Below are 144,179 nucleotides of genomic sequence, written 5' to 3' on the forward strand. Positions count from 1 at the left end.
CAGCGGCATCGGCATCGGCAACAGCGGTGACTGTGGCAGCGTGGCAGAGTGGCTGTGGAAAATCGGCAGCAGGAAAATCGCCTTTCTGCCGCCGTTGCAGTGGCAGTGGCTTCGAAAGCAGCGCCTCTGAATTTTGGCCAATGCGTGTGCTGCTGGCTTTCAGTAAGAAAAGCGTCGCCCAGCGGTCTAGTACGAACGTATACCGAACGCTTTGTATATCCTGTAAAATATCCTGTGTGTGCGATTGATCTCGTCTCTTTGATTCGTGCGTTATTTGAGACACAAAGGACACAAAGAATTGCTTCCTTTCCATAATGGCAAATTATTCTGGGACTGGGAAATAAATTCAAATCAGATTATAGACATCGTATATAAATTTTCTTCGTTGTTTTTTTTTCTCAAAGATCTGTCTCGATCATCGTTTAAGCTTGTTTGTATTTCACCCTTGGTCGGCTGCAAACTTTGGCGACTTTCATTAAACTTTGGCAAATGTTTGCAGATGATTTTCGCGTCAGACGCTGCAGTCACTGACTTCTAAAGTTGCCAGCGAATTCGCGCGCGACAAAAACAAAGTCAAAGCCCATCAGTGGAAGCTGCCGGCAAAATAATTGCCAACAAACAGCAGCTGCCTGAAACTTTATCAGCAAAGGCAACGACACTGGGCCGGCTGAGCAGGGCTTCACTTTTGTTTGGAGTTTTCCGCTATTATTTTTCATACATATTTCCCTTTTTTTTCCCAACCTTATAATTTACTTTTTTCCCTCGCCTGACATTTTACATACCAGACATTGATATTAAAACAGACGACGTTTGAGGGCACAAACTCCTCCTGGTACTCGTATGACAGGAATATTTATAATTTCCGCTGCCAACAGACACAACACAAAACGAACGGAGGAAAGAAAGAATAATTTGCGATTACTGGCAGGCGAAGGAAATCCAGAAGCGATATCCTCACAGCCGAATGTAGCAGCGAAGAAATTACAAGCCAAGTGCGCTTGAGTTCGTGTATTTCCGGTTGAACAAACACATAAGCGAAACATAAAAGAAAAGGCAAAAGCAAAAGCAAAAAAAAAACAACAACAACAAAAATAATATAACCCACACATACTAAAAAAAAGTACATATTCGTATAAAAATTTTCGTAATAACTCAGAGCAGCAGCCAGAACGAGGACGAAAAGTGAAAATACATAGAGCCGAGCGAGCATATTTCATAAGTTTGCACTCGCACATAAGGGTAGGGAGATATATAGCAAACATTGCCGAGAGCCGGAGAAAGCTGGCGACAAAGGCTAACGCACGACCTTTGGCACCGAGTTCACCATCTGTGGAGGGGTCAGCGAATCAATAGAAATAGCAGTAGCCAAGACAAAGCCGTGCCCGTTATCCGTGCCAGTGCCCGACAGAAAGACAGAAGGCCCGACAGAAACAGCGACCCCGACAGCGACCAAAATTCACTCGCAAATAATGCTGACCATGTCGACCCTTATGATGCCAGCCCCGACCATAGCCATGGGTGCCCCGCAGATCACGATGGGTCCGCACAAGCCGCCGGAAACGAAGCTGCTGGCCATCCACCCGGCCGCCGCCGCCGCTGCAGCCGCCCAGCAGCAGCACTCGCAGCAACAGCAGCAGCAGCAATCGGTATTGCACAATGGCCAGCAGCAGCACTCGCAGCAGCAGCAACAACAGCAGCAGCAGATGTCGCAGCAGCAACAGCAGCAGCTAGTCGGCAGCAACTCCAAGCCAGGTGAGTGCCAAATCGAATATTCACAACCACTCACTAGCTCTGCGGGTGAATGTCCTCGGGTTTACGGCGATATTTCCACCGGCAAGAGGTGTTGCATAAATTGAGAAATGTCGCTGCCATTTCACCCTTGAGACGTGTTTCGACTGCAACAGCCAGACAGCTCCATTTTATTGCGTTTTCAAAGAGCAATAAAGCATTTGCTTTGGCATGGGGCATATATAATGCCCATATATAATATATATTAATCGAATCAATAACTCTAAGTTAAATTACTTATAGAGGGTTCCTTAAAAATAATTGTAATATTAAATTATAATATAAGAGTCTTTAGATATTTACTTTTCTCATAATTAAAATTCAGCTTAATGAAAAAGAATCCATCGAGGAAATTTAAAATGAAGTTATTATTGAAGTAAAGAGTACAATAAAATTGATGTAAAATAAAAACTTTGCAAATTAAATCTCAAAATCAAAAATACGTCATAATATACGAATATTTATGCTGCTATTTATAAAATCTCGAATCAAGAATAAATAAAAAAAAATTTGATTTATTTTCAACGGCAATTAATTTTTGTGATTGGATACGTGGGAGCTCAAAAGTTTTCAAATCGTTTTATTGCCTTGCCATGCCATTATTAATTTTATTTGCTGTTTCTAGTATGGGATATTTTGTTAGTGTTGAAAATAACATTGTTAAATAGACAAGCATCATTTAAATTAGCATATCGTAAATGATAAAAATAATTAAAACGATTCCCATAATTGTTAGTACTCAGAAACTTAAATAGTCTTACAACAAAAGCCTATTTTTGGCAAAAAATTTCTTAATTAAGGAAAAGAGGAAATATCTTGTATTTAGGAGAATTCGTATTCGGCTCAGACCCAAAAACTTCTGGCCGAGGCATTCAATTAAAAGTATCTCAGACAGGACGAGGCATAACAGGGAGATTTCGAAAATTCCAATAAAGCACAATTTTCGCACACAAGTATCACTTTTGGCTATTTTTGAATGAGTAGAATTGTGAGGGCCTGAGGAAGGGCGAATAACCAAATTCGCACACGTAATCCAAAAATAACAAAACTCGAACACGCATTTCTGAGATGAATTATTGTGGACGTGTGTCCACCCTCAGAAAGCTGGGATGACTGGCTGGCTGGATGGCTGGCAGGCCGAAATGTCAAGCGATGGCATTACAAGCATAAATATCAGTTACAATTTTCATATTTTTAACCACAAATGAAAAATTTGATACAGCTCGAAGGCAGTGGTGTTGGCCAGGCCCGGACAGGACAAGGCAGGGCAGAGCAGGGCAGGGATAGGAAATTGCATAGCCGAAGAGATTTACAACTTAAAAACAACTTAAGCCGAAACTTGGCAACAAAGGCGGTAGGACAGAGACAGATCCAGATCCAGACCCAGAACCAGAGGCCGGGACGCCTTCTTTCCAATTTGTAGGCCTCCTTTGTGGCCCCTTCCCCGGCATTCCCGTCATCGCAACGTTGGCTGGTTGCTAATGGCAAAAACTATACACAAATAGACACAGGCAGGCATAAAACCGGAAACAACGGCACAGGAAGCTGCATGAAAATGAAACGAGCTTGGGAGAGCGTTGGCTCAGCGGGAGCGGGGGCCGACTTTGGAAAGTAATGAAAAATGGAAAATGTCTACGGAAAATAGTGAAAAGTTGAGAGTGGCTATGTGTGTGCGGGAGTTTGCGTATATTTGTGCGGTTGTATCTCGTTGAGTCGAAAGCCATGGCAAGAGCAACTTGAAAATGAATTTAATTATGGCAAAAAAGTGAAAATTTCCACACTTGAGTCTGCGAAGTTTCCCCATGCTTTCCCGAGCGAGCGGCCAGCGGAGCGTTGATGAGCATTGCAAAGTGTGAGAAAATTACTAGACAAGACAACAGGCCGACAGATAGACAGACAGGCAGGAAGGCTGGCTGGCAAGAGGCATAAATAAGAGCCCAGGGTGAAAGTGAAGAGTGACGAGTTCGAGTCTGGAGCATTGTGTAAGTTGGCGCAAGTCCGGGAGCGGGCCGTGAAGAAGGCCCCAAAGAAATTAGTGCGAAACTGGAGCAAATCCGACTCGGGGAAAAATCCACATCCGGCAAGACGAAATGACTCCGGCTTGAGGACAATTGACTTTGCGATGAGCCACACTTAGTTACTAATTAGCAGGGAACTAGAAGGACTATTAGAAGGACGAGCAGAAAAAGTCGACAACCGCACACCGACAGAGCAAACATTGATTACCAGGGCAAATGATTGCAAATTGAAAATTAAGCACGCCGCTGAATTTCCAATTCAAATGCAAGAGAGCGAGGGTCGGCCAAACTGGCGGCAAACCGAAAGGAGCAGAGCGTAACAGACACATGCATATAAATTTATATATGCAGGAGTACACACCCACACACCACTACAGTGTCACACGGTGCATGAACTTTCGAGCAGCACTTACGCCCACAGACACACAAACACAGAGATACACCTACATACCTACATGCCGCTGCTGCAAAAACAAACAGCGACTGCGAGTTTCTCAAGTGTCGCAACTGCAGCAGCCAAGCCAACAAGTGCCACAGTAGTTGGCTGTGGAAGGAGACCCATCCACAGCAACACAACAACAACAAGTGCTGCAACAACAACCATTACGGCCAACTACAGTGGCAGTTAGTAGTCGGAATATATTTCAGTATTTACAGGTGGGCTTGTTTTAACGGCAACTATTCTCTTGCAAAAATATTTAATTTCTTCTATTCTCCGGCCAAGATTTTAAGCCAAAAAAGTCAAGCTTAAAAACTCTATAGTTCTCAGCCGAATTGGTGATCCGAGTGGGCTCAGATAGTGGCATCCACTGTATTTGGTAGCCTTATCTCTTACCGCCTGTGATCCGGCTGCACTTGGCTGTTTTTCTTTGCCACCAAATGATGCAACAGCAACACACAGCGCGCTTTACTTTCGCTCAGGCGACGGCGACAGCCAAACTTTTAAATTGGTTGGCAGCACTTGCTGCTCTCACAGACACCCACATCCCCAGCTATCCGCCCACATCAACTCATGGACATACCCATACAGATATGCACTAAATGTTTGTTTTGGAAATGAATTTGGCAATTTTTGTACTGCAGCGGGGTGGGGGCGGCGAGGCAAAGTGGCAAAGTGAGGCGAGAGACAGCCGGCAACACCTCAAAGTAATTTGCCAGCAAATCATTGGAAAGAGTCAGTTTCGGAAGCGGAAGACCCGAAGAAGGTGTGTGGGCAAGAGCGGGATGGCTGCACCCGAAAAGTATGCAATGCCAAATGAAACCCTCACCCACGTGCATGTGAAGCGCACAATACATTGTATGGGTGTGTGTGTGTGTGTCGGTGTGGGTGTTTTTGTGTGGGTAAAAAACCACCAAAGTGAAATGCATTTATCGACCGCAAAGCGTTCGAAATGAAATCTGTTTAAAGGATTTTAATACCCCAGCAGAAACGTGAAGTCTGCATCCGTATCCTTGTGTATCCTTGTGTGTAAGGAGCTGGTTGTGTGGGCGGTTGGAAGGGAGGTTGGGGTTGCTGGGTGATTCAGTGGTTGAGGGGGATGCGGGCGAACACAAAAAGTCAATGAATTCGTTTGGCGAATTGAAAAATTAATTCAGTTGCCGTCGCTGGCATTGATAAGGAAAAGCGGAGCGGAGCAGAGCAGAGCAGGAAAAACTTTTACACGCCGCTTTCCTTTTATGTGTCTTTATCGTGCGGGTGTGTGTGTGTCGGTGTGTTTGTACTTACACACACATTGACAAGCTTTTTACTTACTAATGATTTCTCATTTCGCTTACGGTACTTCTCTGTTATTTGTGCTTTTTGTCTTACTTTGCTTTTTACAGCTTGCGCATACCTATACAATTCCATATATATGTATATGTAGTATCTGGAACTGGGGCCAAATTACTCACTGACGTTGTTGTGGATTTTCTTCATTTTCCCCTCGGTCCTGGCTCTCACTCACTCCAGCTCCAGTTCCCGCTATGGCGAAACGAAAAGCGAAGGAAATTAAGCAAAAAGCGCAAAGATTTATTTCGCTTTGATCAAAATTAAATGAATTGATTTTAATACGCCCCGTGGGCAAGATATTTCCTACGCTTTGCCAAATGAAAACGCATAAAAAAGGTGTTGGTTGGCCTTGTGGGCGTGGTCGTTGATGGGCGTGGAGCTCGTTGTAAGCTTTATTTTATGCCAGCGGCCATTACAATTGAGTAGCTTTAGCCATTGCTCTGTACGTGTATCTGTGTGAGCTATTTGAATTCCCACCAGCACTGGTATTGGTGTCTGTACTCGCGTCTGTATTGGTGTATTGGCGCCGATTGCTCGTCCTTAAAGACTCTCAATAAATTCTCGTTGAATTGGGTACAAAGTGGAGGATGCGATAAAATGTTTAAGGAAATCGTGTCAGGGAATTAATGCGACTCTGCCTGAAATAAACCTCCTTAAGCTTAAAGCGAGGGAGTTTTATTTAAGGAATATAATATAAATATATGTCCAATATTAAAGCTTGAATTTTAAGACTTTATCGAGTTCTTTGCCTTAAATAATACACATTTTTCAAGTGGGGAATCATTATATATTTTCTGCAAATAGGACACTTTTTAATAAAAATAGACCTCGTGTCCCAGTAAAGCACAACAGTTCTTATGTCTCCTTGCTGCCCCGTTCATTCCGTTTGATTACATTTTATTTGATTGGTAACATTTTTGACTGTCCTCTGGCCATCTTGCTTTATTTTTAACACTGCATTTTCTTTTGTGCTTCGTTTTGTTTCCTGTTGGCGTCGGCAAATGAAAAGTTTACATTTCATTGCTCAATTCGACATTTGACATTTGGCAGCGGCAGTGGCATAGAAAATGAGGTTCACAGTGCCCGCTGCCAGTTTTTGCCCAGACTCAGATACGTTTTTTTGTTGCCGATTCGAAATTCGAACAATTGACAACGACGTCATTGTTTTTGTTCTTATTGTTTGTCATCGCACATTTGTCGCTTTTTGTCTGTTTCTTTATTTGCTGCAACCTTTGGTGGCGCCGCGTAATAAAAGTGTCTGCAGATCGTACGCTTGTTGCACGGCATAACAAATGGCCCACACCCGTCTTGCATCCGAGTAAAGCGGATTTTTTCCCGCTTCTTTTTTGGCCAGCTGGGACAGGTGTAGGTGAGAGCACTGCTTCGGGTCCAGCCACTGGTCAACACTTTGGAGCAATTTAAATTTCATGCATTTTTCATTAACGCCAAAATGGAGGCGACCACTCGACTGGGGCAGCCATTACACAGCAACAAGGACGAAAAGGACGTGAACGGCTTTGCAGAGAACGCCAAAGAATAAGTATTACACAGACGCGGTCCTCATAAAAATAGTTTTTAAAAGGTTCTAAAGATGTTCTCAAAAGAATGGCTTATATTTGTAATTTTGATTTATTCATAAATGTAAGTCTATTATTTGAAAAATATTTATTCTGTTTAGTTTTTAGTTTTTTTTAGTTTTAAGAACTTCTGAAATGACCACAGCTGTGGATTAAAAGGCAAGGAGGAAAGAAAGCCCGAAAGCGAGTTGGCTCATCTTAAATGCCCATCTATTTTACGGCTGCAGCCCCATATACCAAGTACACTTGGTCTCGAGAACCGAGGCCCATTTACATTCTCGTACTTTTGCAACGCCCAGCGTCCAACGCCCATCTGTACCAGGCCCCAATACCTCCAGCCCTATTGAGTCGTCCTGTAGTTCGTTTCGTATCGACTTTGAGTGTCGCCTGCCATTCAAATGGTTTTTATTTCGCATTTATGTGCCCGTTTCAGACTGGGGCCCCGCCACTTCTCATCCTTAGATATTCCTCGGCCGCTGGCTGGCTTTGGCACGTTTTAATGCATTGGACACAGCAACGCAGGTGAAAGGGTTTCAAAAATATTCACAAAAATGGAGAAATAAATACAACTTTACAAGTATAATATTCCAAGCATTAGTAAAAAATTTGTAATAAAGCAAAGATTTATAAAACAATAAATATAATATTTAGAGTATTTCTTTCTCTGTAACCTTTTCGCATCCGAATTGTTTTACTCGTTTGGCATTTGGCTCCTCAGCACTCCTTCTCGTTCTTCTGGTTCTTGTGACCGGGTCCAACTTTTGCATAAAGTCATTTGGGTCGTTGATGGAATTTGTGAGCGGTCTTCCCTCGGTGGTCGATCCTCGTGGAAAAGCATTTAGTTCCGAGCTACTTTTTATGAGCTCTACGTGTGAACTTTTGTTTGCATTTGGTCTCATTTGCGCTGACAAACATAGCAGTTGATGCAAATAATAATTTATTAAATTTCGCATAGTTTTTCAGATGTGGTTTAGCCAAAAAATAAAAAAACAGCTCGGGCCGAAAAAAAAGACTGAAAAATAAAAGGTAAATAAAACATGGACTATGAGCTGCAGATTGGGCAGGCTTGGGCATGGCTGGGCCATAAAAAGTGCTAAGTAAACACATGTGCCTCTGAACCTCGCTCTTGGCACATCCGCACCCGCAAAGCAAATGCCTGCACACAGTGTAAACACATAAATTTATGCATTTTCAATGGAGAGCTGTTAGCATAAATTTACGGCCGAAAAAAAAAAAACAGAAAATTGGGGAAAAATCAGCGAGGGGTGGGGATGGGCTGGGAGGGAAATGGTGTTGGAGGGTCAGCCGGCAACAAACTGTACAAAAGTGCTTAACAAAACAAAACAAAACAGAGCAGAACGAAAATAGCGTTAAAGCAACGCAAAGCAAACAGTCGACAGTTGAGTTGCTGCAGAGCTCGAAACAAACAAAAAATGCAAACAGAAAACAAACACAGCAAAAAGGCAACTCGCCGGCGGAAAGGGTCGAGTGGGCTGTGGGGTGGGGGTGGTTTTTGGGCACAGGAAAGGGTGGCCAAGGGCCCCAGCTGGGGTGTCCTGCAAAAACTTGAAGCAAACAGAGGGACTGCTTTAAAAACCTTAACACATTTCCAATGATTGAATCAATAAACGGCGACAAGTGCGTCTGTATTGTTTTGTGAAAGTCGGATCACTGAGCGAATATCTGCGATAAAAATTCATAAGCTTGAATATATAATGTATTAATTAAGACTTTGGCAGATAAAAAATAATCCTGTTTACTTTGAAAGACTACTTTATCTCCTCTTATGAATTTATATTTTTTGAAAGTGCATCTGTGGGACTGGCGCTATCTGCTGCCAATTGGCGATACGGAAAAGCGCAACTGTAGCGTTTTTCGGCTGGATGCGTGGTTGCTCTGTGATTTTTGCATACTGGCTTTTGTTAGCAGTTCACACTGCAAGGCACCATACTGGATTCAGGATTTTTTCTTGACTATATCCTGTAGTTTTTAAACTGCACCGCTGGCCCGAACTGTTTGTATTTGCATTTGCCCGATGGATGCGGCCAATTCCGCTCCGAATCCCATACGGCAAACGTTAAAAGCTTTTCCTTTCCGCCACCCTGCTGGCCAATTCGGGTTCCTGGTGCAGTGGAAAGCAAAGTCCTAGAGTCTGCTCAGACCGGTGAGTAACTCCAACAAAGATCTGATGTATTTGGTGCATAAGCCACGTTATGAGGACCTTGGAGAAACTTTCTCTAATTATAAATATCAGTAGCCATGACCGCTTCACATTCGTTCCTTGGCAACGAGTGGAAATGAAAGCCGCAGAAAACAATTTGCAAACTTTGCTGGATCTGCGGTAACTTTTTCCAGATCTCCCCCTGGCCGCAAACACAAACTTTAAACATTTCCATCGCACTTTTCAGCGTACTGGTAGTGGCGAACTGGAGTTAGATATGTCAATAAGCACGCACACCGAACATCCCCGGCAACTTATCAATTTTTCCGAGCTCAAACCCACTTAAAGGAGATCCCTGCGGGGAGGGGGGATGGCGATTCGAAGCTTTTGAGAGGACTCTGAGTAGACTGTACAAACATTTGACTCAGGCGGTGGGGCGGTGGCAAAGTCAAAACGAAGCGGAGATGCAGTCGGAAATGCTATTGAAAATAGTTTAAAGTTGCACCAAAAAGGATATTGAGCTAAGCCAGTTGGAGCTTACTAGAAGGTGGTGTGTCTGTGTGGGTTTAGCAGGATGCACTTCAATAAAAAGGAAGGAAGTAACTTAATAGGTGAATTAATAATCTTAAATTCTTAATCTTGAAGGTAGACTCTTGACAAAATAACAAATTTTCCCAAATGAGAGAGGCTCTCCTTTATGGAATTTGATTTTGAGTCCAATGAATTATCTCCAAACTAGCCCCTCCTTTTTATCAGTGCCTTGTGTGTGTTTGCTTATGTGCTGGTGGTGTCCTCTGTTGGTTTTCTATTTGCCTTCGACTCGCTGCTCGCTGGCTGCTTATGGAAATCCGCATGATGATTGCATATCCTCCGCCAGAGTCGCAGCCATATCCCTAATGCCGCCGAAAGTTTGCGTTCATTTGGCTGCTGCATGCCAGCCGGATTCCAGCTTTCTTTCTTTCTTCCTGCCATATATTTTGCCGTTGCCTCCATCCTGCCTTTTTTTCTCCTCAGCTGTGATGCTTTCAGCTGAGAAAACTTTTACTTGGTTTTTCCTATTTTCCTTGTCGGCTGCGGTGGCGGTGGCCAAAGTGTTTCTCTTGCATTTGAAGAGCTTTTTCTTAATGTCACTTATGCATAAGTTCCTATGAGTTTGGCCACACACACCCACCCACTCCCTTATATACATATATCTCTATATATGCATATCCATGGCCGGGGTGGAAGCTCACTCATGTTTGCCTGTGGATAAAAGTGCATATGTGCCCCACTACGTGTCTGTGTCTATGTGTGTGTTTGTGTTTGAGACTAACTTGATGGCACATCCTCCATGGGGATTTACAAGTGCTTAGTTCTATGTCGCAAAAAAACGCTTTAATATTATTATACTTTCTTCTGTGTGCACTAGCAATTTTTGCTATTTTTTCATTTGCTTTCAAATTAAATAAAATAGCTCTGGGCTGCCGGTACGCCCGACCCAAGCCCAAACAAATTGAAGGCCCTGATTCTTAAAGCCTTCAACCCAAATAGAGCCCAGCCACCCTACCACCCAAGACGAGGAAAAAACAACCACAAACATCATAAATAAACACCGATACACGCACAACACATGCCCGCCTTGATGTATTACATGTGTTGGCATTATTTACTTAACTCGGCTCTGCTCTATTTTAGCCGCTCCAAAAAGTCAAGTCTACTTTTGTGGCGCAGCTATTAGTGCAGCAGCGGCGTCGACGGCGGCAGAGCGACGAAATGGCAACAACAATGCCAGCCAGGATGAAGACATTACGGCCCAGCATGCGTTACCAACACACAGCCACACACAGGACACACACTCGGGCAGACATGGGCGTAAAGAGAAAGAAATATAATGCCAACATAACATTTAATCCAAGGAATTCCATATCGCAGCCAGTGGGGAAGCCAAGCGAAGAACATTTGGCACCGTGAAGCAAAATCGGATTCCGTTGGCTGGGCGATGGCAGGAGCAGTTGGACAAACAATGGTTAGGTAACCCAGAAAGTTATTTGGGAACTACCGACTTGGGGCCGACTGAAACCCAAGAAAATATCTACAAATTAGCCGAGACTATTTCAGAATCCTTATAGAATAATCTCATACATTGGCAACATGGCGTATGCGTGATATAAGCCAATGAAATATAAGAATTTCATTAAATGATTTGTTGAAAAATATCTCTTAATTATTATAAATAGAGGTGTACTTGTATTCCGAGCAATCCTTAAGTTGTGGCATAATACCATTCTGATCATTGTATAATCCTTGAAGCTAAGCGCACTTCCCAGGGACTCGGACCAACTGGAAACACATAATGTTTATTTCCACTGTGCTTATCTGGAATAAGCCAGAGTCGCAGATTCAGAGGCTATGCGGTCTTAAATGGCGCACGAGAAAAATAGAGGAGCGCCGTAGAAATACTTTTAGCATCTGAGCTGGGAATGAGCCAGTGCCAGTGCCAGCAACGGAAGGAAGAAATAATCATAAAAATTATTTCAGCAGTGCACATGTGTGAGAGTGGTGATCATAATGTTGCAAGAAGACGTCTGAGGCAGCCACTGGGGGAATCGCTTCATTTTCGATGCCTTGGCGAGATTTACACTTTAATGGAAGCTCCCAAGGAAAGCGGTGTGGGCGTGGCTGCCTTTTTTAATTTTCGTGCTTCATATTTTCTATTTAGCAAGAGATCTGTGTGTGGGTGGACGTGGGCTGGTGTGCCTGTGTGGGTGTCGGTGTTAATGGGTCTCGTGTCTGGCCAAAGTGAACACAAAAATTGATATCCCGCCGTCAGTTTTAATGCCTTATGAATGCGGCTAATGAAACTGTGCGTGCCCCAGCTAAGCGTACTTTTTATTATTATGCCTTAAACAACCTTTAATGCTCAGCCATGGTCTCCATTATTTTGCTTGCAGGTAAGCCAACCGTCTCGACCCGGGTTTATTTGCCTCCTCCAAGCGAGAAACCAAGAAATGATTGGAAGTCGGTAATTGTGAGGCAAGCCAAGCCAAGGCAAGGCACGGCCCAGCAACGCAACGCAACGGTGAGTTGCAAAAGCTGCCAGTCGTGGCAAATTTGATTTATTTGGGCACGTGGATGCACCCGGGGGCGCCAAAAAAACCAAAAACACAAGAACAGAAAATCCAAAAAGGGAAGCAGAAACCGAAAAGGCCAACCGACAGCATCGTTAACATTTAATTATGCCATTTTCATTTCCGTAATGAAATGAACTTGTTAGCCAAAGATGAGGAGCGTCAATGGAGTGTGGGGTTCGGGGTCATCGCCTTTGTTCTTTTATTCATTGCCCTGGCAAATTATCATTGATTTTGTTGCTCAATCCGACGGTGAGTCGAATCGGGTCGAGCATTAAATCGAATTAATTTCAGGTGTTCCCCATCCTGTGGGTCTGTCACTCCGTCCGCCTTGCCGCCACTCAGCCAGTCCGCCTGTCCAGTTGTCCTGCCGAGTGGCCGTTTGACATTTGTCGACAAAACGTTTACATTAAATGCTTTGCTTTCGTGTGACCATTGCCCGTTTCTTCTTCACCGATTCCTCCGTTTTTGTTTCTCCCTCACATTTGTATTATTTCACTTCGTCCTTCGGCCAATGTCTTGCCTCTGTCTACAGGACGACATTCCTGGAATTTTGCGCATTGTCAGGACGAATCCGAGGATGTCAGGGAGCGAGAGCTGGACGCTTAGCGCCCAAGTTGAGACATTTGCGTTGACAATGGCCCGGCTCAGAATTGGAAATAAGATATTTGGGAGTTCAAGTTTTATTGGAGGGATTTTGGAATTCCTATTTGTCGCCGGCAACTCGAAATGTATTTATTGCCAATTCTGGGAATGTCATGACCATACATTAGTCACCGAACCCAATGCCAAATGCAATTAAACACATCACTTTACCAATCTCCAATCCAGCCCTTCAAAAATCACTCAATTCGGAATTTTATGCTCGGATTTCGGGTCGCATACGCTCCATTAAACGGCAAACAAATGCCGAGACGCCGAGGAGAAACCGCTCAAGGTTTCTACGCAAATTTTTTAATTTATTGCATAAAATGTTTTCGGGTTTTCCTATGCCGGCAAGCCACAAAAGCCAAAGAAATTGTTTCAATTTGTCATGACAATTTCTTTGAAATGCCGCAGCTAAAAAATGTCCGCCCCTGTTCCTCTGAAAATACAAAATGAACGCAAAGGACCCGGGCTACCGGGAGGTGGCAATGTCGTCTGCCATCAAAGCACTGAATTCAATTTGGTTTAGGGAGAAGCCCGGCTCATTCCTTTGGTAATTTCCAGAAGTTCCTCGTAGGTCTATGCCGGCTGCTTTATTTGCTCGGCTGTAATTTGCAATTTTCACCTTGGCGCTGAGGAGGGAAAAATCGCGGGAAGGAAATCGTTGAGAGCTAGACCATTATCAGAATTTGAGGAGGCATGGGGCTTGCGGCTGGGGGCATGGATGGAATGGTCGGTGGGTCTGGAAGTTGACAAATCAGCGGCGCCTTCCAAATGACATTAAAGGCAACTCGGTCGGGCCGGGGCCGTTATGCTTGGCTGATGTCCCTGCTGATGATAATGGATGCTGCTGCCTCTGCTTTTGGCTCAGCCATTTGGCAAGCCTCGGAAGTAAATCCGATACTCCCCCTGGCATAAATAAATAAGCACATGGAGGCGGCCTAAAACCGATTGCAATCTGAAATTGCAAGCTGCAAAATCCAACCGCCGCACACTGTGAAGCCAAATGGCCCAAATTAATGTTGCACAAAGTGCTCGATTGCGGGCAGCCTCGGTATTAAATCAGGATTCTAGGGAGACATAGTTGTCGGTCAACCTTGTGGCCAGGACTCCTATCAAAATGAAATTTCATTCATTTGTAATATCTACTTAATATAATAGGTAGTTGGGAACTGAATTGAAAGCCAAAGCTAAAGACATTTCATTAAAAAAGTTTAAATGTCCCTGGCCACAAAATGTCGAAGCAAACAGCTCACGTGGCCCAAACAAACTGAACCGAACCGGACTATAAATCTTCAGCTGGAAGCGTTGGCATCGATGATGCGCCTTTAAGCTGCTTAGTCCCTGTCCGCATCCGCATCCGCCGCCTCATACCCATTCCCATCTACATCCACATACCTCCACCCACGTCCACCCAGTTTCGCTTGCAATTTCCGCTGCGCCGGCGGGACGCATATTAGCCGGCTGCCACTGGATTCCGGGCGGACAGGCGACGGAAGCATCACGGCGGAAGCGCAGGAACAAAGTAGCTTGATCCGGACAGCTCTGGGCAGCTGGGGCAGCAGATGCAGCTGGAATTTCTGCAGCAGCACTAGCTGCCCCAGTAGCATCCATAGACCCTGCTGATGACTGGAAGGTGGCAGTTTGCGGATGTAACAATATGATTGGATTATTATTATATTATTTATTGAAACGCCCCGGCTCAAGTGTCGGAGGTCGAGCGGAAGATAATGAATGGTGGCAACGGCATCTTGGCCTTTTTTTTCACCATCGCTCTAGTTATTCTCTTCGACTTTTCGCAGAATTTTTTTCCTTTTGCCTGAAATGGCAGGCAGACATGCAATCAGCCGGCATCTTCGCCCGGCTAGCGTTTGTAATTGGGCCCTTTTATCTCGTCCACCGTTCGGGCCAATTAAAGTTAGTTTGCAAAGTAATTAAGACGATTATGTGGCGCTCAAGTATCAATAAGCGCCAATTATCCAAGTATTTCGCATCGATTGTTACTCGCTGCTCCTTTCGGTTTTCGCTTGAAATAATTTTGTTAGATAATTTTTTAGCGCCACTTAAGTGATTGCTTTTCCCCCTGAGTTTTTGGGGTGCTGTTGCGGCAGGGTTATGTAAATGCTAAATGGAAAACGTAATTGCGGACACGAAAATAATTATTGGAAGAGGGTTCTCTCGACAAGGATTTAATTGGGTGCATTGCAGATGATGAAAGGGGTTGTCTGGCATGACGTCAGGGGGTGGGGGGGAGCTTTTCCATTTGTATAAGCTGTGCTGGCTAAAAGGATTTTCCAAAGCCAAAAGTAACTGTCAAGAGGCAGCAGAAATCATGCAACTTCAGCAAGTCAATGCCGGGCGTCAATCAAGGAACTTTTGGCTTTTGCTAATGAACTTCGGAGCGCATCCACTCATTTGAAAGTCACTCAGCTTAATTCACAACACTGCCACGCCCATAGAAACAACCACACAGCCCGTCTAGGCCACCCAACACCCATGACCCACACACCCGAATAAGAACTAATTCCGCAGTCTGTCTTTTTGGCAGTGTCAGAAAGCCAAATTTTAATCTGTGATGTTGCCGAAAACTTGATAAAGAAAGTTCAGTCTAGCATGCCACATGTTTAGATGGATGCAACGCCCGATGCATCACCTCCTACTGAGGGCGTGTCGGCGGGGTGGGGTGGGGATTTGTGCACTTTGCAGGCCATAGCTCACTCTGACAACCCAATCCCCCATCTATGGCGATTCATACATCTGCTCGCTGCCCTGGCTGAAAATTCCTTTGCGTCATTGGCAAAAGTTACGCGCATTTCAAAGCCCCTCGCTCAGCCCCCGGGGAAAAAAATAAATCTTCGACTTTACTGGGTTTGCTGAGTGGTGCAGCGGGTTAAAGCTACAGGGGAGCAGGGGCGGTGGCAGCAAGGGGTGCTAAAAAGCATTTGTTATCGCCGCAGCAACATAAATTCACTTTTGTAATTATTTCTGGTATTAGTAGCTGAGGTAACAAGCGGAGAAAAGTCAGCCAACGACTGCTGCTGCTGACCGAACTCCATCATGGCAGTGCCCGTTTTGGTCTTCTTGGAATCCCAACCGCTTCCCATTCCCAGGCACTGAGAGAAAAGGGTTATTGTTTTGAAGTATGTGCTCTAAAGAACTGAAGCTTCATGCCAATCTCGTTGAAGTTCCTTTCTGAAAATGGATACTTTTGTTTTGGAAACTATTTCTGACCGTGTGGCAAATGCTCGAAACGAATGGACGCCAGCGAGATTATTTGTTAAAGCCGGCAACTGAGCTGCAGACTGTGCTTAAGACCCATACACACACACATACATACCTATTAGGGTTCACCCCACCAATACACTCACCCACCCAAACACACACACATATAAGCAACAACTTTAAAATTGAATCAATCATTCTCACTTTGATGCACATCAGGAACAGAAGCTGCCGTCGTTGCCTCGACTGCAGTTTTAGCCAAAGAAAATGGTTCATAGGCGAAATGGCTTGGTCACTGGAGAAGGGGGAAGGCGGGGGAGCTGGTGAAGAAAGAAATGAGTGGATCGGGATCGGGGTTGCCAGTAGCACTGAGTGAGTGGGTTGCGTGGCAGCATAAGCTGTAACTATAAACAAGCAGCTTATGTGTGTTTCAGACGTCGTTTTCTGCTTTTTGCACTGGGTGTTAATTTTTGTTGGTTCATGAAGTCGTCTTCTGGCGGAGCTCCTTTTTTTGTGAGCTCCCCAATTCCTAGTCCCGCTTAAACACTTCTCAACGGCTGCCCGGCAGCTGTGCGCAATTCTAACGAGCAAAAACTAATAAATCCCCACGAAAATGGCTGCGGAAACGGAAGCCGTGTGTTGTGTTCAGCTCTCTGTTCACAGACCCAATCCAAATCCCAAAAAAAGGACTACAGTTCTTGAGTTTAGGGAAACGAATAAGAGATACCCGGTACTGCCGAAATTACCTACATCTTATTTAACCAATTATTCCTCAGATTAATCTGTGTTTTTAAGCAGCACCTCAGCGTATCCTTAAGAAGGTCTAAAATCCTTGAGATTCATCATAAACCGTAAACTAAAACAAGCCCATTAAATCCGGAATGCTCTTATAAATTACAAATGCCCAGAAAGTGGAGGGTCCCCGAATCGGAGCGAATCCCAGCCCGGCAATGGCCCGGTAGTCTGTCTGATGTGTTTTCTTGCTTAATTCTTATTATTATCCCTGCCATTATTATTGCCGTTGTTGCTGCTGTTGGTCGGGCGTCTTTCACAGATTTCTTTGGCCGGTTTTGGTGCCGGAGCTTCTTTTATTCATTCATTCTTTAGCACTTTCTGGCTCTTCTTGTTTCGTTTCGTGTTGCTTATCGTTTGCTTGTATTATTATTGCCACTGCCATTGTTCGTTGTTGCCTGTCGGCTGTCGGTTGTTGGTTGTTGATGGTGTTGTTCTTGTTGTTGGCGTGCAATAGTTCATTTTAATCTAGCAGCCGGATAATGCAAGAAGGATTCCGTAATTTAGCCTCAGTGTTCCCAGCTCCTTTGCTTCCAACGGCTTCGTTTCTTTGTCTTCCATTATCGGCCACCTATATCTAGCTGTTACCCTTGTTGGTGTTCTTGTCGTTGTTGATTGTGCAAAGTTTGCAGTGGCAAGCTCGCTTTATAATAAATTTCATCACTCTTGATTGCTTCACATTTCTAAAGCTGGCCAAAAAGTTTTGATCCCCGACCCCCAAGCCGGCCGACTCGGTAGCGTAGGTTTGAGTCATTGCACGATGATTATTTCATCGCCGTTTTCATTCAACTTTGGATGCCACTCCAGCATCCACTCCAAGTTAAGTGGCCCTGGTTCCAGTTGAAATCAGATGCAGGAGATTTAGTTGAATTCGTTTCCGGCTGCTTGGGCCAGCGGCTTTAACTTTTTAAACAGTTTGTCACATAAATTAATTGCCGGCACTGGCACTGCAAACTATTGCGACTAAAAATGATAGCAGCAACTTTTCAGTCACGTCTGGCACATGCAACATGGAACATGGCAAGCGTCAGTCTCCCCCCTGCCACTGGCTCCCGTTTTGTGGTGTGCGGATATCTTTTTAAGCGTCCTGAATGAATTAAAGCAGGCGATTTAAGGATATTGAAGTTTTATGGGGCTTCCTAGGAAACTCTTTCTGTTAGTGGGGATTGGTTTTAATTAATTAGTAAGTCATTCAACTAGAGACATAAATTTAGCGATCAGGATATCAATCTTTTAGTGTGCTACAACCCATAAAAGCATCGCACAATTCCCGGCTCTCAATTACACATCAACGCTTTCGGGCAATGACCAAACGTCCTGTGAACCCCTCTGATCCCCATCACAATCCATTCCCGACAAACTGCCAGACAAACTTTAAAACTGCCCCGATGGATCCAGCTGGCAAAAATATTACTCCGAATGGGAGCGGGAAAAGCGGGAAAGCAAAGGATGTTCGGGGCAGCAAGGATAACAAACCGCAAACTTTCGTTTCGCAGTTAAACTAATGAAACAAAATAGTGCATGAAGCCAATGCAAATTCTAAAAATATATTAGAAATTTTTTCAAAAAAAGAATATAGAATTGTATAATTCGGATTCTTTTAATTAGCAGAAGTATTTCAAAGGCACTTATGGGCTCAGAGTATGACTAATTGGGTTTGATTTTCTTTTCATCCCCTGTGGTTTCAAATGCCTCGGTTTTTGGCAATTCAATTTTTTTAGTTGCCGCTTTGATTTGTCCGAATCTATCTAGTGTATGAGTTTGAAAAGTTTCGAGTGCGAAATATATTCAAAGCCATTCGGGGCGCAGTCAATCGCCGTTGCCATGGTCAGTGGAGGAGCGTTGGCACAACGGCCAAAAGTTGGACATGGCGCTGGGAAAAAGAGCAATATAAAAAAATATAGGGTACTATTGGAAAGTTTAGTCTCGCGTGTGTGTGTCCCGACAACAACAATCTAATTGCGCACAAAATGAATTGATGTCGTTGCCAAGCGGCGTTTGGCGCAAATGAAATGGATGTGGCATCGGAGCATCCCAAAGGGGGCCGAGGGGGCCACCGGGATACAGTACTGGTCAGACGACGCCGCTCAGCCTCTCGAGTGCTTTATTAAGCGCTTGTATCCAATTTCCCAGCAGGACTCAAGTGGCCGAGAAGAAGGACAGCGCCACTAATTTATGGCGTTCCATTAAAACTTGAGTTCAATTGCCAAAAATTTCATAAAAATTTTTATTTAAAAAACAGCAACTACACCAACAAGCGGGGCGGGGTGGCGGCGAAAAAAAGGACAGCATAGGAGATGCGCAATCAAGTTTATTACAGCACGCAGAGAACAGAGGGGCTGGCCACTACACATAGAGAAATATCAGACGTAGATAATCATCAGAAAAAGTTTGTCAAAGGTCATTGTCATTTCATTTAAGATAAAATATCCGAAAAATATATGTGTAATTATACCACTTTCAAAGGACTAAAGTTAAATAATTGTATAATTAAATTTATTTATTATGCCTAAATTTTTAGCTGTGTATTGTACTCAGTAAGGGTTTGAGGAGGATTCGACGTCCTTGTCGCCTGGCTGGCGTCATGGCAGCTCCACGACGGACGACCCCCACCACCCGGCGGGTCCCCACCCCATTACCCAAAGCAAGGCTGCACTTTGGCCATGTCCTGCGCAGTTCATTTGAGGGAAAATGAAATAAATTTAAATATATTTTTAGTGCATTTCGCATAAAACAAAAAGATGCCTTGCTGTGCTGCTGCTGCCACCAAAGGCGGGAAGTGGAAGCGGAACGGTTGGGGGGCAGGCAGTAGGGGGCTCCTTTGGCGCGGCTTTGGTCGTCCGCTTTTATTTTCCGGCCGTTTGCCGTCTCAGCTTTTTGTGCCTGCCGCCTTTTATTGTTGTAGTTTTGCGTCTCCGCTCTGTTTACTTATTTACTTTTGCGCTTTATTATTCTCCATTAACTTGACAAAATGAACGGAGGGAGACCGTAGGGGGGCAGAGCAAAAAGACAGAGGCGTGTCCTTCAGCATGAAATTAAAAAAGCCCAGGCTGGGAGAAAAAATACGAAGGGACAGTGGCAGTGTCTCATTTAATGCGGCAACTCAAAGATTTTTGTGGGACGAAAAGGATTTTCGGGCGGGCCGCCCATAAACCGCCAGGTTCTGCCAGCTGGAATAAATTTTCATATTTTGATAGCAATCAGTGGGAGTTCTGCCTCCAAAATTAGATCTCTCAGCTAATCCTTTCATTAGAGGCGTTCCAGCAATTCCCATTCGGCAGGGATTCTTTTTGTTCTGAGCCTGCAATGTTTTTCGTTCTGCCTTCGCCCGAGAGGAAATTGTAATTTATGTTGTCAAAGTCTGGTTGTTTGCGAAATTGTTGCGAATGCTTAGCGCCTTAAATGAGTTTCTGCTCTGATTGTGTTTAATTTTGACGCTCTTGTGGTTGCTGGCTTTATTACCAACATGTGTACAGAACCAACGACACAAAATGCTTATGCAAATAAAGCTCTGACTGTCTGTGTGTGTGTTTGCGGAAAATGAGAGCACAAGCGACATTTCCATTTCCATCCCGTTCCCATTGAGCATCTGTTAATGCGAGCAAGGCGAGCAAGGGGAAGGGCGAGGCGGCTAGAGGACTTGTCTCTGAGCCAATTCGACTTTAGCAACTTTCACAAAGCCGACTCTTGTCTTAGTCCAATTCCCAATGCAAATTCCATTCACTCACACACGCGCAGCCACAAACACAGAGAAAGGAGAGAAGTACACCCAAGTTGGATATTCAAGTGTGGCCAACTTTTCAGGTTTTAATTAGCCGTCGGCTAGTTAACTTAGCCTCCACTTGGATTCCGCCCCGACCTACCCTGGGCTTGCCCCTTGCCAACAATTTGCGCACGCCTCGCATGTTATTTTGCCTGCATGCATCCAATTAAGAGGTTCGTCCTGCGCCCCACCCCCACTGCGCCCTCTTGGCCACTATTTGGCCGGACCAGGGTTTCTGGCCCCTTTGCTTTTTTGCCTTGCTGCATTTTAAGTGAAAAATACTCAGCGCTATTTTACTTATTTAGTACGTAACTACAATTTACGCCATGCATCTGCATATAAAATGCATTTTTTGCAGCATTTCTCTCCGTTTCTTGTTTTCTTTTTTATGTTTTTTATATTTTTGGGTTTTGTACGTTTTGCCCTGCTTCGAAGGGGCGGCACGCCCATTTTTTGCACACACGTACACCCACTCTCCCACAGACTTATTATTTATATCTATCTCTCTCCCATCCCCATTAGTGTGTGCGCGCTGGCCGCTCTCGACTTGTTTTTTATGTACTCGCTGCTATTTGCCTTGCCAAAAAAAAAAAATATATATAAAAAAACAGAGACGAGAAGAAAAAACAAAAAAAGGACATGGAAGAAGGATGGAACGGATGGAAAATGCAAATAGCATGAAACACAATGCCGAGGCGCCTTCTCAAGCTCCGCACTATATCCTTCTCGGTCGCTCCGCCAGCTTTTTCACTTAGCTTCTCGCTGCGGATTTTTGTGTATTTTAAATGCATTTTCAGCTTGCACAAACACAAACCCTCGCAAACACACTTCCAACACCCTCCCGCAATCCCCTTTAAATCCTTGCATTTTTGGGGCAAGAAAAAATCCTGCCAAAGTTGGCTCCTTTTTTATATTTTGGATATAGAAGAAGGACCCCTCTTCCTTAACATTTGATTAATGAGTGCAACTCGAGCTGGCAGTTCATTTTTGGCGGCTTCAGGCAGTTGCCCCGAATATTGCGCATACGCAGCATTGTCCGCCATCCATTCAGCTTTTCTGTCACTACGAGTATTATGGCATCATCGATTTTAAGCCTGGAGTGCGGAGTAAAAAGGATAGTTTTTGTTTTTAAATAAGGAGATCTTCTTGGATTATTTAAAAGTCTTTAAGGTATCAGTTTATCAGGCCAACATATGCATAATATTCAAAATAGTTATAAGTAATAAAGTCTTTTCATTCGCAAACTAAAAAGAAATGTTTTGTGTCTGACAACTTTCTCTCAAGACAACGTGGCGTATACTTACTGGCTAAGTACAGCAATATCAAGTATACGCACCATTAAAGACCAAAATGGACGAACCTTGGAAGTCCAATGCATCTGCAATAATAAAGCGACTTTAAGAGCGGTCAAAGTGCTTCTATTGCAATGCTGCGGACACAAAAGCCAGCCAACGATGTGGCCTGAGTCAAAGCCGGTTCAGAAATTGAATTGTAAGTAAGGCTGGGCTGGGCGGCAGCAAGGACAGACGGCAAAAGAAATGCCTTCGCATAAATACGGGACAAAATAGAGGGTCTGAAGCTGGAGACCGCAATCGCGGCAGGGGCTGCGGACGAGGGGAGTCTGTGTCGCAATCGAGGAAGCCCCACATCAATTCAGGGATTAAGGACACTGATTTGATTTACTTTTTATTACCATTAAGCGTAAGTTGGCCGAGTGCCGTGGAACTGCGAATGCGGCAATTTAATACGGCCGCGACCCATCCCGTATTGGGTATTGGAATTTAAAGCTCTCTCCTCGAGCAGAAGCACCATCACCCCAGCAGGATATATGTAGTACATCATCCAGCCAGCCAGGACGAACGGACATCTCCGGCTCTCTTCAGTCATTAGCTGCGCACCATTAGCGCTGGCGACACTCCCCTCCCAGCCTGTTGGGCTCCGTCCAACAGCCAGTATCCAGCATTTGCCGGGCTGGGGCATAGCCCGAAATCGTGGCTCGTTATTATGGCTGATAACATTTTTACGATGCCGACAATGACATGACATGATTTTTTGCGTCCCCCGTGCTACCACCTCGTCCACTGATGCTTCACTGTCGAGGCACAAAAACGATTTTTTATGCCGCCCAAAATGACGCAGTTTTATTGCGCTCCGGCCGATGGACCCGGATTTCTTTCCTTTCTTTCTCCGCCACCCTGATCCCTCCGGTCCTTCGTTTCTTTTTTTCCGCCCCGCCGAGATTTTCATTTTCATTTTTAAAGCATTAAAAATCGCTCATAAATTTATTGTTAAAGTTGCTGAGGGCGCCAGAATACGGTTGGCTGCCATGGAGATCCCTCCTGGATCTGATGGGTCAGCAAAAGCTGGTGGCATTAGTTCTGCCGAACGGAAAAACATATTTTTCTCAATGTTTATTCTTTTGTAATTTTATGCCGGAGGCGTTTTTACGTTGGAGATTTTAATTGTAAATGATGGGCACGGACCTTTCGGCACGGAGATTATTTCGGTGTTTACAAATAAAAGTGCGCCATCCATATCCCTGCCTTCACAAGGAGCCTAACTAATAAGCATCTCATGTATAAATTAGCAGCAAATTATTGCAACGAAAACAGGAACCAGAGCGGCTAGACAGTGCCGGGGAAAACATGTGTATTAAATATTGTGTAATTAATTGGCATTAAAAGCCAAACACAAATATCAATGTGGCAGTGGGCAAAACAAAAAAATATTCCTCGCAGGACCTCAATATTGAATATGCCATGCGCCGTGGTTACCTCACCGCTTCACTCTCCTCCTCGCCGCACCACAGGGCCCATGTTTTATTAATGAATGGGCGTGACACTGAGTGTGTGTGTTTTTGTGTGTTCCTGCATAATTAATAATAAAACTAGGCTTTGCTGCTATTATTTTAATTATAAACACATGAGGTAAGTGGCAGGAGTGGCCACTTACGGTGAAATCAAACCAAAAATAAACCGAATCGAAAGAAAGGACTCTTCTTATTCGGGCGAAATGTTAAGTGGTTGTAATCCACAAATAAACATTAAGTAAGTGTTCAATTGAACCTCAACCAGACTGTCGGGTGGGGCAATGGATTTGGAATACATATTAGGCATTTTTAGTTAATGAAATGATTCAAATTACAAGCTTATAGATATTGTAATCCCAACTACAAAATGGTTACAGTAGGACCACTTTTCAGTAGGTTCAGAGACCCCATAAAGCATTCATTATCTAAATCCGAGCTGAAACTTTCTATACCCAATTGTTCCATTTAATCTCATACCCCATTAGTCCGCCCCCAAATATACACACAATCATGTGCATGGTGTGTGTTGCATTTGCGTTCTAGTATGCACTAATACGTTAATGAAATTTCAATTCAATATTGCGGTTGTGCACTCCTAATGTCCCAGCATCCGCAGCACCCCCTCGATTTGTCCGTCTGCCCATTCAGCAATTAGTGCATCGAACGCAAATCTCTGACTGGGCCACCTAGCCATAATTCGAAATTACCCAAATGATAATTTAATATAAGCGGAGAGAGCATTATCGGGCAATAAGTGAGATTTGTTTTGGTCCAAATGTCACGTACCCATCAACAATGTCTACCCTGGTAATTGTCCGAGGGAACCGCAAAAACTAGAGCACACTTGGTATCGATGTGCCTGACTTTCGGCCACTTAATGCCATTCGGACCGGGCAGGTCAAGTCACAGAACGTTGCACAAGTCGGCCACCAACACGATAGAGCCCCCACTTTCTCCTCGGCCTCTTTCTATTTGCAACTCGGGTCCTTGCAAAGTCCTGACAGCAGTCCGTCATTATTATAATTTCTGTATTTGCACAAATGTCGCCCGGACGTCGCCTGGTCGCCTGGCCGCCTGGCCGCAAATTGCAATTGCCAATGATTATTGAATTAAGTTAAACAGCGTTTGTAGCTTTGTCATCCCACTGGTCCTTCATCTAATCGCCAGCTCTGGTTGTTTTAGTTGTTGGCCTGTCGACAGGACATTGCCGCCGCCCGTTGCCTGGCATCCTTCATGGCCGGCTCATTGCAATTGAACTTCCGCTGCGCTTGCGTATCCAAGTCTGTCGGCTCCGTCTGATTGACTTCCGTTGTCCACGTTTGTCAGTTTGGCCATTTTGGTTTAGCCCTCACCCACAGATATCCTGCCGACAAGGCTCCATATACATCTCGTTAGAGATGGAAGGAAGCGGCTGCTTTCCTCACTTATTTGCACTCTGAGTGAATTGTTTGCTTGCGTTTTAACGCAAATGCAATTATGCGCTGCTCGGACTTGCCAAAGTCTCTGTTCTTGTGTTCTTGCGGCCAAGGAAAATGCAAAGTTGCTAGTGCCTTGCGAATTTCTGCTAATGTTCGACAATTACTTCTTGTTCTAATTGTTTTAATGCCTAAAGCAGGACTCAACTTTGGTGGCAATTAAGGAGTATTTGGTCAGCTGAGTCGAGTAAGTTAGTTTCACCTCTAAACTGATTTTGCGACACATTAAAATCATTTAAAATGCCTATTAGGCTTTGTTAGTTGGAAAACACTTTACTCAATCCGTTAACCGATTTAAACTTGCTGGCAAATATTTTCTTGCCCTGAAATCGCACAAACTTTTCGAGCTCTGATGTCAGCCCTAATTAGGGACGGCAGTTACTCCTGCAATTTCCAAAGGGGCGTGGCCCGCGCAGATGGCAAAGCGAAGCCAACAATTAAACAACAACATTGTCGTCTGCTCTCCATGTGAAAGTTCCTTTCTCCCACAAACACTCACGCAGACACAGAACCTCGCTGCGAGCAGACGTATGAATTGTAAATTTAATTTAATCAGACATGAGTGCAACGGCAACGGCAACTGCGGCATATTTGTGTGTATGTAAGCATAACGTATACGCCACGTTGCCCCGGCAAATATTGAAATTGTATTAGGCGGCGCATGGGCCAGGGAGGCGACGGGAAAACTAAGCTAGTAAGAGGATGAGATCGAGCTGGCTAGACACAGGCGGACTTTCGCTTTGTTGGTGCACGGCAATAATTGTTAACAATTTATGAAAATGTCTATTGGCGGTGTGGGTGTGTACGTATGTGAGTGAGTGGATAATTGTTGTTCCAACAACGGGCACCGACACACGCACAAACCCTTACATATACATTTATATATATGTATGTATGTACAATGGGTCGCTCTAATTATATAGAGCTACTGGAGCAAAACGAGAAGGGAGAACACAAGGCAGTCTCGAATGGAAAACAAAGGCAACGAGCGCGTCCGACGAGGCGTGTAAATTGAAGATGTCGTTGCAACAATGCCAATGAACGGCACAAGGTGCAGGAATAAAGGCAAAACTCAAATTTATATACATATACATACATGTTATGTACACGCGCTAGTACACACAATTAACACCGATTAATATCCCTGAGTCCTTGCCATGCAGGCTACAGTAAGCCTCAAAAGGTTAAATGAGATGCCTAATAATGTTACCCAAATTTTAAGGTGTAGAAAAATTTTACCAACAGATTACCCAACAAAATCTGAAGACGTTTCGAATAAAAGTGTCTTACATGCACTCAATTAGTACAAATTGAAGTGTTCCGTGCTAAATTTACATACAAAAGAAATGTCCCCCATTTGGGCAGGCCAGCACTTTCGATCATACTTCAAAGCCTTCACTTATTGCTTATCAATCAACACAAATTGTGGATATGAAATCAGCAAAATTGGAATAGATAATAAAAAAAGGAACGATACTGGCAGGACAAAGAAAGAAGGAAGCAGCTGCTGCTCGAATGGGGAAATATGAATGTTTATGAATAAAAAATGAGGACCCTTTTCCCTTTCCCGGGCACTTTCCGAATCCGAAGAGTCTGTCGCTCCTCCCTTTGCCAATTTGGGCTAATGCCCGAAAGTTGAGCCCGCCAGACTTTAGCTTTGTTAAGCAATCGCATCGATGACCCCGAGGTTGACTTCTTTGCATCAATTTTGCGAGTGTGTATGGGTCACATGACCTTTTTCTTTGAAGAGGAGGGCGGTCAGAGTAGTGTTGAATGTGGAATTTACTATAACGACCCATATATAGTATGTATATGTATATTTCAACACCATTCTAGTTATATTTTTAGGTTGTAATTATACGACCCAGTATTACTGTTGCTAGGCACTAACTTTCCATTAAATGTCCTTTGCTTAACGGAGCTATACATTTTATGTTTTAGTAAACATTTAAGTTTTCGTTCTTACTCTTGAAAGTATTTAGAAATAAGAACGATATCGCCAAAGGTATAAAGATGTAAAGCCCATACATACATCCCAAACTTTCCAATTGCTATTTTATCCCGGCACGTGTCAAAGTCCTCGCCAACCGCTTATGAAATTTTTATTGTGTTCGGCTCTCGTCTTTTAATATGCAAATCGAAAAGTTTTGCAATAAAATTACATTAAAGTACAATTTGTCTAAGCGCCAGTCGTCGGATGTAGAGTCGAGAACAGGCAGGCAGCTTAAGTGCTCCTGCCGGATGGATGCCCGCCCGTATCCTGTATCCCGTGTCCCGTGTCCGCAGCCTTGTAGTCCTGCCGATCCGAGTGAATCAATCAACGGCGGAAATTATGTTAACAGCGGAAAAAGTTTCTTTCGGAAAGAATAAGACAAGTGTGTGGCAGTCGAGGGGACTTCAATTGTAATCGCCCGAGCTGTGTATCTCTGTGTGCAATATATCATCGACTGACCGCAAATGGGACTCAGATGGAGAGCTGAAAAAATGTCAGAAATGCCAAGAACAAGGGTGTGTATGCGCGGGGGCCTCAAGTATACATCACTGTCACTGGCTAAGGACACTAGCAGTCACAAGGATAGCACTGGAAAAGGGCTCCGGTTCATGCTAATTATTTTACATTAAATTAAATAATGATTCACTTGGCAGCGGTATTGGGAGCGGTAGCGGTGACACCAAAGGAGTGCCAAAAGGTAGCGGTAACAGATCCTTCGCCTCCTTTTCGACGAGAAAAGCCAAAGAAATCATCGGGGCACGTGACGCAATTTGCATAAATTTTTGAGGCCATCGTCACGGAAGCGGGCGCGTAATTTCAATTGCGGTTAAACAGCACCCAAGTAGAAAAGTGGCAAAGTGGCTGCGGGACAGGAGCAATCAAGCAGCCGGCTAGTTAGGGTTGCCGCAGAAACGTAATGCCAACTTTATTGAAAACGAAGCCCCTTAGATCGATATAAAGGACTCCTCGTTATGGCCTAGAAATTTATTTAAAAAATTATTAAAACTGCCCTTTCCAGGTGCTTGTGCGTTGGGCTCCCTTCGGGTATCCTTTTTGGGAGCAAGTCGAAAAGCTATTTCGCCCGGGTCTACCGACTCCGTCCTAAATAAACATTTGTGCCGACCAAAACATATCTATATTTTTTCTGTACTTTTTCCTATTTGCTGTTGGATTTCTAATGAATTTCGGGGCTGCCAGTGTTTGGCCAAAGATAACGAAAAGCGCTTGAAGTGTTTACTTGCGACAAATTGATGTGTTTGCATAAGCACGAAATAATAAATTAAGTTTTCGCTCTCACTACCACTGACTCGACCCGGCGTGGGTCTGTGCCAGGCTGTTGTTCTAGCCTGGCTGAGTGTGTGAGATAAGTCGGGTCACAAATAATAAGAATACATACAGCTGGCTAGACCAGACAGAAAACAGAAAGGCTACAGCCGAACAACAGCCGAAAATGAACCAGGAGTTGCACTCTAATTAATTTCCATTTCTCTTCTCTTTCAGGTAAGCACAAAAACTCCGAATCCAACGCCAGGTGAGAGGGCTGGATGGCTTTTGCATAAGCAAACATTTCCACTTTAGCCTCATTTGGCCCGGAGAACAAAGCCGTAGCCTCCGACTCTGACTACGACTACGAGTATAGTGGCGTACGAAGTAAATGGTAAATATAAACTGAATCTGGGGGGGAAAATTCTCGTAGTGCCAATATTTTCTAAAAATAAAAGCAGACGCTTTTCGGCCACCAGAGCACCTGGCAATATGCGGCGGCTAAACGTTTCCGTGCACGCGAAAACTCCGGCTTAACCGTGGAGACCCACTCTAAGCCATCTAGACCCAGAAGCCCAGAACTTTGCATTCACGACAGGGCCAGCAGCGGGCCATTTCTTTACACTTTTCGTGTGCATTCATATTTTTCCCTTTTTTCTAACGTTAATGTGGCCACAAATTGAAAAAGAAGCAAGCGGCGGCAAAAGAGGCAAAATCAAAAGTTGCCCTAAAGAAATCCAGTCAGGTTGTGCACTTAAAAAAAATTTGAACTATTAACAAAAGGATTATATGCTATCAATGGGTCAATACATACTTATGATTAATAAATTATTGCTGGGCTATAATATGATATTAACACCTGAGAATTCAATCAAGATTTAGAGCACTTTAGAGAAATAACTGAAGAAGAGTACCATCTTTTTCTTCTGTGCACTGTGTATAGTACATAGATGCGACTATAAAGAAAGCCAAGCAGAGTGGGAAACACAGCGCACCTGAACTCAATAAAAGCTTCATTTTAGTTTGCTCAAGCAGCAGAAAAGTAGCAAGAACGAAGGAGGAACCAAACCAAAAATAAATTATTTAAGAAAAATATGTTTTACATAAAAATGGAGCTACGGGGAAACAAAAGCAAAAAGCTTGGCTAAATAAACAGCACCGAGGAAAAGACAGGGACTGAAAAAACCAAGTGGAGGAAAAGCTAAAATAAATGGCATGCAGTTGGAGCGTTGAAAATTGCAAAAGTAAACAACCCGAGTTGGGTTCTAGGGCGGTGGTGTTGGGGAAACCGCAAAAAATAAAGCATGAAATCCGCGTTAAGGCAGCCCCCAACGAAACAGTTGCATAAAGTTGTAAAAGTATTATGAAATTTCAAATAATAACTACATCTACATAGAGCCATCAGAGTGGGTGGGAAGCGGAGTGAGTTGCCGGGAAGTGAATAAGTTGCAAATAAAGTAGCACGTTAGGTTTTTAACTTGTTGTATTTTTCCCTTTTCCGCTGCTGGTTGTTTTCCTGTTCAACGGGCCCTTTTAATATTGTAAAAAAATCCATAAAATGCTATGGCCACTATAAAAATGTGGCGGCTGTAAAAGCGCAACAGCAGCATCTGCAATAACAGAAAAAAAAACCAATTGCGAATACCAATAAACCGAAGGTGAGGGTCAATTGTGCCCTAAAATAAAAGCAACAATGTATTCTGTATTCAGTTCTGCCAGCAATAGATCAATTCCTAAAGAGTCCTTCTAATAAGATGATCGAATGAACTACTTTGCCCAACAAATTGCCATAAAGTGCTGCGAAAATTGCAATCCATTTATGCGTGTGGTCTTAGAGGGCGGGTCGAAAGGGCAAGGGGCGTGACTTTGCCCGTGGGTATCAGCAGAGAGCCATAAATGTTGCAAATGTCAGAAATGTCAAGCCACGAACGGCAGCGGTTGGCTCCTCGCTTTTGGGCCTTGTCGGAACAATGGCGCCGGCAACTGGAAACTGACCCATTGTCAGTGGCCAGCAGCATGCAAAAATAAATGTCACACATGCAAAATAAATAGAACAGAAATGGGGCACAGGAAGACACTGGGGGGAATAGGAAGCGGCAAGGGGCACGAGCCACCAGGGAGGGGAGGTCCAACAGGGAGCACCAGCAAGTTGTGCGTTGAATGACAAATGAAATGAATCTATCGTTTGTAGAGATCACCAGATACCCTTGCCAAGAATTTAAAATGATTTTTTATAACAAGCATGTTTTAAGTAGAAATTAAAACCGGATAAGCCGAATAGATCTTTAAGATCTTGCCCATTTTTGTATCCTATAATTTGTTCTTCAAGAGTAAACCCCTATTCGAGTGTTAAGTAATCTAAAAAATTATATTTCTAGCTGGTTCTGAAATGAGAACACACCAAATAATGGCTGACATCCTGTGCTCATTGCTCCTGCACTATTATCTCACCCATTTCCTAAGCCTTGACGTTCTTGGGGGCTCATTTTGTTGGTGCCGCTGCATAAATTGAATATTTTGACATATGTAAGCATGGAATCGAGAACGGCGAGGGTCGGACGGGCTGGGGGCGACAGAAATGAGCACAAATAAATTTCCATGCATGCAGTTTTGGTTAAACTGTCAGACCACAAATCAGAAATACACTAACACCGACCAAGTCTGTGCCATTGTGCCCTCTGTGTGAATGCGACTCTGAATGGGAATGAGTTTGGGAGTGTGCAGTGTGGCATGGTGTGGTGTGTATTTATATGAATAAGTACTAACAAAAGCGGTGGAACTGCCATGGTGGCGATGCTACCAATCCGCAAAAAGGAGGCTGGGCGAGATTTATGGCTGCATCGCGATGCGCTGCGATGTGAGGCGTTTTTAGTTGACGCTGACTGTGGGTCCTCTATCCGTGGCCTATCTTTGTGGGCGGGCGTATATATGTGCAAGTGGGTGGCAGCATGGATGTCATGCACTCTATATTTAATGAATGCCATAATGACTGCAGTGCAACGCATGAAATATTTATAGATACGCCCGTATATCCCGGCATCCACTCGGCGCTTTAAGTGCTTCCTCGAACTGGCTTTAAGCTTGCTGGCAAACAGCTGCCGGGGATCCGAACGGAATTTACATTATCCCACTTTCATCGGTCAGCCTTTGATCGGGGGTTTAATGTTGTTTCTTTTGTTTTTTTCCCAGCGGTTACTGTTTTTGTAGCTATTGTTGTTATTGTGAGTGGTGGTTGTGCGGTGGTAGCCGCATTAAAATACGTAATTTCCTTTAATAAAGCCGCACAAATTTAATTAACCAGCATGCAAATGCATTTACACCTTAATTATTAATTGAATTTAAATACATAAATACGCATCCATCCAGCTGTGTGTACACTTCACAGATATATGTACGCTATGTATGAGGGTATGGTTGCCATATACAAACAATAATTTCATCTTTTTCATCGCTTTTCAGCACTCCGCCGAGGGTAGGAAATATTGTAAATAGTTGCCGGTGTTATTGTCTTTGCTTTTGTTTGCCCGCTTTTTGTAATTTAATATTTTTTTCGCAGCCATTACAAGATAAAAACAATTCAATTGACCACCACAAAGTTTTGTTAGCGGCACGCGGTGTTTTTCTTTCTGTTTGTTTAATTTTTTTGCCATTGATTCCCGCGAGGATTTCATTTTGTATTTAAGTTAAATTCTCGTTAGTTTTATGGTTTCTGCGGTCGTGTTCGCTCAACAGCCAATATGGGATGGCCCAAGAAAGACTGGGGCTATATATAGCTATATGCTATTTGAAAAATGCACGATGAATAAGTCGATTATAAAAGCAAGAGCTTGAACTTTGGAATTTAAATACATTAATGCTCAGGATGCCACTCAGTGTTATGGCATCCCTGCAATCTGACATTCGCATTTCATCTCCAGCGATTGTCTTTCGAGTCGACCAACATTCCGATGAACATAAGGTTACGTTGATATTTATGAACTCGCATCCCTGTAGCTGCAGAGGTCCTGGAGGCAGGATGGGAGGATGAAGGGAGGCCCTGGCCAACTGTCAACAGCAACTGTGGCACGGGTAATGAAACCGCGTGGAATGCAAACCAGGGATCGCAGTTGCTGCGCCAGAACAAACATCGCAAGACACTTGAACTGAAATGGAAGCCAGAAAGCTCGGTTAACGGCCGGATGGGCGGCACCAGTGGGCGTGGCCTGAGCAAACGTCATTATGTAACGGCGTATAATTAACCAAAAATCGTTTAAACGCGCGCGCAATGCACATATTAAAAACGCAGCAGTGGCAGGTGGGGGAAAAAGGGAAAACTGGCGGAAAACCGGAAAAATTAAGCGAAATGCGCAGGTGACAGTGTTGGCCTGAAAACACTTAAAAAAATAATTACCTTTTAAATTAATGTATTTAAAAAAAGTTTAAATTTAAGATAACTCTGCTTTAAAGAAATGTTAGTTTTTATTTTAAAATCTACATGATCTTGGTTAGCTGCTTCTAAGACTTTTTTTCAAGTGCAGCAGCTGCGAGTCCTGCGGCTTCGAAAGCGTGTTTACTTTGACATTAAATAAAGTTGTTTGACTGGACTGATTGTGCGGCCCAAGGAAGGAGCCGTCACTTGTCCAACATGGCACGCATAAATAACAAATAAATCATTTATGGTCAGGGCAAAAACATTTATTGAGGCTGCCAGGAGCGGAGACAGCACACAGAAACGACAGCAGTAGCAGCAGGACAAAGCGAATGTTGGGCAAAATAAATTAATTAAAAGTTTCAGTTGCCTCCCACCAAGTGGCAGCCAAGTCAAACTTTTCTTGGTTTGCAGCCTGTGGATGCTGGCTTACAGACACTCGTACACACACGCTTGACTTATCGTACATCGCACATATGTACATATAAGGACATTCCTACATACGTACTGGCAGAAGCACTTACACTATTGCCAAGAAAGGAATCGCAGTTGCTTCGATTAAGAATCGCTTGCCTGCCTTCGCATAAATGTCAAATTGAGGACACGAGTCGGGAACTGCAATCAGCATCCAAGTGCAAATCCTTTCAGTCCCTCTTTCATCGGCAAGTGTTACTTGTATGCACAGGGAGAAAAATGTTCAACTAATTGAATTGGTATTATGGCAACATTCTCACCAACAAGCTTCGCTTCGATTCCTTTTTTAGAGTGTGAACTTGCCGTTTTTAATTTGTCTTAAAATTTTAATTGCAACGCCGCCGATGTTCAGAACGCTGGCAGGCAACCGGGCAGCGAACGAACACACATTTTCATTTCTTATTGACATGTCAATGCACTGCCACAGTGCCTGCCACTGTTCTCGGATTAAATATGGCTAAAAGCCTGCGCGGTAAATTCTATGTCATACCTTGAGGGGCGGGCCGTGAGGCGTGGCTGGCAAGAAAATTAATTAAAAATGCGCAACAAACTTGCAAAAAGTTCGCCCTCGTTTGTGCTCGTCTTGTTCTCCGGCAGCGCCTTGTTCGCCGGCTCGTGTGCAATTTAAATTTTCATCCTTCTTGCTCTAGATTTTTCTCGCAGTAATTTTATTGCATTTAAAAATTCAGAAGCTAGAACAGCCACCAACAACCTGCACCGGCACAACAACAAACTTCATTTGTTTGCCGTTCTGTGCTTATTTTAGCATACAACTTTTGACGTTTCCTCTATGCCAGATGCTTATCAATAATTTATTTATAAGCTTCACCTCAAAACACATGTTGTCAGTATGCCATGTTGGCCTCAACAGGCTCCCTCCCTGCCGACTCTGCTGTTTTCTGTTTTGTGTTTTATGGCCAGCCGAGTCGGGTCTCATAGTTGGCTAACAAGTTGCTGTTGTTGCTTCTAACTGCCAACTGGTAACTGCCACCTGCCACATCGCCACCCCCATGCCCATGCCCATCCACCAAGACACATGTGAGGAAGCTTCGGCTCCCCCTAGAACCACTGTAGATGTTGCTGTTGCATAATTTATGATTTCGAAATGTGTTCATTTAGTTTTGCAAATTGTTGACATGAGCAATCATTAGACCGTTGCACAGATTTCAGCATCATTTCATCCGCACGAAGCTTTGAGCAAAATGCTTCTGAGGACTTAGCCAGCCAGTTGTCATGGCGCCAAATTATATTTTCATCATTCGTAGTCCACCCTGGCATTTCTTCTATTAGAACGACTAATTTTTGAGATGCAAAATTCTGGAGTGACAAGATGAATCAGTCCCCCTCTCCTACTCCTCCAGCCAAGTCGAATTTTGCGTATTTGGTTGCTAAACAACTTAAGAAGTTGACACTTGCCAGGCAAAATATTTTCATCAACAACTCAACAAAAATTAGCAAGTGTCAAAGATAAATAAAAGACAACCGACCTCTCCCACCGCCGGCAACGAGGACGCCGTGCCATCCTGCCATACGAACTATTTATTTGCCTGTTGAAATAGTGTCAAAGTGAGTGGACTCTTCACATGCGGGACGCAGTTGCCAGTGTCTTGCCTACCGACCCCATTTCGCCAGCCCCATGCCCCATTGGGGCAAAGAAAACTTGACTAACTATGCAAATAAGAGTGACGTGTGTGTACGGGTATGTATGTGATTCCTGCACAAAAAAAAATTCAACGACAAATCCTTTCAATAATCTTTAACTGCATATGTATCCCACATTTGTTTAATCTACTTCCCCCGGGTAATATTTCCGAGAATTTATTAGAATCCATGAATTATTTCTCTCAGTATGGTAACAAAAAAGTAGTAGTGAAGGACTACCCCCTCCGGCGACAGTTGGCGCAGAGTAAGTGCAGTTGGTAGAAATTAAGTAAGTTTTTAGCTGCAATTTTTGTGCCGAAACTATGTCAAGTTTGGTTTTAGTTGCCAACAAAGTTTTTGCTTAAGAAAATGCCAAGTATAAGTATATCAAAGGAAGCTGCAAGCGCGCGACTCGACCCAGGGCGGGTAAGACACTAAGCAGACGTCGGCAGAACCTAATGAATTTCATGCATGACATGCAACTCACGAGTCGGAGTTGCAGTCGCTTAATTAAAACCATTAGGCGTGAGTCAAACTTACTCGGGGGCATCCCCTGTATTTCAATGGTATGGATGTTCGGGAAGGTACTCTAGTTCCAGCTAGAGCTTCAGTTCCAGCTCCTCCAGAAGACACGCCCCCAGCAGAAGCAGAAGCAGCAGCAGCAGCAGCAGCCAATTTACATAGTTTCTTTAATGTTTGCTGCATAATTTTCACATTTTTCAGTGTCAAGCCATGGCTGCATTGTCTCTTTGGCCAGCCCTTGGCAAACTGCAAGCGAGAAATCTTTTGCATGTTTCGGTCATATTCTAAAAATAATAGCATGCCATCGCACTGGGACTCGAACCCCTGAACGCCGCCCGGTCAAGTGTCCCACTTAGCCGACCCTTCCTGATATTTTTATGACTCGCCCAGTCAGGGCCCAGATGCACTCTTTGTGTGTGTGTGTCCTGGGGATGTAGAGGGGCAAGTCTAAAAAATATATAATATTTGCCTGCAACTGAAAGGGAAAGCTTAACAAATTTCTGACCAGAGATTAGACAAGCCAAAGAAACACATGCGAATTTATGAGTCACTTGGGAGCAACGATATTTTCGAGTGCATTTCTTTAAAACACAGGAGAAGGTTATTGAGAAAAACTGATACAGATTATGATTAAATATTTAAATATTCCAGCTGAATGAAGCTATTTCCCTATTAAAAATGTATTTGTGTTTATTACTTTCCGCTCCTCTACGAGTAATGTATCTGCCAAGTTCGGCAAAGTAATGGGGCTCTCGGAAATTAACTTGCTTCAGTTTGGGGCAAACTTTGCGCTCAAACGGTCGGACAAGGCTGCCGGATTGCGATGGCGGACAAAGCTAAAAGCCTGCAGCTCGGGACTCGGTAGTGGCAGTTCCAGTTGCTTTGCCAGCTCAGCTGAGCGATGGCCAAAGCGAAAAAAGTTTAATTCAAAAACTTGTACCAAAATGCACATTTAATGGAAATTTACAACCTGAAGTCGCGTCAACGACAGCAACAGGAGTTTCTCTGAGAACGAACAGCATCAGGAGCAGCCACGGAAGCCCAAAACAAGTGCCACAAAGTTGCATAAGGACGAAGGAGTGGTTGTGGCGGGGCCATGGGTGGTAAAGAGCAGCGCAGAAAAGTGTTAACGGATTGTTTGTGCGCCAAATGGCTGCCAAGGATGGGTCGAGGGCCGGGATGTTATCCTGCAGTTGTCTGCCTTTGGCCCTGGTCCTGTGCAACCGGAAACGGAAATTGCGTAGCGCACCCAAGTGCGTGGCAGTGGTGCAAAAAGCAGCGAGCCATAACCTGGACACCACCGCCGCATCCTTCTTGCACCAGTCCTTCGGTCTCTTCCTCTCCCCATTCCCCGTTCGCAGGGAAATGTAACACAGGTGCTGCAAGGCTGCCATTAACGCGTTTTGCATTTTTAAAGTGGTGTGGAGGGAAAATGTCAAGGATGTGGTTGGTGGGAAATGGAGAGGAAATTATATCTGCGGACGAAATGGATCAGGCCGGGTAGCTTAGATTGGGGGATCCTTGAATGCAAGAGATTTGGAAGGCTTAAACAAGTCAAGGAGGAGTAATTATCCGAAAAGGCTTTCTGAATTTAAATACACAGTATGGTACACAGTTTCTTCTCCTGAAGAAAGCCATAATCGCATTTCCTTGCCAACCATCCTCATTAACAGTATTCTCCTTACGACTGTACGCCCATCAAAGATCATCCAATCAGCTTTTAACTCTCGACTCCTCAACAATGCCAAGCCATTTGCAAAACCGAATCAAAGCCAATGGAAATACAAAAACTTTTTCATGTGCAATGGCTCGCTGGCCCGGTGGCCAGATGAGCGAGAAGCGAAAAGTGGAAACTGGAATGTGGGAGCCACGGGCAAATGAAAATGGAGCACTCCATTTGCCGGCCAGTCCTTGCCACATGGCAATGTGCTGTGGCAATTCCAATCCCAATCCCAGATTCTCTTCGCTGCACCGCAAGAGCCAAACAAATAAGAAATTAGTTGGGACCAAAGTTGTTGCAGCTGCAGCGGAATGAGAGAAAAATCGCAAACAACGCTGGGGCAGAAAAAAAAACTTTTCCGCTAATGTCTTAATGTAAAAGTTTGTTAGCTGTAAGTGGTTGGGGAGTGCTCAGGGAGCGGACAGCGGCTGGGGATGGGCGTGGCACTACCTGAGCGGTGGGTGGTGCAACTGATGGCAACTTTTTAGCGAGCACGTTTGATTGAAATTTGTGGCAAATTGCCTCAAGCTGCAGCGAGCTGTAATGGAATGATCAAACTGCTATCAGTGGAAAAGCCGCAGCAACATAGTGGGGGAAAACTATTGGAAATGAGGCATAAAAGGCGCCGCACTCTTATCAATTCCACCTCAAATGAGTGTTGCAACAACCCATTCAAGGACACCGCCAGCCCAACACCCCCACACACTCACGTATCTGCAGTTTTGCAGTGCAATGGCAAAATGGCAATAGCAGCGGCAAAATGGCAACAGCCAACAGCAAGAGCCAAACAAATTGCCAGCCATTACCAGGCAGAAGGGTAATTTTTACTTTGCAGCTTTTCCAGGCGCTTTATTTGCCAGCCAAATTTGTACGAATTGCAGAAGCAGCAGCAGCACCACCACCATCGCCATCTCGAATGGCAGTTGTAAAAACCAACAAAGCTGTCTGTCGATTTGTAATAGGTGATTTGGCAAAGGAAATTGAGACATCAATAAATGTGGCTTGGCTTGGAATGCTTTAAGTTGGCTCAAAGGGAAGCTGCCGGGTCTGATTGAGAACGGGAGATCTGGCAATATGCACACAAAATATTTGCAACCCGATGCGTGTGCCTTTGGCGTTGCGCATACGCCACGTAGACCGACAAGGTACGAGGGAAACAAATTGCATTTTTCAATGTCTCGGGCTGTGCCTTTCCTGTCATCCTAATTGCCCCAACAATGCCTCTGTTGCAAACTTTGTCCCATGTGCCCCCTTGGCTTGTTGTGGCTGTTGCAAATTGAACGTTATTGGCTGGATTGTGCAATAAACGTGACCAGGACATATTCATGGGACGAATCAATGCCGCTTGTTGGCCGGCTAAGTTTGTTATTCCCATTCGATGAAGCTGCCGCGGAAAAACGGAATCGGTCTGATGTTTAAACCGTCAATGAAAGCACTGCATTTAAGGGAAAGGACAAGCTTAAATAGAACAAAAAAGTTTTTCATAAAAGGTTAGAGGTTAAATATATGGGGAAACCTTTTTCCATAAATATAAAACTAAAATGCCAACACCCACAGAGAAAGCTGATCCAAAAATAATGACAGCAAATTCAGATTAGGTAAATGTTTGTGCAAAACATTAAAATAATATTCAAAATAATGATAATTGAAATCACACACTAGAACAAAACGGGCCAAACGAAACACTAAAATTCAAAATAAATATCAGTATCTGTCAGAGGGCTCTCGCCATAGAAATATTCGCTGCGGGCCAGTCGGAAAATCGGAAAGTCTGGCATGTGGATAATTTCCAGCAGACTTGTCGCTGCATTAGCGCACATCAACCAGCACAAAACACCCACACACACATACATACATATATAGTAGACACAGACAAGCAGGCACGACAATATAATCTGCCGACAATTTGCGCCTAAAAGTTGGCTGCATTTGTTGAAATGCAAACATGTTAGCCTGCATGCGGCTGGTTATTCCGCTAGAGCTCCGACACATAGGCGAATCCAAATATTGTTGTAGCTGCTGCACTCAGATTCTCACATATCATTTAAAATGCATAAATTTCACCGCCTGCCGGGCATTACACAATTTTCGTTAACAGTTTTCTGGGCCAACACGACGTCGAAAGTGTCGACTGTTTGAGTTTAAACCGAGTTTCCACCGAGTTTTCCCACCCATCTACCGCCCATCTCCGCACCGACCCATCAGCAGCCAAAAGCTAACAATGCCAGGCAAGACAAATACCAAAATATCCACACATTCAGCCTTATATATTATTTGCAGTCAAATTAAATCTAACAGCTGTGAATTTTACATGTGTGCTACCAAGCCCGTTCCCTCTGGTAACAAATTTTAGGCAAATATGAATTTTTAATACAATTTGCCATGCGTTGTGCGGCTCAACTTTTGCGGCATTGCGAAAACTTTTGTGCAATGTTTCTGCTTAATTAAGTATGCTTAAAGTGGGCGTGGCTAGTCACAAAGACACTCTTCAACTCGGAAACGTCACCGAACGACAGAAATAATAAAATGAATTTCTATTACATCATATTAATCTGGCAAGTGGACAAGAAAGTTTGACGGCTCAATGGACAGTAGGAAATAAAAAATAGAAAAAAAGGAGGAAAAAGTTGAGGCAATAATTTACACAAATTGCCAATTCTGCTGGCCGAATAATGTCCGTCAAGTGGAGCTACGCAAAAGTCAAAATTCGGTCAAAACTTTTCTTCGGCCCCCTCGGAACTTGTTCTCACTTTATCGCATCTTTATCGTCTTCAGCTCGACAAACACGTCGCCGGAAAATTCAAATGATAAGGCTGTGGCACACCGAGCTCAATCTGTGGGTGGTAGTGGTGGTGCTAGTGGTGCTGGGCCCTATAGTGGGTGACTTTTGGGTGGTTTCTGCTGCAGGGCATGGCGCGTTATGACAACATAAACGATATTTACTTTTTTGTGCCTGACTATTGCCATTTCGCCTGCCATTTCTTTATTTCTCTCGATGCCTTTTATGCGGAGTTTTGCTTTCGCTGGCCTTAACTATGCCTTTCTCTATCCCTCAGCCCTAGTGCCGTCTCTTTCGTTTTCGGCAAAACTTTTCGACTGTTTCTGTGTGCCGTTTTTTTCTCCTTTGTCCGTTTCGTTTGGGTTCTTTTTCTACTTTTTGCTATTTGAAGTACTTCAAAGATTTTAGCATATTTTATTTGAATACTTTATTTCATGAAATGCGTTTGTGTGCGTGTGAGCGAGAGGGAAGTAGATGGAGAACAGAACGACATGACTTTTTCAGCTTTGTTGGCCCGCCCGTCCCCCTAACACTCCCCCTGGCTTTTCTCCCCCCTCATATCCGCACTTCTAACTAGTTTCTATGTCTTTGGTGCAAAGTTTTTCCTTCAGTCGTTGTGAAATGAAATTTTTGAAAATTTTTCCGCGGGGAAATGAAAAAGTTTTTCCTGGTGGACACAATGCGGCTGCCCTCGATCTTTTCACCCCAGCATCCGAACAGTCCCTACACCTCCTCTGCAGCTCCGAACTGGTCCTAGTTAATATTACGCATACGCCGCGTATGCCCTTTTGACTTTTTCGCCTAGACCCGAACCCTCCGACTCCTACGCTTCCTTCGACCGTTTTTGCGTGCCAATGTGTAGAGCGCAGCTGCTGACGAGGTCCCGGCACAGGACACGGGCACAGGACACAGCACAGAGCGCAAAGCGTGGGATAAGCAATAAAGGATAATGTCATTCAATGTTTTGTGTGTCCCGCGCTAAGAAACGAAAATAGCAACAACAAAAGCAACGCTGACTGAAGCTGCGACAACAGTGGCAACAACAAAGGCGGAAACGCTTGCCATCATCAGCGTCGTGCTCATCGTCCTTTCGTTGTCAACGTTGTCGTTGTCATTGGCAATAGTTTCCCACACTGGAAGAATATAATCCCAAGAAAGAAAATATTAAGATGGATTAAGGTTTAAGTTTTTAGCTAGTTTTTAATTAGCATTTGAATATAATCATTTTTGGTTCGATCATTCATTTTCTTTCATTAAGAAAACTCACTTTTTTCTCTTGGTGCACGAACTTTGTTGCTGTTTTCGGCTGCCTCAGTTTCCACTTTCAGCTTGCCTCGCCGCCAGACAATAGTCAAAAATGTCTTCATGTCGAGGGCGAGGAGCATAACGGAAATTCGCATTTGAAAAATACTTTCTTCATTTAACAACAATGTAAGGCAGCGACAAGGAGACCAGCCAGCAGGCGATGGCACGGGGGGAAATGAGGCAGGGAAGGTGAGAGGAAGTGAAACTGAAAGACAGTGGCAGTGGCAGGGTGGCAAAGTGTTGGCATTACTGTAAATCGTTTTCGTTTTACGTTTCATAATGACAAGGACAGTGGCAGCGCATCCAAAGGAAGGCGATCCGAGTCGATTGACAGACAATGGGCGGAAATGAAAATAGAACTTCAAAAACAAAACCAAAAAAAACTAACAAATGCAACAAAGAAACCCAGGCAGCCCCTACTGGCACTACTGGCAAAGTAGTGTTTTTTAATGAGCCAGATGCTTAAGCCCCTACAAATCGGATCAATAGTTTTACGCTCATTAGAAAAGGATTTCTCTCATTTTTTAGTGGCGGCACTTATCAAAGGACAACAATCACGTCGAGGAGAATAATTGTTTATTGGAAATTTAATTCGATCCCATTGTTCTATTGTCAAGAGCAGAGCAACTTAAGTTTCATGGGAAAACTTTTCACATAAGCTTATGTATGAATGTATATGTATGTATAGTCGGAACGGGAATTGATTTTTATATGAAACGGAGGAAACTTTTCCCCCGCTTTGGATGTATAAAATAAAAATAAAAAACAATCAGCCTTAGCTGGCGTCCCATATGCGCGACTGAAAAACGCTTCACCCTGCCGACAGCTCATTTTCATCGGGATGAGAGTTGTCAGGATCAGGAGCGGAGGAGCGGAGGCGGGGGCTGAAGGCCAGGACATGCGGTGACATTTTACTAGAGGCGTTTTGCGGGTGGGGCATATTTAAATCTAATTTTGTCACTCGACAAACAGTGACGCGCATTACACATTCCAAACAACTGATGCGACAAATACACGGAAAACAAAAAGCACCAAGCTTTTCCAAAATTGCATATCTCTTATGTTAAAAAATATTATATATTATTTTTATTTTAAAAAATATATTCCAAACCTAACTTCCCCGTTCAGGAGGTTGCTTTTGAGGCACTGTAACCGTGATTTCCTGTGGAAAATCCTGGGGAAAGAGAAGACCAGAGGCTGGGCTGAAAGAAATAGAGATAGAGCTGCGTCGGTTTGGAGATTGTCACTGTTGTTGCTGCCGCTGCAGCTGTCTTTGTTGGGCGTGTTAAAAATGTCACAGCGCATTGCATACTTATTGGCGCATGTGTTAATGCCCCACCACAGCCGCACCACCACCAACCTTGCAGGCTAAATGTTACGCGCTGTATGCATTTGCGGCTGGAAAAATCCTTTCTCTTTTTTCCCTTCCCTTTTTTTTTTTTTTTTGTTGCATTCGACGTTTGCATATTACACCCACACACACACAACGAGTTTTTCCTACCTTTTGTGCCAGGTGTTTGAATTAGCTTTCTGTGGGTTGGCTGGGCAAAGCTGCAGCACAATGGCTTGCAATTGCACAAAAGCTTATTAGGTTTTCCCTGCTGCACCCCGTCTCCCTCTGGCCCTGTCTGTGTGTGTGATTGCCATTTGGCATCCCTGCTGGAGTGAGAGGGTGTATGCGAGTGTGTAATACTTTTTTACAACAAATAATGCGCTTTGAGGTCGCGTGCTTCACGTGTTTTAATCCATTCGCTTTCAGACTGCTCCGGTAGCGCCTCATGCACCTGCAACGCTTTTAACTTTGTGGCACTTTTACGCTTCGCTTTTAGCGCCGGTTCCGAATCCATTTGACAATGTAAACAACAAAGGAAACTATGAACCGAAAATGCCGAGTTTACTTTGATAAACAGCGCTAGTAGTTCCGCCGCAAGACTATTGCACTTCAGGTTGGCTTTCGCTTGTACAAACTCTAGAAATATTACATAAAGCCATTCCTTTCGACCCTATCGGAATCGTAGTTTAGTAAAACTTTTTAATACTATAAACTATTCAGCCTTTCAATGAAAAACGATATTCATTAGGATGTAATTATTTTAGATTCTTATTTTTCACCTTTTATATTTTTGCCGATGAAATATCGAACCAATTAAAATTTCGGCCAGCATTTCTGATTTAATTGAGCCAGATATACAAGATTTTTGAATCCAATTTTCTCAAAAAAAGTAACAATATATATGCAAGGCTTTGTTTAATTATATTCAAAATAAACGTCACTATAGATGACTCGAAATTCAGAGCTTTTGATGTATAAAATTAAACCCAGAAATTTATTTACAGATAATCAACTTTTATTTGGTTTTGGCTTCATTTGGCTTCAGCCCTCTGCAGCTGTGGTAATATCCGAGAGCTCAGCTCAACGAGACCTGTCTGGCTGAGCCATGAATTATATTTGGACAACAATGGGCGGCAAGGGCTCTTCGGGCCAAGCAGATGCGTTGCCCATGGCTATAATGTGGGCTGAAGTACTCGAAATCGTGCGATTGCCGTGATATGCTCTCAGCCTGTAGAGGGCATTTTCAGCTTGAGCTTCTGTTGATTTAATTCAAGAGGGCATGCATTTCCACGCTCGAGTGTTCGCATGAAAAATGTACAGCAATCCTAGGGTTGTTATCCTTTATGCCTGGTAATTGCTTGGCTTTTTGGGCCCGGCAGTACAAATTCGAGTGGCGTTGTAACATAATTTTGGTGCAAAATACATCAAAATGGACCATAGTGGAAATCTCCATTTTCATATGTTTGCCCAGCAGTCCCAGCTATGAGTGCGCCGTACACGTATGCAGATATGTTGATGTGGTTAGTTAGCATCTGTGTTTATATTTGTGTTTGCATTTTGCATTTTCTGCCGGAGCGATCGTGGGCGGGAGCTAGAGGTGTTTTGGGTGGGGGTATGGCACACATATGTCCATGTCCGTCACATTTGTTGGTTCACGTGTATTAGTGTTTACCTCCACTTTGCACCCTTTCCCTCGCATTTTTATTTTGTCGATTCGTCCTGGCACATTTGTGTTTGTTCAGCTACTTTTGCGGTTTGTCGCTTTCCGCGCACATTTCAACCACATTTGTAGTCACTCTGGTTTGGACAAACGCCAGAAAAAAAGCCCGGCCCTAGAGAGATAACAAATTGGTGAAACAAAACCATGACTTTGGAGTCTGAAGATCCGAAAAGTAAAATCAAAATCGGTGAATATTCCATCTGCACAAAGCATTGAGTAGATTCATTGATTATTTGCATTCCAATTAGGGTCCCTAATGAAGGCTGCACAGTTCGGATGAACACTCCTCATATAATACCTCATCACTTGAATTTGAATGTCAACTCGCATTTGTGCGATAATCGAGAGCACGGGAAATGCATTAGAAATACCGGCAAATTGAAACACATTACCATACAAATCTATAATTTCAACGAAATTAGTGCACATTTTTATCGCAATTCAGTGGTGCCGGCGCTAGGAGAAAGTTTTGCGCTAGGTGGGTTCGTCCTGGTGACTGTTCGTACATCGGGGCGTATGCGCAATTTGATGTGCTCGCAATTCAATTAAATTCGGCAAATTAAAGCGAACTGGCAGCGCTGAAGTGAAATTTAATTGCGTGAGGGACCCATCTCTGATGCCATTCTCGCTCCTTGCCACCCCCTCACCTCGTGGGCTCCTCCTTCTCAGGGGAGGTCCTGGCAAAATGCAGCACGTATTTATTAGCTGACGTGCATTGATGAAGGTCGAACAAACGAATGCGTGATCCACTGACAAAGTGGGTGGCAGGGGACTGACTGCCGGAAAAATGGTATTGCAGAAGATGGCAAGGATTCCCTTTGGCCGCTGATTGACTCACGAATATGCAATAAAACAGCAGACGCCGGGCAGGACAACACTCGAATCCCCACAGAGACAAAGGCCCATGGGCCCAGCTTTTGTCGGGCTGTCTGTCTTTATCCCTCAATATGGTTGCATCTCTTTCTGGGCGGGTGTTTGTGTGGGTTTCATTGGCTTCATTTCAGCAGCAGCTTTTCACAAGCTAAAACTTTTTTATGTCCAACTCATTAAAAATTTGCGCCAATGGACTTTATGCAGGCCGAGGTCCCTTGATTCCTTGCCGACTTTTGCTCCAGCTCACAAATACCCACACAGTCTGTGGCTCAAAAACATACCCATACACTTGAATAAAATTCTTTAATTAGGTGGCAGTGATAGAAGCATATATTTTTTACTTTTTTTACTTCTGTTAATTCAAATTCTCAATAAAATTTGATTACTTAATATAGACTTTCTTAAGATTAAACTTATCTTGGAATTCATAAATTTCTCTAAATGTAAATATTTGTTCGGTTGAATTTCTGGGCTTTTTTCTGAAAGCAAGCAGGCCGACCAGGCTGAAGCCAGAAAGCCAAATGCAATTTCCAAGTTTTTAATGTGCGAAATTTCTAATTTAAGATTTACGATATTTTTATGTCGAATTACGTAACGCCCGGCATCCTCCGATCCCCTAATCCCGGATGTTCCCCCATTTTCGGGCCCTGGTGTTGGGCTGCGAATTCTTTTGGCCATTTGCAGCCTGCTGCTTTATGCCCGCTCTGTGAAGTTGAAACGGCTTTTAATGGAGACCGACTCTTTAATTGTGGCACACTGTGCCTCTGCCCGGTGCATGGGTTTATTTTTGGGCCTCTTAATTATGGACGCGCCTAAAGGTCAACGGTCGCCTTTTGATGCAAATTTTATGGACTGGAACTTAATTGGCCGGGGCCATTGAATTAACCCACCCCTCCTTCTCCTCCCTGCCAGAAAGGGAAACGCTGAAAAATCTGCCGCTGGCAAATAAAATTCTCTGTCCAAATTGTTTTGCGACTGACCAATTGACTAAAAACCAACAAAAATTTGTAACTGGTGCAGATTTAATGGGCATTTGTTGTTGGCGCGGGTCGAACTGGAGTTTTTATTTCGAACGAGGGGTTTGTTTTTGTTTCGCTGGTCTGGGGAGGCCGGGGCTGTTGTAAACGCAGCGATTGCAGCTGCAGTTTTGTTAGTTAGGGCAATAAATTGTTGTCTCTATTCGATGCGGCTGGGCCATCGGGGCACTGGGGGAGGCAGGGATGTGCCGGATGCAGAGATTGCATAAAATAAATTGGTCAGCGATTGATTTGGGGGATTTGCCGTTCAATTTATTACCACTGAGATAAAGGCATTTGAGTGTCAACATCAAAATGGCAACATTCCATTCCATTCCAGCCGAATGCCCAGCCCAGTCAAATATTTTCGATGTAATCCTTTTTGTGTGACCTACACTCGAATCAGTATTTTTACAATTCAAGGTCGTTCAGGATTTAGGCTAATCACTTATGAAAATATATAGTTTTATTTAAAAGGAAAAAGCTTAAAATCTGCGAGAAGAGTCTTATATCAGCCATTTTATTTAAACCAAATATTTTTGTGTGGATTTTTTAGGTCACATTTTACAGAACATTAACCAGACACCCGAAATTTCTGCACAATTTAAACCGCTTAAGTGAAAAGGGAAGCGTCAACACGAACTCCTCCATGGCCAGACCAGAGAGAACTCGATCCCCGGCGGTGGCCGAAAAAAGAAACCACAAAAACCGTATCTCAATTGCAATCACTCAAAACAACGGAAATGACGCTTAGCACAACTTCCTGTCTCTCCGGCAGACGGACGGACGGACAGACAAATGAAAGTATCCACAGCTACGGGACGACGCGCAGTACCACCGAAAATGGGAGGAATATCCTTTCCACTCGCCACCCACCAGAATTGTAATTCATGTCGCTGGGGGAGTTTTCTTTTTTGGCATATTTGTCAACTCTGTTTTCACTGCACACATGATGAGGTGGCCAAGGGGCATAGCAGTGGGAATTTAGGGCCGGCCACGCCCACCAGTCATACACCACTGACTGGCACATTCAAGTGCAATTTCCTTGTAATGCGAAACTACGTCATTTTGTTACGGATGCGAGGGCTGGCCCCAAGCTACCAGGATCTAAAGGTTGTTTCATTGATACAGTCAGGCCTTGATAAGCTTAAAAAGCTCATCAAATTGAAATAAATAATTAAAGGAATAGAAAAAAAATAAGAAAAGGTGAAAAAGTGACTTAAAGCCATCTTTATATTCTATACAAAACTCTTGCTTTCGAGTAACAGAAGCTCTACTGTTGGTGGCCGCAACGCGTGGATGCAAACATGACACGTCGGCGCACTTGTGATGACACTTGTGTCCACCTGGCACCCGGCGATTGCAACTGCAACCGGATGCGGAACCAGGACCTTCAAGCTGGACCCGGACCCGGACCCAAAGCCGGAGCCGAAGCTGGAGTGCCAAAAATAGCCGGCAACAACCGGCGAGCAAAGTGGCAACGAGAGTGACAGGCTCAGCCTTAGAATCAGAGTGTGGGAGAGCTGGCGGGGTAGGGAATCCAAGGCAGCTGGGTTGACAGGCGGCATTTGATAATGTCAAGCCCCAAATCAGCAACAGACACCGACCAACTCAAGGACCTAAGCACTGAGGGTGTGGGAGTGGGAGATTGCACAATTGCACGTTGCTATTTCAGCCAGTTGCCTCTTGGCCAAGCACACACGTCCACCTGCTCAAGTGTCCCTGTCTGGGCAATCGTCGAGTGCGGTTTGATGGCAGAACTGAGCAAATCAGATTTAACTTTTCACTTATTTTAATTGTCGCTAAAACTTGTCTCTTTGTTTTTATCTTTACAGAACAGTTTCACATTTTCGTGGGCGATCTAAGTGCCGAAATCGAGACGCAACAATTGAAAGATGCATTCACACCATTTGGAGAAATATCGTAAGTTCTTCAACTATTATTTACCTTTAAATTTTAATTAGGAAAGTAATTTATTGCCCTAGCTTTCCACCCAATTATTTCTTAGGTTAACTATTTTTAGAGATTCCCATCCTCCAGCAACATCGATCTTTTCCTCGGCTAGCACATTAACTCCAATCAAAGAACATTTTTCCGCACTTGTGCCAGGCAAACACAAATTGTTAAATAAACAAACAAATGGCAAATTAAGTCCCCTTCCAGCAGCCTATCTGCTCTTAATTTATGAATAATTAGCGAGCCGAGGGTGCATGTCGAAGGAAACCGCGAAATGTTCTGCCACAGCAACAGCAATTTTCTCGTTTTTCCCAGTTCTGCTTTTGTTTTTCCAGCAGTTTTTGCTGGTTTTTGAAAAGCGCGAGTGAATGGCCCATAGAAACGGTGGCTGCTGGGGCTCGGGAGATGGGGGAGACGTCTACCGGGGAGTCCCAAGCAACGGGCAATAAATTAATAATTTAATTTTCGACTTTTTTGTTTGAAGAGCGGCAACAGCAGAGGATGAAGGGGGTGGAAATCGAGGGGGTGGACGGTGGCAACAACAAACTGCATTGGGGACCAGTTGAAAGCCACAAGCAGCTGTCGACGCCGGGGCAAACAAATGCCAGGCGAGTGGCCCAAAAAAATATTAGAGCAGAACAAGTGAAAGCAAATAAAACTGATTTATATACACACACCCCTTGGTGAGGCAGGTGAGGCTGGTTTCTTCTATGTGTATATGGTATATAGAAACATAGCTCTATGTATATTTATGTGGCGCCCGCTCGTCGGGTCAGCAACCAAAAAAGACGACCTGGAAGCAGCGTATTTCGCAGGCTTTTCATTTGCCACTTCCTTAATTAATGAGCATCAGCCTCCAGTCTTCGGCGTCTATTTGCCCTGCCAGTTCTTTTGAGACCGGCTTCCCTGGCCAGGAACTATTTATTCGAGTGCAGGACCAAATGTACATTTAACGTTTCTCTCTTTTTTTAGAGCTTGCCCTTTTGAAGTGCTCGACGGATTTTTGGGCTCGACTTGTCCCGCGGCATCCAGCAAATATCCTTCGTTACGTAACGCTTCGCTCCCTTCCGCATGTTTATTTTATGGCGAGCGCAAATCTAGGAAATAATTACATTTTTCATCTACACCTGAAGTGGCTTGGCTTGTAGCTCAGTTGCTTCTTTCTCCGCCTTGCCCTGGGGGGCCGAGAAACCGAGAGCTGGCAGCTTCAAAGACATCCTCGCTACCGGCTTCCAGGACATCCTTCGCCTCTTAATTTATTGCTCTTTATGCCTTGAGTGCCCGCGTGGGAAATAATCGCAAATATGTTGTCGTCTCTGGCTTTACCTACTTTTCATCATCAGGTTAACAGCACTCATGGGTGGATTTTTCATTTAGGAAGCTAAATATATACAACAATCCCCCCAGCTTCTGCCCGCTCGTTTTTAATTAACTTACTTAACTTTCCGACTGCGGCGAAAAATAAAAACTTTGAAATTTAATATGTGTGTGGGTTTGTCTCGGTTTGGAAAATTCCGGATAACATCAAGTTTTTGCGGTTTTACTCCGAGACCAAGGCGGGGACTCAGTGCAGAAGTCGTTGGGAAATTATTGAAAAGGCGGCGGGAAACAAAAGAAAATTAATCCTTCAATTAATTGCTCGCCTTTGGCATTCCACTGCCCATGAAAATCGGTTTCGCCATCACAATCGCCGCCATAATCGCACTCATAATCCCTTCAAAATAATTAAGTCTCTTTGAGTTTCCAAATCAATCAACACCTTGTGCTTAATCAAAACCACCCGATGGCACACTTGTCCACATTCCCAGCAGACCAACCGATCCCGGGAGCATTATTATATCGAACAGTTCTCTTATCGCAGCCATTTAATGGACTGGCATGCAAAAAATCCGATTATTAGACAATATTCCGAGACGAATGGCCATAAAACACAATGCCTCGTGGCGAGAGGGCTTGCTTTAATGTGCCTAATTAATTATTCGGCTGGGCGAAAGGATCAACATAAAACCCACACCCGAAGGACCTCTTCTTTGGTGGCCAATTAGTGAAATTCGCAAAAGGCAATCGACTGCAGCAACGGAATCGGAACGGGAATCGGTATCGATGGTGTTAAGACGACGATGGCCGGATGGCCGGTTGTGCTGGTGGCCAGTTCAAGTGGATGTGCTCTCGTATGTCGAATATATAGTATAATACTCGACGCTGGCCACACAAAACTGAAATTCAATTATCCGCCTGCGGTGGGCGGCGCAAATTGCGTGTGCTTGTCGATGCAGTCGCCGCAAACCATAACCAGATAGCAATGCTCCTGATTAATTACATGCAATATGTTCTGGCCCCGCTTCTCCGACTCGTTTCGTGAGCCTCCTATTCTCGCATTCTCGCATCGGTATTCATAAATAAAAGCAGAGCAAAGGGCCGGGGCTGGGGCTGGGGCTGGGGCCAGAGACAAACAAAGGCAACCGGGCCCAGTACAATGGGCAAATTGATTAGCGAAGGACATGGACACGTCCTGGCTATTGCCGGGCTGATTAGTTTGCTCCATATTGTTGCTGGCTCTCATAATTCAATTACATTTTTGTGCTGCATGGCTAACGAGAAGTTGGCCCGTAATTGGCAGCCCTTGCTCGCCCTTAGCCGTTGCCTTTCATTGTTGGCCACAAAAGGCTTAACTTGGCCTTTGTACCAGAGGTTCTTGACCAGTTCAAATTTCAAATAGCCAAGGAAGAGAATCATTACACAGGCAAAAAAACGAGACCTTGCACTTGCAATTTATAGCACTATTTCTGGTATAATTCTAACATTTTTTTCAAATAAAAATTATTTTTAAAAACCAGTAAAAATTGTATTTTCCTTTTAAAAATATTACAATGTAATTTTCCATTGTGTACTCACCAAAAACTTTCAAAGGACTTACGTGTAAAAGTCCTGAAAAGGTAGTGGAATATAAAAAAGGAAAGCAAATCAACAAGATAATAGTTGATAGTTGAGCCTGGGAATGGAAATGGGAACGGCAGTGGAAATAAACTCGCTCGCTATCTCGTTCACTTTTTTCGGTTACTTTTAATGACACTTGGCAAAGTTTTGATTTTGGTTTGCTGTCTACCATCTTCAGACTGCGGAGTTTTCCTCCGACTTCCCCCTGCCGACATCATTACGTTGATTTTTCCCATTTTTATAAGGTTTCTGGGGGAGGTCGGGATATAATTTTGTCGCCCGGTCTTAGCGACAGCCCTCGATTGGGACGATGCTGAAAATGAGCAAAACTTTCAACTTAATCTATTCAGAAAAGTTGCCTCGGCTTCGGATTCAGCATTCAGCCTCAGTCTCAGCCTCAGCCTCAGCCTCAGCCCTTTTCATAAACTTCAAAATGCGCTTGTGCACGTCGTCGAGTTGCTTTCTCCGCTTTCACTCCTTTCTCCTGGCTTGGCAGTTCGACTTGCGACTTGCAGCGGCAAGTGAAGAAACGGAAACCAATGATCGGCAGCGGAAATGGCGGAAAAAGTTGAAAGGGCCGAGCGCTTTCGCCGCTCTAAACTCTAAGTTTAAGTAGGCGGCGGCTTTTGTTGCGAGGCGGCGAGTGACAAATCAAAATCGCATTCAAATGCGACGCGGCGTGCAGCGGAAGTTAATGCGAAAAACTTTTGCCCCAAAACGCGCACAATCAGTCAAGCATCTCCTTGGTTCTTCCTCCACTCCTCCATCACTCTGGCGCGTTTTCCATTTTCCCAATCCTTTCCACTGTTTGTGCGTAGTGTGAAAAATGAGTCTTGGCAGTTTGTGTTGCAACCGCAAAAGCCTGACACTTTTTCATGCCGCCTGCTACGATTTATATTTGTGGCAAGTGTCAAAAGTTGTCCCACCCAAAGTTGCCCATCGAAATCGGTAGAAGTTTCGGCCTTAAAGCGCCTCCACTCAATGCAAATTAAAGCAAATTGAAATCTCCACAAAATCGGGTCAAATACATTCAGCAAAGCTGCGTAAACTTTTTAATATAATTTTAATGGATGCCAAAGTTTGCACAATCATTAAATGGCAAAACAATTTCGTTTTCAATTTGTACAGATTTTGTATCAATAGCCAGGTTTAATGTTTAGATAATAGACAGAGCAGATCGGAGTGGAGCGGAAGTGGGCCACAAGCCAGAAGCCAGAGGCGGGCAGCTCTTGGACATAAATTTATTTAATTTACTTTTATGCCACGGCAACTTTCCAGCCACTGCTGTGGCAACTTTTCACATAAAATACGCATTAATTCATTAAAATTGACAAAGGCGAAACACGAGTGCCAGGCACGGTTGGCTGCCTCTTGGACAGTGTCAGTGCCAAATGCTCAACTGAGTGAGCTCAATGAGTGACTGAATGGAATGACTCTCCTCTGGCAGACTGACTGAATGAATGAATGACTGAATGACTGACGGAGTGACTAACTGAGTACCCTACTGACTGGCTGACAATGTCCTGCGTTTTGGGGCCAACTAAACGGAGCCAAAACAGTTTGCAAAACGGCGCCCCGCAGTGGCTAAATGTATATAAATAAAAGTGCTTCAGCCGGGCGAAATGAAGAGCAGAAAGAGCGGCGCCTTTTAAAATTAAATCAACGGAAATAAAAGGGACAACAAGGGATAAGGGATATATACATAGCCGGCCTGATGCTTCTCCTGACCCTGCTGCTGCTGCGGCGGCAGGACCCCACCAAAACTTTTTTATCGCGCCAACAAAGCCGCGCCAGAAATTATCCTGCTGCAATGAAGACGACAACGAGTCCTGCTCTTGGTTGGCTTTTGAGTCCTTGGACGAGGGGCGACAATTTTTGGCTGCCGCTTAAAATGGCACTTTGGCTGCCTGTCATTCGCAGGCAGCGCGGCACAAATTGAATTTAACTGCAGTTTCTGGGCCTCTCTCTAGCCAAAAATTTTGATCCTCTGCCAAAAAAATAACAAAAAGTATAAAATAAAAAAAGAACAGCAGCTCGGAAACAAGTCGGCGTCGACCCTCTGGGGCCCGCACATATGTTGAAAGTTTATCACTTGGCCAAATAAAAATTTGCTACTCGGCCCGACGCGGCCCGGCCCGGCCTTGCTCTAAACTTTTTGGCTACAAATTTATTGGCAATAAATTGACTGCCATTAAAGTAAGCGAATAAAAAATGGCTGCCAACGCATAAATCCCCCAAATAATTTGACAAAATGAGTCACACAGATTGAGTGGCCCATTTTATGGCCTGCTCCCGTGCCTGGTCCGACTCCAGCTCCTACTCCACAGAGTCAGAGTCGCAGGTGCAATTTCGACACGGAAATGTAATTTTAAAGCACTCAACGACCTCTGGGCCAGCCCTCGAAGTTGGAGTCAACAAAAAAAAAATTAGCAAGTAACCGAAGGAGAGGCGGACAAAATAATATAATCATGGACCAATAAACTTTGTCTATACACTGAAAAATTTGAGACATAGAAACTTTCCATGGGACATATTAAACACCGTTTAACAAGAAAATATTGTGAGCTCTTTTATTATGACACCTAGATTTTTCCCCAGTGCGGAGCTCCTTCTGCCGGTACAGGTGGCTCTCCTGAGTGACACTCTGTGGCAGGATACCAAAGGAGCTGCAAACAAGAGAAATCTAATCAAAGCTAATCCAACAAAAGCGAATGGCGGGCAATGTCAAGCGCCTTTTGTTTGCCCAAAGTGGTGTAAGCGCGGAAATTTGCTTGGCCAGAGTCGCGCAATGGCCGCGTTGGTAGACATTTACTTAAAATACAAGCTATAAAATGAGCTGCCGGATGTCGATGCGGATGCAGATGAGGATACGGATACGGATACGGTTGGCCATGTAGATCTGCCACAGACAAGTTGGCCAAGTGTCGAGTGCCCTGTAATTGTGGGACAAAGGTAAAAAGCCCGGGGGGCGTCTCTCAAGCTCAAAGCATAAAAGATAAAGCCAAGCGCAGAGTCCGAGGTGGGCGGCGAATTAAATGAATTTGATTTACGTTTTTAAAGCCAAATAAACGCCTTTCAATTAAGTCGAAAGCGGGGGCACCATCTGCCCAGCCTTCACGTCGCTGCGCAGTTGTCTCTCTTATTGACTTTGGCAGTGGCGCTGACAGACCGCCGTTCGTCCGTTCGTTCGTTGGCATTGGTCTCTGGCAAAATACTCGAAAAACCACCGCAAACACCTGACGAGCATTCAGTCGTTGTCGCACCTGCCCATCCCCCTGCCCCTCTATCAACTCGCATTCTTTCGTCCACGGGCGACGTTTGCATAGAGCGCTCATACGCCCTGTTGCCTCACTTCACTTTTATCGGTACACTGTGCATTGCGAAGTGATAGTTTTTCAAGTACTACTTTATTCAAAACTGATGCACATTGTGTTATTTTCTTATTTTGATTAAAGCTATACCTATCGAAAAGTAAATATCTTAAACCTATCTAAGGACTTTCTTTTATATTTTTTAGTTTTTGCTTAAATATACAATCCTGTATTACTTTTCCGCTCAGTGTATGGCCTCAGATTGTTGTCATTTCGGTAGCGCCGCACCGTGTTCACTGATTTCGCTTGCAAATTAATGAGAAATTAGAGACAATGCCAGAGCCAGAGCCACAGACCCGTTGGATAGAGCAGCCAGGATCCAAGGGCCGGAATGCGGAAAGCAGGAGATAGGATGCCAGGATAGCAGGGCAGGGCCAAAGCCAAAGCCATTTCCATGGCCGCTGTCCGCTATGGTCGTCGTAAAAAGAACATTTGTGCTAATTTAGAAAAAGGCAAATTTGGACAGGACTTCATTACGGGCACGTAACGGCATTGGCATTGCTTGGCCTGGTCCTTGTTTGATTGATTGAATTTGTCTGGGCCCGGTCGGGTGGTGGCTACTGCGATTGGGTTCGGATTTTGATTCGGATTCGGTGTACGGCTTAATGGCCACGGAAGAGAGCCCTGATCCAGCAGCCATACATATTTAATATTTAGATTATTTCCTTGTAGATTGATATCAATTTAATGTGTTTTTGGGCCGCCCAAACAATTTGCATAATGTCTTTTTGATTCGAATTTAGTTTCGGGATGTATCGGGGGATATTCACACAATTGAAAATTGAATGCATTCGAAATTTATCTTTTTCACTCAAAGGACCTCTTTGCGCAGGGCGGCGTCAATTAAAATTAATTAAAACACATGACTGGCCGGGCAGCTGCCACGCCCCTCCAGACAAGGGCAGGGCCAGCCCTCTACTTTGAAAACTCACCGCCCCTTTGGCCGTGCGCTGTAATTTTAGATTAATTTGCATATTAGAACGCTGACATTTCAAACTGAATGGCGGCGCGGTGTGCACTGGGTACAGTGTGTGACATGTGAGTATGTCTGTAGTGACGAGTCGATTAATTGCGTTAGATTATCCGCTCGGCACGCACACAAACTCCACCACCACCCTCACCACGGATAAACATACATGGAGAGCCGCTTAATTTGTGCCTTGGGCTAATTTCGTTTCTTTGTTGTTATTGCAAAACGCACGAAGGACATTACCGGGATGCCAGGACTCTGCCATCAAACGAAATTATAATTGAGACCCGACCGCAGTGAAATCCTCGAGCGCACGCGCTCTAATGAAATCACCAGCTACAAATGACTCTTGCAGGATATGTACGAGGATGTGTGTTTGTTCAGCTAAATAGCTATGCATGCCTAATGTCTGTATTTAACTGGGCATGAACCATGGCCAAAGCCTGCACCCCAGCACGCTTGTAATTATAGAAACAACAACATGCCGCCCCCACCATTTCTCCTTTCACTTCGGCCCACTCACGCCAGTTAATAATCAACTTACGCATCGCAGCTACACGTATGTATGCGGGATTATGTGGAACTCCCATTTCCATTCCTCTAGCCATTCCCCAACCCATTCCAGGACCATGATAATGTCAATTTGTCTGTGCCACATGGCCACGCGCTTTTTATGATTAAAATAGGTAATAAAACTGTGCCTGAGCGGCACTGTCATCGTGTGTGTGAGGGCTGAGGGCTGGTGCTTAAATTAATTAAACCAAATAGAATAACTGAAGCGAAAAGCCACAACAAATTAAATAAAAACGTCGACAATTTTTATGAAGTATTCCCGGCAATTCCCAAAATGCTAACAAAGTGTCGCATGGAAGCTAACAAGGTGCAAAGCCTATTAAAATTATTTAATTGTCATTTCCAGGAACGGCATGTTTTCAAAAGGGCTAAGCCATAATTTTCCATAGCCAGGAGTTTTCATTAAAAATTAGCTCACAATTCATAATTTCAAAGGGAAATGTATTCCTAATATCCTTAATATTATTTAAATTCTGAGACTCTTACCTAATTCATCTTCAGTTGGAGAGTTTTGAGAAATGTGTCGAGCAAGTGTGGCAAAGATACTTGCTACAATTTAAATGTCTTGCTCTGGCTCGGCTACCAATGTGTCGCCAGATGCTGCCAGTCCTGGGTCTGATGAATTTGTTGATTTATCACAGACATCCAGAGCTCACCTACGCACACTTTAAAATCCAAGACACGGCATATGAATACTTACATATATATGTAGTTACAAACACACTATGTCCACACTGAGGTGGCTGAGCAACTTGCAAAGATTTTGCCAAATGGCGTGAATTTATTTCCAAGATGTAAGCAGATGTAGCTGGAGGAGTTCATTGGCATCGGGCTGAAAGTAACATCTGCTGCAGTTGGTAACAGGATAACGTTGGAGGTCCTCGGACTTTGGCTTGTTACTCCCAGACCAAAGCGGATGAGCCGGAGACTGGGCAAGATGTTAAGCTTTGAGACGAACTGATTGCTTCGTCCTTTCAAGTTAGAGCTGAGCCAGCTGTGAAAGCCAAGGCAGCAGAAAAGAAGATGAAGTCATCAGATTAGTTAGTTTTAGTTTTCCCATTGCTCAAACCCACACACCTATCTCATTCAAAGGACTCTCTCCAAATCAAGTCTGGGATAAGGATATTAATTCAACGCCGCACCTTACCTGAATGCAGCTTGAGTAATTATGTGCAGCAATGCTCGAGCTCAGGTGGGGAAATCATGTTGTGTATTTCCGTTGCAATTGCGAAATTTTAAACTTGTTAACAGCAAATTGAAGTCATTTCCTGTTGCAACAACAATATGTTGCGGCTGTTTTGCTGCACACTGCAGCACCAAATAAATGAGAAAACCACAATGCAACAGCAACCGACAAACACACAACAATACACAAAACAAAAAACACAAAAAAGAAACAAATAAACGGCAAGGCACAAGGATTCAGGACCAAAGAAAACAAAAATGCCAAAAAGGTACAAAGGCGGAAATAAACGTTGCACAGGCAGTCAGGCAGCTAGGCAGCCAGCCAAGGACTCAGGACCAAGGACCAGTCCCCGGACAGGATAACCTGTTGACCACGTGCATACTGCAATTCAAGCCAACCCCGCACACACACACACCCACACAGACAGTCCAACTCTCAAGTTTTGCCGAAAAATGCCAAGAAAATTGCATTTTCGTTGGAGCAGGAGGAACATGAAAAAGGTAGCAACCACGGCTGGCGACAGTGCAAAATAAGTAAAAGGCAGCTGGGAAATAAACTCCAACGTTTTGTGTATGTCGAGAATAGGCAGTGCACTTCCGACACTGCAAAAAATTCGACTAAAAAACCTAAAAGTTAAGCAGTCTTTATAGGAAGTCTGTCATACAATCCTGAAATGCTTCATACAATTAATTGGAAATTTAATAATTTAGGATGAAAACTTTTCATAAATTTATTTTATTTGGGCTTTAAAATTTATTAGAATCCAGTTTCTGATAATTTTCGTAGAGTGCCAAGCTGAAGGGTGATCAAAGGAGGGGGTGGCCAAGTGAAATGCGCGCATCGCGTGCTGCGAATGCAATTTTGGAGCTACTGCTGCTGCTGCACGACCACGCCCCCTCGTCTGCGTTAACAATTTCCACAGAAGACGGTGGCGTGGGCGCGGGCGAGGGCGAAGGGAGGCGGGGGCGGGGGCGACAAATGCAATCTACAAACAATGAAATGAATTGTCAAGTGCAAACATGCCACTGACGTGCAATTGCAACGCGTATGCAACAAGCTTTCATTGGCTGCAATAGCCAGCCACCGAACCACCCAGCCACCTCAACAAAGACCACCCACACATCAGCAGCTCGCATTGCGAATTTATTTTGCATGCGGCTGGCAGTTAAAAAACATGCCAGAAATGCGAGCTGCTTAGGCGCTTCCGCCGGGCGACTTAACAAGAGCCCATCAGCCGTCAAAGCGAGCGATAAAATGTTTTGGCCGAAAGTGGAAGTCGGCCAAAATAGAAAAGTACCGAAGAAAAAAAATCGGGTAAAGTAGAAAACGCTGCCACTTTTATGACACTGCAATTTGGTGAAAGCTGTTTGGCCCGTCTGTTGTGTGTTGTGACACGATTAAAGGACTCGCAACGCAGGACTCTAGCAGTCGGGCAGTCGGACGTTCGAGGACGCTGGACATTGTCGCCATTGCCAAGCTTTTCATGGTGCTGTTGTGCTGTTCTTTTGCCGCTGCTCCTTAAAGATTTATGGTCCTCGCCGTGCACTTGCAACTCCGCCGGATATCCGGCATGACACGACAAGCAGCCGAAATGCATTGGCCGTAAACGGATACTTGGCAGTCGACGATTATTTCAGCCCACACTGGAGGAATTGCGTCCACTTCGAGGCCATCTATGACAACAGACATACACTCGGAAAAATTTTGTGCTTATGGAAAAATGTATTTACTAAACATATAGACGGATGGCTGAACAAAGGACAGATGTACATTTTATTTTGTGATTTATTATATTTTTTTTTAGTGCAATTGCATTGAAGTATTTTGCTGGCTGCTTAATCTTGACTTCATTCAAGATGTTTTCGGCAGCTTTTCGACAGGGTTAGGATTTTTTTTGGGATATTTTTTCGGAGGCCACTAGAAAACAACAACCAATCCCAGAAAAAAAAATACACCAAAATTGCTGAATACCTCTACCCACAATTGTTGCTCTAAGCCGAGACTTGGCTTTTGTTGATTTGAACTTTTGTTCATTTTTTTCTTTGACAAGGGGCAGTCGAAGTGGGCATGGTCATGTTATCTTGTTGACATGCCGGACGTTGACATATCCATTTTTTACAAGCCTAGACAAGCTCACTGGCCCCTCCGGCAGCTTTTTCTATTTGTCCGGACTTATGCTGGCTCTATGCGGGTCCTTCTGTGTGTGTATTTCTGTATTATTGGAATAACAATGGCATTGGCCCCAAAGGCAACTCAAATAACAACAACGACAATGTGGGCTCCATGAAGGTAATTTATTATTTTTTTTTCCTATGCCTTTGACTTGATTTTCCCAGTTTGTGGGTCAGTTTCTGTCTTCCAACCAAAATAGAAATAAATCAATTTTAAATCAAGTCATTATTAAATAGCTATAAATGGGCCTAGCTCGGCAGTGTCTGTGTTGGGATGTGTATGTGTATGCCGCACTCACACAACAATTAACACTTGGCCATTACTTCCATTTGCGGCATGTTAATTTGTTGCCACATCAATTGCTGTTGCCAATATGCGAGGCGAATGCACAAACAAACGACGCGCACACATTCCTTTGAATGCATCCCAGTGCACAACAAGAAAAACTTGTAGATCCTATTGATACAATAATAATTAAGATAGTCCTTATACTAAATGGTACAAAACCCCTTATTGCTAAACAGAATAATTTTTATTATTTGGAAAAGTATCATTACTAAATTTTCCAACCGTGTACCCTCACACACATATTTATGGGCACCCGTTCAGGACTCCAGGACTCGGGATGCTTGTGTAACAATCTCACCGACAGCTGGCGCTGTTGCGGTTTGCAGCTACAACTATTGCAACAACACGAACAGCAGCAACAATAGCTGGTGCAGGGGACGAGGTGCCTCCAAGAGGGGGGATAGTTGACAATTGCCTGACACTGGGCAGCTGCTTTATTTGCCTTGCACACGTGGACAGAACCCACACTCCAGCCCTCGACCCGCTGACTTGCCCCCGCCAAGTCAGACAAACAGAAGTCAGGGCGGACGTGGCAGGTGGTGCGAGAGGGCGTGGCAAGCTGAAAGCTAGCGAGAGGCTGACTACGGCCCAGTGGTCGAACAATAACGCTTGAGTGATTATGCAATTGACAGCTAAATCAATCAATGATGTCAACTACATGCCGGCGACGCACCCACACACCCAAACATGTTTGTTTCCGACACACACACCCTCACATGTCTGGGCAGGATATGTGTGTGTGTGTGTGTGGTAACAAACTGGCGAAACGTCCACGTTGTTTTTGACATTTTCAATTTTTTATGACAAAACTCCAAATTGGTACAAGTTGTTTTTTTCACAACTTTTTTCCCCCGTATTGATTGCCATAAAAAACTTGATGGCATTTCAACAAAATTTGTTGTTGAGCATTAAACTTTTCAATTTTTTAAATATGCTCTGCTTGTTTTGATGCCAAAGTCGAATTCTGCATTATTTATAAAATTGGCTAAGTGGTTAATATTAAAAGAACAAGTTCATAAAAATATAATGACCATCGAAGGCTGGTCCTAAACTCTGTTTCTTTCCAAGAACCTAGCCACAAATGATGACAAATTTGAAAGAAAGCGTTGTTTTAGGGCGGATAGTATCTCTGTATCTGTATCTCACACACTCGCAGTTGTCAGTTCTGGTTCTTGGGCGTTGATTGCCGGCAATCGGCAGATGCCAACGCACGTCCACATTCGAACATTGTTATTCGAATATCAACGGAGACACGAGGAGACAGCCTTAGATGATAAATATTTCATTTTTATGTTTCGGTCTGGCTCCACGTACAATGGCTCGTGTATCGATGACGTTTAATTTATAAATTTGATGAAGCTGGTGTTTGTCTTGGGAAAAAAAGATACAGCTTTAGACCATAATAGGTCTTCAATCAACTGTGGAATCGGAGGAGAAGTGTATCCTCATCTCGTAAGCGGAAGTGTACACTTTTGTGTGTTATTAGTCGAGGAATATTTATGTGTACGAAGTGGCTGCTTCCTGTTAGCTGTGGGGTCAATATTAAATTTCCACACAGCCAGCGCCCAGCTGTCCCCACCCCAAAGGACCTCCTTAGACTGTTTTTATCTGTGGCAGAGCATCATCAATTATGATCACCGGAAACTACATTTTTGTCTGCTCCGCTCGCCGTATGCCGTATCTTTATTTTGCTTTCATTATGAAAGCGAAACGAGAGACCACCTTATGATTTGTTTCGACTAGCAGTGAATAATTAATGACAAGGACAATGGAAACTTCCGGCAGGGCGGAAAATGCAAAAACACTCACATAACATGGCAGAGATACGGATCGATTCTAGTCGCAGTAACGCGTGAAATACTCGTCTCCTGCCATGAGTATTATGCAAATCACGGCCAGAGACAATTTCTAAAAATCTGTTTACGAACGAGAACATCTGTTGGAAATCTAAAATATTTCCCGACAAAGCGAAAGCTTCTCGGAGCTACTAAAACCACCACTCACCCACCCACCCACTCTAACTCCTTTGCAATGGAATTTGATTTCACGTTTTGTTTTCTCTGCCAGGATACGTTGCCCGGGGGGTTACTCTTTGGTTAGTTTGGGGACGTCGGATGGTATGGCTGCAGTCGGCGTCTGCGATTCATATATCGTTCTTCAATAACAAAAAAATTTTCAATATTTCTAACTCACAAACACACAGAGTGAATGCCTTCAGTAAGCCTGGCCAGGACGAAATGGGGAGCGAGTATATGGGCATTCGCATTGTTGTTGCTGGATTAACAGGCTCTTTACGTCGCATGGCATCGCGTGGGTTGTGTTGTGTATTTTCCATGAGGATACCAGAGCTGCCAGGCAGCCAGCAGCCAGACAGCCAGGATGCGTGTATTTCACAGCATATGTTACTGATGCTATGTGCACTGAAATTCCTTTCAATACAAAATTTCAGGAATTGATGCCCGAGCCGAGCTTACACAGCATTGTGAATTGCAAAGCCCGTTCCTTCGCACGCCGGTCATTAAATAAATATTTTTCCAATACAATAATGTGTTCAATAACATTATGGCCCCATCGCAGGGAACTGGAATTCCAACTCCAATCAACTGTGTGCAAATCTCTGCATCCAATGGTGTGGATTTTAAGTTATTAACAACAATGCCCTGTGCCCCCAAATACATTTGAAACATCCCCGTGCTCTCTCCGATATTTATTTCTAATTTTTCAGAATTTTTAATTACCAAATTCCAACTGGAAACCGATTAGATATTCTCTTTAGATCAACCCAAGAATGTATATTTTATTTCATGTGTATAGCAAAATAGCAGTATAGCCAAAATATTAGCCACGTTTAGGTAATCAGCACCCAGAGGTGCACTCCGCCACCAAGCCCTCCGCCATCGAAACGAGGCGAAAAACAAAGAGCTGCAAAAACCAACGAGCGGCAAGAAAAGCTGCTGCAAGGCACACAGCTTAACCGCCGATGAACAGACAGGCAGACTTCACGGGGCAAGAGGGTAGATTGGGGTTGGGGAAATACAACTCCCAGGTCATTTGGAGTCGAGAGTTGAGAGGGCGAACGGTTGCAGAGGAAAAAGTGGCAATGCTGCACTCGACTCCTTTCGACTTGCAAAAGTCAGAAGCATAAAATCCGATAGCTTCCGCTAAGCTGGCTTATTCAAGCGTACGGAGGGCTAATAAAACATTTCTAAGGATTTCGCTAGGATTTCACGGCCCAGGGTCGGTCAGCTGGGAGATCTCGTGTTTTATTTACGGACTTTTGGCCACCCACATGCAGGTGGTTATGGTACTGTCCCACTGAAAGGTCACACTTGTTAACTTGTTGGCTCCCTAAATTATTTCTTAATTGGCCTGCTCCTGGGAAGGTTCACCAATAGGTATTTCTAATGAACCCAGCCACGTTTGGTGTTGAATTCAAGATTAAAGTTCTTACGGGGAGACCGAGGAGGCAAGAACTTATCTCCGGGAAGTAAAACGCACAAAGCGCAGAATGGCAACAAACAAATTCAAAGACAACCCGATGCTTATCCTTAATGATGCTGTAAAATGTCCCCTCTGCTGCCTTGGCTTTAGCCCACCCACTGGTCACAGTTTTCTGGCGAAACTTTTCTTCTTTCTGGCGGCCCCTTCTCTCAAAGGACAAGCCGCCTCTTAGCCTTGTCAGCCAGCCGCCTCTGTCCTCTTCAGGCCCCGAAGCAATCAAACTTTCGCAGCTAAAAGTAAATGTCTGGGGCATTTGTCTTGGCTTCGAACTCGCTTTTAATTGCTGGCACCGCTCGGCTATCAATAAAACTATGGCCAACGATGCGACATGCAAACGAACACCGAATGGAAAGTGGAATTATGTTACGGCAGCCAGGCTTTTCTTCCCAAAAAAAAATACAAAAATGGATAACGAGCCAAGTTGTTACAAGTTTTTAATGGACCGTCGGCGAAACAAAAGAACTTCAAGAGTAGGCAGCAAACTGGCGCATAAACTGCTGAAAAGATGATGAATTTTCAACGACTACATAAAGTTGGCCGCAGTGAAAGCCACTCGAATTTTTTGTGCCGGAGTGTGTCCGTTGTCGGTGTAATAAACAAACTTTTGAGCAAACTTTAGTTCACTTTAGTTTTTCTGTTTCACTTTTTTTTTTTGTGGCCCGGCTTTGATGCTGTGTGGAGCATGTACGACAAGCTGAACACCAAAGGAGATGGAGATGCCAAACACGGCACGCTTAGTTAGCCATGTATGTAGATGATATCCGAGGGTTCACCATCCGCCGGTCTCCGGTCGCATCCAGTCCATTGACACTCCGGGGTCGCTCATCTTTGGCATCATTAAGCGCCGTTTTGCGGGCACCTGCAGTCGGGGACTTTGGCCAAGTGTATTCGGGCAGAAAGTGAGTCTCAACTTGTCACAGCTACATGAACAGTTGGCAGGATGGGATTCTTTTTTATTTTATTCCATGCTTCCTTGTCTTGGGTTAGGAGAAATTTTTTTAAAATTTTAAATAAATGAAATATATATATATTTAAATTATATACAAATAAATCGGTTGATATTTGAATTTTATAAATAATAACAAATAAATGAAGTATTATCTGGTGATATAAAAGTAGAAAGAGTTCAATAAAACATTTATTGCATTCAGTAATTGGATCAAGTAAGCTTCTTTTGGCTTAAGTTTAAGGCGCTAAATATTTGTAACTATATTCTCTTTCAAAGCAAACTATTACTTGAGAATTGATTTTTTCTATTTTCTATAAATTAAAATTATAATTTCAAGACTTTGAATTAAGGATTGCCGCAGGAGCTTTACGTTGCCTTCATTCGCTTAAAAACTAATTAATCTAAATGGATTTTTGTTGTTGCATTTTGCACTCGTACATATAAAGCCAATACACACACACACGTGATAAAGTCGAGTTAACTGTAAGCGGAGCACTCAATGAAAGCGAAAAATGTCGAAGAGTGAGGGAATAGGGAAGGGTTGTGCGATGGGGGCTGGGGGCAGAGCGCTGGCGGGGAAAACCGAAGCGAACCGCAAGCAATTTGCATGTTTGAAACCACCATTCGACCCGCCTGGCTCCACCCAACCAGCAACCAGCAACGTGCACCATGCACCATGCACCACGCCGCCATGCCACCCCATCCCATTTGCCGGCCATCAACCACTATTGGGGGCAAACACGAAAGGGGCCGACCGTGTGTGTGGCATCATGCAGAAATCGGGGACAGCGTTAAAGTAGCCTTATCGCCCCGGCATCAGCTTCAGTTGCAACGAATATAACCAACAGCAGCAAGGCAGCAACACCAACAGCTCCAATGTGGACAGTTTGAAGCAGTTTTATTGACGTGTGTCCGGGCGTGGTCACGAGGAATGGCGGCCGAGGTAGATGAAGGGATGGGGGCGGAGGGTCCTGGATTCAAGGAGATATATAAAGGAGATTCCGAATACAGCAAGAGGGGGACGAAGCCATTGTGGAACCATGGCTGTTGCGTTATAAATAACGCCCGCTTCATTGGACGCTCGGTGGGGAATGAAAATGAAAATGCACTTCAACGTTTAGCCTGCGGCTGGCATCGGTTAATGGAATTTATCCATTTCAAAGCCTTAAAGTTTACGGGGAGAGATTTTTCAGGAAGTTCTTTTGTCCACTGCCGGCAATAATTCATGTCAAATCAATGCCGAAAGGAAGAGGGTAATGCTATATCTTATATAATTTATTGAACAACGTTTGTGACCATTCGAGCACACACACACTTATAGGTTTATACCCAAATGTGTGTGTCAGAAGAAAAAGTTGTGTGGATTTGCGTGTGTGGCGGCGGCGCCATTTTAATTTGATTTTACCAGTTCGTTTTTGTTCGTTTGTCTGCCGATGGCGTCGTTTTGCCCATATGTGACAGGACTGACCATTTAAGGATTTTAGCTGATGAGAATCCAGCTAAGCGAACGAAAATTGAATAAAAAGAATGGCCGAATGTCAGACGCGAGAGACAAGCCCCCAAATGTAGGCAATGCTTTTTGCAAATGGGCAATCATTTGCTTCTCAAGCAATTTTCATAAATCATACGCTGTTATCCTTAGAGCTGTTCAATTTTGTAATCTTTCAATTCAAACTTTAAGCTGAAACAATCTGAGATCTTTTGAGCCTGGCCAGTCAACCATATTGTTAGCTCTTGTCCCTTAAAAGGATCCTCGCATTGTTCCATTCGGAGCACATTGTTCATGTGTGCATTTTGGCTGTCTTTGTGCGGTGCAGCTGTTGGTATTTTTGCGTGGTTTTTGGCGGTTCTCTTTCGGTTTCAGTGGGGTTTATATTTTTTTTAGGGGCATTTTTTTCTTTTTGTCGGCACATCGTTTATTATGCCAAGCGAGAAATGCAATATTTTCTCCTGCGCCGCTACGTGGCCGACAAAAATATTTACAATTTGGCAGCGTCCCTTCAACCCACCCAGAGTGCCACATCGGCCACACCACATCGGCACCACAGCAGCAGCTGCTATAGAAACGGAAGCCATAAAAGGAAGCGCACTCCATAAAAAAGGAGGCCACACACCATTCGGCTAAGCTCAAAAGCGGCAACTTCAATCTTTGAATGTTTTATTTACTGCAAAATCGATATGGCTTTTTCGTTGTGTTTTTTTTTTCTCCCTTCATCTACGTGTGGGGTGGCCCAGAGACAAAAAAACCGTGAAAGTGGAAGGGTGTGGGGTTGAAGGGTGAACGGGCTTAACACACAAGTGCCAAGCGTAACGAGTTGCATGCAAATTTCTCCGTTTTGTTTCTCGCTTTCTCCTCTGCTAAAATATCACCTCCGCCGCTGTCCTCTTTCTCTCAAAGGGAAATTTCAATAGCATAGCCAGGGACGAGGGGGACGGCACCGGGGAAACTGGCATCGGGAAACGTTCAGTGTCCATGGCAAATCACACACCACATAATTTTCCCGCTGCACTGCATCCGGATATACACATACACACACACATACAATTCACACGCACGTACTCGGGCAGACAAACGCGTAATGGCTGCCCTGGAATTAGTGAGACTGTCGCCGTTGCGTCGCTTCCAGGATCCCCAGGCGCATTACGTATGCATGGCAATGGCAGGAGAAATTGGAGGGTGCACGGCGTAACTGCCTGGACACGGGCTAGAGCCTTCGAGTACTCAAAGGCGAAAATAGCAAGGCAACACAAGTCAAACAGCCGTGGAGGAGCCACCACAAAAGACGAAATAGTTTCTCTATATTGCACTAAGAAAATTGTACTAATTCCTACGAGAAATTACATAAATAAATTGTATATACTAGAGAGTCATTTAAACAAAGCCAAACAGGAACTGGACATTAGCATACATTATTACAATTACTTAACTTATCTATATTAATATCTTTACTGAAAAAATCAGTGACTTCTAAGAACTAATTTTGTCTTCATACCACATTAAAAAAAATGTCATAAATATTATTATTTTATTAATTATAGATTAAAAAGAAACCTTACCATACTTACCCTACTTAAAATTTTTTCCACTGCAGGATAGAAAAAGTAACAGAGGTTTCAATGCTGATTGCGATCGCTGCCGGCTTGGCCATTTTGCCACGTCTCCCCGGCTGGGTCCCCTGTTGATAATTCGAAATTTGTATTCCAATCTTCAAATTGTCTCCAAAATGGAATTGATTTTATGCAGATGAGCATGAAATTGTCTCAATGCGAGTTTTGCATGTTGGTGTAAATAAATGTAACGATGTCTGGGCAAGGGGACAAGGACAAGGACGTGATGGGCCCTGGATTTTCTCAATTTTTTCTGTGTTTTTTGGTTTCGGTTTTTGCCATTACCCATTTCTCCATTTCCGTAGAGTGAATGAGGCGTCGAAGATGCGACGTTTACGGATTTGTAATTCACAGCCATTCCATTTGAGCCATTTCGTTTCGGCAACCGCATTCATACATATTTCCTTGAACCAAATTTATTACTTAATTCTCTTGGCCAGCAGATGCCACTGGCCGGAAAATCAAATCAAATAAATCAACGCAGCCGCAATGAAAAACTCATAAAATGCTCCAAGAAATCCACTTTAAATATTTGGCTAACCAAAAAGCCAGGATTCAGAGCCCCCGTCTCCCGAAACCTTGATTTTTTATTCGTATTTTTTTTTTGCCTCATTCCAAAACTCAAACAATGCGCTCGCTTGCATTTCATTTGAATTTACAACTGTATTCGGTATTTGAACGGGCAATGGCGGGGCGTCTGTGATCGGAGAAGTATCTGAGTATCTGAGGGCCACGCCCCCAAACCAATCGCTCGGCGGAGAACAAGGAAATGGAAATCATCATCGTTGGCAGCCATCAACCATCAGGGTTATCAGCGCCGAGCAAGCCAATAAAGTGCAAGTACGAGACAAACACAAATCGAATAAAAATTCTCGGCGCTCGGCGCTTGACGTTTGGCGAAAAATTTGCTAGGGAAATTCAAACCGACAGAAATTGGAATGGTAAAAAATGCTAGCACTCGAACTCTAGTTCGTAACTGTGTGCAGTCAATAGCCCAAATGTGTAAACATGGCCAACAAAAATATTTCAATATTTCAAACACGCAAGTCAATGGCTGGCAACGAAGATGACGACGATGATGGGAATGCTGGATGAGCCAAGCTCGAATTCAAACTCAATTCCTTTCTCGCTTACTGACTGGGCCAAAAGGAAATTGAAGGACAACCGCAATTCATTGATTTAGTGCCATGGATTTTGACTTGGCTCCGGTCCTCCTCGCCTCGCCTCAGCTCAACATTCTCGATTCTGCCTTGTGCTGTACGCGATGTTATCGCTTTTCATTTGTTTGCACTGCTGAGTAATTTGTGTTTGCCATTGCTGTTGATGTGTTTAGCATGCTACAGCCCCGATTTCCGATCTCCCCGATTTGTAAATTATATGTCTGCCCAGTGTGTGTGGCCAAGAGAGCGATGGATGGCAGATAGGGTCTTAAAGTGGCCAGGAAATTGCAAATTGCGGGTTAAGTCACTGCGAGTTGCGTATGAGCGTAACGCCTTAATAAATATTTCACCAGTTTATTCTCGGAAAGCTTCAATGATAGTGCAGTTCCTTATGTCTATATTTGATTGGCCAATAATGAGAAATCAAGGTTTTATATTTCCAACACAATGGTTTACTGATCCTTAGCATTTGTTCACCCACAATTTGGAAATCAATACCGAAATCAGCCACTTGATATTCATAAAATCTTGATTTTATTCCAAAAATAGTGAATGTGATATTGGGAGATATTTGTCTCCTGGCAATAACAATACATTTTGCGGCTCCAGCTCCAGCCTGTGAGCCCGGATTGCATTTCCCATTTCGCATATGCATTTCACTTTCGTGGCCCACAGAAATCTCATGCATAAGTTTATATCGAACACGAAACTTCGAAGCGTCTATAAATCATCTTTGCAATTTTAATTCAAATACAAAAGAATTTCCAACACATGGCTTGGCTGCTGCATTGTTGGCATAAACCAATTGCAAGGGCCCAAATAGCGGAGGACCCGCAACTAATGCGCTCAGCGAGCACCGCAAACATTCCTCTGGCCAAAAAGCAGCCACAGCAGCAGATCGGGCCAAAAGCTACTCGAGCCCCGGGCCAAAGGCTTTGGGAATAAAGCCAAAAAAAATATGCAGTATAAATAACCACATTTGTATGCGTGTGGCTGTGTATCTGTGTGCGAAATATTTTGTTTAACGTTTATAGTTTTATGCACTTAAGATGGCAAAATATTTTCTTTCTCTTCTGGTTAAATTTATTTTCGAGTATCGGGCACAGAGCTTAAGCCAAAGGCAAAACTTTTGCCAATATTTGTAAAAAATATATTGATTGGCCTGAGCCGAGAGCGGGGTGCAGCAAAGGGTCCAGTCCGGTCTCATGGTTTTCTATACACTTGCCAGTACAAGAGCAGATCATACTCAGGCAGATGCATTCATCCTTTGAAGAGCTTTGCTCCTACTTTCTAGCTATTGATATGAAAAGTTTGTGCAGAAGTGCAAAGTGTATGAAGTATAATTCTTGAAAGTTTATTAATAGTTTTAACAACTATCAACAATAATTTGTAATTTATAGGGTATTTGATAATCGTATATTTACCAATACCGGGTCCTCTCCCGCATCCTTTCATGTATAAGTATATCGACTTCGTCGCTCAATTCTTTGCGCAAACATTGAGCAAAATTGCCACGCCCCCAAATCCCATAGATACTCATAGTGCAACCCCTTTTCCATACCCAGAAATTTTACCAGCTTTTCGTGCATGATAACAACTGTGTGTGGCAACGCAGTCTAAGGGCCATCGATGCTCCTCCACGGAAATCTGCCGGCTTGGCCTGGCTTGAGGCGAAAGGTTGTGTTTGTTTTCTGTTAAATGTTCAAATATATTATTGCAGCCCGAAGAAGCAGAGGCAGATTTGGGTACAGGATGGAGCGGGGCAGGACGAATCGAGGAGCACTTGCAGACATTTTCGAATTCGTATTTACATGCAAGCCGGAAATTGTACACCCCACACCAGAGGCGGCTGCCGTGTTGTTGTGTCTGCATGTTAAAATATTCAAACAAAAACGTTATGAAAATATGAACTGTGATGTTTATCGATTGTGAAATATGATATACTCTGGAGGGCGGTGAGGTGCAGGACGGGGAGCTCTCAAAGGGAGTGCATACTCCATGTACACATATTGGCCTGGCCTTTAATTTGTTACCCCAATCGCATTGGCAGTCAACGGCCCCATCAGACAAAAGGTCTGTGTAGCAGGGAGAGATTCCTCTCTATTGTAGGTAGTATTTTGGAAAATATATATTATTTTGTATATTCCAAAGATGGAAATATTTTAGTGTTCTTTAAATTCTGAGGAATCCATTGGAAAATGTAGTTTAATAACTACATCATTAGTTGAATGTTGTTAAATGTGCCCAATGTATAAGACCGTATTTTATGTATCTGTGAATCCTGTTTATCCTGTTTTATGTGCTGGTGCTTGCGTGTTTGGCTGTTTGTTTTACCGCCACGCCAAACAACCAAAGCCAGATCATCCATTCGCATGACCAGGCCAGACGGAGACGTGGCCCCGAGCAATTGCAGTTGAATTCCTATGGTAGCTAATAAATATTAAAGTTTAATTAAATATGTTTTTTGTTCGATATTTATGTGCCACTCGATGCACTGGCGCTCGCTGGCAATCGCACTGCAATTTCGATTCTGGCCAGCCCAGCCATAAATTTGCAACCTTGAAGCGCCACCAAAGCCAAAGAGCCAAAGGCCATTAAAATAGGTTTCTTTTTTTTTACCAGCCACTTAACTTGAAGGGTGAGGGGAAAGGGGGTATGGGGCATGGGGCTAAACTAAAACTCATATTAAAAATTGACTTTTATCGTGATTTACAATCAAGTTGGCCTTTTTTAAATGCCGTGGCCGACATGCGGGTTTTGCCTTTCTGGCTTCAGCTGCACTTGGAAAAATAATACAGATATTGAAAAGGATTTTTAAATTTTATATAATTAAGATTTATTAAGTATACATCTGACAACAAAAGCAGATTTCAAATAAAAAATCTCCTAACATGGAAAACCAATTTTGTGCATAAAGATAGATATTTTTAAGAGTGTCCTTTCTGGTAGCCTCTAGTGGCTATGGCGCAGATTGTTGTTGCTGTTGTGGCTGCCCCACTCACACATACTACACACACACACACTCACTTGGGCGGGGGGTTAAATATTTCTTCGTGGCTTAGCTTAGACGGGCCAACATATTTAAGCCCAATGCTGACGCCCGATTCTCGAGCAGCGTCCACGACATGGCACGACACGTGGTTTGGCGGTTGGAGGGGCTTTGGATGGGCTTCTGTGGCAAATCCCCTCGACCATGCCACGCCCCCCCTACCTACCAGAGTGCACACTGATACATCCTTGAAGGCGGTGGCCTGCACACTATCTGCACTTCCATTACGAAATCCCTTTCTCGGCGATGGTTTTTCCTGTAGAACGCTTCATATTTCCTCACACGTAATTCTATTGGATTTCCAATGTCGACATCGACTTTGCCTCTTGACTTTTACTTGGCCAGGCAGCGTTGGCTTTTTAATTTGGCGATGGGTCTCCACGAAAACTCATTTGTGTGCTCCTTTTTCTTGGCTCTTATCCCTTTGCTGGGTCAGAACACTATAAACCTTAGCAGATAACTCTAAATTGCTTAAATAAATTATACAAAGCTGAATTTTAATTGTTTTTCTTTCCGCTAAGCAGCTGAAATGAATCACCGAGATTAAACACTTTTATTTTCTCTATCTTTACAGAGACTGCAGAGTGGTCCGGGATCCGCAGACGTTGAAATCAAAGGGCTATGGATTTGTCAGCTTTGTCAAGAAATCGGTAAGCTATGCCAACACATTTGGAACATCAAAGCGCCATATTTCCGCAACAATTAGAAATGTTTCAATCAAACTCGCATTAGTCGCTACACAAGTTTAATTTTCTAAGTAAAGACACACAAAGAAGCTGCTCATATCTTTGTGTTTTACCAGAGGGGGTTTGTCGAATGAAATCTTAATTAAAACAAGTTGAAAGTTTAGCTGAAATCCCGGCTGTCAACCCGGTAACGTACAAAAGACACCTGTGGATGGGTCTAACTTTCCCAAACCAAAAACACACACACACTCCCGCTCCTGGCTTTTCTTTAAGATGTGAAAAGCTCTAAGCCAAACGAACCGCACACATTTTTGAGATTTAATGCATTCTGTCTCTTGCTTATTCCGGTTAACAGCCAAGGGCCAAGTATCTGATTTTATTTTCTTCCTCATGGACACACTCGTATATCAAAAGCAGCCGACCGGCTGAAGGCTCAAGGCTCACGAATCTGTAATGTTTTTTTATGGCCGCAGATGCATCGATTCTCACGGAAAAAAAGGGAAAACCACCCTTGTGTTTACTTGGGGCTCTGTTAACATTTACACATCATATTCAATATGTTTAAACCGCAACTGATAAGGGTCCAAATAACTTTTCTGCCTGTGAGGGTGTTGTGATTGAATTTCATGTGCCTAATAGGTAGAAAATTCGACACAGAGTCCTGGAAACGCAGAAACACTGGCTCTGTTGCTTCAAACGAATGGCGTGTCAGTCAGTCGAGCAGAAAAAATGCGCAAGCTTAACTCTCACACAAACACACACGGATGTATTCGAACTTTTTGGTAGAAGCCAAGTTCTAAGCCTGAAATCGATGCGCCAGACTCCTGTGAGGAGAGGCGTAAAAGCCAAAGGTGCCGGCTTCTAGTCAATTAGGCGGCAAACGTTCAAAATTATTAATTAAATTTTAATGCTAATGCCATGAAATGTGCGTTAGACACACGGCCTAATAATTTGGCAGGCAATCCAATGATTTGTTTGACATCGAAGAGATGGGCGCGGATTTGTAAAGGTGCCGAGCAGTGTGTCGTGTGCAAATACAACATAATCTCTGACACTTGCCTTTTGCCACTTGCCACGCCCCCTAAGCAGGGCGGGCTTCTGCCAGATTCTGTCACTCAAATACCCACACATACACATACACAAATATTTAAGCCAAAGCCGAACTTTCTGCTCAGAGCCGTTTGGCAACTGACTTGTTTTAGTTGGAATTATGGCCAATGTGGCGTATACTTAATTTTTTCCCCCAACCCCAGCTAACTAGTTAACTTTTTGCGATTCAAAAAAAGGAGCCGTGCCAGGGGAATGGGGCGCCAATTTTCGAACTTTCTCGATTAGTTTCGATGCAAAACGCCAAAGAGGAAAGGCGGAAAAGCGGAAGGAGACGGAAAACACACACAGACCAAATGGCAAACTCAAATATTTCAAATTAAGTTTCTCAACATGCGTTTTGGGCACACTCGTACAAATACTCATACGCCCTAATCCGGCACGCCCCTTGGCCTTGTGCCGGCCCGGCGTCGCTTGCAGCTGATTTAATGCAAATTTTATTTATGCGAAAAGTTTTATTAAATTTTTGTGCAAAGTTGATATTTTCTCTGTGGTTTTGCGGAAATTGAAAAGTTATTTTTCGAATAGCTTACTATAAACACACTCGCACACTCGAAGGCTAGTGCACTCGAGCATAGATGTGGGTGCATTCCCGTCTGCAAACCGGAAAAGAAAGAAACCGTTTTCTTTCATTCAGTACTTCCGGTTGCCGGCGCATGAAATTTTGCCAATCGCCTGGGAATTTTGAAAGCTAATGCTAAAGCATCTCAAGCAGTTCCCCAAAAGATATTTAACGCAAATTGTTTGGCAACATGTTTTAAATAAACACCAAAATCTTTTCTTTTTTATTTTTATTTCCTTTTTTGGGTTGCCAGCACTCTGGCGACGCATACAAATTGCCATAATTTAATAACCATCAAGGCAAGCTGAGCATTTGCATGAGGAGCTGGGAAGACGATGCCTGTCTGCGTGTCATTAGCATCATAAATCACAACAACAACAAAAATGGCAGCATCAAGGGCACCAGAAGCGGTAGCAAGTACAAAAAAATTTACGCAAACATTAAACGCAATAAACATGTCGATGTGGAGGGAAAAATGGAATATCTTCCTGCACGGCGAAAAATTTTAAATGGATTTTGCAAATAAGAATTTCCTTATTATCATAATTTTGTTAAAGGAACTTCTTTCTTAAAAGCTGTATTTTATTTTTGAGTCTTTTCACTTTTTAATTGTTGTCTTAGTTTATTTTTTTGTTGGTGCATCTTCCTTTGCCAACTGTAATGCTAATGTCTGACATCGTCGACGGCTCCTGTTATTGTCACACATCCGAGGAACATTAACATATTATTGCACACTCATATCGCAAAAATATCTACAAAATAAGTATTAAAAAGCCTGCATCTTGAGTGGCTCGTCTGCTGACACAAAACTGATTTGCCAGCTTTATGGAGACAAAGGCAGGCTCAGGGCCAGAGATGCATTTAATCGTATTACTCCTTTGGCTCCTTTGCTCTTGGCTGACAGATTTTTCGTTGTATAATGCACTTAAATTTATTTAAAAGTTGCCACAACAGAAATGTCAAGGCAGGAAAGCCAAAAAAAAATCAAGAAAAAATGTGAAAATAAGGACGACAACGAAAACGAATTGACAATGTGTGCAGCGAACAAGATATAATGTCGACTTCCCGGCCACGCCCCCACATTCTTTTCATCATCTTCTTGTGCAGTTCATTGTTGCATTATTATCATTTGTTCTTATTGTTGTCGCTGCCGTTGCTGCTACTGCTGCTGCTGCTTGTGCTACTGTTGTCGCGGCACCCAGAAAGCCTGTGGTTAACCCAAACCACCCATGACCCGCCCACAGCCACCCATCCGGCCGCCCGTTCTGATGTTTCTTTTATGATTCCGCTGCGTGGATGCTGAATGCCTTGTCATGTGTATGTGCACTTAAATTAAAAAGCATTCCGCATACATTGGCCCTAATTTGCGCTACGGTGCATCATGCGGCTCCCGAAAATATGGGAAACATCATCAATAAACCAGAGGAATGGATTTAACCTTTTGTAACGAATGTCATGTCTGGCTAACAAAGAAAACTTAAAGCTTGAATCGATCTCTGTTCAAAGTTACTTTCCTGGTTTTCAATTTATTTAATTTCAAGCCGGGCCATAAATTTGCTGAAGCGTACAAAACTTGGTTATAAATATAAATGGCCTGGACATTCATTTTATGCTTTCCATAATAATTCAGGAACTAGTGATTTGAGGGCCATGTAGGGACAACAAACACCCCGGACTACAAACAGCCTACACACGCATAAGCCAAAAGCCCGCAGCCCGGAGGCAGTAACTATAAAAAAACCATTCCGTTTTTTTCGGGGGAAATGGTAGGAAATGGGAGGAGTGATGCCGATTGGGGGTTCCCAAAACAGCCCAAAACTGACATACATAAATAAATCCCATGGAATTATGCCTTGACAAAAATTCGTTCTAGCGTGAAATACTGATTTTTTGGTCAACAACTCCGAAACCCCCCCTCCACTGCCGTTTTGATGTGTGGTCAAAAATCGAAAAGCGTTTGGGCCTAAGCGGTAGGAAAACAGTTTTTACCGTTGACTGGGCCAGACAGCCGATTCGAAGATGACTCGCAGGATGACTTTGGCGTCTTATCTGCTCCGTTCGATGGTTTCACATCATTATCATCATAATCATCATCACCACCGGAGTCTGGCTGCCGAAAGTCAACAAATGGAAGCGCATTTCCACTGGGCAAACGATTTGCCACTTGAGTTATTTTATAAATATCAAAAAATCATCATCAGAACTCAGAAGGAGGGAGGAACTCGCTGTTCGGGCATTTGGATTGCGGAAGTTTTATCTCCTTCGGCTTTAATATTCAACTTGGGGCTGGCAGGGCTCCTCGACTTGATATTTTCACGCTTATCTAAATAGGCACGTTAATGAATCTGACCGAAGAACAAAGCTAAACCGGCTTAGGAGTTGGCCAGAAAGGAAAACCTTTCAGCCGAGGAAGGAAAGGGCCAGCACTAAATACTTGGTGTCTACTACCTTTTTCAAGACAAAACGGTTGCCAAAAAAAAGAAGAGAATATACAGAGCTTCTGGGACCTTCTTATTTTACCAGAATGTGTCAGTGGGTTTTGGCTTGGGGTCCGTGTTTGTGTGAGGGAGGATTATCCCCTTTTTGTGTTTGAGTTTGCCTTTTTTCACCTTCTTTCGCTACAGTTTTTCCTTTTCCGCCGTTGCCGTCTTGCCTTTTTCCGTTTGGCACAAACCATTTCCTTATTGTTTTAATAAACATTTAAAATGTCTTGCTCTCGGCTTACCGTGTTGTCTTCCACAACACAAGTATATATACACACAAAAAACCAGTAGCATGCTGCCCTCATTTGTGGCCTCTGAAAATGGCTATGTGGGAATGGGAACGGGTATGGGACAAGATAAAGGGGTCGATCCCGGCAAGATCCACATGAAAAGTATGACAAAACCCTTTTAAACCACTTAAAAATTCTTCAACTTACTTTTGCTTTTCTTCATTCGCTTAATGAAGGTATTTCGCCTTTTTGGTTTTGTTCCCTGGCAGAAGTGAAACTTTGGAAGACCCCATCGCCCCCATCCACGCAGTCATTCTCAACCACCGGACTCATTTCCGTTTCAGGCCTGGTCCGCAGCATTAAAGGATTCTGCGCCTTATCAAGTAATCAATATTTACAAAAGACCCCGGTCTCAGTCCCCAGTCTCGGTTGACTTTACACAAGTTTCGGCTGCAAATTGAATCTGTACGCAAAATGTTCTTAAATTTGAGTCTCGCGCCGAGCAAAAGTTTTCTGCCATCCATGTCCATGGAAATTAATTAACTTATCCCGAAAGCGGAAGTTGTCATTTAGGAAATTTTCAAGCGAACTGTTCCATCGCGTGTCGCACAAGAACAAGAACAAAAACCAAACCAACACAAAACACAAAAAAAAAAAAAAAACAGAAATAGCTTCACGACTGGCACAAGTTGAACTTTTAATCAAAGGCGAATTAATTTGGCAACTGGTAGAACTAGAACTAAGAGGTGTAGGCAGTGCTGGTGGTTGTCACAGCGACAGACCGGAAAACGATTCGAGTTTTCCTCCTATTAGCTGCAAATTTGCCATTCACCATTAATTAATTTAGCCAAACCGAACAACAACCAAAGACATCTCGACCACACACAAAGGAAATGTGTCGCCCCAACTGGCAATGCCAATGGGCTCAGGCCCCAAACGAAAACTGTTTTCATTGTCGTCGGCGCCGTCGTCATCGCTGGCCGTAGATTTTGGATTTGCAATTAGCCCAGACATCCAGCCTACAACAGTTTTGGTTTCGATTCGGGTCCTGTTTGGGGCCAGGACTTTCATAAATAGTTTGGCAAGTCGTAGTGGGTGCCATATTGCGGTCGTTGAGCTGCCACTTGAGCAAGATGAATTGGTAAATTACTCGACAGACTCTTGAGCCCGGAATTGGGTTATAATCAAGTCATTAGGGGTGCGATGGACGTTTGGGACGTTTCAGGGAAATAATCGTCTTGATAGTGCAAACAAGTCGAGCTGTTTACACATTCAAAAGCCGATAAACCAAAAATTAAGCTCTTCCTGGCTTAAAATTACATGAAACAGCCGAGCTTTCTTACACCCTTCATATGGTTTTATTCAGCATCGTCTAAGCAATTTACCGCCAAAATGATTGATAAAGTTGGTCAGCTTCAAAGACTTGTCAAAGCGGGAAAAAGTGCCCTGCACAAAATGTCGGTTGCAGCCAGAACAAGTTTTTGTGTGTCGTCTGGACTTTGGAAATTGCATTATCCACGGCAAAGTTACTTTCCCAACCTCGCTCCACACACGAACTTGGACAGGAAAATCGAGCGTTTGTTAAGACAATTTCAATTGACACATACGATTGCAATTGGAATTGGCACAGGATAACCAGGAAAAAAACCATAGACAATCGAAGAGCTGTATTAGAAGTGAGTCCTTTGATAAACCCTGCAAGATGTCCTCCTTCTTCAGAGGAAATGGCTTAAAGCTCAGGGTAATGTAAATGGTGTAATATTTAAATAAAGTTTCATGCCCGACAGGGAAACCCAGGATTGTTTGCTGCTGGACTCGTTCTTGTTGCGTTGGGGACATTATTGTTGTTGGTGTACACTGCACATGCACCAGTATGCTTGTATGTGTATGTGCCGCAATCAACGATGCGTATCGCTTAAAAAATGTAAAATTTATAGTTTATGCAAATATGAAAAATGCAACTGGCAATGCATAAAAATGCGCACGCACGCAAATGGAGAGACTTATACCCGCGAACCCTCACATACTTACACACTGCGGCCAAATACACTTACACATTTACCCTTACGGGCAAACACATTCCATACACCACACACTGCACACATCCAGACATTAAATTACGGCCAAAGTTGGGCGACAGTTGCGTGGTTTATCGCTGACGGGGCAGGCACTCAATTGTTGACTTTTGCTCAAGTGGTTAAATTACAGGCCCCAGAAAACCAATACATAAGAATTTATGTTCCACTCGTTTAATTCGTTCTGCGGGCACTCATGTAACTTAAATTTTATAGCTCGTTTAACATAAAATAAAATTGCTAATTGTGGCTGCCAAACGGTATACCCTGCGTATGAGTGATATTACAAGTGCCCGATTCACATAAATAATTATGCTTTACATTCCAAGAATATATGATTCAAAGTAGTATGCTTTCGCTTAAGGATCTCTTCAGAAAATGTTCTCTTTGGAAATCTCGAAAGTTTTTCCTCACCCTGGTTTAAGAATTTTTTCGTTTTTCAGCCAGTGCACGTCATCGCTGATTTCGAGCGTTGCACGTAGCTTGCCACAAAGAGCAAGAAAATTAATGGAAAAAACTATACCGAGAGGAGGCTTTGGTTCAAGACGAATATTGGTTACCCTCATAGAATAATTCTGATAAAGTTATTAATTATTTTCTTCTACAAGACCAAATGGTTTTAGAAGCTAGCATCTAGGATTCGGAATATTTTTCCAACTAACCTCTTGACGAATAGAAAATACCCTACTAAAAAAGAAAAAAATTGAATGGGTGGTGCCAAGGTGGGATTTTTGGGTGGCTGATGCCTAGTTACAGTTGCTGCCAACCGCAGCCACAGTCGCAGTCGCTGCCGGGTCCGGGTCCGGATTTAAGTTGCCGGGTCCGGAAAACGGGGCTCGGGGTTTCGCCATTTAAAGAACGTGCAATGAGCAGCTGCAACGTCTGCAGCGCCGCAAATGCCATTATTGCATTGCTTTAGCTGCCTCCGCTCGGTTTCGGTCTTCGGTCTTTTGGTGTGCCGCAAGTAAATTGCTATGAAACGCCCACCACACACACTTGTACATACTCATTCCTTCACATATAGTATATATGTAGACACATATATATACATATTGAAACATATATATAGAAAGCAGACTGGCTGCATGCAAGACCTTCTGGCAGTTGCAATCATTTCGGCATGAATCACGTTTGATACGCACGAATTACCTTTTATGCGAAATTGAAATTATAATTTGTGCACGGCCTTGTAAATGCTACGTATAGGACTTGTCCCATTCCGCTCTCCAACTTTCCTCCAGCCACACATTTTCCCAAGACTGCCAGCCAAGGAAATCAAAGAGCAGCCGAGCAGCAGCAACAATGTCGCCGGCTTCCCACAAGGAGCAACTTTTTAACAGAAGCGATTGTTTTTTTCTGTTTTATTATTATTTCTCTTTAAATGCGAAGACACTTTAAGAAACCTGGGAAATAGGTTTTTCTTAACTTATATATAAGATTAAAAATGTAAACACAATTTAGATATATTCAAAACATTTATCAACATCAAAACACAAACAGCTTAAACAGATAGAGATTTAAAAATAGTTTCCAAAAAAAAGGTAAATCTATCTTAAAATTTAAACATTTAAAATATTTTAAATTTCTTTGAGTGCTCTGCTGGCTTTTTCTTAACACTTTTTGAGCTGTTTGTTTATAAATTTCGGGTTTTTCTCGCAGCAGTGTTAGCGGCAGACTTTGGCCAAGACTTAACAGCCGTCGTAAGCGGCTTAAGCGGCTAGACAAACCCGCGTAAATTGCGATGGGCTTTTAGCTAATTGCTCTTCCCATTTAATTTGGCTCGTTGCAGGAGGCGGAAACCGCCATCACGGCCATGAATGGCCAATGGTTGGGCTCGCGCTCGATACGCACAAATTGGGCCACACGGAAGCCGCCGGCAACCAAGGCAGACAGTGAGTACCGCCAGCATGCCATCAGAATCCTAAGCCCGCTGGCTCCCCACCTCCCACCTCCCTTCTTGCATTCCATTGTCATCGCAATGTTAATCTCCGCTCGTTGCAGTGAATGCCAAGCCGCTCACCTTTGACGAGGTCTACAATCAGAGCAGCCCCACCAATTGCACTGTCTACTGCGGCGGCATCAACGGGGCTCTTTCGGGATTCCTCAACGAGGAGATCCTGCAGAAGACCTTCTCGCCCTACGGCACAATACAGGAGATACGGGTTTTCAAGGACAAAGGATACGCATTTGTGCGGTAAGTTAAAATGAGCTGATAGCCTTAGGATGTAGTATTCCCCTAGTGTAGGCCTTAAGTTTGTTTTAGGTTTAAATTATAGGCATATCGATCATAATGACAATCGATCAAATAATAAAGTAATAAATGATTGGACTGCCCTTCCCTTTGTCCTCCTATATTAACCCTTTGTTGCCCGCCATTTTGATTTCGCGCTTCTGTGTGCACTGCGGTCTGCGGTGTCAGGCTCATATTCGAATTTCCATTGTCAACGCGTAGGACACACACTGGCTATATCAATGGGTAGCCCCCATCCAAAGCACTCGCCGTTAATAAATCAACAACACTTTTACACTCGGCACCACCAACAACAACAACCATACAAGTAGGGACAACAACAATCATGAGTGCACCAGCAACAGCAACAACGAGAGGCAAATTTGAAGTTACAAACAGAACAATGAACCGCAATAACAGCGACAACGACGATGGCAGGGCAAAAAAAGTACCTATACCCACACACACTCACCACAACGTTGGTAAAAAAGATTGCCAAGGAACGGCAGTGGGGCTGGAGATGCACGGCGGTGTGACGGTGACGGTGGCTCTGGTGGTGTTGGCGGTGGAGATCGCAGCTGCCGTCACGAATGCTGATAGGGTTTTAATGGCAGCCGTTGGCCCCCGACGAACAGAGTTCACCCCACCGCAACCAGAGAGGAGGAGATAGGGATTGGATTGATGCACTTAAAGAACAACTTAGGGATTGATGCACTTTTTTATTTTCGAAGTTAGAAGATCATGTAAATAAATAAAGTAAGTCAGTAAAAGTTTCATGACTAAAATAGTACTTAATATTTATTTTTATTTATAGTAGATTAGCCTCTAAAGATCAAACCACTAATAAGCATTATAAAATATCCCGAGTGTAGGCGAGAATTGCGCTGAGAAGGAAGGGCCGGCAAGAAACGCATTGCAGTTGCTGGCCATGTCCATGGGCGCCTTTTGTGCACTGCTCCAAAACTCATTTGTGTGTTGCAAACGTGTTGCAAAAAACGGGGGGAGAAAAGAAACAAAAACTAGGAATGTGGAAAGGGGAAAGGGGAAAAGGGAAAAGAAAGCCGGGGAGAAAGTGAGGAAGCGGAGAGAGAGGAGGCATTGTTTGGCATTTTGTAACATAATGAGCTCGGGGACTACAAGTGCAGCAGCAGCTGTGGCAGAGTTGCTGCATCATTATAACCAATCCTGCAACAACAAAACAATTCCACAGACGCTTGTACCACTTTTGCGCTTTGTTGCCGCAGCGGGTTAAGCGGAAATTAAACTAGGCCAATCTGCTTACTAGGGAAAAACCAAAACTAGAGAGGACTATGCCAGTTAGTCCTGATTTGTACTAAAGTGATTGAAAATAATTTACTTCTCATATAGATTAAAATGGCTTAAAAGCAAAGGTTTACTCTTAAAATAGTTTTAGGATCTTCCCAAAATATTTTCCTTTTAAGAACGATAGCTTCTAGCTATTTAAATTTAGATAGAAAGAAAGTTATATTGAAAGTTATTTTTATAGAAAATTAAAACAATAAATAAATATAAAAATATATTTTTTCTGTGCATTTATAGCTTCTCCACCAAAGAGGCCGCCACCCACGCCATCGTGGCCGTTAACAACACGGAGATCAACCAGCAGCCGGTGAAGTGCGCGTGGGGCAAAGAGAGCGGCGACCCCAACCACATGTCCGCCATTGCCGGGCAGGCCCTGGCCCAGGGATTCCCCTTCGGCTCGGCGGCGGCCGCAGCAGCCGCGGCGGCTGCCTATGGACAGCAGGTGGCCGGATACTGGTACCCGCCGGCTCCGACATATCCGGCGGCGGCCCCCGCCAGCGCACTGCAGCCGGGCCAGTTCCTGCAGAGCATGCAGGGCTTCACATACGGTCAATTTGCAGGGTACCAGCAGGCGGGATACATGGGGTAAGTTTTAAAAATTAGATCTGCCCACAACAAGATTTCTCTTATTTGTTTGATTCAAACCCGAAAACCGCTTTAACCCATATTGGTACTTTTTGTGAAAAAAAATTAACTTTTTGGTTGCCTATCTAGATCCTTGACTAGATGTTGATTCCTTTGAATCCCGTTTTATAAATAATTTCTCAAAAGTTTAATTTTTTTCTATAGTTGCATGACTCTACTATGTATTTTATACATTTCTGTTATTTTAGAATGGGTGTCCAGCTGCCGGGAACCTGGCAGAGCGTACCGCCTCAGCCGCAGTTGGCGGGAGCTACGGCAGCAGCCGCTCCTCAGATCACCCAGAGCGTGGGCAGTGCCCTGCCCCAAGCGACCGGAGTGGTGGCCTATCCGATGCAGCAGTTCCAGGTCAGTCCGCAGGTGAGTTGCATCAAAGAGTTTCCATTCTGATGACGTTGCCTAACGAGTGTGCCCAATCGCTTAGCTGGCGGAGGATGAGTGGCTGGCGCCCAGTTTGCTCGTGTAGCTGCCATGAGGGATGGCCATGTATTCCACGCAACAGCAGCAGCAGCAACATCAGCAGCCGCAGCAGCAGCAGTTGTTGCAGGTGCAGCAGCCACAGGAGCAGCAGACGTCCGGGGAATACGTGAAGGAGCCGCCCTACCAACAGCAGCCCCACCATCAAATGCAACAGCAGCAGCCACCACACAGCCAACACCCTCACCATCAGCAGCGGCAGCAGCAGCAGACGCAACACTATATTCCCCAACTGTACTATCCATCTCACTGGGTGCAGCAACAGCAGCAGCAGCAACAGCAACAGCAACAGCAGCCACAGCAGCAGCAGCCGCAGCAGGTAGCAAACAACGAGCAACAAGCCCAGCAGCAACCACCGGTGACCCAGGTGTATGGCATGCCGGAAGTGTAAAAATTAAGACACCTATTTATATATGATTCAACCAAAATGTAACCAACTTTTGGCGGCTGCTCAGATGTGGCGAATACTGGCCGGAAGGTGCAATAGTCATAATTCAAGTTGATCTAATCAAATGAAACCGAAGCAGAAATACCCAAAACCAAAGTTATGAATGTGTGTTATTTGTGTCTATTTTTGAAGGGGTCTGCATTTCCAACAGAATTGTACCCCTTTAGCGAAAAACATAAAATTTAGAAACAAAAAAATATCTAAATGTATTTTAGTAGGTATAACATATACATTGTATATACCAGAGTAAGAATAGAGTGGGTGCTATAACGGATGTGGTTATGATTTACCAAGGCTTGCAGTAAAGAATTACGATTCACAAGAAAGCTAAAAACAAGCGAAGAAAAACCAAAAAAGACATAATATTTAAGAGTAGAATAAGCGGAGAAAAATAGTATTTAAAAATGAATATTAAGAGAAATGTGTTTCGTTGACTGAGAATTCATTTACAAAATTTGTCCTATCTTTGAAGCTGTTCATGATGTGTTTCGCAATAGATTCCATTCCAATGATCATTTCGCCAATATATCGATGTGCATAGGCCTAAGAATTAGCGAGTAGTAATGGCAAGTCAAATGTTCCACCATTAGCTTCAATCAGTTGATTCATAATTATGAGTGTTTATCCAGCATTAACTAGAGAAATATCAAAGTATAAGTAACTGAGTTAAGCACCAAGTAACTAAACCAAATGAGAAAAATCACACCAGAAATCGAGTAGAAAATGCACTGAATACCGAACGAACGATCAAGCCGGAAAATATAAATGTAGATGGTCCCGTGACTAGATCAAAATATTATATCCTAAACGATATCCATAAAAGAGGCTACAACACACACACACTCGCGCACTCACGCACACTCATAAGGAAACTTATTCATGTATCTGTGTTTGTGTATCGTGTATATGTATTAAGATGAACCTATAAGATGGTCGGGCAAATGGCAAATCTAGCTAAATATTTAGAAAAGGATATGAGAGAAAACGTGTAGCAAAAGCAAAATATAAAATGTAGTCAATGTTTAGCTAAGAATCATAAGTGTAACTGTAAAACTATACACTTACTGTAAACCTAAACACAATTATTTATGGTATTTACAATGAACAAAAAATGAAAGCGAAAACCAAAACAAAAACGAGAACGAATACAAAATGTAAACTATTTTTTACACACCAAAGAAACTGAAAAATGAACAAAAAATATTGCAAGAGTAGGTCAAAATTAAAAAATGGCTAAATCAAAATTAGAATTCAATTGGATGGTCAAGCGGAGCCATGAAGAGCGAGTCTAATTTCTATAAGTTGTGATGAAAGTAAAAAGATGTTACGGACAAACAAATCTGGTTATTTTTTCAACTTGGCATACCGTGTTTTTGAGAGCCAACGACAAACTGTGCATCGGCAATGCATCACTTTACATATATACAAATCTATATATATACACCTATATATATACATAAATATACATACATATATACTAAATGTTATTTGAGCAGTCAAGAAAACTGTGTGTAAGAGCAAGCTATGCATAAATATAAATATAAATACTTTAAAGTGGAGGAGCCAATGGAAATTAAATTAAATTGTAGCTGAACATATGTTGGAAATGTTGGAAAATTATGATAAAATTACGAACTAAATATAATGAAGAAATGCGGAAAAAGAAACAGAAATATTCGACGACATATATATAATAGCATAATTATATTTAATTATGTATACATAGTTACGGTGTAAGCAAAAGAAATATAAATAAATGATTCAATGTTGTGTATGTACATATAAATATTTATAAAAAAAAAAGTATATATATATTAATATATAAATTCATACATTAAAAAAAAAGAACAATGTGCGCATAAAAAGGCAACCTAACTAAAACGAAAATTGTATTAATATTTGCATAAAAATGTAAAGAGCCGACTGCAAAAAAGGCTGCCGAGAGCATCTGGTTTGCAAGGGCCCGGCTCAGACATATGATAGATCATTAAATAGCGCCATCGGCCCCAAACAACCAACCAACCCAGAAACACAAAGTCAAGCACATTACGGCTATACATATATAATTGCATTTGTGAGAGCAGCAATAACAAAATCGACAGCAAAATAATACCAGCAAGCAGCAGCATAAAAAAGAGATTTATGGAAGTGTGCAAGCAAAATGCCATAATTATGTTAAGCGCCTTTCAAAAGCCTATCCAATTCAATCAAAACCGAACCGAACGAAGCCCCCGGAATGAACTCAACAAACACATACACACCCACAATCACACTCAAAAACACACACAAGCGCACTTGAGTGTGTGGCAGTAAACACGTTAATGTATGCATAGAAAAAAACAACGCTGCCAGCGATTGCAGCCAAGCAAGAGAGAAATAATCAAATAAAATGGGAAAAATGTTAATCAAAAAACAGAAAAACAAAATTAAAACCAAATACTTTGACTCGTCTTTTTAATTTTTTTGGAAAAATAAGGGGGGAGCTACCTAAAACGAGGTGTTTATTTCGAGGACTCGTCACTTTGGTTAGACTTTTTGAAAAGTAAGTATCGGAATTTGCCACTGCTTTGTTCCTATTTTCACATATTTTCACGGCCTTAAATTATAGCCAATTTCAACCACACGATCCTATGGCATTATTTCAGGGCGATAAATTCAAATGAATTTGCAATGCTAATTGGAAATAAGAGAAAAGCTACTTCGAAGTCACCCGCCCAGTTCGCATATTCGATCCGCATTCCATTTTCGAACCTCTGTTCGTTTTGCCACTCCATGCCAGTCACGTAAAATCAAAATTTCCCCCCTCCATATGTGAGTGCACCTTTCAACTCGGCCGCCATGTGTGGCACTGCCATACAATGGGAAATAAAAAAAAAATATATGAAGAGGAAATACAAAAACGTCGCTGGTATTGCGGCTCATTGCACAACGGGAACTGTACAATTTCAATATTTTACTGCATTTTGCACTTTAGCTGTCTCTGGGCCTCGAATCCGGCTGTTATCCTGCCCGCTGGCCTTCCATCCTGCCACGACCTGTTTAATATGCGCGCACAAAATGGCACAGAGCTGAAATATAAATAAAACAAATAGGCTCAGCGGATAGGCGGCCACCTTCCCTCACAATGCATAAAGTGCACATGTTACTCATACGCCCGGTTGGTTGCGCAAACGCATCGCATAGCGCTTGGAATTGGGTGCACGAATTCATGCATCACACCAACACGACGAGGGTGGAGTGAATATTCCTCTTTTTTTTGTTCTTTTTTCAGGTTTTCCCCTTCTGTGAAATGTTCTGTGCACTTGAGTTAGGGACTGTACATCTTAACAAATACTTGACTCACTTTATAGCTGTTTTAGTGGATAATTCTTTATACAGGCCCTGGCATGCAAAATATTCTGCAATAAAAACTAAGCGCATAAAATTTCACTGCATCATGTAGTTGCTCTTGCTTTTGTTTCTGTGGCCCCCTGCTTTTTGGAAATTGCCAGTTCCTTATATTTCTTTTTTGGTGCAGTGCATTAAGGACGCCGAAAGGACAACTACAGAAGTGCACCTAAGCTGCCAAATATAAAAACTCCGCTGTGGCTCGGAGAGTTTGCATGAAGATTTGCCCGGGCTTATTACAGCGGGCATTCTCCCACCATCAAGGACCTTTACGGTGCCTGCAGGCTGACTGCCTTTGTCTCTGCTACCGACCACCCAATCTTCTCCTTCCCCAGTCATCATACCCCAGCCGTCTCCCAATCTCAATTCACCTTCCACCTTTTTATGCTCTTTTAATAGCACTTGTTTAGCAAGCAAACAACTCTGGCAACTTAAAAAACTCCTTCTACTCCGGCATCCCCCAGCCTTCCCCGGCCACACACTCGCTAAAAATTTTTATAGCAAAAGTTTGAGTGTTTGTCTGTTTTATTAACCGTGCCTGGCTGCCTGACTCGACTCTATGGCGCTGCCAAAGTCAAAAGCCCAAGTTTCTGGCTTATTCATAACAAACCCACATGTGGATGCTGCACTAGTGCTGCATCATAACTTTTTTACCAACCTGGCTTATCCTTGTTTCTTTTTTCATTAAATTCAGGAGAATCCTTATTGGTTAATGGTGTCTTTTCTTTTTGAAACTGACTCAAAAAATAAATAAATTTTTCGTGGATCTATGGTCATTAATTTGTTTGCCTTTTTTGGTTTAAATAATGATGGTTTAAATTTTATAATTTCAATAAATAGTTCTTCTCGCACTTTTATAGCTGCACAGAGCAATTAAATTCCATCAGTATAAGTTTCATGTTTTATTTTCATTCGACTTGTAATCGAAAACAGGATTAAGTGCATGAGTCGTTCGCTGCAGCCGCCCTACAGCATTAATTGATGGCACTCCGTACTCCCTTTGGCTGTCGTAAATAAGCTGCCGGCCATGATTCCTGCTTGATGCCTGATACTTGCCCGCCATTAAGCTGCAATATCGCACCACCAGTGTTGCTGCACCACCATCGCCGCCACCTCCACCGCTTCCACCGCCATCACCGCAGCGACAAACAACAATCTCGTTTTCAGAAAGCAAACGCTAATGACAAAATGCTAAAATTTTGCCCAGCTCCCGGCAAGTGGAAAGGGGGCGTGGCCGGGGGCGTTGTCTGGGAGCGCGGCCAAAACCGCACCAAGAGCGAGGCATCCATTAATTTTCGCACAACCGCAAAATTCAAAATTGTTTATAAAGCTACGCAGGATGCGGCGGCGACGGCATCAGTGACACGTGCGGCGATACAGAAAGAGCATCTCGCTATCTCACTCACTGCCTTAACCCATTCGTGACCACGGGCGGAAAGTGGAGCCAAGCAGACCCAAATTGAAATGAATTTTAACGAGTCAAAGCGAAAAGTGTCAGCAACGAAGGGCATTCTTGCAATAATAAAGCCTCTGCTTCATATCCTTGAAATCCAAGAGAAAGTACATGAAGTATTTAATTCTATAAGTTTGATAAATATTTTTTATTTTCCACAATACTTTCTTATTCATAAACTTTATTAAGGAATTATTTCTTAAAAACCAAAAATATACCATATTGTATAGATATTTTCTTTCACTGCAACTTTATGTTTATCTTTGCCATCTCAGTCCTTTTCGGTCTGCAGCTGGACTACTAAATAATACGCAATACAGGAAAGGGGAGTCCTGCTTCTGGAATGGGCCAGGCAGGATCCTGGTATGCGAGATTTCGGGACCTATGCGTGGGCCAAGTTTTTAGCGCGATATCCGAGGGAGCTTCCTCTAAAATTGCGAACAAATTACGCAGAAAACTATTATCGTTAGGAGCATATGTGACGCCGTTAGATAGAAAGCCAAAGGCTCGGCCTGGCCTTGCCTGTTCTGGGCTGGCCTGGTCTGCCCCGGCCTGGCCCTGGCTAACACACCTAAAACCCATCACCAGCCATGGGCAACACCCCAATATACATACACGGACCCGTTCGCATGGCAAATGACTATGACAACGACGCTTGAGTACCTAAATGCAGCTCCAGGATTCTCTACGCTGTCCTGTCGCGCTCTTTTTGGCACACCATGCATGCTGGGCTCGCCTATTTAACTCTGTCACATGTGTGAAGGTGGTGCGTGGTGTATGCTGTATGGCGCATGGTATGTGAATATGCAATAACCACCAGCAACGCCGCTGCCGCCAACACCGACCCTTTTGAGCCATCACAAATGGAAGAGCTCGCTTATTGTCTGCTTTTGTGTGCGGCCCAAAGCCAGGACCTCCACCTATCCCGCTGGCCAAAATGGCTGGCTGGGTGGAAATTGCTTTGCCATGTTAATGTTGTTAGTTGATTTCAGTTTTGGCTTTCAAAGCCTCCGCTGACCCGGGGAGTGGACAATAGGGTCACATCCGAGGGCTGGATTTCAGGTGATGCTGGCAAAGAGCATTGCCGAAAATTTTAAATACACGCTTTCCAAAAAACCAACAGATCCGCCCAGGGTGCCGCAGGACATTTCACCAAAAACCAAGACCTATCCTATTATGTTGAGAATCTAAACTGAAAAAAATGTAAAATATTGCTATTATTAATCAAACTTTATTAAAGAATCGAGCACAACAACTTGTTTAAATTTATTTTCTATAAAATAACTTATATAATATATATCTTTGTATACCTACATATATTTTCAAAATATATTTACCTTTCATTTCAGAATACTTTTTAAATTAAAGAACAACTATTTTTCCCTGTGCATTTTTTTACACACACATCCGAAAATATGCACTTTCTGTGTGTTTATGCCTTTGAGTTATGAGCGGCATTCTGTGTTGGGGCGGGACAGCGGGAGCGCCCGTTTTTAATGGTAATAAAAACTAAAGCTGCTTTTGAGCGGTCATGAATTTGGTAGAACTAGAACTAAAAGTGAGGCTGCTGGCGGCAGTCGGCAGCCGACAGTCAGGCAGCAGGCGGCTGATGTCCATCCGGTGGTGCGACAAAATGGCCGCTGTGCGCAACGGAAGTGCACTAAACTAAACTAAGCCAAATTAATTGCCAGCTGTGGTTTAATGTGCCAAACAAAACTTTGATTGTGCCCCCAGACATGAGCCAGCTAGAGCGCTGGTGAGCTGGATCCGGATAATTTGCATATTGAACGCAGTCCAAAAAACATGAAGGATTCGACATTGCGAGCTATTAATTCTTCCCAGAGACTTTATTAAAGAAGAAAATCCCCAACGCATACAAAAGCCTGTTAAAAACTGCAATAAAACCGACCAAAACTTAACCTGACCAGCAAAAACATCTAACCTACGAAAAATAGAGAAAACTTAAAAGCTGAAAAACCAGAGGAAGGAGACTAGAGGATGCACTGTGCGGGAAAATTAATGGTTCTGACATGGAATTTTAATAAAAATGCTTGCGTCTAGATAGCGAGAGGTGAAAAACTGGCCAGATGCAGACTGCTAATGCTGCAGCTACTAAACTGCCACGGATGCTGCTGCCACAACTGCTCTGGCCTCGTCTTATGCTGCTGCTGCTACTGGTGCTGCTGCCTCTACTTCTGCTGGTGCTGTCATAATGCTGCAATTGTTCATTATCCACTAATGAACAAAAAGTGTGTGAAAATCGCACGGACAAAAACCTAAATGAAGAAAATGCCGCACAGCTCGCTGAGAGATGAAAAAGGAGCGACGACGAATGACACGCGGGGAGAGGTGGCGGCGCGAATGGAAGCCAGGAGGCAGGATGGGCCTGGAACACGTTGCTCTGTCAGCAGGCTAAGAGTCAGTATACAGAGAGAAAATATGGACAAGATTGTTCTATCGTTCTACATTACAGAATATTGTTCTATATTACAGAAGAATTAAAAGTTGAAGCTTATATTTTTTGTAAAGGATAACTCTTATGGTATTCTGTTCTAAAAACGACGGTTTATTAGCCGCTCAGCATAGATAGATCCTTCTTAAAGAGGCTAGTTCAAAAAGGTAAACTTGCAACAAGTTCAATAATAATTATTCAGGTTCAATTACTATTATAAGAATTATTTTTCCTCTGCAGGATCTAGGCAGCGATGGCTTTAATTTGCGCTGCTCCTCGCACGTTTTCTTATTTGCCAACTGTAGTATTGGGGCCAGGAGGTAAGGGACAGGACTCTCTGAGGGACGGCAGACGTTGCTTTGAGTGCATTACGTGGAATTTTTGAAGCACTTAAGCTGCGCCATAAAATGCTGCTGCTGCTGGTGCTGCTGCTGCTTGGGATGCTCTTGCTGCTTTTGCTCTGTGCTCCTCGCTTTCACATGTGACAGTTGCAGTTGCCGCCGCCTGATTCTGGGTCTCCTTATCCTTTTGGTCTGCTCTGTCCTTGGTCCCTGGGCCTTGGTGGGTCGCTGGCTCTTTTGTCTGCGGCGTTTTTGTTCGTGCGGCATTTTCTAATGACAATTGTTTTGCAATATAAATTGCACAAGTGCGCAATATTTGCCTTTGTTTATGCGAAAACTTCAGCATTGCCTAGACACATGCGCCTGACACCTGCCCACCGAAACAAAAAATTATCCAAACACTCAGCCACCCGGAGATCCAACCCGCCGACCGCCCGCCCGCAGCACTCATGCTCGCCAAAGAAAGGCAAACCATTTGTCTCGCCTTGCACGTCGCTCGGAGCCCGACCCCCTTTATCTCCGATTCTCTAGCCATTATCTCAGGCGGTCTCCTTTCCAAGTCCCTGACTTTGTTGTGGTTGTTGCCTTAGAGGCGGCTGTTTCTTGTTTCATTACGCCAGAATAGCAGAAACCCCAAAAAGCCAAGGCAGCAGCAGTTGCATTCAATGGCTTTTGTTGGGTTCGTGATATTTGCTAAATTAAATGACGTGAGTTATGAGCCACGATCTGTTGACCGACCGGGGCACACTTAAATGCACATGGAATTTAATAGAAGGCAACGAATATAATTTCATTTAATTGTACCCGATATTACATTATTAATTTTTAGTAATTATTAATTAAATATACGATCCTGTTCTACAGTTGGGCGTTTGCATACAACCTCCAGCAGCCCATGCTAATAACCATCCAAATGTCAAGATAACTTTACTCTATTTAAAGTTAAATTCTGTAGCTACTTTAATTAAAATCAAAAATATCTTCGAATAGGTTCACTTCGAAAATAGTAAACCCTCATACTGCAATGGCTGACAACTGACATTGGGCTTAGCGAATGTCTTGTCGCATTGCAACATGCAATGGGTGATGAATTTATCCCTATTTGCATATCATTTCACAAGTTAACGGTGGGTGCACTTGCCACAAGTACACACAAGGAAACACACACTCCCTGCGATTTGGCTGAGTGTGTAGTGCGTGCATGTTCCTCTGGTGTTGGCAGTTGGCAGGCTGTCCGACCCGTGGAATGTTTTTAAAAAGTTCTCGGCTCTCTGCAAATATGTAACATTCTGCTAATGTAAATTTATTGTTAAACAAAAAGTAGGTGGCGAGTCGGGGGCCGAGAAATACGTTTTCTGGTCAGGTCGGTGCGGTAACCGCAGCGGCAACACGGCCGTGGCCCCGGCAACTCCACCATAACGACCATCACACAGCCGTGGCAGCAACTCAACCCCAAATACACTGTTAAAAATAATTTCTTTAAAATGTATTCGTATAAAGAATTATGAATGATTCTGAATTCAAAGAATCACTAAAGATTTCTAGCCTTTTATGAAACTTTTGTCCCAGTGCACTAGAACAGTCACCAGGCAAGTGCAGCGGCGTACAATAAATCTAATTTGCGTCGTATTTAATGACTTTGTCCAAGCCACGGCTTCAGCCAACGTCCGCGTGAAAATAGTGGGTGCCTCGAATGCTGGCCCGGCCCCTAACGAGCCACTCGGCGGATACCTGGCCAGGTGGGCAGGGGCATTAGCTGGGGCCGGAGCTGGAGCAGGAACAGTAGCGATGACATTTAAGCCGTTGTTGCCGGGGCAATTTGAGCCACCCATATTTTTAGGTAGCGGCGCAAAGTGCCTCATAAAGTAATTAAAAGCGTTAATTAGAATTATGTGACAAAGTTAATGCGCAAATTGTAAATTAAACAATGCGCGAAAAAGTTGTTAGCTTTGAGAATTGTGTCTCTTGGCCATTAAGCCATCAGGCTATGATGAGTTTGTCTATTTGCCACTAACAACCCCTACAATCTGGAACGCTGTTAGGGCGATCACAACTCATTCCACCGTCGTTTAGCAATCAAAGAAAATGATGCTGACTAAGCGGAAAAAATCATTTTCAATAAACTGTCGCTCATCTGACAAATGAACGCGACAAGTGTGTCCTCCATGCCATATATTTTAGAAAAAAGAAAACAAAAATTAAAAAGGGAAAAAAGGAAAAAATTTACATATGAAAAAAATCGAAAGTAAAGCATCGTCTGGACTCTTCTGTTTGGAGACTCATGATTCTGTAAAACATTTGTTGCGTCGTGATTTGGCTGATTTATGCCCTTTGATAAGTACTTCTCAGGCACACAGCCTGATAATCGGCGAGCAGCAGCTCCATTGGCCCAATAAAATGGATGAAACGGCCGTTTTACCCCCGGATACCCAGGCTAAATTTATGGCAACACACGCTCTCACAATGGCTGAGGGGAGTCCGAGACCAATTTGCATATTTGATGCTGTTGTTGCTCGACGTACTTTAATATTTTGCCAATGCGCTGGCATTTTGATTTACAACCCAGCGAGCAAATATCCTCGGAAATTTTTAAATATTTCCACCGAACTCCAATGCCCCCTGCCCCAAAAAGCCAACTAAGCGATCCTAATTTGCTTTGTATTCGTTTTCGGACTGAAGGCATTTCCGTCCGTGAAGGCCCAAACTTCAGACATTCATTTATTTCATTTCATTTGATTTCGTTTCGTTTCGTTTTGCCTCGATTTTGTGTACGCATTTCAAGCGAAATGATTTATTAAAATTCCACAACGCAACGCAAAGGAGATTCTTGGCAGGCAAAGAAGAGTAGCCTCAATGACATTAATAATAAAAATGCCTTTCAGCTGTCTTTGGACTCGCATAAGTATGCAACAGTTTGGCATTCGGCATTTGGCTTTAAAATATTTACGGTTCGCTCTGGCATGCATGCTAAACTTTGCCAGCAATTGACCTCGGTCAAACATAAACAAAAAGCGGCAAGCCAAAAAGCGCCAGCCCGAAAAGAAAATTCATTCGCTTTGCCAAATTATTCAAGTCAAACAAGACCGACAACTCACAGGTTGTTGCATAAAATATGCAACAGCCTTTGCCAACCAGAAAATTCTCAGCGTTCGGAGTTCGGTGTTCGATTCTTCGAGTCACTCTCCAGGCCAAGCTAAAAGCATTTAAGTTCACATAAAATTATGTTGTTGCGGTTGGTGGGGAGGGATGTAGCCACTTGATTTACGTCTCCCATGAAACCAGGCTGAATCTTTAATGAGAAGCCAACAACGAACTGGCCAGTGGCCACATCCAGCAGTCGTTGTCACTGTTGTGGCTGCACTTTTGTTGTTCTCCATTTAGTGGCTGCCGGCCGAATCCCAAAAAGTACTCAGACAGGTATCCCACACTGTCGGGCAAGGACTCTATTTGGTTTTGCGGCACTTGCCTTTAATTTCTTAGGCAAAAGTTTGCTTGATTGTATTAATTGTTTTGTTATTCTTGGCAGCCAGTTAACCGAAAATTGTAAATTAATTGCTTGGAAACCAAAGCCGCACACACAAAAGCAAGACTAAACAATGGCCGAGTGTGTGGGGTAATTATTATCTTTAATTTGCATAAACCTGATTACGAGCTTCACAAATTTCGCATTTTCGCATTTTTGCAGAGCCTCTCTCAAGGCAGGCCATCGGCCAGATGGATAATTGCCATTATCTGATTACGGTTTATTGCGCTGCTATCGAACGAATTTATGGTTGTAATTTACATATATTTTATTTAATTTTCAGTTTTCTCTATGCGTTTATGCAAACAAATTGAAAGGCCGATGCCGGCCAGTCGATTAAAACGAGTTTTGTGAAAGCCCGAAAAAAAGGGAAAACAAAAGGATATGTCAGGACGACCCACGTAGGAAAGGATGTCTGTAAGTGGGAGGGCAACAAATTGCTTGGATAATTACATCAATAAATTTGACCAAATACAATGCAGGCCAAAGCTTGGCTATGGTTCATTTTCAATTCCAATTCAGATATTTATTTCACTTTATATGATTTGCATAAAGTAAATGCTCTTAAATAACTCGATTTGCAATGCGTTATTTGCTTTTAAAATTGCCAAATTGTAAGATACTTTGTTAAATAAACGACAAAGAATAGCACACAGTTGGAATAACTAATCTGCGAATTGTCTCTGGCTAAGTGATTAATATTAATTATAATATAATGGGTATTCGAGGCAATAAAAATTGTGTTATAAATCCTATCGGTAGTGCATTTTTCAATTCACTAAAAACCACTGAATATAACCCGCTGGAAGGATCAAAAATTGAATCGCATTTTTGGCTTACAAGTGCACTCGTAAAATATAGAAATATAATGCTGAATGACGCCAGCTGACGCTATGAAAGTTTTCTTTTCCCTTTTTTTGGACTTTATTACACTAGCAGGCAGAGCAATAACAAAAACAAAAACAAAAGGGAAACAAGGACAAATGCCACTAATAACACCAATGCAGCAGCACAGACAAAAACCATAAATAAATAAAAAGATGGCATGGCTTTGTCATTGCGACTGCCATTGCTACTTCTCCTGCTCCTATTTTTCAGATGCTGATGCTCGCAAAACCGCACCCATACAGAGGCCGCAGCACACGTTGAAGATATAAAACACACACATACTCATAGGAACACACACACACCAACACACAGCCTCCCATACAAACAAACAAACAAACACCGTGGAGTACATTTTTCGCTTTTATTTGTTTTCACAATATTTGCACATGCTGGTATGCACGTGTGTGTTTGTGTGTCTGTGCGAAAGGACAGTAGCGCGAGTGTTATATTTTCATTTTTCCGTTGCTTTGAATTCGTTGTCCTAGCGAAAATTCGCAGAAATTTGTCTTCACACGCCTGTCAAACCGCTGCACCGCTGTCATCTATTTGCTAGGCTTAACCGTGGTCCGAGGGCCCCGGCTGGTCCTAGCACCACCCGGGTCCACTTAGTTGGCATGCGCGACCACAGACCCAAAAGCCCCTCCTGTACGTGAACACAACAAATTTCTGCAGTTCAGAATTTTTACAAAGTTTGCACTTTTTTAAGGGGCCAAAAAAAAACAAAGGGCTTGGGCGGCTTGGTGGGGGTCGGGCGGCTTAGGGACGGACGCTGTATTTGTCCTGCCCGCTGGACATTGGGACTTGTGTCCGAGGACGCCTTTGTTTGCCGTTACCGCTGCACGATTAAAATGTGCTCGACAAAGGAATTATTTAATACACGTTTCACCTTTTTGCCCAAGACTTTTATTTGCACTATGCCGCATCTGGTATCCGCATATCTCTGTGCTCGGCTCGCATGTGCCACATGATGTTTGGGTGTTCGGTGTATGGAAGTTTGCCTCAAGCAAATAGTGTGTTGGTTACACATTTGTGTGCCGTTTTTGGCCCTCCACAAATATTTGAGTCGCGCTTACATTACAGCATTTTGCAGCAGCTGAAAATATAACGTATACGCAGCATTAGCATGCATACCTGTCTATGTATCTCTCGACTAGTATTTGCCTAGCGAGGTGCGCCTGTGTATCCTTTCGGCGATATGCTTAATGCTCGACGGCGTGCATGACTTTGATATAGGCAAACTTTTAGGCCCATTACAATAAATGCAAATGCTAAGCAAACAGGCAACACTTACATACACTGCAAGAGACCTGCCCAGCAAGTCATAAAAACACGCTCCACCTCGCTTAGATGGTGCTCCTGCCATAAAATGTATTTATTCAGCTTGCCAAAAATCCCACAGATAATAATTTCATTTACGCATTCCGTAGAACCAAAGCGTCGGAGATGCCATAAAAATCAACAGAGTTGGCAAGGGCGATAAGTCAGCCATCGTTTTCATTGCCACGATAAGCGATAAGGTGTACAAATCTCAGGTAGCAGGAGCAGGAGCCAAAGCCCGAAATAGAAGCCATTAAGTTAGGCAAGCCCAGCCAAAAGAAAATCAAAACAAACTTGGTAAGCACACATCCAACAACCTCCATTTACAGAGAAAGTAATGCCATGAATATGATACTTGTGGCACGCCAAGAAAATAAGCATAATAATGAGAAATAAAGTTATACTTATAAAGAGTAAAAAGACATCGAACAAAATACTGTAGGAATCTCAAAAATTCAAAACTGATTTATAATCAGGTCTGGCTGGGAGGTTGCTTAAACTCTTCCATTTTTATTTACTTACAAGAATTGCCGCGTACAGACATTTTCAGATTTTCCACTTACAATTATGCATAATACGGCGCTTATCGGCGAACCAATTGGCCGGAGAAGAATACATATACACACAGAACCATAATCATCTATTAGCAAGGCAAATCAGGGACTATGCCATATAACCAATCTGGGTGGCCAACTCGTTTCGCTCCACTTTTGCTCCATGCTCCGTGCTTCGGCAGGTCATAAGTGCATCATCATTTCCGTTACATATAAATACACTTTTCTGGTTCAATTGCGGCTGTTGGCCATGACTTGGCCGGGCCGGGACGGGCCGGGCCTGGCCTGGTCTGGCCGGCATCGAAATCGACATCGATATCGGCATCTTCCGCACGGCAGTCAACAGTCAACGAGCGCAATTTAAACTTGTTACGTGCTTCCAGCAACGTCATGTTCAGCGTAATGAAATGTGGAGCACAGATATACAGATACATACAAGATACAGATACCATACACCGGCACTTCCGTATCTGTAGCAGCAGCTAGTCAGACACGGCAGCATTTTTCTGCCTGATTTGAAGATGCCGTCGCTGCCCATCGAAGCGTGTCCTTTTATTACTATCCCATATACGAGGAGACAGTCGAGTCATGCTGAGTCCTGTTGTCCTCGTGTGTTTATCTCATGAAATTATGAATCTCCTCTCATGCACTCCAACTTTGAAGCCTTTTCGTTGCCAAGAAATTGGTTTGTCTCCCACCGTCATCGGGAATGATTAGCCATTGAGTTACGACCTTTGCAGAACATTAAATCATTCTTCCTTATCCAGGGTTTTTATTGTTTTCTTTTCAGCACTGAGATACTTTACATGATTTGAAGGACTCCCATTGGTTTCTTTGTTCATAGAGCTTTCGCTTTCGCGGATCCACATGTTGTTTTACCAATGCAATGCCAATAAATAACCAATTGAAAACAAATTGTGTGGCAACCAAAAAATAAACAGCATATAATGGAATTTTTAAATTCCATTCCAGCAGAGTGTAAACCGAAAACCAATAGAATCTTATGAGCGTTCGCATTCATTCATCAGACCAATCAATCTGCCGCCGGGGCAGCGGAGCTAACCAATTTGAAATAAACTATGCACAGATACCTGGGTGCTGCCAGGAAAAAGCCAAGAAGCCATCAACTCGACACCAAACCAATAAATTCCACACCTTTCGCTAGGCGCTGCGCCCTGATTGCGAGCGTTTGATGATAAATTAAACCGTGTGTCTACCGCTCGAATTTATTATGCGCCAAAACGCCAAATGGCTGTCAGAGCTGGTCGGAGGATCTGTTTTCCCGGGCCCCGGAACCTGGGCCCCAGGCAAGAGGTACTCTGATGCCGCGAAACCTTTTAAACTTTAAATCCGCATCAATGCATCATCGGTGAAAGCCGTGCACCAGAGCCGTGTGCCAAAGTAACAAACTTTGCTTTGCTCCGGCAGTCTTTTTCATACTTTTTCCACTGCCATAAATTGCGAAAGTGGCTTTTGCCAGCAACTAGGATCTCTGGCCTTTCTTCGCTGCAATCCTTGCGGCTTGTTTATGCGCTTCACACGCCTGTCTTTGGTACGAGCCCATCCTAGCCACCTCCTGCCACCTGGCATATTGGTTATTAATGTTTATGGCCCGCGCTGTCGTCGTTTGATCTGTGCCAGTTACTTGGCCAATGCAATTTATAATTTAATTTACTGGCCATTACAATAATTCATACGAAGCGACAAGATATCCACCACAAAGAAAATGGCAATATATTTCATTTTGTTAAATAGATTACCCAAGATAAGTATTTTGATTACTTATTATGGATAATTAAGTTTCATTTTAATTGAAAGTATAAACTAAAATGGCTATAATTTGAAAATGGTTATAATTATAAGGAATTTCAGTCTTTTCTCAAAGTGCAGTCATCACGTTTCCCTTTTGTGTTCGTTCCAGAGGCATACTTCCCATTCTGAGAGATTTGATTTTGCTCTATTTGCATTTCACTGGAGCCTGGTCGTGCTTTATTGCTGTTATATTGGCTCATATTTTGTGTTTTGCGAAAGGGTCTCTTCTGCCCAACTAGCCATCGGGTGATCCAACTCCGAAAGAACAGGTTGTAAATTGCGACAAGTTGCCAACGGGGCTTTAAATTTCAATATACCGGTGTACCGGTACAGGGGCTTATGCCATTGAATGACCGATACAACCGCCACCCACCCGTCTGCCACGCCCCCGGCCTCTAGGCCACTATGTGCGGGTGTGTATAGCCGAAAATTTATGGCGTAATTGAAACCGGAAACTGCAACGTTTTGTGGTGAATTTTAATAAAGTTTCGCCTTTGTACAGAGTTATTTATTGACAAATTGCAGATAATTTGATTTTGTGCCAATATTTAAAAACAATATTTAAAAACACACGAGTGCAAAAGGTCACAAAACGAGGTCACACAACAGGCTTAGGCCCCATCCGACCCTTTGGCAATTTACTCTACTCACATATCGCTTGTTTAGCTCTTGTTTCACATTTTAATTTTTATTTGAGTGTCAAAGGTTAAGCTATAATTGGATGAAATATCAGTCGAGTTCGGGGCGGTCTGAAAGTGTAGGTAATAGAAAAATCATATTCCCCATAGAAGCGAATGCTTTACAAACTGGAAAAAGTGACGGCATGTGGGATAAAATTATAAATCGAGTTACCCACACTCCTCGGCACCGTTTTCACACCTTCCACAATCATCTGCGGTCAACGATAAAATGGAAATTTAATCAACGTTGATTAAAATCTATCGATTTTTAATCAAATTTATCAACAGTTTTTGTTTGAAAGGAGTTTTCAACACCCCAACGAGCGGAAACTGGATTAAGTTTTTTGAATAGGTACGTTTCGAACAATTCACATTAATCCTTACTACTAGCACTAATCTTTATTACTAAAGTAACGGAAAACCTGATTTTCCATCAAGCGACATTAAATAAACGACAACTAATCAAAGCCAAAGGCATCTGCCCGATAAGACAAGGGCTTAGTAACCGACCATTCCCAGAGGAATGCAAAACCGTCAGCGTTCTGTGATGAGTATGATGGCGTTTTTATAACCCAAAATTGTCAACTACACGACTCAGGGACACACGCTTACAGGTTCACGCACAAGTTCAATTCCAAGGAAAGCCAATAAAAAGAAAGACCTCGGCCAGATGTGCCAGCTTAGGCTCACAAGGATGTGTAGTGGGTCCTGTCTGGGGGCCAGATAAGCCAGCCCAGGCTATCCACTGGTCAGGGGACATAAAAGCCCATTAAGTGGCAGCAAGAAGCAAGGTAGGGGAGAAGGTAGGGGAGAACACAGCAACAGGACTAGCTGGGATCTTACACAGAAAAATATTAGGCAAGATACTTTTGTAGTTTTCGAGTTAATTAAAATATATCTAATGACATGAACTACCATAAAATAAAAAGCTTTCAAAAAGTCTTTTTTATTTAAATAAATGATATTTTATAAAAAAAAGGGATTTATTTTTGGAAGCCACTTTTTCAGAACTATTTCCATCCCTGAAGGGTGAGTTGGACAGGGAGTGCTTTAAGCCAAAAGCATTCGGTCACCTCTCGGTCTCCGGGCAATGAGTTATGACTTTAATTTCAATTCCAGTCTGGGCCCAGACATGTGTGTCGCCCTTTTCCTCGTACATCTCGCCTTGGCTTTTTTCTCTCTGGTGGACCACCTGACAGTCAGCTTGAGCAGTGGCCATAATTCTAAAGTCAGTGACGGATCATAAATTCGAAACTTTTCTGCCAAACAGCAACAGCAACAGCATAAGAGAAACATCGGATGAATGCATGGGAACCATTGACGGTCAATGACGAAAGCATCAAACACAAAAGCCCGATTGGCATCATATTGAAAATATTGAGTTCAGCACTCCGTAATTTAGGACATTTGAAGAGACAATACCGAAATGGCAATGCTCTGTTTTAATTAAAGCTTCATTAAATAAACTTTTGTAAGCATCGTGCCTAGATTCCTAACCATTAGAAACACGCATGTTTGACCTTATACTTGTATCTTATAGAAGCTTGGAAATTTTATTCAACCTTTTAGTCTGAAGACCCTTTGATCTGAAAGCGCACAAGTATATTTTCCGTCTAAAGGAAAACTACGACACGAAAAGCAACTGCAAATTACACTTGAAAGGAAAACAGTCGGAAAAGCGAAGGGACAACGATAAGACCAAAAGGTAAACGACAAGAATACGATTGGAAAACGATTTTCATTTCTGCAGCTAATATAAGCGACAAATCTAAGTGAAGAAGGGGTGGCATAGTGGGCGTGGCCACTACCAACACACTTACACACATGCTGAGAAACTCACATATAGTCAACACATGCATAAGGACAATTTCGAAATCAATATTTATGACTGCCCCAGCAGATTTATTGCGACTAGAGGAAAAAAGCAGAGTGGGATTTTTGTCTTTGATTTGCACGTTAGCTCGTTCTAGCTGAATTCTGCATTTTTTCTACTTTTTTCTGCTTTTTGCCGAGCTCACAAAATAATAATATCCCGTGTTTGACTTTGGTATGCAAGCACATATCTATTTATTGTCTCTGTGTATTTGTGCATTGCTTCGTTTATGACACTGCAGCATTTGATGATTTATGCATTTTAAACAAAATGTCAGCAAATGGACACACAGCAAGCAACTGGATTTTAAGCATTTGTGCATTTTTCGTATTTCTTCTGGGGCGAAAGGATCAAAGAAATTCCACTTCCAGATAGCTGCTCTTTCGAAAACTGCAGTTGCATTCAATTAACACACAAACATGGACACTCTGCCTTTGGCGACCACACCCCTACACAATAAATAAAACATGGCCCTGTTCTAAATCATAAATATTTTAGCCATTCAGGGGCAGGATCTTTTAAGACAAAACTAAATATTTAACTTATTTATAAGTACAACTTCTTAAAATTAGATTTATTTAACGATTTTCTTAGTGCATTAGTACATCATTCCGGTGTAATGTATTTGGTTGCTACGGACCCTTTTGCTGGCAGCCAAGCACAAGTTCAATTGAATTATGAATTTGAAATTTCAATTTTACTTCTTCGGCCGCAACGGCTGCAATGGCTGCAACAATAACAAATGCATAAACAAACAGTAATTGCTACCTTACCGATGCCAATTGCTGGACTGAAGTGAGTGAAAGGCCTCAAAGCGCTTTTGTTTGTCCGTTCGCTTTGCTTTTGCCTTGGTTTGGTTTGGATGGGCTAGGACCTGGTTTGAGTTTTGGTTTTGCTTCAACAGACCTCGATATGTAAAACTACATGCATCTTCTCTGCCTGCTCGGCCGGCTCTGCCTTGTTGCTGCAAGAGCCTAATGTCCATCAAGGTTTTAAGCTGTTTGTCAGCCACAAACACACAGACGGCCAAACAAACACACGGACACAGGGATTTGGCTCATAAAAAGGCCTAAACATTGCATCAATTCATCAAAAGGGAAGAGGAATAGACGAGGAATACTCGGCTCCGACATCTGTCATCGGCAGGAGGCATGCGGCATGAGGCATGGGGCATGATCAACATAGTCGATTTCAATTAGTCCCTGTATTTGGATTTCGGTCTGGCATCGAATGGTTTCTGTCTGTTATTTAAAGAGTGGACCTATCCTCAGTTAAAAATGGTATCGATTTAAAAAAAAGGAAAAAACATCCATTTCTACGATAGTTTTAAAAATGTATTATATTTAACCCCAAAGAAATTCAAGGCTATAATTATTTTAATATTTTTTGTACCACAGCCTTGATCCACTCTATAACTCACTCGTATGCTTCATGTTTGGAAAAGCTTTCGATTATGTTTCTGTTTTTGTTTAATTTCGAGTATAATATGTGGCATGATTGCTGCTTTTAGATTCCAATATATCCTGTATAAACACAAATGCATAGAGAATCATATTAATATCCTTCCTGTATATGCAAGATTGCAATATTGCTGGAAATGCCTACTCTGCCTCTGTCTTTTGGCGGTGCAGCTCTCGGAGCTCTCCGGCCAGACCTAATGAGCCGCACTTAATGAGCCGCAAACACGATAAACATGCAACAGTAACGACAACAGCACCAGATTGATGTAGAGTATCCTGGCCTCCCCCAGCCTTAACAACAGGTAACATACACACACAAGCCTCAAATCAGATTTTGTCTCGCGGCAGTTTTTGCAACTTTCGCGAACATGCCACACAAACACACACACACTCACGAGAGGAGAGACCCTCGTTCCTGATTCGACATTTCATTAACAGGACACGGCCTGGAACAGAAAACGCCGAAAGGCTTTCCTGGTAGTTAGCGCTAACAATGTGGCTTGATGCGACCAACTTTGAATGTTGGTCGATGGCGGCGAATGGGGCATGAAACGAGCTGCAAGTTGGAGCTTCTTAAATTAAGTTTTACATAAAAATTTAAATATTTTAAGCTTTGATAAAGGATTAGTTTTGGCTCAAAATATAAGCAGCCTGCATTCTTATGCAAGACAAATGCAATTTGAACTTTTTGAAACATTAACTGGAAAAGTAAAGATACCTTTAAACTTTTTTCGGACCATTTTAACCCTTTTTGTGGAAAACTTTTAATTTTTACCCACAAGCTGCTTATACATTTAACTATGGTCAATTAGAGAACCTAATCAGGCTTTTAGAGCCCCGTCGGGAAGGGTAGAAGTTGGCTCAGACTGAAGAGTCAAAGCTCAGCTCAACTCGGCGCAGAAAAGTATGCTATGAATAATTGTTTTATTGCCCGCACAGCTAAATATTTATGCCTAATTGGGTGCCAATTAAGGACTGCCGGCCACCACTTTCCCAGTGGCTTTGAGCTCACTTCTGGGTACGTTTTTGTTTAAGCTTTTTTTTTATTTTGTGCCCAAAAAGTTTGAGCCTCGGCCAAAGCGAAGACAAACGAGGGACGCCAAATGGAAACTTAATTAAACTGTCAATTGGTTTCTAATGAATGAATGCAAAGATGAATGAGTAATGAAGCTAATTACGGCCGGAAAATACGTCAAAGTAGCCGCAGTCCATAGTCCACATAAACATATACATTTTATGTGAAACAATTTTAATTAATTCATGCCGAGATTTCGGGCACATTGGCTGCCTAGCTGGCTGGCTGGCTGGTAGGGCATGTTTTCCATCAAAACTCTTTCGGCAGATCAAAGAACTGGCCAGACTAATTGATAGCACGAGTCTTTAATATCTAAAATTTTTTGAATTAAATCTCCTTGGCATCCAACTCTATTAGCTTTCTAGTGGAATTTTAAATCCACAAAACTTCCAAAAGCTCTTAAGTCTTTTTAAAGAGTTACTTCTAAAGAGTAAGTACTAATTTCTTTATGTTAAATTTATTTAAAATACAACTTTTCGAATGAAATTCCCCAAATTGCAATAGTTTATTTTGCTATGCTAGCTATTTTTCTGGCTACAATTGACATTTTGACATCTTAATCGCAGCATGTGTAAAATTAAAAAACTTTTTTCATTTCGAGAGGAAATTCCGTTTGACGTGACTCGGTGCCAGAATGCAAATGTGCAGCAAGAGCCTCGAATGCCGACTGCCGACTGCAAAATTAAATGAAAAGCCAGCGGCAGTGAAGTAGTAGTAGTGTAGTAGGAAGGTTTTTGTACCTGAGTACAGGTAAGGCAGCTGGCAGCAGGTAAATCAGCTTGCCGGCTGTACATTCTGCGCGCAGCATGCAAATTGATTAGCCCGGGCCCAAGCCCGAACTGCAATCTGGACACCTGGCAACGGCACGGTCCAAAAACAATGCCCACAATGGCAGCAGGAGCTGGAGCAGAATCTCCATTCCCACAAGGCTCGATGGAGAGCAGCGCCGGCTTGTGTCGTTATCCCAATGCAATTTGCAAACAAGCACAAGGATTTAGGCCTAAGTACAACGGCAAAGGCTTCAAGTGCACCGAGAGCAGAAGATGGGTAGCAGAATGAGTTTGTGGAAGGTGTTTGGCAAGGCTCGAAGCAACTTAAGCCAAGTTTCAGGCACATTCCCCCAGGAGCAAAGCATGTCAATGGTTCGGAACTAATGCTGCTCTTCTGCTACCACTAAGGACTCATCATATGGACGTATAACCATCAGCTTCCAAAGCATAAATAGCCTTTAATTTTCCAAAAACTAATATACTGATGCTTCAAAAAAATGTTGTCCAACTCTATGTAATTTAATTACTTCTACCTTATAAAAACTCAACTAATTAAATTATTTAGTGTGTAGGCATGTTTGCAGTTGAAACACTTAATTACTAACAAGCCCATAACCACGCCCACCGCCCATCTCACGCACTTACACAAAATCAGGCACACAGACACTAGCACGCACGACCAGCGTTTTGGCCAAGATTAAAATGCCAGCTTAGTGAAGACTTTTGCATGTGAAATTAGTAGCTTAAACTGTGCGTCAGGCCTTGGTTGCAGCATTTGTTGCTGCAGCTTGTTGTGGCAAGCACTTTACATGCCCTCACACTGGCACAGAAACAGAAACAGACCCAGACTCAGACTCTGGCAGAGGCCAATGTTTGTTGGTGCTGCATGCGTATGATAAAATAATTCACTCGACTGCAACTCATAAATTCTCTAAGGTAGCGCATAAATTCTCAACAAATCTCGACAAAATGCCGCAAAGCAGCCCCAAACCTCAGACTGGGCCTGGGATAGGCATTGAGATGGGACCTGGAGTTTAGAGTGGGGATGGGCTCACCCTTGTTTAGACACTTGGCCATGCCGCATGCTTAGCTGCTTTTGGTCTTGTTCTTCTTATGGCCATTAAACTTGAAAGACTCAGCACACACATTTTCGTATATTAATGTTGGCCCTGAAACACTAGAAACTAAATTAGAAATACTAATTAAGAGGAAATTACATTAAAATTAAAATTAATCAATGGGTAAGATAAAAAAAATTCTTGTAATTGTTGGGTCAGAATATAAACCTTTTGTTTAAATAAAAATATCTAAAATTTTGCATTACCTGGACCATTATTTTAATGTATCAACATAAGCCACTCGTATTTCAAAACATTTAAAAAATACGACAAAAGCAACTTTGTTCAACATGCCGCATGCAGCACAACAGAATTTTATGTCCGCGCATAAATTGCAAACAAAACTAATGTAAATCGCCGGAGATATCGTGCCCCTCGTCAAGCCCCTCAACCAAATACCCATCCACCCACCGATGCACTTACCATATTTTATTGCCCCAAGCGGCGGCCATGTCAACATTTTTGATTTTTTCACTTGATAAAATCAATGCATTTTTATGCGGACAATGCCAAAACAACAACATAGCCAACAAAAGCAACAACAAAACCAGCAAAGGCAGCAACAACAACAGATAGGAATAATGGAAAAGCGCTTTCCATGTAATGTGCTATATGTGGCAGCAACAAGAGAAAAGCAGATCAGGGTGGCGGCAAAATCGAGAGGAGACTGCGAAAAAATTACCATTTAAAAAAACGCCGAAAATTGTTGCTGTTGCATTTTGTACGCATCATTGGGGCTCAATGGAGTGTGCACACACTGATACAAAATGTCGGCATGTCTTTCGCTTCGTGTATGAGAGACTGTATTTGTGTGTGTATTGGCCATATATTCGCGCTAGTGTGTGTGTGTGTTCGCATGGCCATAAAACAAAAAGTTTCCATGATCTCAGTTCGCATCTTCTTCGTTTGTGCTTTCGATTTGTATTTTGTTTGCGAATTGGCAATTGTTCGATTCTTTGGAGGAAACGTGCCGCGGCCTCTAAGTAAATCAAAAGCCTTCCTCCATCTTGGCAAGCTCACACATACAAAGAAACATGCACACGCGCTCACGGTCCAATAGGCGGAAACGGAAGTGCACGCATGCAACTTGCAAGGAAAAACTCGCTGCAACTTTTCTGCCCCGCCAAACAAGTCACATAAATTGCCAGCATTCGCACACTGGGCTTTTAAAGCCAATACAAAGATTAAAAGGATTAAGATATTAAGAGGATTTTGTTTTTGTAATATTTTTTATTGGCGTTAAGACTGAATAGTAAATTACTTTAATTTAAATGTTTGGGATAATAACTTGAAAGTGTGTTCTTATGTTACTATTCATACATTTTCAATAATTTTAAGTAGTTTTAAGCCTAAAAGTAACCATAAATATATGGATTTAGGCTTAAATCACATAATAATATCGTCATAATATAAGATAAATGTTAAAGCTTCAAGGAAAAAGTTTTTCAAAATAAAGTCAAATTTAAAGCACTTTTATCTCAGTGCCAGCATTTAAAGAGGGTAAGGACAAAAATACTCAAGGGACATCCAGTATTGATTAAGTCGCCAGCGACGACGATCCCTTAAGATTCTAATTTATATCAGCGGCACAACTTATTTCCTATTTCCGCGTGCGCGCGCCTCTGAAAATGTCGTACGTGATTCAATTATAAAATGCGGTCTCTCAAATCGTTGCAAAATTTATGTATTTCATTTTATTTCCCCACATCGGACAACCCGAGGCCTGCCAGTCTGTGTTTCTCCGCTTTTGTGTCTGCATCTGTAGTGGCGAATAGATGGGCGGGTGTGTGTGTGTGAGTGTGTTTTTGGTGGCACATGTGGCCCCATTTTAATGGACCTGCCTCGTAAAATGCCACAAAAAGTGTCACAAATTTATGCGCGCCCATTCATAAATGGCCGCAAAATGTTCAACAAAAGTGTTCAAATAGTCGGGCGAACGCGATGGGGCTAAAGGCGAAAGAGAGCGGTGCTTGAGGTGTACTCATTGTATTACGGTTACTTGGGTGCAAGTCGAGTGCAGCTGCCTCGTAATCGAAGTTTGGCAAATTAATTATGCAGCATTCAATTGGCTCTCGAAGGAAAGCCGCTTGCGGCTAAATGGAATTGTTTGAGGGCAACTGCATCGGCGGCTAATTGAGCAATTGTCGCTGCGGTGCCGCATCCTGTATGCCTTTCAATTTGCACCCTAGACTCCTGATTAACCTCAGAAGACCGTTGGAATTGCGGTGTGGTTGCTGGAGCGTCACTTCGCCGTTCTGCATGAGGACCTCGCAAAGGATATTTATTTAAAAACGTCTTCCTGGCACAAGAAATGACAGGCGGTTTGCATTTCCCTGTTCGTTTGCAGCATTTCCCTGACATTTGTTTGTCCTGCCATCAGTCATGCTGGTACAAAAGTCATAAATCGCGATGCGTGGATTATGTAATTTTCATGTTTGCATTCGCAGTCTCTTTCGCCAGAGAAAAACTACTACTGGCTTCAGAAAGGATGTGGCACGCGCTGCCGTTGACAACAATGCGTTACAGTTAGCGGTGGCAATAAAAAATACGAAAGAAAAACTAACGCATGCTAAATGTACGAGTATTCCCAGGGAGGGCGCAAACAGACAGCAACGGGAGCTGCCACAATGGCAACAGGAAACGCTTCAGCGCAAAGGAAGCTTAAGTAGCAAGGATATGCAGCAGCAGTAACAGCGGAAGCCATCAAACAATGACGCGAAAATGCAATTCCAAGCGCGAATATGCCACACGATGTCAGTAGGTGGCAAAGTAGCAGGAGGACCATTATGTCTAATAGGAAAAAAATAACACAAGTTGAGAAGCTTGTCAAAAAATAAAGAATATTATCAAGAGATATCCCCTTAAAAGTATCAGAAGGAGAATGTTCATGTTTTTTAATGTATTGTACAAAAACAAGTATTGTAAATTAATCTTCAAAGCATTAAATAAATAAATCAATTAAAATTCCTCCTCCAAGTAAACTATGAATAAATAATTACATTTTAAAAGCACTTACAGCTTGTTTTACATGGGCTTACTTAGCCAAAACACTTTTCAGAATAAAACTTTTGCTTCTGTGCGCTTTCCTGCTGTGTATCCAGTCGAAAATTAATAAGTAACCTAGGTGCACCTGACAAAATCCACCAAAGCCACTCGCTAACTCTCTGTATCAGCCACATCCCGCTCCATCTGCTTCCAAATGCAGCGTTAAGCCAACAAAAATTCTTATTAAAAACCCCAGGCATCCCCTCGCGCCAAAGCACACTCGACGTCCCCAAACATACTACTCGGTTGCTCAACTCATCCGCGGAAAATTGCTAATCATAATGAACGCACCGTCAAAAGCTTTTGCCGTGTGATCCCAGCGCAGTATTGCGTGTTTCTCTGGACCGGGTTTGGGGAGGGGTGGCTTTCTGATGAGGACGAGAAACCAGCAGCCGCGCATTTTCAACGCAAATCAAGCGCTGAAAAGTGCACACCCAAACTTCCAGATGAAGCCGCTCTGTTTGGGGGTTGAGGGTTTTGGTTGGTTTTTAGCCGGGGCTGGAAATCAAATTTCAGTGCAAGCAGCAAAGCAGCTTCGAGGCAGGCGGCGACCAGCCAACCAACTGCCATGTGTGAAAATTTTTAATACATCAACTCAAAGGCGACTCGCAACGAAACAGCACGGCACGGAGCGAAGCGCAACGCAGCCAGACAGACAACACTCCGGACCCGGACCCCAACGACCATTTTCCCAAGCTCCCACTGAAAATGCCCCCCGGCAAGCAGACCCAAAATGAAATGCATAAATAAAGCTCACGCGGAGTCTGGGCAGGACATGGATGCACTAGGAAAAATTCAAATTAAAATAAGATTATTTAAATCAAAATAATAAATACTTAAGCAAATGAATATAAAGGCTTTAGCCAATAGAGATAAAATTTTTATTATTTTGAAGGCCTTTACTTATGTCTTTTTTCTAGTGTCTGTGCAACTCACTCCACAGCTTCCACAGAGTCAAAGGCTGACTCTGCCACATAATCATGGCCACGAATTCACTGTGAAAGTCGGATTCAGGGTTCGGGTTCTGTGTGCAGTTCAAATAGACAGGCGAAACTCAAAGGCAACAACGAGTGCAGCAACCAAAACAATTTAAATATAAATAATTCGGTTACCCGTGTTCATGCTCATTGTGCGGCCTCTTCCTGTTGCTGTCATTATTGTTGTTGCTGCCTGGTCCTGCCCCTACTGCCACATTGGCTGATGCTGCTGCTTTTGGTGCAGACTCATGCATTATAAAGTGTCTGGGGCAATCATTTGATGCCTGGCCATGTCAGTGAGTTTGGCCACTGGGTAGTTTCATCGTGGTCGCACTCCCAGTCGCAGTCCAGTCGCGTTTTATGCTACTTGCTTCTGTTTTCCGGCCACACAACTAAATAATTTAGTTACACAAAGGCCGGGCCGGCTCTCTACGGTTCGGGCCAAAAACCAGATGCTTTTGACCGTCTGTGGCTGACCGGCCACCAGGCCACCAGACCACTGGTCCGGCCCACCCGCCCAAAATATTCCTGCAATCCCATATGTTAAATGCAAAATGTTAATAAGCGCACGGAGTCTAATGTTTCGAAAATGAAATAAACTCACAATTTAAACGAGAATGTGCACAATTTTGGCCAAAAAATAAACGTTCAGTTTCTCTTTGAAGATTAGTTTCCATTTTGTAGAATATCCTTGTAATTAATACAGTTTGGCACTCTCTCCCCAATTTTTACAATATTCTGCGAAAATGTAATTCCAATTGAATCGAGTCGCTTGGGGCAGCACCCCTTACTGCTAATTGTCTGTTCAGATCCTAGAATTGGTTCCTTCGAACAACAACCGCAAGCTCCTTTGGCAAAGCATGTCCTCAAAAGACTTGACGATTGTCTAATTCGGAGCTTCATCTCGTCGTCTTAACATGCCCTCTGACAGCTAATTGAAAATTAATTTGATCGCCTCGGAGAGGGTAAATGTCAAACCATTTTTGTTTATTATTAATTTGCATTTTGATTGGAATTCTGACATTGTCAATCGCCTGACAGCTACGTCCGACATGTGAAATAAACAAAATTACATTCGCCGTCCCACTTGAGATGCCGAAAACCGACACTGATGGACGCACTTTGACACTTCCTCGAGGCGATTCGTTCGGCATTAACATTTCGCAAACCGACCGTTTTTAATAAATTTGTATATCTCTGATGGCTGATTGCTATTGTTTCTGTAAAGGAAGACAACTCAGTAAATTGTTTGCAATAATTGATTAATGAAGGCGGGGTAAGTCGAGCGACTGTCCCTCCCACTCCCTTCACAGAAAAAAAAAACACAGCCCGCCCACGATTTTCATTTTCACGATTTCCCTTAGCTCTTATCATTGGCAGTCGCTTGCCACTGACAAGGGGAAAACTTTTGCCATTTAGTTTAGTTGGCAGCAGCCTTGGCGCATATAATTAACATGGCAGCCAAGTGGAAACTGAGAGCGGGAAAACTGGCTGGAAAACTTGGTGGTTGCCGGTATCGGTGTTGGTGTGGCCCCAGCTATCGCCCCGGGCATTGCGTTTTGTGTTGTGCCGCGCTGTTCTCTGCTCGCTGCTCGCTGAGCTAATTTAAATTAATTGAATATGCTTTGATAGCATTTCAATTAACTTTTCTGACGGCATACGGCCTTGTGCCACATTTTTTTCTCTGTGCATTTTTTATTCGTTTTTCTGTTTTTCCCCTGAATTTGAATGCATTGCAGCAGGTCCGGCATCATCATGACCGTATCTATCGCAGAACGCGGCTGCCTCACAGGCATTTCAGCCATGCAATATAAATGAGACGCGCCCCGTCATGACATGTCCAAACCATTTCGTGTCCTCCGCCCCTTTGGCCCCTTCTGGCCCGTCTTATATATCCGTTGGTCCATGTGCGGCATTTTGCATAATAAGTGGCCAAGAGCAGCAGCCGTGGACGGCCGCCGCTCCGCTCGGCTCATTCCATTTGACGAGCCAACTAAATCACCAGAAATCAGTTATAAATTCGTTGGCCGTTTGGTTCTTGCTCTGATTTCGGTTGTGATTCGGATTCTGGGCTTTGGGCTTCTAGCTGCAGAGCTGCGGTGCGCTATAGGACATTACATTTCCAAATACATATGCATAATTCCCTTTAACGTGAGCCTTGGCGCTGATGCCATTCCGTCTGCCCAGGGCCCCATTTCGCTCTTACTAGAGACTGTCTTTAAATTATTCAAACGAGACTAAATCCCAGCCCTGCGCTCTCAAGGTTTCTAGGTGAACATCTCTCCAAGAACCCCAAATCCTCCCTCCGTACTAAAGAAAAATGAACTAATTAAATGTTCACATTAAACACCAATTAAGGGGCATTACAAATAATAGGTCAACGAAAAGGAAATCAGCGCACTGGCCATCTTCAACACGTGCTGATGGATATAGAAAAAGCCAATTTGATTGATAACACCAGAGACGAAGACCAGCAGAAGCTCTACCTAGTGGCTGTTGTGATGGTGGTGATTTTTATTTTTTCCTGCGCTAGTGGCGCTAGTGGTGATGTTGGCCACTCTGTCAAGTGCCAATTAAACTAAAGCAAGGCAACAAGCGACAGCAACAGGACCCAGGACACGGAGCGTATGTATGGGGCCCCGATAAAAATGCCAGATATTTTTTTCACGACTTGCGGCCGCACAAGTTTTTTGCAGCCACACTTTTTCCGAACTAATGACACACGGCCCGGCCGTGACCGCGTTGACGTTGATAGGCCACAACAATTTTCATTGGACAGCCATTTACAATAAACGTCAGCAAGGCCTAGCCGGCCAGGGGAAAAATAAAAAAAAGCGACCCTTCGAACAAGCAAGGAAAAAAGTTGGTAGTTTAGGGGGGAAAATCAAACAACCATTGAGTGGTGGGACAGATCTGTCTGTGCCGTTTGATAAGCGCTAATGAATGGTTTTCTTATACGCTCCATTGGGGCGCATCCGTGGCCGCGGCTAAGAAAATTCCTGCACGACATCGGGGGGCTGTAAGGGGGCTGGAGCGTAAGCCGGACACGGCCACTTGTCGCGGTTTTGGGCAATTTAAGCGGCGGTTGCCGTTGTCATTGTCACGACGTCGAATGTGGTTGCGACTGACGCAAATGTTTGGCTTTGAGGCAATTAACGAGGCCAGAAAACAAGATGGGTTAAAAAAAATCAACAAAAAAAATCTGAAAAAATACAAAAACCGAGAACAAAAGTGAGGCGGTGCAGTGAATTTTTTTACAGCTCTATTTTCCGGCTTGTAATAAAATGGCAAACGTATATGCCTGGGCAATCAATAACCCAGCTTCGAACATGCTCCGGTTTTTTAAGAGCTCACCGAAAAAACCACAACGTTGCAAGGACATGCTGCTCAATAGGAAACGGGAAACGGGAGAGGGGATAGGGCAGATGAGGAAGCTGGAGAGGAAGCAACCAACAACAAGCGACTTAATACAGGCCAACTTGATGAAGATACAAGACAGATGGATAACGGCAGGTGAGCCAGGCATACAAATAAGAAAATTTTTCCTCCTTTATCCGGCAGAGAGAACTGCAAAAGGACAAAACTTTTAAACAAGATTCGGCACTCGATTCAAACACACAAACCCACACAACAGCCTCGGACTCAGCCTCTTTTATGCTTGGCCATAGTCCAATACAAATCGTTACCAATTTTCAGCCGGACGACGGAACGATGGTCGGATGGACGAGGGGGGGAGCGCGGGATGGGGGCGTGGTCGGTGGCAGGCTAAAGCAATGGTCAACTATATGAACAAACAGGAGGCGCACACCTTTCATTTATTGTCCTTGTCTGCTCTCTTTCTCTCGCTTTGTATCTTTCGGGACCACGGTGGCGTATACGTAATGGGGAGGCCTGTTCATACTGACCGCGTACAGAGAGAAATGTAACAAGTGCTAAGTGCATATTTTGACTTTTTATAGTAAAATAAATAATTATTATAAAAATATGTATTTAAGATCTTAAATTTTGTTAGTTTGCTTGTAACACTATACAAATTCATCAAAATAAAATCCAAAAGCTGACAGTGCACATCAAAAATTGCAGGTGACTGAGGTGGTGGTGCCGGAGCAGCAACTAGCACTGGAGTGGTGCAGTTGGAGGTGCATCGGCTTTATGTTGTGTATGTGTCTGGCCGGGGTCTTTACGTTGGCTTGATTGGATTTGCCGATGCAAATGAAGAATCCAATTTTTAAAGTTTGTTTTTCGTTATCGTTACGTCTCTTGTTAGTGGCGGAGGAAGTGAAGGAGGGCCCGGGTCTGCGACTTGTGTCTCCTTTACTTTCCTTTTGCCATGCGACTCACGACACACGGTCTTGGACGGTCTCCTCCTTTCTGCTCCTGTTGACCAATATTTTTTTTCTATTTGGTTTTTTTCGTGCTGGTCCACCACGTTTGTTTTATACGTTTGGACTTATTTTTCAGGATTCAGGACTTCCTGCTCATCCCGATGTTGTTCCTTTTTTTGTTGGCTGGTACGGTTGGTCACATCGGAGCAGCACGCCGGCATCCAGCCACTGACACAAAGCGTCAGGAGGTACAACCAACAATAACCATGGACAATTCAAACAAACCGACAGCGGGTAGGAACAAAAATTTGTTTGCTGCACAAAACAAGCAGGAGAACAAAAACAAAAATGTATAAAAAAAAACCTGGTTAAAAAAGAAAAGTTTTTGCTTTTTGGTTTGGCACGCCATTTGTTTGTGTCTCGTTGCCTTTTGCCTTGCCACAAAATCGAATTTTCACTTTTAAACAATTGACGTTACCACATACACATACCTGCATGCGGGTCCGTCCAGTGGCCATTGAGGATTCATTTTTTCTATTTTTCTGATCAAGTTTTTCACGTGGTTTGTTTTCTTTTCCTCATTTCATGCCTTTCAATTTGTTGTTTACTCTTTGTTTTTGCCTCGGTCAGCTTAATTCAGCTGTGGCAAGTGCCTCTCATCGTTGCCATTGGCTTTTGTGTGCAGTTTATTTGGGAAATAAATTTACCAACTATTTTGCTAAACTGCGACGTGGTGCTTGGGTTTGATTGGTTTCTGTTTTCGAAACCAACACAGTGGGCCGAACAAAAAACGACCTCCGAAAAATGGGTCTTTAATTAATTGTGTTTACATTAAAAACAAAATGACTCGTCGGGCTGTCGATGTCGAATCTGTGTGTTGCGGTGCGATAAGCACTTCCGATCAGCTGTAATAATCAATTAAGCTCCGGGCATGCAACACGCCGAAATTCAACGAAAACATGACATCCTCAATTTGTTTATTTGCAATTATTAGAATTAACAATGCATCGTTGATTGATGATTGATGAGCAAACATTAACATGCTGCATCCCAATTACTGGACGGCTAAATGCTCTAATTAAAGCGAGCGAGTGTTTGAAATTTGATAGCTCAATAGTGGGGCGCCCTGGAGTAGCTTATTAAATAATTGAGCACCGATTGCCGGCAATTTATCACAGATGATTGGTAGGATACCACGGCGAAATAAGACTCCCCGGCACGCCATCCAATTGGGAGTATAAATCTCTGGCAATACGATCCCCTGACAGGCGTCTACAATTACACCGAACAATCGCATCGCCCAAGTATCGATAAATTAATCAACATCTCGAGAAGCGAAACGTTTCAAGCTTCTATTAAATAGCCTGATGCTATTTTAAGAAGCAAGCTCAAGCTTCTAAGTTTGGCAGTTTGGCTATTAATGGTACCGCCAACGTTTACTGGCCAATGGCATGGTCAGCGGCACTGAAAATTAGCCCAAAACGCATATGCCATAAATCCTTGCTCCTGGCTCCAACCCAAAGAGCCAGACAACCGCTCAAACTATGAAACGAAACTTTATTGACCCACAAATAACGTGCAGATAATTACAAAAACAAAAGGCAACTGCCCCCAGGAAAACAAATGTGTCCGTCGTCCTGGGTCCGTTGTGGGAGTGGAGAGCTCTGGTGGTGCTAGTGCCACTAGTGGTGGTGGATAAGCGTGGAAAAAAGGAAAATACTTCTGGCATTCCATGGCAAAGTGGAAAAACTACTTACAAGTATGTTAACATGCGCAATTGTTGCCGTTGTCCAGCTGGAGACCTCCGGGCATACTTAAGCCAAGAAGCAACACTGAATATAATAACATCTATGGGTATTTCTGATATTTTATAAAAAAATATACTTAAATTATTTATATTTTATTTATAACTTTAAATTATTTACAAAGAAACACCTCATTATAACTATTAATTGTGTGATTTTCTTAGAATCCTGTTTTCTTCCTGTGTATCCCAACAATGCCACGGAAATCTTTTCTTTTCCTGTCAGAGTTTTCCCCCACCACCGCCGCTGTGGGTTTTCCCAAAGATGCTCAAGTTTATTTGTTGTGGTCATGGCAGAAAGTAATCCAAAAGATAAAATACAATAAAATAAAAGGCCAAGCGGTGAGTTATGTCGGTCTCAGTAGTTGTTGCTGTTGCATCGGTGGGCAGGTCCTCTATAGACAATACCTTAAAGCAACCCATGTGTTGTCGTCTGTCGAGCGAGTGTGCATAATTTATATGCCGAGCTTCACATGTTTTTGGCTAAATTATTTCCCTGGCCCAAAGCACGTGCTGCTACGGGCCACGCGGCCTTCAGGTCAACAGTTCGGGCCATAAATTTGGACGCCTGCCCTGCGACACGCTCTATGACATTATTGAACTTGAAAGGGATATGGCCCAACAACAGCAAAACAATAAGCACCAACGGAAGACAAGGAGCAGGATCGAGGCCATTTTCCTCCACACAAAAGCCACTGGATTGACCTTGTAAACTCTGGTTAACTCAAAGAATTGGCCAGACGTGTTACCCAACAAGGAAACAATGCATATTGCTGGGATAACTTTTACCAAATCTTTTGCATGAAATCTCTGAAAGCTCTTAAATTTGTTAAATTATAAATATTGAAGCTATCAAGAATTGAATGAAATCAATAATATTTTTTTTATTAAGAAAATACCCAAACTTTATGAAAAAAAAAAGTTCATTTAAGATTCCTAATTGAAGGCTTTTATTGTACTTTTATATTAAAAAATGGTTTATTTAACGTATTATACATATTATTAACATATTTTTTGTTAATTACTTTCTACAAACCGAGAAGCATATACTTAGAAAAACTTTGACTTAAAGAGAGACTCTTAAGCTAGTCTTCAGTCTATCAGCAACATTTGACTTATGATGAGGGGTTCATTGGCTATAATGAAGATGAGGTCTTCTTTATTCTACAATTTAATCTGCGTTGTGTTTTATAATCTATTAAGCATCTACCATACATATATTTAGAACCAAGTAGTGGAAAGGCAGGTCAAAATTTGAAAATCTCAGAAGGGCTCTAGTACGAAATGAAACCGATTTCATTTTTACTGGAACGCTTATTTCAAACCGTATGTATTTAGCAAATTTAAAGATATAAATAAGGTCCTATATGTCTGTTAACATTGTGATTAGAAAGCATCTGTAAGACACTTATAACACAATATAATACCACTTCTAAAACGTCACATATTTTTCGTAGAATATTAAAATTAAACAAACTCCGTAGAGTACTTTGTTGAACTGGTACAATTCATAAGAAACCTTTTAGAATAAGCTGTTTAAATTAAGAAACGAGGTGACATTCAAGCCTCACAAACAACCGATATGCATTATCATAACCCTTAAGATGCAGCCATGGAAAAGTCGGATGAATACTTTCTATTCAACCTTTTAGATATCCAATCCAAATCATTGGTCGGCTTATAATTGGATTCTATATCGCAACAACGAAAATTTTGTCAAACTTTTAAAACCCAGATGTGTGTCGGTCCGATCACTTTGGCTACTTAGTTGTGCTCTTGGAAATCCTATATCTAAAATGTAAATGTCACCGACGTTATGAGCTTTTCTAGTTGGATAATGTAAAGGGTGTGAGATTTTGAAATCTTAAAGAAGTAAAATAAAAACAATTTTTTTGTTTAGCTTAGAATATTTAAAGAAATAGTTAAGAGTTTACCTTTTAAGCGTTGGTAGCCAATTTTATAGGCCGAGTTCTGGCCGCCTGTCTTGCTGCTATTTATGTTGTTTTGACTGCAATTGCTTTGGGACCATTTAGAATTTTCGAAGTAACCACATGGGGCTAACACCAAACAGCAGCCGCCCGCAACACTGACAGGACCTGAACCCTAATAGCTGAACTGGAAAGTAGGGGAAGTGGTGGTCGTTGAAGTATTACAAAACTCTAAACAGGCGCAAAAAGTTTTGCCAAAGAAAATGTTCTTAATTTGATTTCTTCAACGCCCCTGGAGTGCAGTATTGCGGCAAGGATGGCGCCTAAATGTGCGTCTATTTTATAAATATATATCCCTATATATGTAAAGGTATATAAACCAGGACGCGGCTAAGGGCAGACGAGGTATAATAAAAAGGCTTGGGTACAAAAGTTTTTAATAAAGTTTTTATACCCTTGCTACGCAAACATAAAGCGATGGCGCTGGGCGGGGAAAATGGAAATAATTGAGGCAATTTGTTATGAATGAAATAAAGGTAAGGGCTTTAAAGTAGGAGAAGGGGACTTCTGAATGGTGGAAAAAGGCTTTGCGATACCACTTCCTAGTTGCTAAGTAAACCTCGAAACCTCGAAAGAAAATGAAATTATCGCTTTGATCCTGCTCATAAAAATGTAATTTTTATTCTAGCCATTTCTTGCGCCTTACAGAATGGCGTAGAATTTAAAAACTGCGAGGTCGCGGTGGTGCAGGCCAAAGCAATATGCACCGTTTCCCAATGCAGTTTGAATTTCACTTCAAAACAATTTGTAACAGTCTCTAGAATATAGACGTATAAGCACAGGCCCGTTGCAATCGAAGTTTGGTTTGGCAGCTAAGCAAATTTGCTGCAAGTCTGCCGAGTCAGCAGTGCAAGGATGTGCTGTCTCGCATCCGATCGAATCCGCTGGATAAACACTGGGAAAAATATGTATAATCAGAGTATATTATCAGTCAACGACTCAATGATGTCTCCGCAGATGAATCCCTTTTCCACTAACCCAGCCCAATTTAAGCCCCAATATTTAATTAAATCATCTTTTCTAATAAGATTGTTATAGTACCTAATACGTACATATTTTTTAAAACCAAAGTAATTCTCTTACTGCATGATATGCGTGTGCATGTCAATAGTTTTGCGCGTTCGCTGACGCTCTCCAATGCCTTTTTCTTTTTGATGAATTGACAGGCAATGCTATTTGTCAGCAGTCAATGTGTTTGTTACATTTTATTGCCAGCTGGTTGCCACCGATGTTGCTGCTGCTGATGCTGCTGTTGCAGGTCCTGTTCCTGTTGCTGTTACTGGTACTGCTGCAGCATTGTTAATGTCAGGCGTTAGGGCATACGCTAAACATGGGGAGCAAGTTATTTGTCTGCATTTTATATGCAATTTCTCTATACATCTCGCTGTTGGACAGACGGCCTGACAGGCTAAAAAAGACGAAAGGACGAACAGCAGCAGCACGAGCAAATTGTGTTGTATTGTGTTCGCATGCATCCGACAGTTGAGAGGCAATGGCTATAGCAACAGCTATAGCTTCTTCGATTTGCTTGGTCGCTGTTTGAAATAGATTACGCATCCGGCGTGCCAATTGCCCTTTGCACTCGAGTTCTTGAACTTTCTGGCAGCTGGGTGGTTGAATGGTTTTGCAAAAAGCAGCGGGCTCCACAATCAAGGAGATTGTCATGCCCTTCTTTGATTGAATCCAATCAATATTTTCTGGTTTTTTGTACATCATCAGAGGGCACATTATTAATCATTTGGCATTTTCCAGTGCAAACAACTGAGCAGGTGTTGCCCCTAGTTACCATTTGGTATTAAATTTATTCAAAAGGAAAACTAGACTTCCTTTCCTTGGAATTTAATTAGTTTACTTGACGTTAGGAACTTACTGCTTTTTTCAATTAAAGTTTTTTTCGAATAATCTGAAGAAATATTTACGCCAAAAGCATTGCTCTGCCTTTCATCTCTTTCATAGACCTCCCACGATTTGCAAGGATGTTCGAGTTATCTGTAACTGAGAAACCAGTTCCAACTAAATGCAGTTGTCAATGCATTTACCTTTAATTTTCCCTTAAAGAGTAAGCCGAATCTTATGAAGAAAATCAAGGGAAAAATAGAATAGAATATTTTTGCCCAATTTTTAAATTTGCCCAAGAAAATAAAGCTCTTTAAAGATTTGAAAGTCGGAAAAATCAAAGCTGGACGAATGTTGCATGTGGTTTCCACTTGACATAACTCTTTTTTTTGTATTCTTGTACGTCATGGTTGCGTTTTATAAATAAATGCATGTCAACATTAATTTTATACTCCCGGTTGATTAATAATGCACAAGGAAAACGTCACAAAGAAATATGAATGCAGGTTGATTCTCTCACTTAATTCCCCTGCCACTTTCAGCAGCCTACTCAGGAGTATCCTGGGTCTGTTAACCAAAGGGCAAATGTTACAAAATAAATTGGTAGTATGAACAAATCGACTTTAAAATACCTATTAAAAAATATGAATTAAATGCTTAAACAAAAATTTACAATAAGCTTAAATAACTCTTTTTAAATATAATCTTAAATAAATATTATTTTGAACTAACTATTGACCTAAACTGTCATTAAAAATATGCAACATTTTTAAAATACTTTATGTAGATAAAAAAAACAAACAATTTTTTTGTTAAAACTCTATGTGGCTATTCAAAACTCAAAGTGTATCATCACATTTTATGCCAGCACAAAAATAAAGTCATTAAAATTGTAAATATAATATGTATTCAAGAGGGAACAGGAGGCACAGAAGCCGGAGCAGGACGAAAGCGAGGAGGAGATGACGCGGCCATCCTGTGTGCGTGCAAGAAATGGAAATGCGGTTAATTTCCGTAAAGTATGCAATAATTTCTGGCACTGAGCATAAGCAAGTGCACGCAGGGACTTGCTGGTAGATTGTGCTTGTGTGTGTTTGTTGGACTTATACATATATATTTTTGTATACGCAAGTGCAGCACAACAAAAGGCAAAGAGTAAAATGACTGCCACGCCCCCAGCCCGAAGCCCCCGAACAAGTAAATCTCTTTGGCAGCCTGCGAAGACGGAACTAACGAACAAACGGGCATTCATCAATATAAATCAACCGGCGGCCACAGGCCAGGCCCAGTTGCAAGGATTTTGGTGGGATGCAAAGCCCAGGACCAGGTCTGGGCCCAGGCCGGGATCGGCCGCCCCAGTAGTATAAATAAAAACATTTTTTTGTATAAAAAATTTCTGCGAATTGGTTGGTGAACTGGGCGGGTCAGCGCAATGGAAAGAAAAAGTGAGAGGATGCCGAACGGAGGAGGGGCAGCTGTAAAAATGTTGGCCAAAGAAATATTTTCACATTTTTATTTATTTTTTTCTTATTCGGCAAATGGAAAGCGGACGGCTTCGGCTTCGGCTGGTCCTTGGTCCTCAGTCCTCGGTCCCTGCTAGTGAATGTCCTTGCAACTGCTGCTGCTGCTGCACTGTTGCTGTTGCCACAGTAGCATTTTCGTTTCATTATGTTCCGCGTGCCTAAAGGATTGCAATATATATTTGAATTTTTTGCCGTTGACTGAATCGTTTGCATGTTGCAAGGGACTGCCTGGGAAAATGGTTTCCACACACACACACTTACACTCACACTATCACATACGCATCGGCATGCTTTACAATACAGAAACGAAACAACAATAAGACCAACAAAATCGTTCAGGCCACGCATTTTGACTTCGGTATTTGCGGCTTTTTATGTAATTCATGGTTATTCCACATATGCATGCATGTACGCCTCTCAGTGCTGAAAATGTACTGCCTGGCGGGTAAAAAAAACTTTTATGCACGGATTTGGCCAAAAGAAGCCTCACCAAAAATCACGTAATTTATGCGATTTTCCCAACCGTTTCAGCCAGAGATGATGCAATTAAATTAAATAAGCTTGGCTAGAAATGAAAAAGTGTTTTTTTTATAAGGTTTTAATAAGAGGGTTTTTATGAAAAATCAATCCCCATACCTGAATAGTTATTTTTAAAAACTTTTTCATGTGTTCTCCGAATGTATTTTGGGTGATTATATAGACTATAAAATACCTCATTTCTTTATTGATTTTTTCCCAGTGCATTTCAATGGCAGTGCATTTTATTTGTCATTTCCGGTTTGTGCCGGAAGTTGAAATTATTGAAATCAAACGGAAATGCAGCGTAGCAAATGCATAAAAAACAGAAGCCGAAAAGCGTGCTTTAAGCACGACTCCGATGCAACGACAATCCATCTGTCCATCTGAGACTGTTTTTGTTTGTGCAGTGCCGTTAAATAAATATATAAATTTAAATAAATGCCACCACAAAAGCCTCGGACACACACTTGCACGAACTCGCTCACAGTTTGTTTGTCAATAAATCAGAATACTTATCAACGTCAGGCGACCGCAAAGAGTGCAAGCAAACAACATAAGCGACCATGGACCAGCCCACAGTCGCCACTGCCAGATGTGCCTGATTTTCGAGGGGCTGCCCCTGGAATGTTTATTTCACGCGATTAAATTCATTAAAGATGTCCACCCGCCTTGAGGCATTTATCGGAGCGGAAAGAAAAAGCATTGAGTTCAAGGAGAACCATCTGAAAAAAAGCATGTACTTGACAACTGACACTTGCCGCCTCTATCTGGCTCGAAGCAGGCAGTTTTCCCAGCAATTTATGACCGGCTCGTCCCTATTCTGCCCCCAAGATTATTCAACCCACCCACTGCAGAGTTTCGGAGCCCCAAACTAAGTCCGCTAATTGCGACGCCTTAGCCGGGAATATTCAACCGAACGGACGCGCCCACAATTATGTGAAATGTTCCCCATTTCTTCGGACTGTTGCCTGTTATTGTTTGCATTATTAGCTGACAATTTCGGAGGCACTGTGTTGCCAAGTGGCGAGGCTGTGATTAGACAGGCTCTGTGGGCCTTGAAAACTGTGGGATTAGCACGAGCTTTGTCTGCGGCTAGAACTTGCAGCTTGGACCGACAGCTTGTCCCTTGATAAGCGTCACGGCCCACTCGACGCCCCAGAAGTTTATGTTTTTCTTGCATAATTACGGTCCTAAGCCAATGGCTTGTTATTACAGGCCAAGAAACTAGCCAAATTTCCGGAACACGGCCGAAACCAGATCAATTGAATCAATGCTACTGTCAAAAATGGACTGTAAAGCTTTTGTAGATTCTTTAATATCTGAAGTTAGTTTCGATTGTAGTTTATATGGAACCATAAAGATCTGGTTCAACGATGATATATTTATTTATTATTTTGCAAAAATAATTTACTGCCGCAGTAAAAAAGTACTCTTTCATATTTAAAATGATTAAAACATTTTAGAATTCACGTGAGTCCCGGGCCAAAGCCTTTGTCAACATTGATGCGCCGCTGTGAGCACGGTCTTTGTTGTAGTTTTTTGTGAATGCGCAATTGTTCGATGTCACCATGGTTGTGGCATGCACAAAGCGCTGATTGCACCGCCATACCCACCAAAAGAACTAAAGCTTTCAGGTCCCATGGCCAACGAAATGCTTTTTTGGCGCTGACATGTCCTGCCGCACAGCTAAATAAACAAAAAATAGTAGCATTCTATATATGTATGTTGGTGTAGGTACGAGGATATTCAATAGGCCGGAGCTGCCAGAGTGTTTTCCGACGTTTTTCTGTAATTCGTTGTAGTTTTTTCCAAGTTGGCTTTCCGCTGCTGAAAAAACGCCCTGCCTCCATAAAGGCGCTAGCATATTAAAGGCTTAAACCCACTCAACGGCAGATGCCATATTGCTGAAATATATGCAGATACGTCTCGCATACGTCATGTGGAGACCGATTTCGGTTCACAAAAAAAGGATAACCACTTTGGAAACACAACCGCTGAATAATGCTGTAATACATGTTTTTTATGGATAGATTTTACATCAATTAGAAGAAACCTTTTAAAGGATTTGTGTTACGTACTTAGATCATAATTTCGCAATAATAAAAATTTTATGAAGCTCTTAATTCGCTTAATAAAGATTTTCACAAACTTGATTTTAAAACCAAATCAAGTAGCTTATTTTCAAAAAACCCAATCGTAGAGGGCTGTGAGACCTTTCACAATGCTGTCGTCGTGCCATCAATCTCATTCAGTTTATACTTTCGCTCCGGATAACTTCCAAATTGTACCGCAAAAATTTGTCTAAAAAAAAGTTGGACTCTTTTTTATTTCCTAAAATTTTATTTTCGGTAAATTTGAGACTAAAAAATGTGTTCCCCGTGCGGTCCCTGCAGCCCATGCGATCCTTGCTGTGGCCCCTTTGAGTGCTCGCCCAAGTGCTACAATGCCGCCCAATTGGAGGCCCTGCCGCAGTGCGCCCCGCGCATACCTCCACCCTTCCCAAAATGCATCACGGTCCAACAGCCACCGCGCATGATCTGCAAGAAGCGGGTCGTCTTCACGGAGAAGATCGTTCCTGAGCCGATGGTGGTGAATCGATGCAGGCAGATCACCATCCCCAAGGTCGTGGACGCCACCAGGGTTATCAAGGTGCCTAAGCTGATTTGGGTCTCACAGATGGTGCGGGAACCTAGGGTTATCTACTACCCGTCCATGATTCCCGATCCTTACGTGGTGTGCTACCCGAAGCGCGTCTGCGAGCCGAGGGAGGTGTGCCAGTCGATCCTGTGCCAACCGAAGCCCCAGACCATCGACATCCCGCCGCCAAGGGAGTACTGCTGCTATCCCAATGGACCCATCAACTACAAGCCCAGTGCCGCCTGTCCGCCGTGCCCAATTGGTCCGTGTGCTCCGGGGGGACCCTGCTGCCCCCTGCCCTGCTTTTCCACCAATCAGTACCCGGTCGCTGAGGGCCGTTGCGGACCATGCGGCCCCTGCGGACCCGGCTGCGGACCCTGTGGCCCTTGCGGACCATGTGGACCCCGGTGTGGCCCTTGCGGACCATGCGGACCCCGGTGTGGACCCTGCGGACCGTGTGGACCATGCGCGGTCCCAAATTGTGGGCCTTGCGGTCTCACGATGCCATCGGGTCCTTATGTACCGGCACCGTGTGGGCCCTGCGCTCCTTGTGGTCCGTGCGGACCGCTCAGCAATAGCCCATGCGGACCATGCGGGCCCTGCGGACCTTGTTCACCACCTTGTCCCTACGAATCGCCCGAGTGTGGCCCCTGCTACCCATGCGCCCCCACACCCTGGAACACCCACTGCGGGCCCGTTGGACCCTGCGGCCCACAAGTCCCCTGTGGTCCCTGCGGACCATGTTAAAATATGGATTGATTTCAACGTTATCACTATACTGTCAGCCCTTTGGATGTGGACGCCGCCAGGATTTCCCGTTGTCAACGCCGTGCCCTGTGGACCGTGGACCGTGTCTATTCAAGAAGATTGATATTCCAAAGTCTTGCTTTAAAAATTTCTCCAAAGTCTATAGTATACTTTGCTTTATTGTCAACGCATTGACGACTCATTGGCTGTAAATAAACGGAATTTAAGCGAATGTCACTTGAATTATTTTTTCTCGACAACACCAAGAAGGCTGGGGGTAACCAAGTATGCTGGGAGTAACAAAGTATGCTGGGGGTAACCAAGTAGGCTGTGGGAAATATGTTCAAAAAATATCCATATTTTAAAAATTTTGGAAACCAAGTAGGCCTTGCCTTTCTATTTTGTTGTCCTTATAATGCTCGACCCTTCCAGCTCTCATTCCAAAACCAGTTTCGCTTCGAATCACTTCTAAATTTTCTCTGAAAATTTTCGTGCCAAAAAAAAATCAAAATAAAAAAAATTTGTTTCTTTTTAGACATAATTTTGGATAACCGTCCTATCGAATAATGTGTTCCCCGTGCGGTCCCTGTAGCCCATGCGATCCGTGCTGCGGCCCCTTCGAGTGCTCGCCCAAGTGCTACAATGCCGCCCAGTTGGAGGCCCTGCCGCAGTGCGCCCCGCGCATACCCCCACCGTTCCCGAAATGCATCACGGTCCAACAGCCGCCGCGCATGATCTGCAAGAAGCGGGTCGTCTTCACGGAGAAGATCGTTCCCGAACCGATGGTGGTGAATCGATGCAGGCAGATCACCATCCCCAAGGTCGTGGATGCCACCAGGGTTATCAAGGTGCCTAAGCTGATTTGGGTCTCACAGATGGTGCGGGAACCCAGGGTTATCTACTACCCGTCCATGATTCCCGATCCTTACGTGGTGTGCTACCCGAAGCGCGTCTGCGAGCCGAGGGAGGTGTGCCAGTCGATCCTGTGCCAACCGAAGCCCCAGACCATCGACATTCCGCCGCCAAGGGAGTACTGCTGCTATCCTAATGGACCCATCAACTACAAACCCAGCGCCGCCTGCCCGCCGTGCCCCATTGGACCCTGCGCTCCAGGAGGACCCTGCTGCCCGCTACCCTGCTTCTCTACATGCCAGTACCCTGTTGCCGAAGGGCGCTGTGGGCCTTGCGGACCTTGCGGGCCCGGCTGTGGACCTTGCGGACCCTGTGGTCCTTGTGGTCCCTGTGGACCCTGCGGACCTTTCGGGCCCTGCGGTCCCTGCCCTCCTTGCGGACCCTGTGGACCCTGCGGACCTTGCGGACCCTGTGGCCCCTGCGGACCTTGTGGGCCTTGTGGTCCTTGCGGTCCCTGTGGACCCGGCGGACCTTGCGGACCGCCAACTTGCGGTTTTGGTCCTTGCGGACCCTGCTAAGCCGCACAGTACCTGGAATGTGTGGAACATGAACCTGTCATCCATGAGCGTCATTGGAAGTTCCGATCCAAAGTTATGGCCAGTCCGAAATTATGACTTTACAAGTTTCGTATTTTTTCAAAATTCTATGGATTAAAAGGTCTGAAAGGTGACTGTCAAAATGTGATGCGTTTTAAAAAGATGGGTTAAGGGAAATGGGGGAAAGTCGGGGCATTCAATTAAAATTCCACTTCGGCGGCAGCAGTGTCGACGCGAATAATTTGCGCATTAAGAGCTTTCATATAAATACAATATATGAAATTCATTAACAGCGAAAACAATACAAATTAGTGTGGGGCGTGACCCGTACGTGAAACACGTGTACGCCCCTTTTGATTTAAAATGCAGCGCCTACGGCGTCCCAGGGGGACGTGGCATGGACAGGAACCGTGGTGGCGGTGACGGTGGCAACAAACAAAATGCGTGTGCATGGCCCGCACATCCTGTCAATCCTCGTATACTTATGCGCATCCGGTTTTAAATGCGGCAGCAAACTGCTGCAGCAGCCCACCAACAACAACGGCAATCAGATGCATTGGAGGCAGCATATCTGCATCTCTGGCGCTGTCTGATTGTTCTGGCGCTGCCATTCGACCGGAAGAAATTATTGTTATTCGAATCGATCTGCCATAGCCGCGTTGCGATGGCATTGCGATGTTGCAACTGCGATAGCCCATGCTGCTGCCACAGGGGCGATATCGCTGGGTTACAGCCAGCTTTCTGATAACGTCAACGAATGCAGCGGCCATTTTTCCGCTTTTATTTTTATTTTTTTGGACGGCAACGTCGGTTATTTATTTGCGCTCACATATGCATAAATAACGGGTGGTGGCAACCGGCCCACCCGCAACTACCGCTTGTACAATAAATTGCAAAAATATTATTTTATCAACAATAATTAATTAAATGCACTTAATTGCGTGCCGCAGTTGCAGTTGCTGTTTCTGTTGCCGTTGCCGTTGCTGTGCTTTTCTTTTTCTGTTTTTGTTTATCAGCTTATGGGGCACAACTATTTTAAAAAAAATTTTAAATATATATAAGAAGTTATAGTTATAGTTATAGTTATAGTTATAGTTATAGTTATAGTTATAGTTATAGTTAGTTATAGTTAGTTATAGTTAGTTATAGTTAGTTATAGTTCAAGTAGATTTTATGACTCCTGGAACGGAAAGTTTATTTATTAAATACAAAAAAAATACTGGAAAAAGTGTATAAACACTTCGACTGTTTAAGCCTTCTTGCTTTATGGTTTTTTGTTCATTTTTTAATTTTTTTTTTGTTGGGTTCTTGTATATTTTCTGCTGTCCCCTGTTCGACCTTGTTTTTGTGCAGCTGCTACTGATGTCGGGCGGGAGGCCGTTGGGTGGTAGAGGTTGAAACATGGTCATCTCCATACATATGCTTGAGCATTGTTGTAAGTAGCCATGTAAGTGGACAGACAGACAGTCGGTCCTGGTCGTGGTCCTGCGTTTCTTACCAACCCTTCCTGAAGCCGTCCTCCTGCGATTTATGCGTATTTTTAAGTGGCATTAAGTGCGCGTTAACATCTTATGAAGCCGGCAACGGCAACAATAAATTATTGCAGTTACAACAGCAAGTGCGGTGGACGCGGCAGCATCTGGATGGCTATTAAACGCCCGAAACAAATGCTAATTGACGAGTGCCAGAAAGAAAGCTGGAAAAAGGCGGAAAGTCGTCGGGAAAGCTTAATGAGTTGTGCGGCTAATTGGGAAAATGCAATGCAAAAGTTGCAATGACACTGGTAGTGGCAGTGGCAGTGGCAGCTGCAGCACTGGCAACATCTCGAGCTGTTACATTTGCATTGTTATTGCGGCAAGTTGGAAGGCTTGGCTTGTTAATGAAGTTTGTCCGGTAACATGGACATGCATATTGCGGCAGGGAGAAATATTACGCATACGCCATGTTTGCCAGTTGGCCAAAAGTTTTACAAATCCTGTCCTGGCCCTGGACAACGCACGTTCTTTGGATGCATTTAGTCTGAAAGTGTGTGTGTAAGTTGGGATGGTAATTTACAATCCCCTATGCTTGCAATGTACACATGCCTGCACGTGTATGAGTAAATTGTTAAATTTATACACAAAAGCAACGTTGCTGCTCTGCAACTGCAACTGCGACTGCGAAAGTAATTTGCGATAAGTGCGTCAGATTCTTTGGGGAATTTTCGACCAGCCAACCACAAAAGCAGCTCCAACACCGCCACCACAGCCACCACCACCATGACCAGAACAACAACACGAACTACAACAATTACGACAATAATAATGCAACCACAACAACAAGTAGGGAGTAAAAAGTGAATATTTATTCCCTATCCGAGGGGTGGCCAGCCAGCATAAGCGAAGCTGAAGTGCTCTGCGATCCGGCATTAAGATTAAAGTTCCTCTCATTCGAGAAAATTCAGTTTAGCTTCCCCTTTATCAAAGAGTATGTGAGTTTACAGCATTTACCTTTGAAATTGAGGAAAAAGTAATTATGTTTGAGTACACTTGTGCATAATTAATAAGTGAATTTAATACGTGGAACTGATAAATCATCGAATCTCATGGACTTTTATGATACCAAAGGATTCTAGTTTGATTTTAACGCTAATGGTATGTTTTCTTTTTCTCCAAAACTTACTGGTCTTGATGATATTTCCACTTAAAGCAATTGAAATGCACATCCCATAAATATTTTTAGACATACGTCTGCAGGACATTGCCAATCGGGAGCTCATGGCCCAGCCAAGATGGAAGGCAGCTCAAAAATCCAGCACACATTTCATTTGCGGTGTGTCCTGCCGCCACAACTGCTCATGGCTGTGCATGTATGTGTATCCATGTGTGTTAAAAAAAAGGCAATTTGTACTTCAGCGAGTGTTTTATTTTTTGCCTTTCTACCAGCACTGCTGGCCCGCAATGCTGTAATAATAAATTGCATAAGAGTATGCAATGAAAATAAAAATGCCAGTGCGTAATTAATGAGTCAAGGTGGTGTCATATGGTGTTTACCCACACACGCGCACACTCACACCCAACTACAATCTCCGGTCCTGGTGGGAGATGGAGACATGCGACTTTGCTGTACATTGCGTGTTAAGTCGCGTATTTCATGGCGTTTATTTATTATGCACAAAGTGCCATCAGGAAAGGAGCTGGCAGAGTCGCAGCAAGGACGAGCCGCAGCAGGATGAGGATGAGGAGGACCAGTCAAGGGCCCAGCAAAATTATTGACTCAATTTGTAAGCTCAGAACATATACACACACTCACACTCACTCCGATGCCCAAAACTCCGGAGACGTACGTGTGTAAGCCCCGCAGGCGCGTTAATTGCTTATGGGGCGCACATTATTCAGCTGTCATTCGGCAAATGGGAAACGCAATTCGCCAGGACTCTAGGATGCGGACCAGGAGAAGAAATGGCCAAAGTTGCGGCTTTGGCAAACAATTAGGCAGCTAATTTGCAGCGGCTAAAAGGGCTGGGCGCGACCTAATCCTGTCTCTTCTCCGGCAGGGAGAGGACCCTGCTGCCTGTCAGTCAGTCAGCCGGTCGGCTGGCCCAGAGTGTGAAAGGAAGAGAGACCGAATCCGGTATGAAATTTGGGCCAGCTGCTAAATCACTGCCAAATCCTTTTGACAAATACGCACACAAGGACGCTCAGACACAACTAAGCTCCCTGTCTCTCTCCCTGCTGGCCCGCGTCCTAAGCCGAGCTGAAAGGAAACGGAAACACGCTAATATGGCAAGTTATTCAAAAGGCATTCCAGATCGCGATAAATGCACTCGCCGGGATAGGATAGCTTTTGCTGCACCGTGGAAAAAACAAAGGCCCATTTTTAAGAAATGTATAAAAGCCTAAAACTAGATGGTCAAGGAAAGCGTCATCTAGAATGAAAAACGATTATGTTTAAATCCAGGGTCCTGCTATAATTTCGTACAAATTCGATTAATATCAACATTTTTTAGAGTGTACAACTATTACCAGGGAAAAGATGCCAGTGCTGCGATGTCAACTGAGTGCTTGCCTGTCAACACACCGAAAACTAAAAAGGTGACAAGGACAAAGCGTGTGGAAGCGTTTACCCAGCACTACTGTGGTTAGCCGGGCTGTGAGGATGCTAGGATACGAGGCTCTGTGAGGATGCCAGCACACATGGCAGCTGTCATGCGTGCAATGGAATGGCTCCGATTTCTGGAGCCAGGGATACGCGGATGCGCGGCTTACGGCTAAGTGGCGAAAGTTGCAGGCGAGCGCATCAATCAGGCAAAGGCGGCCCCTTGCCAACCCTAGCCTCCCTCTTATCCGCATCCGCCTCTGCCTCCGCATCAGAGGAAGCCGTCTCTGTCAGCCGTAATTTACGCGCATTCACGCTCGCTCCGTGAAGAGCGCTCCGCCAAATGGCAAACAAAAGACTTAGACACAAGCAGGGCCACTGCGAAATGACAGCATCCGCAAATCGTTTTGATTTTCCGCACACACGTGACTGATTCACTGGCTCCTGTTCCTGCTCCAGCTTCTGCTTCTGATGTGGTTCCGCAGCCACCTTGGCTGGCATCTGGCATTTCGTCATCTGACGAAATCTCCGCTGACTCTTTGAGTTAATGAAGCCTGAATGCGAGTTTAGGCAGAGAACTTATTTCTGGCATATTAAGTTCAAATAATTCAACCATAAAGCTAAAAGCAATTATTTAGTCTTTGTTAAGATAGGAATAATTAAATTCAAAATAATAAAATTGTTGCCAATTATCTTTCAAAAAGCCGAAAAATATACTTTCTTGATTGTTATTCGAACATCAGAATAACTTCAATTAAACAAATTGAAAGACAACTACAATGTTACAAAATAAGCCATGAGCCTTGCTAATCACTTTGTTTGAGCAATATTGTGGGCCAAACCCTGCTAATTTGAACATTTCGAAATACAAATCTCATTTGGCCTGCCATTTGTAATGATAACAATTTAATTCAATAGAAAATAGTTTCATGAGCTCACAAATAGACCCACACACACCCTGACGTGCCCGGATAGCGAAATCAATTCGCTCAGCACAAACCCCCTATAGGGCGGTGGGGAATCAGGTGATCATTAGATTTGGCAAAGTCGCAAACGATTCGCAACGTATGTAGCACATTGAATCGATATTATGGTGGAATGGCTGGCTAGATTGAATTGAATTATTATAACAGTTTTTGTTGTCAACGCTGCTAGTGTGGGTCTCTTTGTATATGTTGCCGGCAAGTACGTGACAGACGCGGTTTGGCGCGATTAAATTACGTTTATGATTATATTTTGTTACAAACACAATACCAGACACACACCCACATTCGCACAATGTCATAAACAAACTCTTTGCACAACACACACTGACACCCAGACCCACGCATCCTCAATAATGAGAGCCGTGGCACATTGTATTGAAGTGAAAATGGTTAACAATTGTGGCGAGAACGACAACAATAAGGCTTTGATTCATGTCTGTGTTGGATTTTCCTATTAAACCGTCACCACGCCCCCAAACTACTAAGCAGCCACATTAATTGAATTTTAATTTAATCAAGAGATGCACTGGGAAAACTTTAAATGGTAGAAAAATATAGATTTAATTAAAGATTCTAAGTTAAAATTTCCTGCAGTGCAATTATTAATTTGACACCAACCCATCAGCAACCTCTGGATTAACCGCACTTTATTCAAATGGGATGCTCAGACACTTCTGGCAATCTCAACATTTTCCTGCTTCAAGGAGCCACTTGAACTGCACCTCGCCGTAGGAGGCCAGTCCTCTTCCTTTTCTTTTCAGCCTTCGTTTGGCCGGAACTGACATTAAATATCATTCCTTATAACGCTTATTGCTTATTGCAAGTCGGAAGGCAGGCAACAAAGGATAGCACAGCAGCAGCAAGCGCAGCATCAGAAGCATCAAGTCCTTGGTGCTTAGACATAATATGAAATTAATAACAATCATACGCCACGTTGCCCGCCTGCCAGGCCATTTGGCACTGACAGGCGCATTTGGGTTCATAAGTTCTGCTCGCGAAGATTTCTAAAACTGTCAGAAATTGCAGTAAAATTACGCAGGGCATCGAAGGAAGAAAAGGAGGCGCTGGAGCGCAGCTGCCAGAACGCTTATTAAAATATAAATATGCTAAAACAAAAAGCGCGTGCGGACGCCAAATGGACGAAGGGCTCTCGCCCAGGAAAACAAAACAAAATAAAAAATAAAGCAAGCCGGAGAACCGGAGCTCGCCTTGCACCGGCCAAAGTTAAAAAACTAAACTTTCATACTATAAAATAATTTCAACTACTTGAAATAAGCACGCGCCGTGAGGGAGCGGGACGTGGAAAGTCAGGGAAATCTCGAGAATATGGGATCGGAGTGGGTGGGTTCTCCTGCGAGTGGAGTACAGGGAAAAAAACAACCAACAAAAAGCAGAAACAAAAATTTACTACACAACCCAACTAAAGTGGAAATTTCATGAGCGCAGTGGAAACTTTAGCACTTTTGTTTGGGGGAAATCCCCTCCTGCAATCGCGTGCCCTGGAATCCCATCCCCCGGGAAACTCTGACAACCAAGAACTAAGGAGAAAGCAAAGTTGTTCTTCGCAAACAATGCGCAGTTATTCTTTTGGTGAATTTCGGACCAAGGTTATTTCGATATGTATTATGCAGGCCCTGCCCCAAGAATCTGAATCTGCGTTACTGAAAATAATTGAAAAAAAAAGCACAAAAACCAAATCAACAACCAAAGGCAAGGAGTACAACGATTTTGCAAATATGATTTTGATAGACTGCCAAATGCAATCCCCTTTCATTCGATTTTCATTAGGAAAATGCACACAATGAATACCAACTTCTGGCGGCCATTTGAAGCGCAATTAGGCAAACATTCTGAGAAGCGGCGGGCACTTGGTAGGAGGCAGTGCATTTGCAACTCCAACAATCAATCAATTAGCCAATTAGTCGGCAAACTCATCACGCTCATCAATTCCCAGTCAAAACTAACTAATTTGCGCACACAGCTAATCAAATTTAATTAAGACATCCCGTAAACATCGTGGCGAGCCAAACTCGAAGCCTTTACGCATACGCCTCCTTCAGCCTTTCTACAATCGAGGTGGTTTTAGTAGTTTTATTTAATTAAAATTTTAGTTTTGAAAGCTTAACAATATATTTATGACATAGACGCTAAGATACTTCAATAAGCTTCTATAAAATATGAAATATGAAGAACCTGACTAAGTCTATAGAATATCATCAGGATAATTATAGAATTCTAAAGAGTGCACCACCATTGCAACCACTATTGTTCACATTCAAAACAACTAGGTGGCTTGAAGCCTGTTGTCTGTTTGATTTAGTGGTGAAATATGGTCTCTGTACACGAAAGCAGGCCAAACGAAACACAACGAAACTCGTTTCAAGTCCAAACATTTTTGGTTATCAATGCAATTGCGGTGCGTTGTTGTTCCATTGCCAGGCCAGACCCGGCCAGGCCAACTCCTGGCCAAAAAGTGGAGCTACACCGCAAAAAGGCTTACCTGCAGACAATGCGTGCCACGCCCCCTCGGCAGTTGAACGGATTGAGCTGTTCGCTTTTGTTCGCAACTTTCAGGCCAAGTTACATACTCGTATCTAGCAATGTTGCCAAACAACCAGCGAACCAGCCAACCATTTTCTGCAGGTGCGTTTGGGTCGGCATGTAGAAATGGAGTGTGGGCGGTCGGACCTCAGGCAGTTTTAGAGTTCTTTTATTACCAACTTGTTAGCTGTTTATTTGGCGCATTATAGACTCAACCGAAAAACTAACCCAAGCAATTCCAGGCCTGAATGGGTGTGGTGCCGGATCCAACTCCGGATACAGAGCCGTGCGTTTAGATAATCAACTAAACACTTCATTATTCCGTCCGGGACTGGGTGGTGCAAATTGCTTTGCCCATGCGTTCCATATACCATTCCCATATCCCATTCCCATTCCCATTATCCGATTTCGCCCTGCCTATTTTTGCAAAGGAGCGAAATGTGCGAAAATTCCCCGGTTTATTTCGCGCATTTCCAATGCATGTGCCCGTTCTCCTGCCTTTTTTTTAATTGAATGATAGAACATCGCAGCGCAGCCTATTCCGATTCACAGTGAGAGGCATTAATTTAGATTAGCGAACGAAAAGTGCGAGCTGAAACGTTTTCAAATGGTATTCGGTTTGTAAATATGTAGTTGTTGAAAGCTCCCCCCCTAACAGTCGGAATTTGCGATTCAGATAGCTGAAGAACTGGCTAGAAAAGGTAAAGAGTGTAGGGCTTTCTAATAGATCAAGTGGTTCTTTATTATGGATCTCTACAATCAATTTGCATAAATAGTGCCGCATGGAAAGATGATAATTTTTCGCTGGCCATTCACCAGGCAAGTCTCGTAGTGGTAACCATGATGCATCTGGGCAGTATATCGTCGCATCTCAAAGTTCTTCTTCACTGGCTCCATACTAACGTTGAAGCAGTTGATCTTGAAGGTGTCGACGTTCATCAGGGCCAGGACATCGTACACGCACGAGACCCGTTCGTTCCAAATGCTCACAGAAGCGATGGGCAGCGAAGGGCTCTCCTTGCGATACACTTTCGTGGCCTCCAAGGGCGTCCGGAAGACGTGCATGGTTATAATGCCGGTGGGTCCCTCCCCCAGGTACTTGTGGGGAATATCCCTGACCAGCATGGGCGTGGCATCGGGAAGAACAAATGCCGGAGATCCCACGATTACTTTTGGTTTCAGCTCGGCGATCTTGAGCAGGGTGCGCTTGTAGCAGGGATGGTTGGCTACTCGGAAGTCCAGTGGTCGCATCAATGAAACCACACGCCCAGTGAGCTCCTCCAGGAGACTCTCTTGAACCAATAGAACCGCCACTGCGTCCAGGGCGAACGGGTCTTGCAAAGATTCCATCAGATAGTAGAGGGCGCTGTTCAGATCTCCTTCATCGAAAATAACCATCATGCAGGGAGCATTCCACACGTACTTTACTTCGCAAGTCATCTGCAAGGAATCAGCATCTCCTCCGGATCCCGGTTCTGTCCCAGATTCTGTTTGGGACTTCTCTGAACTGTCTTTTGTCGCTGAGGCCTCTCCCTCGGGTGGTGCTCCCTCGGATGTTGGTGCCTCGGCCTCGGATGCATCTGGCCCTGCTCCTTCAGTAGCCTTAGGCGGCGCTTTTCTAAATTTTGGACTATCCTCCAAGAGACATTCTTGGACATCTGGCATCGTTATTCGATCAGCTTTTACGCTTGGTAATATAAAAACCATTTCCCGTGTAATTACAGGTGTTGGTTTCACCTCTTCGGCCATAATTTAAAATAATTCTTTCCAAAGAAAAGTTTAAATATGAATTTATTTTTCTTTATAAGTAAATGAGTACTAAAGAATGAAAAATTTCAAGAAATCTAAAGTTCAAAATGTAAATCTTATAAAAAGATTATGTTGTATGAAGTATAACACAAACAGCTTTATTTCCAAAAGTTACTTTCAAGTTTGCCACAAAAATTGGTAAGCAACAACTATTTTAATTTCCGTACAAAAAAACACATCCAAAATGTTTATCCCGAGATTTTCTACTTTGATTTGGGGTTTAATAAATACGAGTATGCATTTGCTATTTGGGACAATAACCGGCTGGAGGCAGTAAACAATCTGGTCTGCTAATCCCACTTTTATGACAAGACTTAGACTCCTACGGCAAATAAATATTAATGAAATGCATTTCATCAGCGATACGAAATTACAAATTGTGACCGAGCTGGGGGTGCAGTCCTGGGGCCAAGTTAATTCTTGGCTGGACTTCATAAAATCTCAAATGCAATTACGTCCAGCATTCGTTGAAGCGTTCGGATCTGCTTTTTGGCTTTGAGCTGCAGGACGAGTTAAGCTCAAGTCGGCCCATTGTCAACTAATTGACAAATGAATGACTTGATTTGCCTGACAGCATTTGATTCCTGGCTGCAGCCCCGAAACGGGCCAAGACTCGAGCATTTTACACTCATTAAGTTTAATTACATATTTTACAGGACTGGTCGGGGCATTCGGGCGTTCGAGGCATTTGGAAGGAGCGGCAGCGGTCGGAGATGGATGGAGATTATCTCAGTTGAGTGCCACAATGGAGCTTCTTTGGTTCTGATTAAATTCAAAACTTAATTAAACTTCTCTTGACATGGACAGTGTGGCTTGAGCACAATATTATGAAATACTAAAGGTCAAGTGAGGATATTAGCATTAAAATATTTGGAATATTTAAGGCACTTAATGAATATTTGTAGAATTAAAGTGAGTCGTTAGCATATGCCTCTAATTTAGAGCACTCACTGCTCCACATACCTCGACATCCATAAATTACTATTATGCCAAATGTAATTATGTTTGGCGGCATCAATTATCTTTAAAATGATCAATTGGCCATCTCGGTTTCAACCCTTCAAGCCAGGTTCCCAGAAGGGTGGCCCAGAAGGCCGTATAAAACCAAAACATACAACAAATCATTAGGCGTGCATTTTGTTTGCATATGAGCGTTTCGGGTGTCACCAGAAAGGGAACTGAATGTTTCCCATGTCCGCTGCTATTTCCTCGTTTTTTTCGCCAGTTCGATACGGGGGCCAGTTGGATCGTAAAACCACGCTCGTTAGAGGCAAAGTTTTATGCGTTTTATTACATGACCCGGGGAGGCCTTTCGGTGACAAGCCCAGCCCCCCAATGTCTCCCGACGCACGTAAAACCAAATCAGGCGAATGGACAAAACGTAGAGGGTTACTATACCATTTGGTAGATTTTTGCCAAAAAAAACTCGGCTGCATGATTGCATTTTATGTTTGTCTTAATTTTTTATGTCTACTTTGCGAGTGCGAGGCCATAAATAAAGCAACAATCAATTTTCATACGCACTCTTGTGCGGCATCGGAGCTCGAGTCGTAAAAAAAGCAAAGGAAACCGAATTGTAATCGTATATTTTAGCATAATATTATTGCACGCCCAGATGCGAACAAAACTGGCATTTTTCCGGCTTTTTTTCGACACCACACCACACCACTCCCCTCCAAGTCCACTCTACATTTTTTCGATCCCTGATCCACCCGCTCACTTAAACATCATTAAATATGAAAATTCATCTGCAATTTATCAATTATTTATTTATGGCAATGTTCCGTTCCTTTTGCATTTTACGCATGTGTTAATGAATAATTTTCTCGTTTTCCCTGTTGCTTGGGGTTTTTGTTTTTCCTTTTTTTTTAACCATCGTGCGTGACTGTGTAAGTGTGTAAGTATAAAAGTGCGTATACGAGTCCTGTCGTGTGTCCTGTCCGGCTGTGTTTCGTTCAATTCTGTTCAATCAATTCGAATTCGTTTTTGCATTTTTATTGCACTCAGTCGGAGGCCAAAGAAAAAAAAGTATATGATTCGAATGAAAACCAAGCTCAAGCCCAGACCAGCCCATACCAGCACAGACCCAGGGCCAGGCCGCATTTCTCAAATGTCGCACGTTAATGCGCATAAAATTTTCGTTGTTGGCATTGTTGCAGTTGTGTGTTATTTTTATTCCACAAAAGAGTTGCAAATTGCAGGCCTGCGAATGTGTGAAGACAGCAGCTGCCAGCGAGTTCAAGCCGGCAATGCAGTAAGCCAAATTAAGTCGAAGAAAACATTAACCACCAAATCAACTGGGTTAGTAATCAGCCAACTTATTTTGAGGCTTAAGATATATCTTATAAAATAATCAATTAAAGACAGAGAACCACAGACGTTTCTCTCACTGTACGACAAGCCCATCTGATTCGAAATCAGCCATTGTTGTACCGCATTTCTCCATCTCTATCCATCGAGAGTTTTTGTTCCTTTTTGTGATGGGTCGTCAACGCGGCATTTTTCAATCAAAATGCACACAATTTGCAATTTAAATGTTGATTTCGTTAATGCGGCGAATAACTCAATGGAATGAACACATATGGCCAGCTTGGGGCCTTCGCAACAGCTTTGTTATTGAACTGAAATGAATAGTTTATGTAGAGTCGGTGCGGTGCTATGCGGTGCTCTTGTGTGAATGTGGGTTTTGGATAAGTGCCGCGAAATTCCCTGCCTGGCTGCGCTTTATAACGAAGATGAATTGTAAATTGCATAGCAAATGAAATCAATTTTAATGGACATTGCTTATGTATACGACAAATGCTTATTAAGCATTCATTATAACCGAACCATACTTTTATGTGCGCTCCCCGCGCCCACACAGAGGCGATGCATAAATTTGTGAGAAAAGTATTGTCAGTTAAGCGGCTTATCGATGTTTGCAGATGGGTTGTCGGTGGTAATTGAGTGCTGGTAAATCCATATCAAATCCATGATAAAGGTATAAAGAATTAATACTATGCCTTATTTGGCTTAAAGAACTTAAAAAATCAAAGTCTTTTAATGGTTTTTGCCTTTTTCAAAATGTATAGCATACCTTTTTGGGCTTGATTGAGTAAATTAATAAAATGGTTCGAATTCAATATATTTTATAATTTTTTTTACAATAAATTTGTATAAACTAATCCAATAGAAGACTCATTCCTTCAAAATCTTTTTAAACATTTCTTACTCAATTATTACTCAGTCAGAGTCAGATCCTTTCGCTGCAACATTACCCATGGCAGACCTTTTGACAACTTGCTCAACACTTTCCGTTCCAGTAACGCAACTTGACGCTTGGCCAATTGAGTGAATGAGTGAGTGGTTCAAAGGTTGGATAGGAGCGGGTATGGGTGGATGCCAGTCAGGAAATGGGGGTCATGTCTTGGTCGTGAGCCATCAGCCCATCAGCCAGTCAGGCAGCAAATGAGCAAAGGGAAAATTACATTTGGGACGCCGGGGTGTCGCCTCCATTGGCATGCAAGGAGCTTTTTTTCCCACCGCCACCAGCCATCGAGTGCAAATTAAACCGAGCAGCGCACGAGGTTAATTTCACATGCATTTCACTGGCAATCAGTGCGTGCTCCACTCTCATCGGTAGGTGGTGGCGGCCCTCCCGATGGCGGGGGAGCTGTAGCTGGTGGCACTTAGCCCAAGCTACTTACACTCCGCTTTGACTGGCTGATGACTAGGAAAGGGGTTTAATCCGAAACTCATTTCCCTCCCAGGCCCCTGGCCTCTCGTCCTTTTCTTTGGTCGGAAATGAAACTATAGTGGAGAAGGGAGAGGGCTCGTTTCTGGCCCAAAGTGCAGTCCTCACGAACTTTCTTCTCAGCCCGTGGTTGAGATAATTGCGTGTAACAGGTGTGAAAGACGGAATTTACAATGGCGATAGTGCTTGAGAGAGCTTCAGAGGATTCCACCAGCAGCTACACAAATTAACTTCAAGTTGTCGCATTTCCTCTCAAGTTTGCACAGCAAAAAAAAACTAGAAGAGGTAAAAAGGGTCCTCTAAAGAGTAAGGGGAAGGAATAAAGCCACAAAATCTACAAATAGGTTTAAAAGAAATAAGTAATAGATATACCAAAAGTCTTGTCTTTTGTTTGTCAAATATTTATTTTTTGTGTTCAACATTATGGATTTTTAATAAAGAATTCAAGTACCCTTATTTACCGTGTAGGGGGAGGTGGATAATGCCACCCTGCAGTCGCACCGCAGGTTTGGAGGGCAATCTTAATGGAAATTATTATTCATGCACATTATGCGACCAACGCTATCTGGACTCGCCCAGGATTCGTTCATCTACATATCTACAATTCATTTCGCAGCACCCGAGGGCCGCAAATTCCGTTTGTGTCATGAGTTTCGCCTTTTAATTAACACAGCGGTACAGCAGCAACAACAAAGCCGGGAACAGGGGACAACAACAAAAACAACAGTGATTCGTGGCCAAAGTCAGAACTCAAAAAGTTCATAGCTTATGCGTTTTTAGTGTCCTTTGCCGGGTGTCCTGGCACTACATTCTCATTAGGCGCTAGGTGAAACGAAGAAAAATTGCTTTAGACTCTCTCGCTCTGCCTTTTGGGTCGGCCAGCCCCTCCTTTTTTCATTTTCATTTTCATTTCGTATCTTGTGGATACACGCAGTGCGCATGGTCCAATTAAATTATTGCCAGCGCTGTCGGCTAATAGAATAAGAAATCTTCTTTCTGCCAGCGCCACGCAAAAAGCATATGTTAATTTGCCATTTCTCGAGGGCGAAAGGGGAACACCGGGCGCGGCGAAAAGGTCCTGGGGCTCATTAGGATGCCCTTGCCACGACACTTGAAAGGGAATTTTAAATCCGACCGTGTGAGTAATCTCCGCAGAAAGCGGTACGGGCCAAAGATTGCCATTAGGTAAATGTTCATTGCCGCTCCAACAAATCGCAACAACTGTTAATGTTAATTATATTACATTTCCCCCAACAATGCAGCCTTGGACGGGCTAAAAGTTTTCTTCCCTTTTTTTTGTCCTTCAGGTATGAGTTGTAACCAGAACCCCTAGGAAGTTTTTTTTAATAAAAAAAATTTATATATTTTGTAAAGCCTCTAAGATGACATATGATAACGCTCTAAGCCTTACAATCAAACATTTTCTAATCATAATCTAAAATTTTCAAGCTGCATCCATAGAGCTAAAAACTTGGCAAGTCTCCTCCTTCTCGCCTTGAGAAACAAAGGCGTGACGCATTTAGATGCAACCCCGTGCTGCAAAATGGAACATAATGAAATTGTAAAAGTTAGTTCCACCGAAAGATAAAATTTACATTTCTCACTGACAATGGATGGGTGGCGGAAAATCAGATGAAAATATATATAAAAGGGGTCGCAGCTTTGCTAAAACTTTGACATTTTTATGTGGTTTGCTTTGCATTCGGTGCGATTTGCTTAGAAATTGTCTTTAGCGTTCCGTACTTGACACTTAAACGTGTGGCAAACACTTCTAGACAAGTTTCCCGAGCTGCGAGAGGGAAAGGCCAGAGGTTGAAGGCAGTGCTAACTTTTGTATTTGTAAATGCAAATATGCAGTGACAGTTGGAGATGCATCGGAGCATGTGGTGGACGGAAGCGAAGCGTAAGAGCTCCCGGAATATTTAGCGGAGACATCCACGGGAAATGAAGAACGTGTTCGGAATTAGTTGATCCAACAATGTTGTTCTGTCTATTTCTCAACCAAACTAGTCAGAAAACAATGAATATATCGAACATAATAGAATCCTTTTCACAATTTCGAAAAGCCTATTATTCTTTAAATGGTAATCCGGTTCATTATTTGTACAATCATTAAAAGGCCTCTCCTTGTGATAGTCGCTTGTCGTAAATTTGATTGGTTTATTCATTTAAATTGCAATTCGCGCAGGATAAAGCCTTTACGGAAAGCTTAATAAAACTCGCTTGTAGAATTTACATTTCAGATAGAAGTTTATTGACTTTCCACACCATTTGGCAAGTTAATACAGTTTCCTGAATTCCGTTAACTATTTGCAGGATAAATAAGTTGCGTGGAAATGGCCCAGTCTCTGTGCGCGTTCCAATAAAAATTTCATAATTTGTTAATTGCAAAAATTGTAATAATATTTAAAGCTTAACGCGCCAAAGAACGATGCTGGATATGATTGAATATGCTCGAATGCGAATTTAATACTTTTTAGCTGCGAATTGAGTACCATGCCCCGTCCCAATGCTATATTGCTTAATATCCGTTTCAATTTCGAGGCTGCACTTTATTCTGTATTATGGCGCATAAATAAAATCACAGCAAGAGGCCAAAAATGTCGGATGTCGGCATGGACACAGAGACTGACCTCAGAGCGAGAGAAATAAGGAAGGGAACGGTTGGGGCTGGAGCTGGGAATCTGATTCAGAAATGCCGAAATACAGTGCGAAAAATTGTGCTCATAATTTTTAGCAGTTGCACAATTTATTGTCGCATGCAATTAGGCAAAATCGTAAATTCTCCGAGTCCGAGACTGTCGCAACGCACAGGAAAATAAATAAAATTAAAGACCAGCTAACGGAAAAGCGAAGCACAAGAAATTTATTTAAAGGAAACTATAATTCATAATTTGCTGCCACTGGTCTGTTGCTGTTGCTGGGTTTGTTGTTGCCCTCTCTTTTTGGTATTTATGAGCAATTGCTGGGACGTGGCGAAGATTCTCGAAAGGATTGGCCACGATCCGCCAACAATAAACATCGCCAAATAAATAAATACACTCACGCACAGTGAGGCCATATCAAGAGGCGAAATGTGTAAATATGCTTATTGTAAGCCCGAGCATGTTTCAAAATCTTAAAGTATCTCACTTTAGTTGTTGCCAGATGCCAGGACTGCAACACTTAAGAATTCAATTGGCGAACTAAGCCGGGCGATGGTGTGGCTAGTTTACCTCTTCAGCAGAATCAGACGAGAATCGTGCATTAGCGAAACAGTTTGTGGCATAAAGAAAGCTCCCCCCTTTGTGTGTGGTGTTGTGGGTGAGTGTGTGCCGGCAGGTGAGTGGGTTGTGTGGTTGTTCTCCGTCAAAGCACCCGGACGCAAACAACAAAACGGCCATTAGGTTGCACAATAAAAATGTTTAAAATACTATATGTGAGGGGAATTTCTGTGCATAGAAAGAAAACGAGCCAATGTTGAGCTGAAAAGAAAATCTAAAGGCGAATTTTAAATATTCTTTGGATTGGATAATAAATACTATAAATAAAATCTTAAGGCCAATAAATTTGTTAGGTGTAGTATGTATTGTGACTGCTTTAGTTGTATATTTAAAATCCTCATGGGCTTTGATAAATGGAATACAATTAACTACAAACTATACATACATATATATTAATCCTCAAAAAAATATTTTAAAACTTTATAAGAGCATCTGCCAACTCAAGAAACTCCTCTTTGCCGGCAAAAATTCGTGGCATTTAGTTGTGCATAAATAGCCAG

The 144,179-nt window shown here is 43.1% G+C and overlaps 4 protein-coding genes and 3 long non-coding RNA genes across 7 annotated transcripts; 4 read left to right on the forward strand and 3 right to left on the reverse strand.

Moving 5' to 3' along the window:
* The first annotated feature begins 785 nt into the window (after positions 1–785).
* On the forward strand, positions 786–86,138 carry LOC108131045 (uncharacterized). Its single transcript, XM_043211844.2, is given in 8 exon segments — positions 786–1,752; positions 48,011–48,098; positions 72,030–72,105; positions 80,388–80,490; positions 80,600–80,792; positions 82,389–82,736; positions 82,985–83,153; positions 83,218–86,138. Coding segments are annotated over 8 exon segments (1,704 nt in total). The 5' UTR covers positions 786–1,469; the 3' UTR covers positions 83,662–86,138.
* LOC138926621 (uncharacterized) lies at positions 27,247–29,574 on the reverse strand. The gene is made up of 3 exons (XR_011443203.1): positions 29,199–29,574; positions 27,768–29,137; positions 27,247–27,709 (listed from the first exon to the last, which is right to left on the reverse strand). It is a non-coding gene; the product is annotated as an uncharacterized lncRNA (long non-coding RNA).
* A 34,996-nt stretch (positions 86,139–121,134) lies between the features above and the next one.
* On the forward strand, positions 121,135–121,789 carry LOC138926620 (uncharacterized). Its single transcript, XR_011443202.1, has 2 exons — positions 121,135–121,469; positions 121,534–121,789. It is a non-coding gene; the product is annotated as an uncharacterized lncRNA (long non-coding RNA).
* Positions 121,790–121,973: 184 nt separating this feature from the next.
* LOC138926794 (uncharacterized) lies at positions 121,974–122,475 on the reverse strand. The gene is made up of 3 exons (XR_011443456.1): positions 122,410–122,475; positions 122,181–122,357; positions 121,974–122,077 (listed from the first exon to the last, which is right to left on the reverse strand). It is a non-coding gene; the product is annotated as an uncharacterized lncRNA (long non-coding RNA).
* A 2,195-nt stretch (positions 122,476–124,670) lies between these two features.
* Positions 124,671–126,054, forward strand: LOC108131058 (unconventional myosin-XVI-like). The gene has a single exon (XM_017249790.3). It carries the CDS (start codon positions 124,806–124,808, stop codon positions 125,820–125,822), a length of 1,017 nt encoding a protein of 338 aa, XP_017105279.1. The 5' UTR covers positions 124,671–124,805; the 3' UTR covers positions 125,823–126,054.
* A 197-nt stretch (positions 126,055–126,251) lies between these two features.
* Positions 126,252–127,413, forward strand: LOC108131059 (uncharacterized). The gene has a single exon (XM_017249791.3). It carries the CDS (start codon positions 126,389–126,391, stop codon positions 127,250–127,252), a length of 864 nt encoding a protein of 287 aa, XP_017105280.2. The 5' UTR covers positions 126,252–126,388; the 3' UTR covers positions 127,253–127,413.
* An 8,178-nt stretch (positions 127,414–135,591) lies between these two features.
* LOC108130970 (uncharacterized) lies at positions 135,592–136,742 on the reverse strand. The gene has a single exon (XM_017249659.3). The coding sequence runs from the start codon at positions 136,621–136,623 to the stop codon at positions 135,634–135,636; it is 990 nt and encodes a 329-aa protein (XP_017105148.2). The 5' UTR covers positions 136,624–136,742; the 3' UTR covers positions 135,592–135,633.
* Between the last annotated feature and the right edge of the window lie 7,437 nt (positions 136,743–144,179).

The sequence above is a fragment of the Drosophila bipectinata genome, chromosome 3R, assembly GCF_030179905.1.
Source record: "Drosophila bipectinata strain 14024-0381.07 chromosome 3R, DbipHiC1v2, whole genome shotgun sequence".
NCBI classification, from domain to species: domain Eukaryota; kingdom Metazoa; phylum Arthropoda; class Insecta; order Diptera; family Drosophilidae; genus Drosophila; species Drosophila bipectinata.

Coding starts and splice junctions, on each gene's coding strand:
- LOC108131058 (XM_017249790.3), top strand. CDS start 124,806: ATGTGTTCCCCGTGCGGTCCCTGCAGCCCATGCGATCCTTGCTGTGGC.
- LOC108131059 (XM_017249791.3), top strand. CDS start 126,389: ATGTGTTCCCCGTGCGGTCCCTGTAGCCCATGCGATCCGTGCTGCGGC.
- LOC108130970 (XM_017249659.3), bottom strand. CDS start 136,623: ATGGCCGAAGAGGTGAAACCAACACCTGTAATTACACGGGAAATGGTT.